Source organism: Oncorhynchus masou, chromosome 32, assembly GCF_036934945.1.
Source record: "Oncorhynchus masou masou isolate Uvic2021 chromosome 32, UVic_Omas_1.1, whole genome shotgun sequence".
NCBI lineage: Eukaryota > Metazoa > Chordata > Actinopteri > Salmoniformes > Salmonidae > Oncorhynchus > Oncorhynchus masou.
In genome coordinates, this window is record NC_088243.1 from 49,794,709 (window position 1) to 49,938,887 (window position 144,179).

Here is a 144,179-nt window from a genome sequence, read left to right on the forward strand (position 1 = left end):
GCCAAAAGAGGACCCTCATAGCCTGGTTCCTCTCGAGGTTTCTTTCTGGGTTTTGGCCTTTCTTCTACACCTGCATTGGCTTGCTGTTTGGGGTTTTAGGCTGGGTTTATGTATAGCACTTTGATATATCAGCTGATGTAAGAACAGCTATATAAATAATTTGGATTTGATTTGTATGCTCTCCTTTCATTCGGTAGACATTTTGGCAAACTGCCCTCTGCCACTTCTGACCTACATCTGCAGTCTCACCATGTTTGACTTCGGTATTTACTAGTTCCTGTAAAACTTAAGGCTACATATGTTTCACCATGTTTCACCACTCTGTGTTACAGAGTTTTAGCAGACAATGCACATTACTTTAGACCTTGGCATAATTAAAAATACAGTATGGATATGGTACAATTGGATATATTGATAACCAGTTAACTTACCTCACTCACAATGATGTGACATAAATTGGTTGCTTGCAAAATTTCTTAACAGAATATATACTGAACTTCTGGAACTTAATCAACAGAATCTCACAAACAGAGTTATAGAGCAGGCGAGTGGGAGTGGGAGGGGAATGGCGGCAGCAGAAGGAGCTGTGGAGGTGAAACATGAGCATGTGGAGCAATTACAGCAGCAGGCTGTAGCTCTTAGCTTGAATGTGGGTTAGAAGGGCTGCCGGCCCAGGCTGCCTCCCCTTCCCTATCCCTTTGCCAAGCCACTTCCCCAACCACTCTGCTTTCCTAAGAAACCAAGAGGTCCTTCACAGGCAGCCGTGGTCCCTGCTCCAGCTCCTTGCACACTGTAGAGTAGACCCTTGTATAAAAAACGAACACCCCGTTTCTAACTATGATCTATTAACTCACACCCTGGGAGGAGGGCGGAAGGGAGAGCTAATATGGAGCATGCTGCATGCATCAGTGGTGCTGGGAGGGGTCAGGGCGGGGGTTGTTTATATTGTTTGACTGAGGGAACCTCTGGAAGGCATAAATAGCTGAGGGAAGCATTCAGGTCTCGCAGTCCCTTCTCACGACAGCCCAGGCACAGGTGGTGTCCTCCACTCCTCTGCAGCTCTCATCTCCTCTACACTTCACTCCTCAACTTCAAAGGGAAACTCTTCTGTGTCTGCAAACTCAGTAAGTACTCCTCTCTCTCTCTTCTCAATCACTGCCTTACTGAATGTGAAATTGATGTTTGTGTAGTGAGGATCTGAGAAGCATGCATCTACAGTTGAAGTCGGAAGTTTACATACACTTAGGTTGGAGTCATTAAAACTTGTTTTTCAACCACTCCACAAAATGTATTGTTAGAAAACTATAGTTTTGGCAAGACATCTACTTTTCTACTTTTTTACCAACAATTGTTTACAGACAGATTATTTCACTTATAATTCACTTTATCACAATTCCAGTGGGTCAGAAGTTTACATACACTAAGATGACTGTGCCATTAAACAGCTTGGAAAATTCCTGAAAATTATGTCATGGCTTTAGAAGCTTCTGATAGGCTAATTGACAGCATTTGAGTCAATTGGAGGTGTACCTGTGGATGTATTTCAAGGCCTACCTTCAAATTCAGTGCCTCTTTGCTTGACATGGGAAAATCAAAAGAAGTCAGACAAGACCTCAGAATTTTTTTTGCAGACCTCCACAAGTCTGGTTCATCCTTGGGAGCAATTTCCAAATGCCTGAAGGTACCACGTTCATCTGTACAAACAATAGTACGCAAGTATAAACACCATGGGACCACGCATCTGTCATACCGCTCAGGAAGGAGGTGCGTTCTGTCTCCTAGAGATGAACGTACTTTGGTGCGAAAAGTGCAAATCAATCCCAGAACAACAGCAAAGGACCTTGTGAAGATGCTGGAGGAAATGGGTACAAAAGTATCTATATCCACAGTAAAAAGGAGTCCTATATCAAGGAAGAAGCCACTGCTCCAAAACCGCCATAAAAAAGACAGACTACGGTTTGCAACTGCACATGGGGACAAATATTGTACTTTTTGGAGAAATGTCCTCTGGTCTGATGAAACAAAAAAATAACTGTTCGGCCATAATGACCATCGTTATGTTTGGAGGAAAAAGGTTTGCAAACCGAAGAACACCATCCCAACCGCGAAGCACGGGGGTGGCAGCATCATGTTGTGTGGGTGCTTTGCTTCAGGAGGGACTGGTGCACTTCACAAAATAGATGGCATCATGAGGAAGTAAAATTCTATGGATATATTAAAGCAACATCTCAAGACATCAGTCAGGATGTTAAAAGCTTGGTCGCAAATGGGTCTACCAAATGGCTAATGACCCCAAGCATACTTCCAAACTTGTGGCAAAATGGCTTAGGGACAACAAAGTCAAGGTATTGGAATGGGCATGACCTCAATGCTATAGCAATTTGTGGGCAGAACTGAAAAAGCATGTGCGAGCAAGGAGGCCTACAAACCTGACTCAGTTACACCAGCTCTGTCAGGAGGAATGGGCCAAAATTCACCCAACGTATTGTGGGAAGCTTGTGGAAGGCTACCCAAAACATTTGACCCAAGTTAAACAATTTAAAGGCAATGCTACCAAATACTAATTGAGTGTATGTGAACTTCTGACCCACTGGGAATGTGATGAATTAAATAAAAGCTGAAATACATCATTCTCTTTACTATTATTCTGACATTTCACATTCTTAAAATAAAGTGGTGATCCTAACTGACCTAAGTCAGGGAATTTCTAATAGGATTAAATGTCAGGAATTGTGAAAAACTGAGTTTAAATGTATTTGGCTAAGGTGTATGTAAACTTCTGACTTCAAATTTATATAATATACCTTTCTCAATGTCTATCTTAATGCAGTGAAGTGTTCTATGATCTTCCTCATCGCATTAGCTTATTTATATTAATGAATGCAAAAACATGTGAATTGTCAGAGACTTGATAATGCCGACTGTATATATTACTAGACTTTGATTGATACACTACATGATCAAAAGTATGCTGGTCCAACATCTCATTCCAAAATCATGGGCATTAATATGGAGTTGGTCCTCCCTTTGGTGCTATAACAGCCTCCACTCTTCTGGGAAGGCTTTCTACTCGACAATTTCAAGTACAATAATAATGAATGAAGACAAATGATCGTAAAAAGAATGCAGATCATAGATCGACTGCAAACACCTTAGGATTCTCTCAGTGCCGTTATTAATATAGACATCTAAATTGATTTCAAGTCTGAATCGGACTTACTTCCCATTTAACTCTGTCTGTCATTGTTGCATGAGAGTTTCAGTCTGGTGCTGTGGAAAAGTTTAGGCAAAAATTATTTCCTGCTTAATCATATGGCCCACTTACTTTAAACCAACACAGAGAGAGTGTGGTTGGATGCCCATTCAAGTGGTGCAGATCAGAACCTGAAATTCCCCCTCTCTTTTCCAGCCTCAGTAACAAGCATGGAAAGAGTGAAGAATATGTGCAGCACTAGCAGTGTTGTATTGTACACTGGTTAGCCAGCCTGACCCTGACCTTGACCCTGGTAGGGAGTGTCCACCCCATGCCTGTGACCATAGATCCGGTGTGCACGGCGGGCGCCACTGCCAAGTACAGCCAGACATTTTCAGAAAAGTGGAGCCAGAATGCCTTCCCCAAGCCGTACCCCATCTATCGCCCCCCTGCCCAGTGGTCCCCACTCATTGGTAAGTCGAGTATTATTAGAATCTGAGCTGCCAATTAAGAGCTAGACAAACATGAGGAAAGAATGTAATTTATTGCAATGTGTGATTCCTCCATTCCAGGGGTGACCCACAGTTCAGACTATCATATCTGGCAGCGAAATGAGTTTGCCAGCAACGGGGTAAGGGAGTTCTCTGAGAAGGGCGAGGCCTGGACTCTGATGAAGGAGGTGGGGGCGGCTGGGGAAAACATCCAGGGTGTCTACGGGCTGTTCCCCACTCCAGCCGTGGTCAGGGGAACGGGCCAGATGACCTCAGAGTTCGATGTCTTCGCAAGGCACTCTTTCGTAAGTTGCTCAACCTTCACACAGCTTTCAATATCTACAGTTAGGTCCATAGATATTTGGACATTGACCAAGTTATTATTATTTTATCTGTCTACCACAGCATATTGGAGTTGAAATTAAATAACGAATGTGAGCTGAAAGTGCAGACTTTCAGCTTTAATTTCAGGGTATTTACATCCAAGTAAGATTTAACGGTGTTGGAATTACATCACTTTTTATGTGTGGTCCCCACCATTTTTAAGGGACCAAAAGTAAATGGACAATTGGCTGCTCAGCTGTTCCATGGCCAGGTGTGTGTTATTCCCTCATTAGTTAATTTACAAGTAAGCAGATAAAAGGTCTCGAGTTGATTTCAAGTGTGGCATTTTCAATCTGTTGCTGTTAACCCTCAATATGAAATCCATCATTAGGCCGAAAAATCAAAACAAACCCATCAGAGAGAGCGTAAAAACATTAGGTGTGGCCAAATCAAGTATTTGATACATTCTTAAAAAGAAAAAACACACTGGTGAGCTCAGGAACATCAAAAGGCCAGAAAGACCACTGAAAACAATTATTTCCCTGGTAAAGAAAAACCCCTTCACAACAGTTGGCCAGATCAAGAATACACTCCAAGAGGTAGGCATATCTGTGTCAAAGTCAATAGTCAAGAGAATAATTCACCAGAGTAAATACAGAGGGTTTACCACAAGATGTAAACCATTGGTAAGCCTAAAAAACAGGAAGACCAGATTAGAGTTTGTCAAAAAACATCTAAAAAAGCCTGTACAGTTCTGGAACAACATCCTATGGACAGATGAGACAAATATCAACTTGTACCAGAATGATGGGAAGAGAAGAGTATGGAGAAGGGAAGGAACTGCTCATGATCTGAAGCATACCACCTCATCTGTGAAGCATGGTGGAGGTAGTGTTATGATGTGGGCATGTATGGCTGTCAATGGAACTGGTTCCCTTTTATTTATTGATGATGTGACTGCTGACAAAAGTAGCAGGATTAATTCTGAAATGTTTAGGGATATATTATCTGCTCAGATTCAACCAAATGCTTCAAAACTCATTGGATGGCGCTTCACAATGCAGATGGACAATGACCCAAGGCATACTGCGAAACTAACCCAATACTTTTTCAAGACAAAGCAGTGGAATGAATGTTCTGCATTGGCCAAAGTCAATCACCTGACTTGAATCCAATTGAGCATGCATTTCACTTGCTGAAGGCAAAACGTCCCAAGAACAAGCAGGAACTGAAGACTGCTCTCAATTTAATTTATGATTATGTTAATTTGTTGAATTACTTTTGAGCCCCGAAAATTGGGGGATAATGTATACAAATGGTTGTAATTCCTACACGGTTCATACAAATCATTTTCACAAAACCCTTAAATTAAAGATGACAGTCTACATTTAAAGCACTTCTTGACTGTTTCCTTTCAAATCCAATGTGGTGGAGTACAGAGCCAACATGATGCAAATTGTGTCGCTGTCCAAATAATTATGGACCTGACTGTATCTAAAATACATCTTATAATATTTATCTATCTAATATAATGTCTCAATGTGCACCTGTTTACTTGGAAGAACCTTTCTCAAGGTTAGTCTTTTCTAGATTATGCCAGAAATGAAGTTGACTGTCAGAGAGATTACTCTTACATCTCTTATATAGAGAGATGTTAAGCCTACACAAAATATTCTAAATGTTGTGCAAACTTTTAATTTAAAAGGTTTTTAAGAGTGTCCAAGTAGTTATAATACCTAAGATTCATGTTTGCTGTTTATTTTCAATATGTCCCAAAGCTAAAAACCATAAAAAACAGCATTCAGAGTCTTCATTTGGGACCAGTTAGTTTCTTATTATTGCCCTCCAGGTATCCTATAAAAGATGCATTACTATGTCAGCAAAGAACTCTTACTGTTGGAACCCTCTGTTAGAACTTTAGTTGAGGAAAGCTCTGGAAAGACATGAGAGCAAGGATTAATGCAGTGCAGATCAAGATTGCTGATCCTTCAACTTTCTCACCAAATTTGAGTTTACTGTTAGGTGGACTACAAGAAACGTCCACATAACCCACATTACTCCTTTCTCTCTCCCCAGCTGTCCTTCGTAGTGCGGATAGTTCCTAGCACAGACTGGTTCCTGGGAGTAGACGGCTTTAACCTTCGTGAAGGAGAGCATTACACTGGAGCTGTACCCCCTACGATGCAGGCACTCACAGCGGCTTCACCTTTTCCTCTCCTAACTTTGAGACCATTCCTCAGGACAAAGTCACACAGGTAAATCTATAACAGCCCATGGTTCATCATCATGTTGGTACTGTATGATAGTATCACTATCATCTTTGGTAATCAATACCAGTACAACTTGATTTTGTCCTTTCCAGATAATGTCATCTTCTCCAAACCATCCTGCCAACTCCTGCTATTACCCCCATCTGAAGAATCTGACCCCCATGGGCAAGGTCACCCTTACAAAGATCAACAGCAACCAGATCTTCAGCAACCAGATCTTCAGGAGCCCACCCAGTTCACCAGACTGGCAATGAGATTGAGCACTCGTTCATAAGTAATCAAGACACATGTAAGAAACAAATACAGTGAAAATGCGTAACTAATATCTATTGGATATCTTCCAATACCCCTCTGATCGAAAAAACCCCCATAAACATTATGATCCAAATTTCTCAAATTTAGCACTGTTAAAATGAAAAGAGAGAGCAAAGAATTGGTGCTGGCCATCTGGCAAAACGTTAAGAAATCTGTAGTAAATCGGATCCATTGTGCAACAGCATTGAGATGGAGTCAGCAAGTGCTGGTCCTCTGAACCCATGGCAACCAGGCAACAAACAGGAGAAAGGAGGCCAAAGGCATTGGAAGTTTCCTGCCACTCAGCACGTTCGGAGTGTTTGTAATGGAACCAAAATAAGATGTCAACTCGAGCCTTGCTTTTATTTCCATGTTCCATCCTTCTGCTTTTCTAAATATCAACATTTTACAAAGTCATAACTTTGTAGGTGGGGGCTTGGCAAATCACATGATTTAAAAAACAAAGTAAAGTTATTCTAATTGAATTATTCAATAAAAGTCCATCCAGACTTAAACTGCAGTATAGCCACATTAGCCAGGAATGTACAGCCACATAAGAGCTTTCGATACACAAAAGCATACACTGAGTATACCAAACAGGAGTTCCTAATGTATACCAAACATGTCATGTTTTAGCCTGTATTACAGCTATATTTTACATAGCACTTGGAAATATGATGTAAATATTTGATCTGTTTTTCAGAAAATTTACTTAAAGTTTAGTACCAGCCAATAAATCAAGTCTTCCCCTTTTATATGAAATGGTGTTGGGTGGCTTAGCTGAACCAGTCCTTTTAACCTATGCCTGAGGGCATATCCGTGTGTGGCATGCTATAACTCTAACAGACCCACACACACACACACACACAGAGGGGCCCTAGAGCTTGGCTGGAAGAAGGTGCACTGAATTCATATCACCCCTTACTGCTTGCTGCATGCTCAAGTGTTCCAGGTCTCTTGTATCTGGGCTCTTGCAATTCAAGTGTTTGCTAAAATAATGTCTTCATGGATAGTGCTAACAGAGTCTCTGGTGTCCTTCCCACTAGATTCCACTCCTCTGGACTGCGAGGTGTCTGTATGGTCACCATGGTGCCAGTGAAAAGGCAAATGTGGAGACTCAAGTGTGCGCAACAGAACACGCTACATCCACCTACAACCAGCTAACAATTGGGTAGTCTGCCCCCCACTGGAAGAGGAGATGAAATACATCTCTAACAACTGCTTATGTCTGGCCGGCAGGAGTCAGAAACAGAAAAGAAGAGGCCATAGACGACGAAGGCAAGACGACAAAGACGACGAAAGATACGTCCGTCATCTCCACTGGAGAAGCCCAAGCTGTAAAGATAGACCCTTTTCTTTCTGGGCCGCCTAGTGTATTCGCTGGGAACAGCGGAGGGTGGTGAAGGGAGGAATGCTCATAGTAATGGCTGAAATGGAATAAATGGAATGGTATCAAGCACTTGGACACCATGTTTTTGATGCTGTTCCATTAACTCCATTCCAGGCATTACTATGAGCATGTCCTTCAATTTCAAGTGGCACCAGCCACTTTAAATTGGGAAGGATGGGAAAGCCACTGGGAAAGATTTATAAATGGGTCACAGACAGGCAATTATTGGGAAGCCAGAGAAATTAAGAGGTTGTCTTGAAACTTTCCCCATAGGGCCTAGTTTCTCCTTGTGATTGATGTTCCCCTACGTCATTGTCCTAATAGCTGCCAAAACCTCAGAGAACAGGGAAATCATGGTGCTTCAATGGATCCAGTACTTGCAATAGACCAGATTGGAGTTCAGAATTGCATTGTACGATGCAGTTAAATTACAACTACTGTCTTAAACATTGTGCAGTGAAGTGTTTACAAATAAAGCATTTGTTTTCCATGATGATCTCTACTACAAAGAGTATATTTATTTACAGAATTTTGACCTGTACAGTATCAAGCAGTAGAAATAACATACTCGATTGTGCCATTGAGGTAATCGGAGAGAAATTGCTAAATTAATTTGTGTCTAAGTCCAAAAAAAACTGTAAATACATGTAAGCCGATTGTAATTTTATTTTTGATTGATGTAAAGCTTAAATATAACATACAATTAACAAACTACATCATACACCACAGCATAAAATAGGGCTATGAAACACACCGATCTCAAAGGTGTGTCCCTTTCATCAAAAGCTTTGTTACTCATTGACGTAATTTGCTATATATGCCAAAGCTTTCATAAGTCATACCTGACATACTGTGTGTCAAGACATGTCCCATGATAAGATAATGACAAAGTGTCAATCACAATGTAGCACAAATGAGCTATTTCCTAGAAAACCCCAAAGCTACAGAAAACCAGAGAAATAAACTGACTCCAGAAATTCTAAGCAATAGCAATCATAACTGGGAAATACTGGGAAAAGTAACAAGAAAAAGAGAAAGACAGGTTCTTGGCTTTTGATGAATGACAGTCTTTGCGAGTAGGTTTCACGATGGTACAGGGAACATGAGTTAATAAGTGAACTATTTCATGTTTCTTTATCAATACATGTAGGCTTCTACTACTGGCCAGGCCTATCAGTTTCTCTGTTGTCCTTGGGTACACCCTCAAACTCACAGTTTGGGTGGTCAGTCGCAGCAACAGCAGGTGAAAGTTTTCACACCAGAGTCACCTGCACACGAGCAAACATAAGGCTCATTATATTAATTTTAAGTTAGTCACATCTTGTAAGTCCAAATGAATGTGAGGGGCATTGGGCTGTGGATGCTGTGTTACCTAGTGCTGACGGCTGCTATGTACTTTGATCTGGGTGAGCAGGAGGAGAAATGCCTCATCGAGGAGATTCCAGGCGACATGCTGGTCACAGGTGAGTTCTGTGGGCAGTTGGAAAAGAGGACACTGTTCTGCATGGTTGAATTTCACTGTGCTGTATCTCAGGTGCCTATCAGAAGAAATACAATTTAAATGGATTAGCAGAGATCATGATGACGAGTTCCAGGAGGCATATGAATTTTGATATTCTAATAGTATTTACATCTGGAGAGGGACAGGCTTAATTTGCAAAATCCTCTACTGTTTATGTAATAATGGTTCAACCCCAAGCAATCTAACTGAGTTGTAATAAAACACTTAGAATATTGCCTCATACTGTCTGTGTTGTGTTTTTCGCAGGTTATTTTCTTTTGGAGAATTGGGATGCAAAAAATAACCTTAACTCCCCTCATCTTGGCCTCACTATCACTGTGCGAGATCCAAACCATGACGTACGTAGGTTTACAGAGCAGTTTACGACCCAGCCCACTCCCTAAACAAAAACATATGTTTGCTTGTCCTGATTACATAACACCATTCCTTAAACAAAGAGATCATACTCGTCATCTTTTTCTCCTCTTTGGTTCCAGATACTGATGAAAAAAAGATATGGCAGATTTGGAAAATTCACATTCACATCCCACGCTTCTGGCCCACATTGGTTGTGCATGCAGTCCAACTCAACAAGGTTTTCAGTTTTTGCCGGTGAAAGGCTGGTGAGTTCATCTACACTTATACTTTGAATGCACTGAGTCTGCTGGACTGTGTTTGTATTTATTATGGAATCCATTAACTGCTGCCAAGGCCGAATTAAGGCAGCTCCTACCATTTTAAAATCATTACAATACATTCACAGATTTTAGAACACACAGTGTGCTTTCAAGCCCATACTCCACCACATACCACATACAGTTCTAAATCCGTGTGTGTGTGTATAGTGCGTATGTTATCGTGTGTGTGTGTTTGCATGTGTCTGTGCCTATACATTTTTTTGCTTCACAGTCCCAGCTGTTCCATAAGGTGGTTTTTATCTGTTTTTTAAATCAAATTTTACTGCTTGCATCAGTTACTTGATGTGGAATAGAGTTCCATGTAGTCATAGCTCTATGTAGTACAGTGTGCCTCCCATAGTCTGTTATGGACTTGGGGACTGTGAAGAGACCTCTTGTGGCATGTCTTGTAGGGTATGCATGGGTGTCCGAGCTGTGTGCCAGTAGTTCAAAAAGACAGCTCGGTGCATTCAACATGTCAATACCTCTCATAAATACAAGTAGTGATAAAGTCAATCTCTCCTCCACTTTGAGCCAGGAGAGATTGATATGCATATTATTAATAAGCTCCCTGTGTACATCCAAGGGCCAGCCGTGCTGCCCTGTTCTGAGCCAATTGCAATTTTCCTAAGTCATTTTTGTGGCACCTGACCACATGACTGAACAGTAGTCAAGGTGCGACAAAACTAGGGCCTATAGGACCTGCCATGTTGATCGTGTTGTTAAGAAGGCAGAGCAGCACTTTATTATGGACAGACTTTTCACCATCTTAGCTATTGTTATATCAATATGCTTTGACCATGACAGTCACAATCCAGGGTTACTCCAAGCAGTGTTGTCATCTCAACTTGCTCAATATACACTCTGGTTTTACACAAAGTCAGTGGCATATCGTTAGTAAAGATTGAAAAAAACAAGGGGCCTATACAGCTACCCTGGGGAATTCCTGATTCTACCTGGATTATGTTTGAGAGGCTTCCATTAAAGAACACCCTCTGTGTTCTGTTAGACAAGTAACTCTTTATCCACATTATAGCAGGGGGTGTAAAGCCATAACATACGTTTTTCCAGCAGCAGACTATGATAGATAATGTCAAAAGCTGCACTGAAGTCTAACAAGACTTAATTTTATCATCAATTTCTCTCAGCCAACCATTACTGAACAATTTTCTGATATCTCCATTGCAGAGGATTCATTTTGATGTTCAGATGGGAGAGCACTCCATTGACCCCAGTGTTGAGAGACACAAAGACACAGTCCAGACCATGGAGTACAGCCTGGAGCACCTGAGGGACCAGATCCTATACATCACCAGGCAGCAAGACTTCCAGAGGGTAAACCCTACAGACTTGTCAAGAATGCAAAGTATCACACACATAGGAAATAATCACAAACAAACACTTTATGAAAGAGTCATTTTCAAAGATTCTGAACAAAGCAGACTAGTATTTTGATCAGAACTACAGATGCATTGTTATGTGAAAGCAACACATATTGCATTGAGCTAATATGCCTGCCCTATTCAACTAAGAACGGTCCAAAATGAACTATGCACCACTACTTTTTTAATTCACAGGAAAGAGAAGAAACTTTCCGTCAGATCAGTGAAGAAACCAATGGGAAAGTTTTGTGGTGGGCTGTTGTGCAGACTTCCGTTCTACTATCAGTTGGATTTTGGCAAATCAAAAGACTGAAAGACTTCTTGATTGCAAAGAAGTTGGTTTGATATGCTTGGGTTTAAGGCTGGATTTATATCTTGCAGTACAATGCTAAGTGGCTACTAGAGTCAACGGCTATTCCAAAACTAGACTTACATCAGTGCTGATGCATCTATGTCACTGTACATTCTTCTTGACAATGTATGGATTAATAAAAATGTGCTTTGTTTAATCTTACACACCTATTACTTGACTTGTAATTTCTATGAATTATAACACACATTATATTTTATGGATGTAAATTTCTATCAACATTTTGTGAATATATAAGTTGTGAGTCACAAACAGAAGAGATGTGCAAATACAGAATTAAACTTTCAAATACAAATCAGTCTGTAATTACGCCCATATAATTTCACAAACTTACACTACCATTCAAAAGTTTGCAGTCATTTAGAAATGTCCTTCTTTTAAAAACATGTTTAAAAAAATTGTCCATTAAAATATCAAATTGATCAGAAATACAGTGTAGACATTGTTAATGTTGTAAATGACTATTGTAGCTGTTTTTTTAATGGAATATCTACATAGGCGTACAGAGGCCCATTATCCTCAACCATCACTCCTGTGTTCCAATGGCATGTTGTGTTAGCTAATCCAAGTTTATAATTTTAAAAGTCTAATTAATCATTAGAAAACCTGTGCAAACAGTCTCCACGACAACAGGGAAGAGGCGACTCTTGGGATGCTGGCCTTCTAGGCAATGTTCCTCTGTCCAGTGTCTGTGCTATTTTGCCCATCTTAATCTTTTATTTTTATTGGCCAGTCTGAGAAATGGAATTTTGTTTGCAACTCTGCCTAGAAGGCCAGCATCCCGGAGTCACCTCTTCACTGTTGACGTTGAGACTGATATTTTGCAGGTACTATTTAATGAAGCTGCCAGTTGAGGACTTGTGAGGCATCTGTTTCTCAAACTAGACATTAAACTAGACACAAACTAGACACTAAAGTACTTGTCCTCTTGCTCAGTTGTGTACCGGGGCCTCCCACTCCTCTTTCTATTTTGGTTAGAGCCAGTTTGCGCTGTTCTGAGAAGGGAGTAGTACACAGCATTGTACGAGATCTTCAGTTTCTTGGCAATTTCTCGCATGGAATAGCCTTCATTTCTCAGAACAAGAATAGACTGATGACTTTCAGAAGAAAGTTCTTTGTTTCGAGCCATTTTGAGCCTGTAATTGAACCCACAAATGCTGATGCTCCAGATACTCAACTAGTCTAAAGAAGGCCAGTTTTATTGCATCTTTAATCAGAAAAACAGTTTCCAGCTGTGGTAACATAATTGCAAAAGGCTTTTCTAATGATCAATTAGCCTTTTAAAATAATAAACTGGCTTAGCAAACACAATGTGCCATTGGAACACAGGCGTGATGGTTGCTGATAATGGGCCTCTGTACGCCTACATAGATTTTCCATTGAAAATCAGCTATTTCCAGCTGCATTAGTCATTCACAACATGAACAATGTCTACACTGTTTTTGTGATCAATTTGATGTGATTTTAATGGACCAAAAAATGGCTTTTCTTTCAAAAGCAAGGACATTTCTAAGTGGCCCCAAACTTTTGAACGGTAGTGTATGTAATGATCCAAAAGCAAATGAGTCATCATTAACAAAAACAAATTATGATTAGCAAGTAAATGCAAATACATTTTTTTCTGGTTAACACAACATAATTTAGAAACATATTTCTTAATTTGCAAACACAACAGGGGTCAAAAATATGTGTGACTCCACAGATTTAATTTGTGACCCGCATCTTACTTATTTGTAACTTACTTGCATTACATTTGTGAGTTGTGAGAAAGCAAAGGAGGAAAGGAAAGGGAACTAGGAAATGAGGAGAATATGCCAGGGAAGGAAAGAGAGCAAGGAAAGGAGGAGAGAAATGGAAGTTAGGGAAGGAAAGGGAGAAAGAAATGGAGGAAAGGAAGCTAAGGTCAGAGGAAAGGAAAAAGTTAGAAAGGATAGGAGGAAATAAAGCTAGGAAAGCAAAGGACTGGAGGAATGGAAGGAAAAGGATCAAGGTAAGCAAGCTAGGAAAGGAGGAAATTAATATAGGAAAGGAGGAAAGGGTAATTGTGATATATACATTTTTATTAGAACTGAGGATGTCCTACTCTGGATTCCGTATCTTTATCTGCATAAACTGGTCTGTAAAATTTCACAAATATGTGAAGCAACTCACAAATGGGAGTCAACTCACAAATATAATGCAAGTCACAAATATGTAAAATGTAGGTCACAAATGTTATCTGTGGAGTCACAAATCTTGTCATATTCACAAAAACATATTTGACCACTGTTGTGTTGAATTTGTTTTTGTTAATGATGCCTAATTTACTTTTTGATATTGACATATGTTTGTTTAACTATATGGCATATTTACTGACTGCATTTTATTTAAAAGTTGCATTCTATATTTGCACAACATTTTTTGTTTGTGACTCACTACTTATATATTTTAAACATTTTGATAGAAATCTATTTCCATATTTTTATCCAAAACGTCATTGATGACGTAGACAGCCAATCAGAAAGCGATCCAAAATCAAAACAAACCGAAAATCTGAAGCTAGTTAATAAGCTAGCTAAAGCCAGTAAAACGACACGGAAAGTATTTTGAATGCTTGCTAATTCAACAGAGAAACAAAGAAACCGTTATGTAAGTCAGATGTTGATCCGTCTTCTATAAAATATCCGTTACTTTGAAAATTTTGCTAATATCTTAGCTAGCTGTAGAAAATGCCTTACTGGATCTGCTGTAACTCCTGCTTCAACCTCCCTGGTCCTGAATGCCAACTAGCTGTTGCCAGCTGTGGTCATGTCATCTGCAACGTGTGTTTTCAGAAAGGTAGCAAGTTCAGTCTCTATTTGATTGTGCTAATGCACCCTGTTATGTCTCTTGTGAAATTAAGTTCAACATATCATTGCCTAACTACTGATGATAGAGGCCTAACGTCATATGAACGAAAAATATATTACTTTCTCAGTTTGCTCCAGTTCTGTCTTTTTCAAAACAGTTACAGGCTAAACTTGAAAACACTGTCCTCTGCTGGTCTTTGTCTGATGTTACAGAAACAGTTTGGCTAAAAGAAAAAATGCTCCATGCAGTTTGAGGACCTCCTAGTAGTGTAATACTATTCTATTGTATATGGTATTGTTCCAATAAACACATTTTCATTTTTCTTTCAGGCAAACAAGGTGAATGCATGATATGTAAAGCAAAATGTCAAGTTACTCCTCTCTCAGACAAAGTAAGCAGTGATATCTTATATATCTGTCTATTTTTATTTAACCTTTTTTTAACTGGCAAGGCTCATAAACAAATCAATTTGATGGCATACATAAGTCTATTTGATGGTAGCCATAACTTTACAATCTTGACTTTCACAGAGTAGTGCAGAAGTGAAGGCCCTCTTCTCTGACGTCAATTCTGTTGCAACCAAACACTTCACAGAGATAAGCAAGGTATTGCTCTTGATGCTCATAGGCAAATAAATAATTATTGATAGCAATCATTTTCAAACACAGAAAGGCTGTACTGCATGTTTAAAAACAACATATATATCTACCCTATTACTGTAGGTGTTACTATTCCAGGCAAGGCACCAAAAGAGGCTGTTGGTGCATTACCAGAAGAGGGTAAGAGGAACATTTAGTCGTACCTCTTATTATTATTATTATTAAACCAATAATAGTTTAATGGTAGCCTATATCTTGTGGTGTTACAATCTCAAACATCTGTGCAAATTTTTTCACAACCCATTTAGAATGAAAAGTTAGAAGAAGTTTTACTCAAGATGAAGCAAGAAATTCAGCAAATGTCCAAGTAAGAATGCAAATCATTAGCATTATTCAGTACCACATACAGTGCCTTTCCCCCCACATTTTGTTGTGTTACAGCCTGAATTTAAAATGTATTCAATTGAGCTTTTTTTGTAGTGATGCACTGATACTACATTTTTGGCCGATATCGATATCCAATATTTTCTTTGACATAAAAAAAACGATACCGATAACCAATGTTTATAATTTTAGAGGCCTTTTAAGCATTCTAGTATAGTTAAATAGTTAACACACACACATGGACACAGCGGTCTAAGGCACTGCATCTCAGTGCAAGAGGCGTCACTACAGTACCTGGTTTGAATCCAGGCTGTATCACATCCATTTGTAATTGGAAGTGTCATAGGGCAGCACACAATTGGCCCAGCGTAGTCCAGGTTTGGCTGGGGTAGGCCGTCATTGTAAATAAGAATTTGTTCTTAACTGACTTGCCTAGTTAAATAAAGGTTACACACACACACACATTTTGTTGCCATTTAAGTATGTCCCCATTACCAGTAAAACATTTCTTTCACTTACTTGCTGTGCTGTTTCGTTGTTCATTTGTTCAGTCTTTTCATTCTCAACCAGGATTGCATCATACATGTCAAGAAGTGAAGTTTCAGCTCTGTCTGTCTGTGGCTTCTTCCTCGGTGCGCACTGTCACCACACCGTTTCCATCTTGTCCAGCTGTGTATGTAACATTTCACGTAAACCCTGTTTCTTTTCTGCATCAAAGTAACGGTCCTTGTACATAGCATTGAGCATGGTGGCGACACAGTAAATAGAGAATGTCACCAAATCGCTTGTTCACAGCCTGTGTGGGCAGTTTTGTTGTCAAGGGCAACTGTTTCATTTGCCAATGTGGGCCAGTAAAAACATCCATCTCGTCGGGAAAAGGGGCCGTCTTCACTCCATAGAAACTAGTCAGCACTTAACATCGCACACTAGCTGCTAGCTAACTGGTTAGCTTAGCATTGACAAAGTCAGAATGGGCATGTTCACTCCACTTTTATGTGACAGAATCGGTGGCGTTAGAATTAGGAATTAGAATACGAATACTACACTGAACAATAATAGAAAGGCAACATGTAAAGTGTTTGTCCCATGTTTCAAGAGCTGAAAAAAAAGTTCCCCAAAACTTTCCATCCGCACATAAAGCATATCTCAAATTTTGTGCACATTTGTTTACATCCCTGCCAGTTTTGTTGAGCAGGCGTTTCAATGCCAATGACAGAGGGTATCACGTCTGATGCAGGCGCAGTTGATGAGCTTATTTCTCGAGTCAGTTGTTCGAATGGAGCTAGCTAGTGTGTTCATGTTTACAAGTTTCAAACATGTTCTCAAATGCCATTGAAATGGCAGCAGTGGTATGACAACCAGCATATTCATGAGCATGCAATGCGACTTTCCTCAGTACAAAATCCTCGACGACCCACTGTGTGCTGTCAGACTCAACATGCTCATGGAGCTGATATCACTGGTCCAAATGTCAGTTGTGAAGCTAAAAGCAGTGACGTTAATTGCTGTGTATCTCAGGTAGGGCAGCATCTTAAAAACAGTACAACAAAAAATATTTGTACCAGTGCTCGACCAGTCGGCGAAAGCCAACATCACCCACGACAGAGAACGGTTGATTGTCAAGTGCAATGAATTCCATTATCTTGGTGTTAATGTATTTCGCCTTTGAGTTGTCTCACTTAAATGTCCTTACTCTTTCAAATGACTACTCAACTTGTTGACTGATCGATCCACACAGCAGACATTGTTGGCTAGATTAAGAATGCTGTGTTGCACGTGTAGCGCAAAATTTTACGTGGCGTCATTACATCATTAACCTACGTTATATACAAACAAGTTCTCATCTATCTCTGTTATATCGGTTTTGCACATCGGCGTTAAACTAGACATTGGGCCGATACCGATGTTGGCATTTTCAGCTAATGTCGTCCGATTCCGATATGTTCACCAATATATCATGCATCCCTAATTTTTTGTCAATAGCATACACACAATACCCCATAATGTCAAAGTGGAATTATGTTTTTCGAAATGTTAAAACATTTATTAAAGCTGAAATATCTTTAGTCAATAAGTCCCATAATAAGTTGCATGGACTCACTCTGTGTGCAATAATAGTGTTTAACATTATTTATGAATGACTACCTCATCTCTTTACCCCACACATTCCTTAATCAAGCAGTGCAGTTAAAACATAGATTCAACCACAAAGCAGACATTGAGCATGGTGATGTTATTAATTACATTATGGATGGTGCATCTATACGCCCAGTTACTACAAAGATACAGGTGTCCTTCCTAACTCAGTTGCTGGAGAGGAAGGAAACCACTCAGGGATTTCACCATGGGCAACAGTTAGAGTTTAATGGCTGTGACAGGAGAATTATAAGGATGGATCAACAACATTGTAGTTACGACAATACTAACCTAATTGACAGAGTGAAATTAAGGAAACCTGTACAGAATAAAAATATTCCAAAACATGCATCCTGTTTCCAACAGGCTAACTAATACTGCAAAAAAATGTGTCAAAGCAATTCACTTTTATTCCTGAATACAAAGTGATATGTTTGGGTCAATTCAAATACAACACATTACTGAGAATCAGTCTCTATTTTTTCAAGCATAGTGGTGGCTGCATCATGTTATGGGTATGCTTGTAATCGTTAAGGACTGGGGAGTTTCAGGAATACAAAGAAACGGAATGGAGCTAAGCACAGGCACGATCCTAGAAGAAAACCTGGTTCAGTCTGCTTTACACCAGACACTGGGAGATAAATTCACCTTTCAGAAGGATAATAACCTAAAACACAAAGCCAAATCTACACGAGTTTCCCAAAAAGACAGTGAATGTTCGTGGGTGGCCGGAAATCTATGGCAAGACCTGACAACGGTTGCCCAGCAATGATGAACAACCAATTTTACAGAGCTTGAATAATTTTTTTAAAAGAATAATGTGCAGATGTTCCACAATCCACATGTGGAAAGATCTTAGAGACTTACCCAGAAAGACTCACAGCTGTAATCGCTGCCAAATGTGCTTCTACAAAGTATTAACTCAGGGGTGTGAATACTGAAGTAAATTTGATATTTCATTTGCAATAAATTTACAAACACATTGTCACTTTGTCATTATGGGGTATTGCGTGTATGCTATTGAAAGGATGGGTAAAAGGATGAGAAAAAAAATGAATTTAATACATTTTGAATTCAGGCTGTAACACAACAAAATGTGGAATATGTTGAGGGGCATTAATACTTTCTGAAACTGTACTGTTATAAACGACTGCTTAGTACAATTTAAAAACTTATATTTTCCAGAACAATTACAGCGCAGAATGCATATATTGCCAAGCTGGAGAGCACTCTTCAGCATCAAAGGTATTTATCTTTATAGGTGTTACCGCTTTCTACTCACAAGGTGTCACTATTGTCAGCTTTGTTTCTCAAACATGAGACCATGGAGGGGACTAATTTGTTATCAACATATTGTTTATTCAGATTAACCCGTTAGTATTAATGGCACCTTGTGACTCTCTGCTGCTCTCTCCCTCCCTCCGCTGACACTAATGTCGTGTTCAAAACAACTGGGAACTCGGAAACCTCTGACTTCCGACCTCGGTGCGTTCAAGACAACTGGGAAATTAGAAAAAAACGAGATCCGACTGGGAAAAATAATTTTGAACTGTCACCCAATTCGGAATTCCAAGTTGGAAAATCTGTCATCTTTCTAGAGCTCCGACTTAACGACCAGAAGATCACTGACGTCATGATTTGGCCTTGTTTATTCCCCCAGTTGTCTTGACAGCACAATGACCATCAGATGCAGGTACCATCAATTCAGTAAATAAATAAAGCAAATTATTCAAATTTATGCTCAGCTGTGCCTCGCAAGTGCTACACCAATTAATTTATTTTGTTATCAAAGCTGGAGTTTTATAATTATAATATAATAAACAATATTGGCAGGCCAGGAATAAAACCAATATGCTGTGATACTGTATTAGGCCTACTGCACAAACCTAATTTCTATTAGGTTAATGCACATTTTTAAACACACCTTAAAACATGTATCTCGAAAAGTTTGGTGACCACTGGCCTAGCTCATATTAGCTTTAGCTGCTGTTTGGTTTTGCCCTGCAGTAGCACACCCGTCTCACCTGAATAAGCAGGGGAGGCTTATGAACATTATGTCTGAGTGAGCATTTCCATAATCTTTCTTCCTGGGTTCTATGAGAATTAAATGTGACATGCCATGTTATGTGATTTCCCCTCAGGGCAGAAAACATTGAAGTGGATGGCAGGGGTCTGTTTAGGAAAGTATGTGATCCTTTTCAATTCAAATATGGTTCATTTTGACATTGAATTATTGCACTACAAATGCTTACTTTGTTTAATATTAAATTAGATGTTTACCCTGAATCCAAATCGTTATTTGATGTTTGTGCCAGTGATGAAGGCCACAGCATACTGAAACGGTCATAGGTTTTAATGATAGAAACGTATGTTTGTACAAACTGAAGTCTTCCTCTCCATTGAACAGCCGGAGATCTCTGGAAGTGTCCAAAGGCTGTCCATCAGTCCTCCACAGGATGGCTGTGTAATAAACATGAAGGGAGACAGAGAGTTGGTTTCAAGCACAGGGCGCAGCAGGTGTTTATTGCAAAGGACTACAGGAGGAGGCAGGTAGCTGGGTCCAGGGGCAGACAGGTGGTCATACACAGGGGGTCCAAAATGGCAACAGTACAGGCAGAGAAAAGGCTAGTAACATAGTCAACCAGATCAGGCACTAGGTAGATAACAGGAAATCCGATAAGCTAAAGTAAAGGCAGGGAATAGGCAAAAGGCGTTGTTAGTGAGGCAGGCAAAAACTATCATACACAGGATGTGTAAATCACAGGAAACCCAGTGCTCTGAAAGATGTGTGTCACAAAATAAACAATATCTCACAGTGATGGGGTGCAAAGAACTGAACTAAATGGTGTGTGGTCATTACATACAGGTGTGTGAACTGAGGTTTGAAGCTGTTCGGTGTGTTTGTACTGTTGCGTGTACATTGTCATTTTAATGGCTACATACAGTATTATTTAATTGGTTCAATGAAGTTTGTCACAATAACAAATACCGTAATTGCTGGACTATTAAGCGCACCTGAATATAAACCGCACCCACTGAATTATTAAAAAATATGTATTTTGTACATAAATAAGCCGCACATGTTTATAAGCTGCAGGTGCCTACCGGTGAACTTGGCCACTATCTTCCTCCTCCTGTGCACTGAAACCACTGAAGTCATCTCCTTCGGTGTCGGAGTTGAATAGCCTCAGAATTGCTTAATCCAATGTTGGATCGTTTTCATTGTCGCTCTAGTCACTTTCATCCGGAGGCAAATACCCCGCTGAGCTCATGCTGCCCCTTCAACACGCAGCAGTCCAGCCTTTCGAGATCCGTTGATGATAGTGGATTTTTCGACAATGCTCCACGCTGTCAGGACCCACTGGCAGACTTGACCATAAGTTGCTCTTTGCATGCGGCCCGTTTTAGTGAAGGATTTCTCCCCACTTGTCATCCAAGCCTCCCACTGAACAAGGAGCGCCACCTTAAATGCACGATTTACACTGATGTCGAGTGGCTACAAATACTTTGGGCCATCTGCTTTTCTTCCCTCTGAAAGCTTTTGTTGTCTTTTTGCACTGAGTCAGTTCCTCACGCTGCTGTTTCCAACATCTTATCATCGACTCATTAAGGCCAAGCTCCCATGCAGCAGCTCTATTTCCTTTTCCAACAGCCAGATCGATCGCCTTCAACTTGAAAGCTGCATCATATGCATTTCTCCGTGTCTTTGCCATGATGAGGGTGACAAAATTACTACCGTAATCAGAATGATGGGAAATTTGAGCGCGCTCGATTTACGTCACATTATGTGACAGTGCTCAGTTTTTTGGCGGCATGAATCTTGTGAAAGCGGGAAAAATCCATAAATTAGCCGCGTCATTGTATAAACCGCGAGGTTCAAAGCGTGGAAATAAAGTAGCGGCTTACAGTCCGGAAATTACGGCACTTTTTTTAAAACAAAACAATCAAATGGATATCTCAATAATGAATTGGCCAGTAAGACACTGAAATCACAACATCTGTACTGTAACTACTGTACCCCTGAGTCATCAATCATTAACAAACTACTCATCTGATTGGCATGTTTAGAGGTGATTTGCAGTATAATTGGCTGACAAAAAGTTATGCTCCCTATACTTTCAATGCATTTGTCCACAAAAGGTAGGTACACTGGCAGGCAAAAAAAACATGGGGTAAAATGTGTTTACCCTACACTACTGTTCAGGCTCAGTTGCCTTACTGACACCAGCTACCTGTGATGTGAACCAGTGGCCAGTGGGTGACACTATAATCCACTATGCTACCATGGAATCAGCCTCTGATTTCAACACTTTTCTTTAGGGGAGAATTTGAATACAACTTTTGGGGATAAGGATCTACATTGTGGATTTGTTGTATTTGGAAGAATATATATTGCCTCTAGGGTGGTCTATGAGTAAAAAGAGGAGCAGGTAAAGGGTGGGGTGGTTGTGGCGGGCCCACTCATGTTCTGTTAGTCACACACTCACACAGATGTCCCGCATGTGAAGGGCCTTTGAAGGCCCTGACTCCATCCCATGCTTGAGTGATGTCAGCGGGGCTGTGGAAAGATTCCTTTCCTGTCAGACAGCTTGGCAGGATGTGTTAAGAAAGGCCGAAAGACAACACCGAGATTAGGCCGCTTTTGTCACGGCTCCGTGGCAGACTTTAAAGGCCTTGGCTACTTTCCCATCACACAGATTTCTTTTCTCACTCTGCATCCCTCTCTTTTCACCAGCAAGGTAAACATTTGGGTAAACCACGACCTCTTTAGCTTTTTTGTGTGTTTTTTATTTTCCCGGTTTTAAATGATAGCTTTGTTGATGTGTAGGCCATTCTGAATGTCATTGTGAAAAGAGGGAGGTATGCAAACAGAGGGGTTTATTCTCTGCCAGGTATTCACAGGTGTGTCCTTCATGGACGCCGACTTCATTCACCTGGTGCTTCCTTTCAGTGAGGACCAGTAAAGACCTCTGGACACTTTTTCATCATCACAATACAATTGGTATTTGCACAAGTGCACAGGAATCTGGTACATGGGTTCACACGCTTTCTTCAGCACATTTGATTGTTAAACATTTGAATCAAAGCATGTCCACCATCAGTATCAAAATATATTAGTGATTTGGTTTTAAAGCGACATAATGTCACTGATTCCAGAATGAGACAATTCTCATTGATGCCTCCTCTTAACTCTGTCGTCCTCATTGACCAGCTGTGAACTCAACAGCAATGTCTTTCAACAGCACAGGTCTGCCTGAATCATCCTGCTGAGAGCTTCTCAAATCTGAGTCCACACGCAAGACTTGTTCATCTATCATCTAGAGCAAAAATACTGACAGACAGCTACATTACCTGTTGCTCTGACTACCCCATCTTTTAACAGCAAAAATGCATTTTAAATAGTACAAGTTTTCAATGATCTCTGTTTCCATGTTTAAATTTTGACTAGAAAATTTAGAAAATACTTATTTATTTTCAGAAGTTTGAAGTAACGAATTAGAACTGCTCTCGTTCCTGTAATTGAGTGGCTTTTCAGAGTATTTTTCAAAGTCAGTAATTGTACTTCTACTTGAGGAATAATTATTTAAAATGACAGTATTTTAAGGTCCCCCAAGAGGAAGTTGCCGCCACTATTACAACGTAATTTCATGTACTAGAGAGGAAATACACGTTTAGGTTCCACCTCCGAAGAGTGACGAAGGCTACTTATACATATTCACAAATTGGGTGTGGGGATTTCCGCATGGAGTTGATAAACATAAACAAATAGGGCACTGACAGCTGCCAGTATAGCGAGCATAACCTTATCTAGCTAGCTAGCTTTCTTGCTAACCTTATCTAGTTAGCTAATGTTATGTTGTTGCTGCTTTTTTTTCTTATTCAAAAGATTAGCCAGCTCGCTCTATGGCTGTTTCTGAAGCTGCTTCAAGGCAAAGGGTGGCTACTTTGAAGAATCTCAAATATAAAATATATTTAGATTTTTTTGAACACTTTTTTTGGTTACTACATGTGTGTGTTATTTCATAGTTTTGATGTCTACACTATTATTCTACAATGTTGAAAATAGTAAAAATAAAGAAAAACCATGGAATGAGTAGGTGTGTCCAAATTTTTGACTGGTATTGTAAATACACTACCATTCAAAAGTTTGGGGTCACTTAGAAATGTCCTTGTTTTTGTAAGAAAAACAAAAATACTGTCCATTAAAATAACATCAAATTGATCAGAAATACAGTGTAGACATTGCTAATGTCGTAAATGACTATTGTTACTATTGTATTTTATGGAATACCTACATAGGCGTACAGAGGCCCATTATCAGCAACCCTCACTCCTATGTTGCAATGTCAAGTTGTGTTAGCTAATCCAAGTTCATAATTTTAAAAGGCTAATTGATCATTAGAAAAGCCTTTTGCAATTATATTAGCACAGCTGAAAACTGTTGTCCTGATTAAAGAAGCAATAAAACTGGCCTTTAGACTAGTTGAGTATCTGGAGCATCAGCATTTGTGGGTTCAATTACAGGCTCAAAATGGACAGAAACAAAGCACTTTCTTCTGAAAGTCGTCAGTCTTTTCTTGTTCTGAAAAATGAAGGCTTTTGAATGTGAGAAATTGCCAAGAAACTGAAGATCTCGTACAACACTGTGTACTACTCCCTTCACAGAACAGCGCAAACTGTCTCTATCCAGAATAGAAAGAGGAGTGGGAGGTCCCTGAGCACAACTGAGCAAGAGTACAAGTACATTAGTGTCTAGTTTGAGAAGCAGACGCCTCACAAGTCCTCAACTGGCAGCTTCATTAAATAGTACCCGCAAAACACCAGTCTCAATGTCAACAGTGAAGAGGCAACTCCAGGATGGTGGCCTTCTAGGCAAATTTCCTCTGTCTGTTCTTTTGCCTATCTTAATCTTTTCTTTTTATTGGCCAGTCTGGGATATGGCTTTTTCTTTGCACCTCTGCTTAGAAGGCCAGCATCCCGGAGTCGCCTCTTCACTGTCGACGTTGAGACAGGTGTTTTGCGGGTCCTTTTAATGAAGCAACATCATAAGCTTTGGCCATCGTCTTTCAGCTTGAAAAAAGTGGATTTCTACTAGTGTGGGCGTACTTGAGTAGTACTCAGTAATCTTTTCACCCCTGATTTTAATTGCTTTGAATGTTTAATTTATTTTCAAATGTTAATAGTACATTTTTATATATATCCTTAATGTTTTCTACATACAGATTTGCCTTGTTGCAACTCATAAAATAAATGAACTTAGTTCCTACTGTACATTCATTTCCTCTCTTCCTTTTTCGATGTAATGCATGGAGAAGATCATGTCTAACAACGTAAGTAACCTTAGCGAAATTAGCTAATTATCAAGGTCAATGTTTTTATTTTAAAAGAAAATCAATTACTTTTACCCAAAGTACTTTTTAAATTATCTATCGTTTTTTTTACAACAGTTATTTTACTTCTGCTTGAGTGAAATGTAATTGAAGTAACAGTCCTTCTACTTTAGTAGGATATGTCAGAACTCTTTCCACCGGTTTGTTTCTAATCTCTTAATGTGTTTTGTCCCCTCATTTCCATGGCTAAGTGGGGGCTCATCCGGGATATTTGTCTTTACTGACACACATGCCGCTCATGCAGATTGTTTTAGTGGTATAGTTCAGTGTTGAACGTTATAGCTGAGGTAGCATTAGTGTTTGCTATTTTCGTTGGCTCTTGTGAAGTAGTTTAAGATGGCTACTTTTGAGTTGAAGTCCTTTTTGGATAACCCTTCGTGGGAGGTTTTTGATAAATGTCGTAGAGTTGATTTAATGACCTTGGCTGACCATTATTCAATATCGATTCCGCAGAGTTTAGTTAAGGCGGAGGTAAAACAGCTAGTGTTAAATGTATTGTTGGCAGAGCAGGTGCTTGTGTTACTGCTGCCTGAGCCTACTACCCCTGTAGGGGATGTTGCAGCTCCTGTAAGCCCATTGGTGTCTGATAATGAGGGCGAGGCTAAAACACCAGCCACATTGTCCCGTTTTGATCCACTCTCCCCACTGTCAAATGGTGATGCCAGGAGGGATGTCCGTTTAGCACAGTTCCAACTGGAGGCGGAAGACAGAGCCCAAATTAGGCGAGAGACTCTCCAGTTGGAGATGTGTAAAATTGAGGCAGAAAAAGAACGAGAACAGCGGCAGTTAGATTTGGAGATGTGTAAAATTGAGGCAGATAAAGAACAGCGGCAGATGACGTTTAAAATGCGCCAGATGGAACTGGAGGCAGAGACAGCAAGGCTAGCCTTCGTTCCTACTGTCCCTGTTTGTGAGCCATCCTCTTCAGCTGTGTCCTCAAACACGTTTGACATTAGTAGGCAGATTGCCTTAGTACCTTTGTTCAGAGAGTCGGAGGTTGACTCCTATTTTTGTGTATTTGAGCGTATAGCCGAAGCATTGAAATGGCCTGAAGACATATGGTGCCTATTGCTTCAGTGTAAATGAATTGGTAAAGCCCAAGAGGTTTTGTCAGCGCTACCTCTGGAAGACAGTTTGAATTATGAAGTGGTTAAAGCTACTGTTCTTCGTGCCTATGAGCTTGTGCCTGAGGCATACCGACAGAGATTTAGGTCTCATAGAAAGTCTTCTAGTAAGACTTATGTGGAATTTGCTAGAGACAAGGGAAATCTGTTTGATAAATGCCATGCTGCTAGTAAGGTAACTGATTTCAACTCTCTCCGGGAGTTAATCTTGTTGGAAGAGTTGCTTACCCGAACGCATTGTAGTTTACCTAAACGAACAGAAAGTATCCTCCCTGGCAGAAGCGTCTGTGTTGGCAGACGAGTTTGTGTTGACGCAAGAGTGTATTTTCGGCTCATACTGAGATTAGAGCCACAGAGTTGCCTACTTTTAGCCAATAGTATATCAAGCACGCCAGAAGAATGAGCGTCCCTGTTTCTATTGTCATAAAGTGGGACATATGATTAATGATTGCTTCCTGCTTAAACGCAAACAAGGGATGCCTCTTCGTGCCAAGCCGCCAACAGGTGTTGGTCTAATTTGTACGGTTGTGAGGTCTGCAACAAAACAGGTGCCTCAGGGTAACTGTAGTTTGAAAGTCTCAGTCCCCGACCGCAATTATGAACCATTCATTTTCGAGGGGTTTGTGTCCCTAACGAATGACGACGCGTCTCAGCGTCCGTTTAAAATCCTTAGAGATACTGGTGCGGCGCAGTCGTTTATATTGTCTGATGTGTTGCTCTTATCTGACGATACATACTGTGGTTCCAGCGTGTTAGTGCAGGGTATCGAAATGGGTTTTGTCCCAGTGCCATTGCACTTTGTGAAAGTACACTGAGTTAATCAGTGGAATATTCAGAGTGGGGGTACGTCCTATGTTGCCAGTGAACGGTGTGACCTTTATAATGGGTAACGATATTGCCGGAGGAAAGGTAGTACCCGTATTGGAAGTATTGGATAAAAGTGACCACTCTCTCTCGAATGAGCTGGCACAGAGTTATCCACATGTGTTCCCCGCTTGTGCTGTCACTCGTGCTTAGGCACGACAAGAGGGTGACGTGATAGATTTGTCTAACACTGTTCTGTTCAAAGAGGTTGATCAAGAGGATGGATTGTGTGATACCTCTGAGAAGTTGATCACCTCTGACAAACAGCCCAGGAAAGAATCAAAGAACGTTGAACTTATTGCTGATGCAATACAGTTACCAGTCACTAGTGAGCAGCTGATTGCTCACCTAAAGGTTGACAACAAGCTTGCTAAATGTTTTTCTAGTGTTGTCTCATTGGAAGATGTAAAGAAGAAGAACGTGGCTTACTTCATTGATGGTAATCTCCACATGCGTAAATGGAAATCCCATGTTGAAGCGGGTGGAGATTGGAATGCTGTTTACCAAATAGTGATTCCTACAGCCTTTCGACAAAATGTGTTATCCCTTGCTCATGATCACCAGTGGTCTAGTCATTTAGGAATCACAAAGACTTATGATCGGATCCTTTGACATTTCTTTTGGCCAGGTTTAAAACAAGATGTGGCTCAGTCCTGTCGGACATGCCACACATGTCAGATAACAGGAAAACCAAATCAGGTTATTCCTCCCGCTCCTCTTTGTCCCATACCTGTCATAGGTGAACCATTCGAGCATGTGGTGGTTGATTGTGTCGGACTGTTACCGAAGACAAAATCGGGTAACCAGTTTTTGTTAACGATTATGTGTATGGCTACAAGATACCCCGAGGCCATTCCTCTGCGAAGGATTACAGCCCCGGTAGTGAGTAAAGCCTTAATAAAATTCTTCACGACATTCGGGTTACCTAAGGTGGTACAAAGCGATCAAGGTACCAGTTTCCTATCCAAGCTCTTCAAGCAGGTGTTAAAATCCTTGTCAATTACGCACCGTGTGTCAAGCGCCTATCACCCAGAGTCTCAGGGTGCGCTTGAAAGATGGCATCAGACACTGAAGTCTATGCTACGTAAATATTGTTTGGAATCTGAGAAAGATTGGGATGAGGGAGTTCCTCTAGTTTTGTTTGCTGCTCGTGAAACTGTGCAGGAGTCCCTAGGTTTCAGCCCGGCTGAACTAGTGTTTGGTCATACAGTGAGAGGACCAATGAAAGTCCTTAAAGAAAAGTTTTTGTCCCAAGAGTTGTGTACAGGAGATGAGAATGTGTTGGACTACGTTAGTCGCTTTTGTGAGCGCCTACACCAAGCTTGTGCTCTCGCAAAGGCAGCTCTGTCTTCCTCACAGAGGAGCATGAAAAGACACTATGATAAAGAGGCTGTTTCTCGTCCACTACAGCCAGGTGACCAAGTACTGGTGTTATTACCTGTTCCAGGATCTTCACTGTCAGCTCGTTTCTCTGGTCCTTATTTAATTGAAAAGAAAATAAGTGAAACTGACTATGTGCTAAAACTCCTGATAGACATCGCCAATCTTGTGTGTGTCACATTAACATGTTGAAAGCTTACCACACCCGACCCATCACACAGTTAGAGAGTTCAAAAACAGAGGAAGGTACTGCTGTCTCCTCTGCTACTACTGCTATGATAGTGGACTGTCATATTGATGATGTTGATGGCTTGGAGTTGCACAATACTCAGCAGCAGTGTGTTAGATTGCCAACTCAGAAATGCTGCTGTCTATCCAATCAGGTCTGGATCATTTAACGGATGAACAGGCCAATGATATTGTGAGGCTACTACACAGTTTTCCATGTCTCTTTAATGACGTTCCTACTCGCACAAACGTGTTGGAACATGACATTATTGTTGGAAATGCTACACCTATCAAGCAACACCCATATCGTATCAACGCTTCCAAGAGGAAGATAATGAGGGATGAGATGAAATATTTGTTGGAGAATGACCTGGCTACGCCAAGTTTCAGCCCTTAGAGTTCTCCTTGCATTCTGGTTCCTAAACCTGATGGTACGTCCAGGTTATGTACGGATTATCGAAAGGTAAATTCTGTCACAATGCCCGATTCGTTCCGGTTACCCAGACTGGATGACTGTATCGACACTATTGGTGCTGCTAAGTATGTAACTAAGTTGGACCTCTTAAATGGTTACTGGAAGGTTCCGTTAACTTCACGTGCTTCTGAGATTTCTGCCTTTGTGGCTTTTGGGATGCAAAATGCACCAGCCACTTTCCAACGATTGGTTAACTCCGTATTAGCTGGCGTTCCTAATTGTAGTGCATACCTTGATGACCTAGTGATTTATTCGTCTGAGTAGTCAGATCATGTTGACTCTCTAAGGGTAGTATGTGAACGGTTGGCAGCTGCTTCTCTAACCCTGAACTTGGCAAAGTGCGAGTTTGGGAAGGCTACTGTTACCTATCTCGGTAAAGATGTTGGCCATGGACAGGTGCGCCCTGTTGATTCCAAGGTCTTGGCTATAACAGCATTCCCTGCACCTACCACCAGACGAGAGCTACGCCGCTTTTTAGGGATGGTTTGCTACTACCGTAGCTTCTGTAAAAGTTTCTCTGCGGTAGTTGCTCCATTGACCGATTTCCTCAGTCCGGCTAGATCATTTGTGTGGTCCCCTGATTGTAAGAGAGCTTTTGAATCTGCGAAAGCCCTCTTATGTAGTACCCCTGTACTTGCTGCTCCGGATTTTGAACAACCGTTCAAGCTTGAGGTAGATGCTAGTGCCAGAGGGGCTGGTGCTGTTCTTCTGCAGCAGGACAAGAATGGAGTGGATCATCCTGTTTGTTATTTTTCCCGTAAATTTAATAAATGTCAAACAAACTATGCAACAATAGAACAAGAAGCTCTTGCTTTGTTGTTGGCTCTGCAGTACTTTGAAGTATATATTGGTTCCAGTGCCTTACCAGTGATTGTATATACTGACCATAACCCCTTAGTTTTTCTCTACCGGATGTACAACCAGAACCAGCGCCTTATGCGTTGGGCGCTGATTGTACAAAATTATAATTTGGAGATCCGCCACAAAAAGGGTTCTGATAATGTATTGGCAGATGCTTTGTCTCGTGTGTAAAAATTATTTTTGTATGTTTTGTGAGGTTGACTTTGTTGTTGATCTTGTGGGTTATTCATTGAAATACTGTAGACGCAATCCCCCCCTAGGGTTGCTCTTTTAAGGGTGGGAGTGTTACGGATACAAGTATCCTGTGTGTGTATCCTGTGTGTATCCTGTGTTCTTTTCTCTCCTTCTCCCCTCACATGTGAAAATCATCACTCCCCAATCAGTCACCAATCCAATCATCAATCAGAAGACACAGCTCCTGTTTCCTACCCTATCACAGTTCCTTACACTTGGTTTAAAAACCCTGTCAGTTGTTTGCTCTAAAGCTCAATCTCTCTGTAAATGCCATGTCTGTAGGTCTCTGTGTTTCACTCTCTCTTTGTGTATTAACCTCTCTTTTGTTTGAGCACCGCCATAGCACTTTGTCCTCACCTGTGAGTATTGCTTTTGGTTATGGTGTTTGTTTGCTGGTGGGAAAAGGGGAAACTAAGACAAGTCGCCCATGGGCATACACTACCCGTAGGTAGACTTTTGTTAAATACACTAGTTAGAACTGGGCGGACCACCCACTGTATTTTTGGTTAGTAAGTTAGCTGTTGTTAAAGTAGGCTAGTCTAGCTTAGGGGTGTTTCTCTTCCTTTCTCAGTCTGCTGTCCCCACCTGCTTCAAGATGACCACCATTGTTCCTGTAGCCAAGAAGGTAAAGGTAACTGAACTTAATGACTATAACCCCGTAGCAATCACTTCTGTCATCAGGACGTGCTTTGAGAGACTAGATCCACAGACAATGCAATCGCCATCGCACTGCACACTGCCCTATCCCATCTGGACAAGAGGAATATCTATTTAAGAATGCTGTTTATTGACTATAGCTCAGCATTAAACACCATACTATCCTCCAAGCTCATCATTAAGCTCGAGGCCCTGGGTCTGAACCCCGCCCTGAGCAACTGGGTCCTAGACTTCCTGACGGGCCGCCCCCAGGTGGTGAAGGTAGGAAACATCACCTCCACTCCACTGATCCTCAACACTAGGGCCCCACAAGGGTGCGTGCTCAGCCCCCTTCTGTTCTCCCTGTTCACCCATGACTGCGTGGCCAAGCACACCTCCAACTCAATCATCAAGTTTGCACACGACACAACAGTACAACACAACAGCTTGATTACCAACGATGACGAGACAGCCTACAGGCTGGTGAGGGCTCTGGGAGTGTGGTGCCTGGATAACAACCTCTCACTCAATGTCAACAAAACAAAGGAGATGATTGTGGACTTCAGGAAACAGCAGAGGGTGCACACCCCTATCTACATCGACGGGGCCGCAGTGGAGAAGGTGGAAAGTTTCAAGTTCCTTGGCGTACACATCACTGACAAACTGAAATGGACCACCCACACAGACAGTGTGGTGAAGAAGGCTCAACAGAGCCTCTTCAACCTCAGGAGGCTAAATAAATTAGGCTTGTCACCTAAAACCTTCACAAACCTTTACAGATGCACAATTGAAAGCATCCTGTCAGACTGTATAACCACCTGGTACGGCAACTGCACCGCTCACAACCGCAAAGGCTCTCCAGAGGGTGGTGCGGTCTGCCCAACTGGGGGCAAACTACCCACCCTCCAGGACACCTACAGCACTGGACGTCACAGGAAGGCCAAAGGATCATCAAGGACAACAACCACCTGAGCCACTGCCTGTTCACCCCACTATCATCCAGAAGGTGAGGTCAGTAAAGGTGCATCAAAACTGGGCCCAAGAGACGGAAAAACAGCTTCTATCTCAAGGCCATCAGACTGTTAAACAGCGATCACTAGCATATTAGAGGCTGCTGCCTATAGGCATAGACTAGAAATCACTGGCCACTTTAAGGAATGGAACACTAGTCACTTTAATAATGTTTACATATCTGGCATTACTCATCTCATATGTATATACAGTTTTCTATACTATTCTACGGTATCTCATTCACTTAATGTTTACATGTCTTGCATTACTCATCTCATATGTATATATTGTTTTCTATACTATTCTACTGTATCTTTGTCCGTTCCGTTCTGACATCGCTCGTCCATATGTATATAGTCTTAATTCATCCCTACTTAGATTTGTGTGTATTGGGTATATGTTGTGTAATTTGTTAGATATTACTTGTTAGATATTACTGCACTGACAGAGCTAGAAGCACAAGCATTTCACTACACCCGCACTAACATCTGCTTATCACATGTATAGTGGGGAGAACAAGTATTTGATACACTGCTGATTTTGCAGGTTTTCCTACTTACAAAGCATGTAGAGGTCTGTATTTTTTTTTAATCATAGGTACACTTCAACTGTGAGAGACAGAATCTATAACAACAATCCAGAAAATCACATTGTATGAGTTTAAGTTATTCATTAGCATTTTATTGGATTTTATAACAAAATAAATAAACAAACTAAGCCGTTGACCAAAAGGTTGTGGCCAAAAAGGGAGAGCAAAACAACAAACGCCTACTCCTGTCTTAGACTATCGTCTACACATAACTGTTACAGGAGGAACGCTTCTCTCTACCTAAAGCCTGCCTAGGTTAACAGAGACAAGGTGCCCAGTCACAGAAGCTTTATCTGAGGTAGGAAAAACCAACGTCCTCACAGGTCCCCATCTCTACTCCCAAACCTCCCCCAGCTCCTCTCCTGGCACACCTACAGTGGCAGAAAAAGTATGTGAACCCTTTGGAAATACCTGAATTTCTGCATAAATTGGTCATAACATTTCATCTGATCTTCATCTAGGTCACAACAATAGACAAACAGTCTGCTTAAACGAATATAACACACAAACAATTATACGGTTTCATGTCTTTATTGAACACACCGTGTAAACATTCACAGTGCAGGGTGGGAAAAGTATGTGAACCCTTGGATTTAATGACTGGTTGACCCTGCTTTGGCAGCAATAACCTCAACCAAACGTTTTCTGAAGGTGCAGATCAGACCTGCACAACGGTCAGGAGGAATGGTGGACCATTCCTCTTTACAAAACTGTTTCAGTTCAGCAATATTCTTGGGATTTCTGGTGTGAACTGCTCCCTTGAGGTCATGACACAGCATCTCAATCGGGTTGAGGTCTGGACTCTGACTGGCCCCTCCAGAAGGCGTATTTTCTTCTGTTGAAGCCATTCTGTTGTTGATGAACTTATGTGTTTTGGGTCATTGTCCTTTCGCATCACCCAACCTCTGAGCTTCAATTGGTGGACAGATAGCCTAACATTTTCCCGTAAAATGTCTTGATAAACTTGGGAATTCATTTTCCCGTCAATGATAGCAAGCGGTCCAGGCCCTGAGATAGCAAAGCAGCCCCAAACCATGATGCTCCTTTCACCATACTTCACAGTTGAGATGAGATTTTGATGTTGGTGTGCTGTATCTTTTTTCTATATAGACAAGAAAAATACAATAATTTGTGTGTTATTAGTTTAAAACCTGTTAGGGATCTTGAGTCCCATTTGGGAACTTTCCCTCCCACGTTCAGCTGGAATGTGGCGCATGGAACGCAAAAAATATTCTTAAAAATATTTAACCTCCACACATTAACAAGTTCAACAGCTCAAATGAAAGATAAACACCTTGTTTATCTACCCAGCAAGTCAGATTTCTAAAATGTTTTACGGCGAAAACATAGCACATATTTATGTCAAACCACCACCGAAGACACAGCTAATTTGCATAGCCAAGTTGAACAAAATATGCAATCAACAAACGCAGGATTAAAAGAAAAATAATTCACTAACCTTTTGAAATCTTCATCAGATGACAGTAATATAACATGTTACACAGTACATTTATGTTTTTTTTCAATAATATGCTATATATATCCATAAATCTCTGTTTACAATGACGCATTGTTCAAAAAATGCTACTCAAATGTCCTGAGAAATGACGATAGCTCCGGCAGATAACAAGCAATACACATCATAAACTTTAACTAAATATGCATGTTCTGCATATATATAGAAAGATACACTTCTTCTAAATGCAATCGCTGTGTTACATTTATTTTTAACGTTACAGAATTCGTTCACTAGGCTGTAATATGAGTCGGCGCTCAGAAATTAGCATTATGGCTCCTCTATCTTGGAGTCCACAGAAACCCAAATTTAACACATAAATATTCCCTTACCTTTGCTGTTCTTCCATCAGAAGACCTGGAAGGAATTATACTTACCAAAAACAGCGTTTAGTTGTGAAGTCTGTGTCTGTCGGTTATCAAACACGACATATTTCGGTTGAAATGCAGCCAAAAGTCAAGTGGATGCGCACCAAAACGTCGAAATTACATATCATATGTCGACTAAACTTGTCAAACTACGTTCATAACCAAGCTTTAGCATGTTATAAAGGTGCACAACAATCCTGAGGACGAACAGAAACACAAGCATCGTTTAATCAATCTTGGAAGAGAGAGATCACCGGAGGAGAGCGCGCATGAATGTGACCTTTTTTTTTTGCGTGACCGAAAGGTTTTGGGCCGCCAAAACTCTCGTGAGCGAGCGATTCTCACAATGAGAAGCCCCATTGAAAGCAGACATCGCGCTGAAGACATAGAAACTGTTCCCAGGTCTGTAGGTGCTTGGGAAGGGTGGGGGCGATGACGTCAAAGTTGGGCCAACTTTTATGATGACAAGAGAGAGTTTGGGAGAATGACTGCCCTGAGAGTTCTGCTTTACATACAGACATAATTTAAACGGTTTTAGAAACTTCAGAGTGTTTTCTATTCAATAATATTTTTTACATGCATATATTTGCAATTTATGACAGATTTTGTTTCTGTTTAATATGGGCATGCAATTACTCCAAAGGGGGCAGCAGACAGCCCTATCTTTATTAAGCACACTATGTTTGTCTATTGTTTTGACTATTGTTTTGAAGTTCATATCAAATTTGATGAATTTATGCAGAAATCCAGGTATCCAGGTAATTCCAAAGGGTTCACATACTTTTTCTTGCCATAGAGGAAGACATAAAGCAATTAATGGGCCCAGCTGTGTACTAATTGGCTTTACACTGAGTATCTATCCCCTAAGGAGGATGCTGTCGTGTCGTCTTCCTCCAGACGAGACTTCTGGGTCTCGATGGGATAGCGCATCTGCATTGCTGTGGGCTCTCCCCGATTGGTGAACCACCTGGAAATTAAAGGGTTGAAGCGACAGGAACCATCTTGTTATTCGGCTGTTCGTGTCTTGCTTGACCGCCATCCACTGGAGGGGCGCATGATCCGTGACCAGCATGAATCGCCTCCCCAGGAGATAGTACCTCAGGTATTCCAGTGCCCACTTAATTGCCAGTGCCTCCCTCTCTATGGTCGCATACTTCCGCTCCCTGTCGGGACAGCTTGCGGCTTATGTATAGGACGGGATGTTCCTCCACCCGTCCCCTTGGGGCAGAACAGCCCCCAAGCTGGTGCTGGGGCATCGGTGTGGACAGTGAAGGGCTGCTGGAAATCTGTGGCTCTCATCACCAGCTCCGAGCACAGCATGTCTTTGAGGTGGAGGAACGCCCCCTCAGCTTCTGATGTCCTACCACCCTCACCGGGTTCCTCTGCTTAGTCATGTTGGTCAGTGTGGTGGCGATGGTGGCATAACTTGGGATGAACCGCCTGTAGTAACCTGTTGCACTGAGATTTGATCAGACCGCTTCCGATGGTGTAGCCAAGGTATTTAGCCTCGTTCAGTCCCATAGTGAGGGCCTGGTGAGGACGGAACCGCGTGTCCATAAGCCTCTGGAAGGTGGCAGTCGCTCTGTGCAAGCCGAAGGGGAGGCAAACGTACTGAAATAGTCCATCCAGGCTGGCAAAGGCAGTTTTGTGGCGGTCTTCGGGGCCCAGAGGCACCTGCTAGTACCCCTTTGTGAGGTCGATGGTCGACATACAGCTGGCTTCCCAAGCCGCTCAATCAGCTCATTGACCTTCAGGATGGGGTAGGTCGTCGAACCTGGAGATGGTGTTGAGGGCTCTGAAATCATTGCAGAAGCGAATAGACCCATCGGTTTTGGCACCAGCTCGATATGGCTGGACCATTTGCTGGTGGACGGCTCGATGACACTCATCTTCAACATCTCCCTCCTCTCTTTCCGTACCATCTCCCGGCATGCTTCTGGTACCCTGTAGGGTTGGAGATGGACCTTCCTTGGCTCAGTGACTATGCGATGGCAGAGCAATTTGGTTAACCAAGACCCTTTGGTTATGGTGGACAACCTTTTCAAGATCTCGCATCTGCTGAGCCGTAAGAGTGGTGCCAAAGGTAAACTTTTCTGGAGAACGTTCTTCTCCGTTTGACTTAAGTCCCATAAGCACTTTGCCTCTCATCCACGTAGGCTTTCAAAAGGTTGATGTGGTATATCTGCGCCATTGTCCGGGCTGACTCACCCTGTAGTTGACCGAGGACACTTGCTCTGTCACCACATATGAGCCCTGCCACTGAGCCAGGAGCCTGTGTTCCGGCGTGGGGATGAGGAGGAGTTTCTTATTTCCTGGGCAGAACTGTCGTGGCTGGGCTATTCTATTGTACGCCGGGGCTTGAGTTTCCTCTGCTTTGGTCATGTGTTCCCTCACCACCAACAATTTCGCTGCCATTCGGTCCTTCACGAAGGTGACGTGTTCGATGAGGAAATGGTACAGGCAGGGTTGATTCTCCCAGGCCTGCTTGGATTAGTCAAGGATGCCGCGACAGGGCCGCCCATAGAGCAGCTTGAAAAGCGAGAAGCCTGTGGAAGCCTGGGGAACTCCTGGAGCGTGAAAATGAGGTGGGGCAACAACATATCCCAATTCTTCCTGTCCCTCAGGGCCGCCCAAAGAGCAGCTCAAAAGGCGAGAGGCCCGTGGATGCCTGGGAGACCACTGGGAGCGCAAACATGAGGTGGGGCAACAACATATCCCATGTCTTCCTGTCCATGTTCACCACCCGGCATAGCACACTTGTTATGGTTTTATTCAGCCGTTCACAAAGCCTGTCCTTCTCAGGGTGGTACACACCGGTCCTTATTTGTTTGACCCAGATCCTTCATCAGTCTGGATATGAATGGCGTTCCCTGATTGGTCAGAATGGTGGTCGGGAGGCTCGCTCGGGAGAACATTAGATACAGTTTCTTTGCTATGGCTTTCGTTGCCATCAACCTCAGGGGAATAGCTTCTGGGAACTTCGTTGCATAGTCCACCACCACCAAGATATACTCATGTCTGCAAGCAGAATGCGGAAGGGGTCGCCCCAGGTTTATGGCTATGTGCTCAAACGGGGTCTTCATAATTGGGAGAGGGATAAGAGGGTTACGGTATGTTCGCTTCGCAGCAGTGCGTTGGCAAGTGTCACAAGGTTTGCAATACGTAGCGACATCTTAGATAATCCTTGGCCAATAGAAACACCCCAGCCCCGCCTTCCTCCACAGAAGCTTGAAAAGGGGGCAGTCCCTCCCCAGTAGCACCAGTACCGTCATACGATCAGGGTAGTCTTCCCGGCAGGGGTAGTGGAAGCTGACTAGGACTGTGGGGTAGCATTTGGTGTCCCCGTGGATGCAGGCAATGGCAGTTTCCGCCTCGAGACGGGGCGTGTTGGCCAGGACCTCCCGTACCAGAGACACCATGCTTCCCGAATCCAGGAAGGCCTCCCAGTCCTCCCTCTTACGCACACTGGCACACACCGAGCCGGGGCCAGCTCCACATGCCAACATACCTGTGGTGCGGGACATTCCACCTGGTCATGGGGGGTGGCTGATGATTCAGTGGGCATAGGGATGTCTACACTGGGGCAGTGTCTAGCCATATGACCATATGTGGTGCACTTGAAACACTGTATAGGGCCCTGAGGCATGACCTTACCAAAAGTCTTGACTATGGGGCTCGGTGCTGGCCTGGCCTTGTCGACTATCCTGCTAACCTCTGGGCCCGGTCTCTGGGGTTCAGCTGATAGCGGGACTGAATCTCCGCCTTCTGACATGAATAATCCACGGCAGCCCCTTCCTCACAATGTCATAGTACGCCTGGGGCGTTGCCTGTGAGCAGGGGAGCCAGGCGGCCCGCCCATTCGTCCTGAGGCCATCTCTATCTCTGCGCCATTTGTTCGAAAGCCAGAAGGTAGGCCTCCACATCGTCGTCCTCCGTCAGACATGGAATCAGCACATTGACATTGGGCATCCTACAGTCCCTGGGAGATGGGCGGTCTACTATTTCGGCCTGGAGAAGGTCTAGGGTCTCCTGTTGGGCGAAAGTGCAGGCCGTTAGCTGATGCAGCAATTCTTCGCTCATGCCTATCAGCAGGTGTAGTGGGCTTCCGATAATAAATAGAAAAATTATAAACCACAGCCACGGGAAAGGGGAAAGGTTGTGGTATTGCCTCAAAGTATCTGCATTCTCCACCAGTTGTGAATGGCTCAGCTTGTCCAAAGCACCCTAACACAGGCGGGAGGCATGAAATGAACAGACCAGAGGCAGTGGTTGTGACTCCTTTTCTTTTGTAATGTTTACTAAACGGGTCTTTTTTTTCCGGCCAAAATAACTCAGGGAACGTCCAACACTGAAACACCAGAGTAACAAAACAAATAAACATAAACTAAGCCGTTGACCAAAAGGCTGTGGCCAAAAAGGGAAAGCAAAACAACAAACAGCTACTCCTGTCTTAGACTATCGTCTACACATAACAGGAGGCATGCTTCTCTCTACCTAAAGCCTGCCTAGGTTAACAGAGAGACAAGGTGCCCAGTCACAGAAGCTTTCTCTGAGGTAGGAAAAACCAACGTCCTCACAGGTTCCCGTCTCCCAATCCTCCCCCAGCTCCTCTCCTGGCACACCTATTTAGAGGAAGACACAAAGCAATTAGTGGGCCCAGCTGTGTACTAATTGGCTTTACACTGATTACCAATCCTTTGAGGAGGGTGCTGTTGTGTCGTCTTCCTCCGGCTGGTCACTGAACTCTCACAATACATTGTGCACAGCACTATTTACTGAACAACTTAATATCAAACACAAATTGTGAAGATTTACTATCATTTTAATGGTGATAATAAAATGATTAAAATGTTTCCATGTGACAAAAATCTTTTTTAACCTAAAAGACAATAGACTGAACAAGATTGTCAATACAAAGATTACCATATATCTGAACGGCACATATAAATATTTTTTACACTTACGTATTTGCTATATAGCTTACACTGTAACTATAAGACAAAATGTAATCCACTGACGAGTTGGTCTTTTTTTGGGATACAAAAATGACATAATGCTCAATTGTAGGAGAAAAAAATATCTTGCTTATGAAAATAAATTAAATACACTGTCTTAGTCTAGACAATTACTTAGGATTTACATGTTTAAGTCAATTCGACATGGGATATTCCATGGTCCTCGATTCCTCAAAAGAAAGCTGAGGGCAATAGTTTAACTTTAACACTATCAACATACTTGGAATAAGTGCATGGATTAATAATCTGGCAGTCCATTAGCTTTGACACATAAACACTGGGATAAAACAAATGAACAATTCGGGTGAGGACACTTTTCACAGACAATGCAGCAATCTTGACATACTGTTATTTGGTTTTTGGCAAGCTTTCCGTCTCCCTTCCCAAAACTTAAAAAGGGTGCCATTACATGAGCAGTCAAAGACATATTACACACTTTCATATAGTGGTCAGAGTTATGCACACATTATACACACACATCCAAAGGACAAGAGACAAAAAGAGAGATTGTCACCTGAGAATTAAAAAGGGTTTGTTACCACAGCCACAAAGTCAACCTTGTCTATAGTAAAAATTCATTTAAACCAACATTTGCTTTTGGCCTTAATTTAAGGTTAGGCATAAGGTTAACAGTGTGTTTATGGTTAAATTTAGGATTAGGTTTAATATCACATTTTAATTTGAGAAATTGTAAGAATGGGTGGCCTGTACGACTTTGTGGCTGTGGTAAGTAGGGATGGGCATTCAATAATTGAATGACTCTTTTGTGATTGGGTGCCCAGGAGGTCCAGGTCAGACCAATTTAATTCACTCTCCATAATCCCATAGTGCCAGTGCTAGCCCATAGCCAAATGTTTAGCTAGCCAGCTAAAGTCAGCATATTCGCAAACTAGCACAACATAGTGCAGTGTCCTTAGCTAGCTAACTTGACAGCTAACACAGGCAGCTGTTTCATGTAAATGAATCCATTGTGATTTAATTATAATGTCAATACTCGCTACAGTGGTTAGTAAATTGGAAGAAGTATTCAGTGTGCAATGCGTCTGTGCTAGAGGTCTCCAAGGATCCACCTGTACCTGAATACCCAAGACCCGAGCGGGTCCGGATCCAGAATTCTAAATAATGTCACGGGTCTGGGTCGGATCTGATATGATTGTCAAAGGCCGCCGGTATGTGTAATTTTAACTGACTTGTCCCGGAAGAGCCTGTACATATCCGAATGCGACTCTGTAGACAGAGAGAGAAAATGTTGATAATTTATGCTGTTTTTCACGAGAGTGGAGCGTGGCGCATGTAGCTTGTTGTTGTTGGCCAATCATAAGTCAACAAAGCGGCAATAGGCTATTCAGTCCGAGAACCAAAAGTGTGTGGCACATTTAGGAGATATCTAATGGAAGATGGAATAAAAATGCCGGAATTAAACGTTAAAGAAGAAGGATAGGCTACAACAACCAAGAGCCAACGGGAAGGCTGCTACTTAATATTCTGAATGGAGTTGTTGTTATTTGTAACTGTAGGATGAGAAAGCACATGCCCGCAGCCTCAATTAGCCTAGCTAGGTAAAGTTAGCTAGCTTTTCCCTGCTTGATGCAGTCAAGACAAGTATCATATTTGATGATAAATAATCTAGATAGGGAAGCAATTAGTCTACTATCTCGTGAGTTAGCTTGGTTGGTTGCCGTCTCTCCCTCCATGCTCCACCACCTGCTAGAGCGGCACCTCTCTCTCCCCTCACGCTTGATTAGCCCCGGTTAATAAAGTAGTTTAAAAAATGACTTTTCTGCTGCTTCCCTTACTCGGATCTAACCAGGTTTGGCTCCGACCAGGTCTGTTCGGAACGGTTCTCGATCTCGTCGCGTCGCGTCTGTTCGGGTCTCTAAATAAAAATGTATTTATATCGGGTCAGGGTGCGAAAGCCCTAGGTCCATTTCAGAACATTTTGGACCCGTGAAGACCTCTAGTCTGTGCACTTAGGCTATGGACTGGTAGCTAGCTATGTTGCATATGAAGTGTGACTGGCTTATGACCGTGGATGTACAGAGAAATTGCCCTCTTTTTTCCCTTATGTTGTCACTCGTTGGGTTCCCCACGTGGGGGTTCATGCTCTCTGATTGGCTCAAAGTCAAGTCGTTGGCCACTGAACAGTATTGCAATTCTACAAGTAGAAACAACGCTACCGGGTCGGCACGAAACATGTACCTATCGGCAGTCTATTGGTAGTAAGATTCTCTGTGTGTTTCACGCTTTAGGGACCTTTACCTCCAGTAAAGAAACCTTCTTTTAAAGGATTTCATACCATTTCCTACTACAGATAAATAATTTTCCATTCACGTACACATACAATAGACAAATATATATTGTAATGCCTTGCAGGTCCTTTTCCTTGACGATAACCATTTTGAGAAACAGAATACATTCGACCTTTGTTTACTCAATCACGCTTTGTCTCTGCTGGTTGACCTGCTTCTGAGGTACAGGATGGCACAGGAGGATTCTGATTCAACCCATCACCAAACCATAAAATCTGCAAACACTTTACATCGCACCTTACTCCTTTGTACATGATCCTCTTAGCCCCTTCCAAAGTCACTGCACATGAAAGCAGGCCGGAGAGGAGATGGGGTGTTGCAGGAAATGCTGCCATTTTCATACAGAGTAAAGACTCTCAAATGAGACATAGCTAAATGTATACATTCACTCATTTCAGCCACTGTGAGTTTGCTCATATTGTTCTAGACTAGAGAAACAAATGTTTCTATTTCTCTGCAGAGTGGAGTTTAATGTGAAATGTCTGTATGAAATGTTACTCCATTTGGACTCACATTATTACATGTGGGATTCCTGAACGGCATTGCCATGTCCCTTGTTCTGAACCTCATGGAGGGTTCTATCCTGACTGGATCCATGTTCCCCTAGGCTTTGTTCAGTACAGAACAGTATGTAGCAGTCAGGGGGTTTGTGTGAAGCACCCGGGCTCAGACTGTTTGTCTGGGTCTGTAGGATCAAGGCAGGACTGGGCACGTGGAGGAGGTTAAGGTGTAGGGAGCCGACCCAACACTGCATTAATTAGTGCTTTTGTACTTATGAGCATCCCTGTCGAGACAGTGGCAACTAACACTGGTAGTGAATGTGCTGGTGTTGGTGCACTTTGCCATCCACGTGTGAGTGGGTGTGTGTGTGAATGTCTGTGTAGATCTTTGGGTAGACTTTGGGGACCTCCAGGCCGTTGCCTCCCTGGGCCAGAAGGAGCTGCTGCTGCTGGGTAATGTACTCCTCGTAGGTGAGAGAGCCCAGGCAGTCTTTGTCCCCGCTAGATGGTGGGCAGGCTGACACCCGGGGAGGCGGGCGCTGTGAGGCGTGGGTGGCAACTACCCTTCCAGAGGAGCAATGGTGTTTGGACTGGCAGAACCACAGCAGAACAGTACCCAGGATGAACACCACGCCGGCTGGGATGCCAATGATCACAGGCCAGGGCAGGCTAGGAGAGATGGCTGTGGGGACAGGGATGTGGTGAGGCTTTGGATCTGGAGGGGAGAGAAGATGAGATTTGAGTAGTTATGAGAAGCTTGGTCAAATGTCACTATTAAAACTTGATGGAGAATACATACAGTAGAAAATAAAACCATTACAACAAACAAACACTTCAGTTATGCATGAGGCCATGTTTTGTTTGGTTGTGGATGTAACAGGATATGACATGGTTTTAACAGAGTAATAATCTAACAGGGTAATGGTGTAGCAGGGTCTTATGGTTAAACTGGGTGTACCCAGAGTAATAACGTAACAGGGTAAGAGTGTAGCTATGGTAAAACAGGGTGTAACAGTGTAAGAATGTAACAGGGTAAGTGTGTAGCAGGGTGTTATGGTTAAACAGGATGTAACAGAGTAAGGGTGTAGTAGGGTGCTATATGGTTGTAACAGAGTGTTATGATTAAACAGGGTGTAACAAGGTAAGGGTGTAGCAGGGTGTTCCACTCACCTGGCAGCACAGTGAGGAAGGCACTGCGGAAGCTGTAGCCCATGGTGTTGGCGCCCAGGCAGATGTACATGCCAGCATCCTCATCCTTGGCGCGGGTGATGAGCAGCTTGTTGAGGTAGGAGCCATCTGGCCTGGACCATACATCTCCCGTGGGCAGCACCACAAAGCGATGGTCGCCCACCTCGATGGTGGAGTTGTACTTGTTCTCGTTCCCCGGCTCCACCCGCTTCAGCCACTGAATCACCGGCTTGACGTCACTGCGCACCTTGCACTGGAACGAGGTTGTGCCACCATAGTCTACTGTGGTGTTCACCGGATGAGTGCCGGTCAGGATGGGCTTGGAGTTTGTCCGCTCTATGATGGAAAGACAGCAAAGTTATTGCCATGTTCAGCACTTTCCTTTCCTCTCTTTCTCCGTGCTGCAGCTAGAATAGGATGAGGTTGATGGAGAAAATTCCACATTTGACACAAGAAAGCACAAGCTGCATTCACTTCATCCTCACCGCTTCTGTGTTTGGTAGAAACATGTGTTTTTGAAGTCAGCACACAGCTGGGATACAATGAGGAGCAGATGTCGTTAGAGAGAGGGAGCCTGAGACTCGCCACGCCAAGCCAGCCCAGCTCTAACCCAACCTCACAGCTCAACACTCAAATCAACCACTACCAACCTAAACCCAAACCCCATCCTCAATACTCAACTATAAACCAATTTGGCCAGTGAACATTAGTTCATGCCCAACCTCCAAACTCAACTGCATCAATACTCTACTTCAACCCTAGCTCAATGCTAATCCAACCTTACCATTCAACATTGACCCAAGCATATGAATCAACCAACAACGAATAAATCTATACTGAAAGTAAGTGACCAAACTTACGGATGACTTCCACTTTGTATGTGGCGTTGATCTCTCCAGCCCGGTTGGAAACGTGGCAGGTATACTTCCCACTGTTCTCAGGGGTCAGGTTCTTCAGACTCAGAGTCCACTTCTTCTTACGGCCCTCACCCACCTCCCCAGGGGTCAGCGGCTTGCTGTCCTTCACCCACACGATATCTGGACGAGGGTTCCCGCTAGCCATGCACTTCAGCCGTACTGAGCTGCCCACTGGCCTGGCTATCACGCGCTTCCTCATCTTGGCTGGCTGTGTGAAGCGTGGTCGGACTGCGATCAAAGAAAGGGTTGTTTGCAATAAAGTGCGTTTACAATCAAAGAAATGGTGTTGTTGGGGAGAACATCACAGGAATGTTTTTACAAGTTTTATAATGGTATGCACATCAGACAGCTATTAAATACTGTAATGAATCACGCTGCATGACTTAGAAAATAATTAAGGTCTGTTTATTTGACAACTTTTCTAACACCCAACAGTATTTCTGGTGTGGTAGCACTACTCAGCATAATTTAACCTGCCAAGGGGCACCTTCACAAAATAATTTTCACTCAGCAGCTCAACGCTTGTTGTATATAAACTGTGCTGAGATTGAGTCAATAGGAGAAAATATATACAGTAGTGGACTCCAGTTTGATAAGACTGGTCTGGCCTTCTAGAGAGCTGAGAGCAGAGAGTGCCACAGCTCAGTGGGAGCACTTCACCACCACACTTCACAGTGCAAAAATACTCATGGCAGCCCAGGGTAGCATATGGCTACATTCTGCAGCCACTGAGTCCAAGCGGCAGCCAACGGAGAGAGAGAGGGGGGGGGAGATGGAATGTTTCCCCAATCACACTTCACTTAAATAGCCTGCTCTCTGGCCTGTCAGAGGCAATTACCAAAGCAAACAGTACCCTGCTGTTGAGGTGAGTGGGGGGTTATTTGTGTGTGTGTGTCAGAGAAGCACACACAGGGTAGAGTGGGTCCAGGTGTCTCCAGATGCAGAACTAGACCTACACCCCCTAACTAGAGTACGGGCCACTACATACCCAGCAGTAAGAGAATGCCCTGTTTCTAAATTAACTAGGGTCAGATGAAACAAGAGATAAAGGTCAGAGAGAGAGTGCTCAGTGTCTTACCAAATTTCCCTGACTGGTCAGTGCTGTATTCTGCGTCTCCCGCTGTTCCAGCTCCATCCCTCCCAGTGCTGGCGTCATCTACAGACAGAGAGAGAGACAAGACAGACAAAGGTAGCAGGGCATTACGGTCAGTGGGAGAAAAAAACCCTCAGTTTTATAACTCACTGTAACCTCCTTTACAGCTCTAGCTGTGACCCAATACGCTCTAATGGCTGTAGGAGTGGGATTAGGACAGAACCAGAATCCAGTGTCCAGTAACATGGGACACGATGCTGAAGACCCCAGATCATATCTCCTATCTCATCTCTGTGACTCGTCCTGCTCAAAGTTTTGTCCTGCCACCCCCAGTATCTCACTCCAGGAGATGGATTAACAATGATGAGTCAATGCCAAACAGATCTGCCATACTTCACGCCACAAAACCACTTCAAGATGTGGCCATACTCTCACAGAGCAGTTCGTCAGAGAAGCAAGAATCAGACGTTACAACAGGTGGGACTGGGTAAACCAGTGGAAACTTGTTTAAACAGATACATTACTTATCTATTGTCAGTGGCCATCTGTGCTAATATTGGACTGGCTGGCCTGCGCTGAAGATCTCAATCAAAAACCGATGCTTGTGAAAAGAGCGAGCCGAGAACTGTCTTGGACCACCTGCGAGCTCCACGTGCATTGATTTGAAGACAATGTCTTTGGATTCAGCTATTTGGACTGAGAATATATTTGAAATGCCAATAGAAAAAAAAGAATAAAATATTTTTATAGTGCTGGATGGTAATATCTGACTAAGTGGTAAAATGAGTTGCTGTATGGTACTCTGGTTACACCACCCTCTCCCCAGCTCCTCCCTCCACCACATGACCGGCATGTTCAGAAGACAGGAGAGCACCACTGATGATAGGGCATCTGACAGCTTCATTATCACTCAGTAATGCTCCTTACAGTGGACCCCTACACTCCCTCCTTCCACAGTACCCTTTCTTCAAGTCTGTCTAATGCACATTCAAACACTAAAGGCACTATGAGAGGTTATTTTGATTACACTGTGCACTTAAATCTGAGCACACACACAGAGAACATGTTGAAAATCATTCATTCAAGTTCAGCTGTACTCAATAACAATACGCACCCTCGTTTGATCAGATCCCTACCCTTTAATCAAAAGCCAAATGTCTTGCCTAGAAAAACATACAGTAATATAACCTCCACGAAATAGCAATAGATTTCTTGATATACATCCAAACACCACTCCATGCCTGCAGAAAATCAACCCCCCCTCACCCGCGGCAGCCCGCCCATCAAAAACTCTCCCTGATTTATGGAAAGTCAAACAAAGACATGCAGTATGAGGGATGTCAGGTTTCTCAATAAAACAAACTAATTTTCCCCTTTCTTCAGGCACAACAGTGTGCAGCATTTCACACATTTACTGTTTGGGTGCCCTGTGACAGGACTGTTTGTGTAACCCCACAGTTTATTTGCTTTCATGTCTGCCAAGTAACGAGGCTGGTAGCTCGAGAGGGCCAGGTGTTTGGTCAACAGAAATTTAAATCCCTGAGTCCGGTGTTGGTGTAGGGCTCTGTTTTCCAACAGGGTCATGTCCTTCTAGGATTTTAATTTAGAGACACTGGTTCTCAGTATGGACAGTCTAGTCTAGTAGCAAGAGGGTGGGTGGGTTAGTGTCTACTCCCCACATTTATTCACTGGGAGGCAGGTGATACCAGGCCAAGCCAACTCTTCACAGTTCAATTGTGGCTTAAGTGGTGAAGGGTTAAAAACTCTCAGAACCAGAGCGTTACCACAACATGTTTTAGATTGATGTACCCAATATCAGATAATAACCCATAGATGCAAAGATGGTCGGACAAGAGCATTACACCCAACTAAACACAGACATTTAACCAAACTATCAAAATAACACCTAGTCCCCACAGGGCCAAGGTTACCCCCCCAGCTTCAAACTAATTAAGATTTATCTCAAAGCCACACTAATTACTGCAATCTTTTCTGCGTATTGAGCAGAAACTAGAGAGTGAAATCCGAGAGGGACTGTTATTCCAACTCAACACATTCAAAGCTCCTGAGGATTGACAGTGTGCAGCACTAGCTACAGTCTTCACCCCCAGCACTCTGATTTATACAACTCCAGAGCCTAGCTTATGGAAAAAATTACAGTTCGGTGCTGTTACACAGGTCTGTATTAACGGCTGGCTCTTAACGGAGGGGGAAATTTACGAGCCTTGGTCACAGCACAGACCTTACTGCATTACCCACTACACGCATACAAAAGAATGAACAACACAGAAAGACTGACAGATTAACAACCTGTTGAGGATAAAAACAGTCAAAATCGCACCAGATGCATCTTTGAAGTGTTAACATTTTTAAAGTTCATTAAACATGACTGATTCAGCGCTATTAAATGTTGACATTTCACAACATTTCCTAGGTGTGTGAGTTTTAATCGCTTTTAATGGCCAAACTATGTATGCTTGGCTTGCATTGAAAGACTCAATTCGCAGAGGCCCTCCACAACAGTGGAGGCTGCTGAGGGGAGGACGGCTCATAATAATGGCTGGAATGGAGTCAATGGAATGGTATCAAACACGTTCCTTTTCACTAAGCTGTCCAACTGATACTTGCTTCTTTTAAAGCTATTTTAGACTGAGCCAAGGCAACAAAATTTAGGACTAATACTATTTACTAAATGTGATTACGCATTGCAATTTCTGAGTTCCATCTCGGTCCGAAATATGAACGTTTAAACATTCTGTGAACTGTTTCCAGTATTCAGCTTATTTCATAAGGTAATCCATGTGCATTACCCAGGTTGCCTTTCTCTCTGACATGGGTCCATGGGAAGGAAGCGCAAGTCAGATTTAGGGATGCCTTATTCTGTCGAGTGGAGGATTGACCCGGCATTAAGCATTTCCTCTACTCTTTAGTGATTACTGGCACAGAGGGGGGAACGACTTGGACCACGCAACATCCTACCTCAGGGCAGGGTTCTCAGGGACCTCAGCACCAGGAGAGACAGAGGACCAAAACTGGGCTGACTCTTGGCCCCTGGGCTATCTTTTCTGTGCCCTGTACCACTGCCCTATATGAGCCTGGACCCAGCTGCTCTGAAGCTCCCCTGTAGCAGCTAGGAAGGGCAAACTAACAAATGAACAGCTAAAGTACCTTTTCAGCTCACATTTGCTAACATTCTTTGGCAAATGACAGGAGTGGAATGTTAGCTAAACAGACTGGTATCCAGACTACAACTAAAGCACTAGTAAGAAATAGTGTAACATTGTGATGATCATAAGTGCATTGTCCCCATCTGTTGAACAGATAGGGGATGGGTTCCATTTAATCAAAACAGCATGATACCAATGTATCTACATCTGTATTTGGAGCTGACATCCTGAGAGCCAGCCTAGTGCAACATGGCAGTGGCTCAGTCAGGGATGGTAACTTAAGCTATAGCTACAACTTTTCCTTACTCAGACTGGGGACCCCACGATAAACACCTGCTATTTTAACAACTCAGTCGGACCCCTTACAAATGCCAACTGTATAAGTACCTTCTAAATCCAGAAGCAAACAGAGAGCAATCCAGGAGCCCATTCAAGGACTGAGAGGTTCAGCTCTCTATGTTTAAAGTCAACACAAACAGACTAGTATTTCACGTCCCAGGTGGGTGTGCTGAACCCGGAGACCATTCACGTTTGGGGTTGCTTCTCAGCCAAGGTAGTGGGCTCACTCACAATTTTGCCTAAGAATCGAGAGCAACTTCTCCCAACCATCCAGGAACAGTTTGGTGATGAACAATGCCTTTTCCAGCATGATGGAACACCTTGCCGTAAGGCCAAAGTGATAACTAAGTGTCTCGGGGAACAAAACATCGATATTTTGGGTCCATGGCCAGGAAACTCCCCAGACCTTAATCCCATTGAGAACTTGTGGTCAATCCTCAAGAGGTGGGTTGACAAACAAAAAGCCACAAATTCTGACAAACTCCAAGCATTGATTATGCAAGAATGGGCTGCCATCAGTGGATGTGGCCCAGAGGTTAACTGACAGCATGCCAGGGCAGATTGCAGAGGTCTTGAAAAAGAAGGGTCAACACTGCAAATACTTCATGTAATTGTCAATAAAAGCCTTTGACACTTATGAAACGCTTGTAATTATACTTCAGTATTCCATAGTAACATCTGACAAAAATATCTAAAGACAATGAAGCAGCAAACTTTGTGAAAATTAATATTTGTGTCATTCTCAAAACCTTTGGCCATGACTGTACAACGCTGTAAACCTGAAAGAAAACCTACATCCAGAGGCTGCTGTTCTGCTTGCCAGAAATTCTGGGTCACTAAAACACATGATGACCAACTTCCATCAACACGTCTCCAATGCTACTAGGGACAATATAGTTGTAGACCACTGTTATTCTACCCACAAGCAAGTATACAGGGCTCTCCCTCGTCCGTCATTCTGCAAATCAGATCATCACTCCATACTCCTGCTTCCTGTTTACAAGCAGAAATTCAAACAGGAATTACCCATGACTTGCTCTGTTTGAGAAATGGTCACCAGAATCAGAGATTATACTACAGGACTGCTTTGCTAGCGCTGATTGGAATATGTTTTGAGACTCCGCCGATAACACAGACGAGCTAACCACCTCCATCACCGGCTTCATTAGAAAATTTGAGGGTAGACAACATCACCTCCACCACTCTGACCCTCAACACAGGGGCCCCACAGGGATGTGTGCTTAGTCCCCTCCTATACTCCCTGTTCACCCATGACTGCGTGGCCACACACAACTCCAACACCATCATCAAGTTTGCTGATGACACGACGACCGGTGATGATGAGTCAGCCTACAGGGAGGTCGTCAGTGACCTGGCGGTGTGGTGCCAGAACATCAGTAAGACCAAGGAGCTGATAATTCACTACAAGTAATGGGGGAGCGAGCACGAATCAATCCACATCGACGGCGCCACAGTGGAGCAGGTCGAGAGCTTCTGATGTCCAAGTTCCTTGGTGTCCAAATCACTTAAGAATTACCGTAAAATGGTCCAAACACATGCGACAGCGCCTCTTCCCCCTCAGGAGGTTGAAAAGGTTTGGCATGTGCCCTCAAATCCTCAAAGAAGTTCTACAGCTGTAGCATTGAGAGCATTTTGACTGGCTGCATCACTGCCTGGTATGGCAATAGCACCGCCCTCGATCACATGGCACTACAGAGGGTGGTGCGGACCGCCCAGTACATCACTGGGGCCGAGCTCCCTGCCATACAGGACAGCTATAAAATTGTTAAAGATTCCAACCACCCAAGCCATAGATTATTCAATTTTTTCCCCCATGGCAAGCAGTACCGGTGCCTCAAGTCAAACTACTCTACTACTCTCATCCAGAGGATGGATACATTACGGGCACATTGTTGTTCAGCTGTTCATATGGGAAGTACATATTCGTTGCATGAGAAATATGTGACTCGTTTCAGGAAACTAGGGATATGTCGCACATCACTACTTCACAGGACAGCCATTTCAACGTAAACTTTTTTTGTTTATCAAAATGCATTTTTTTGTCTTAAATACCTTCTGGAACATGTGAACTTCATATGCCTTAAACTTGTATGTTATGTCCTCCTAAACTTGTATGTTATGTCCTCCGCTCTCTCCACTGGCTTCCAGTTGAAGCTCGCATCCGCTACAAGACCATGGTGCTTGCCTACGGAGCTGTGAGGGGAACGGCACCGCAGGCTCTGATCAGGCCCTACACCCAAGCAAGGGCACTGCGTTCATCCACCTCTGGCCTGCTCGCCTCCCTACCATTGAGGAAGTACAGTTCCCGCTCAGCCCAGTCAAAACTGTTCGCTGCTCTGGCCCCCCAATGGTGGAACAAACTCCCTCACGACGCCAGGACAGCGGAGTCAATCACCACCTTCCGGAGACACCTGAAACCCCACCTCTTCAAGGAATACCTAGGATAGGATAAGTAATCCTTCTCACCACCCCCCTTAATGATTTAGATGCACTATTGTAAAGTGGCTGTTCCACTGGATGTCAGAAGGTGAATTCACCAATTTGTAAGTTGCTCTGGATAAGAGCGTCTGCTAAATGACTTAAATGTAATGTAAATGTATATGTAAATATGCATACAATTGTTAAATTACGTTCCTAGTTGGTTTAGTCACAGTAAAAGACAGCAACATTCCCGCTAGCCATGATTGGCTGACATAATGAGTGGGCTGGACATGCCGAGAGATGAGCTCAGACTGGTCTGCTGTGTAGCACGCTTCTGTCTATTTGAGCTGGTCAGCATGTGTAGGTAATCCTGTCTAATGTTTCTTTAAAAAATATATATCCCGTAGTAGAACTGCATAAGATGTGCTCTCCACTTTCTGGAGGACCGAGTTTTGAAATCAGTGGAATTGAAGTATGATAGCTAAGGAGATGGCGAAAACAACTGTCTCCGGATTACATCTTCAAACTAAGTTAGGGCAACGATGGCATCCGTAAAAGGCAGAAGCATCCATTCCAGGTAAGATAATCTAGCTAGCAAAATTAGATATTACACGTTTGAAATTGTATTTTTAAATTATTTTTGAGATATATTTTTTTACCCCTTTTTCTCCCCAATTGGTAGTTACAGTCTTGTCTCATCGCTGCAACTCCCGTACGGACTAGGGAGCGGCGAAGGTCGAGAGTCATGCGTCCCCCGAAACATAACTCAACCAAGCCGCACTGCTTCTTGACACAATTCCCACTTTTTTTAATTTCACCTTTATTTAACCAGGTAGGCTAGTTGAGAACAAGTACTCATTTGCAACTGCGACCTGGCCAAGATAAAGCAAAGCAGTGTGACACAGACAACACCACACATGGAGTAACCCGGGAGTCAGCTGCACCAATGTGTTGGAAGAAACACCGTACACCTGGCAACCGTGTTAGTGTGCACTGCACACGGCCAACCGCAGGAGTCGCTAGTGCACGATGGAACAAGGACATCTCTGCCGGTCAAACCCTCCCCTAACCCGGGCGATGCTGGACCAATTGTGTGCCGCCCCATGGTCGCGGCCGGCTACGACAGAGCCTCGACTCAAACCCAGAATCTCTAGTGGCACAGCTAGCACTGCGATGCAGTGCCTTAGAACACTGCGCCACTCGGAAGACGTTTCTAATTTTGTCAGAAAGTCGTTTTCATTTCAAGTTAAAGTGTACTCTTAGCTAGCTAGCTAACGTTAGCTGGCTGGCTCACTAGCTAACATCACGTGTATGATCTGTGTAGTAATATTATTTGTATCTCAGAGCCATTTGCTTTGCTAGTTATAGCCTAATGTTAGCTAGCTAACATTGAACCTGCAGATTCATGCAGTAAAGTAATGTCATGAGTAGGGATTATGGTTCAGTGTTTAGCTAGCTGGCTACAGGTCTTAACAAAAGACTCCACTATGCAAGTAACCATTTCAATAGAATGTCACTGCGACAACTGTTGATAGACGGAGCTGGTAAATTCGTTCTGGCTATCAACTCAGATTTCAGAGCACCAGTGTCAGTAAACATTGGCAAAAAAGTGTAAATTGTTGCCAGCAGCACAGTTGCAGTCACCAATGCTCTGGATGACATAAATACAGCCAATCATCTCTGCTAGGGTGGGTAAAATGGTCAGTGAGCTGCTCTCTCATTTGTGTCTGAAAGTAGCTAGCAAGCTAGCCAACATTAGCCAGTTAGCTTGGGTGCTTGACTGCTGTTGTTTTAGGACAAAACGCTTGGATCAACTCTTAAACAGATGGGTGGGGCTAAAACCGAAGAGGGTGTGAACGATGTAACAAAACATTCAAAGGCCATTTTCTCAAAAGTGAGGTTCCACACCTGTAGTGTATGATATACCATTTTCTAGCTCTGAGTGTCTACTTTTATCCAATGTAAAAAAATACTATTTCAAATTTTGCTACATAAAACCAATTCGAGCCGGTCAGTCACATGTAAGGAAAGCTATTACTGCCACATTGTGAAAAACACAACGCTCGTAATAAATTAATTGAGTGGTATCCGTGGGCGGTTTTTGATGTGAGAGTGATGTCCCATTCCCTAGTCCTAAATTAGCTCTCTCTACCACTTGCTGCTACATTTTCAAGTGCCACTCCACCACGGAGGGACACTGGAAAACGAGGGGGGTGTTGGGATTAAAGCCAAAAGCCTGTTTTAGTTCACTGTTCAAACCTTGGTTTCTGTTCAAGCCTGGTTTCTGCCTCACTTGGAAAGCACATTTTCCTCATGCCTGCGTGCAGGGGCTGCTTCATATCACACTCACACTTCTTTTACTCAGGGTCACGTATGAAAGCCAAAGATTTGCCTAAAATGGGTATATGGATGGGCTGGAGAAGATACAGTGGATCCCTGAGCCCTCTGACCCTCTACCATATTAGGATGATGGACTGATACAACCCCCACACAAGGTTGATAGACTCAACCACCCAGGTCCCACATGGATTCACGACTGAATACCTCCTTACAGGCCTCTGTTTGTCTCACGGAAGCCTCTCAAGGCGTCGGCATGCTTCCCATCTGAAACAGTTTGGAGCAGTTTATGCATACAGTACCAGTCAAAGTTTGGACACACCTACTCATTCAAGGGTTTTTCTTTATTTTTACTATTTTCTACATTGTAGAATAATAGTGAAGACATCAAAACTATTAAATAACACATGGAATCATGTAGTTACCAAAAAAGTGTTAAACAAAACAAAATATATTTTATATTTGAGATTCTTCAAAGTAGCCATGGCTGCCTTGATGACAGCTTTGCACACTTTTGGCATTCTCTCAACCAGCTTCACTTTGGAATGCTTTTCCAACAGTCTTGAAGGACTTCCCACATATGTGACCCAATTCAGGAAACTAGGCGTATGTCGCAAGAGAGCCTTCACAGGAGAGCCTTTAGAATGTAAAAATATGTTTTTAAACAACATGCATTGTTTGACAGAAATGAACTTTCATGTGCCTTAATATCAAACTTGTATGTCAACTGTAAATATGAATACATTGATACATTACGAGCTTAGTTCGTTTAGCCACAGAGAAAGTGAGTAACCTTCCCGCTAGCCATGATTAGCTGAGATAATGAGTGGGCTGGACATGCCGAGAGATGAGTTTGGATTGGTCTGCGGTGTTGCATCTTGTGTCTATAAAATGAGCTGCTCGTAATGCGTAGATAATCCTTTATACTGCATTGTTTTCCGAAAGATATAACGTTAGCCATGGAGAACAAATAAAATTTCTGCCCTGAATTTATCAAGCGCTATCACCTAAGGTCTGTGGGAAAAAGTTGTGATGGACTACTTTCTGAACAACAATCGTGCCATGCAATGCTGACTCTCTCACTGAAAATAACTCGGTTTGAAATCAGTGGAACACAATAGGCCAAACAAGCTGTGCAAACTAAACAGAAACAAAGGATGTCTTGCAAAATGGGTTGCAGTCTGCCGTGAAGCTTTCATCAACGTATAACGTAAACTCACCCCATTCCGTACAAATGTGCGCAACCACAACATTCAAACGAGGCTACAAAGAAAACGAATGGGACTGTAGCGACTGTGTTGACGTCAAAATCGGGGGTGTGAACTACGTTTCTATTCAAGCGTTGATTGACATGGTAATTGCTCTATAGTATTGGAGAAAAGTTTAAAAAGTGGATGCTCTGTTACATCTTGACGTGTCATGTCGTAACGTACAGCACGCATAAAGCAACTATTTCTGTCTTACAATCTCTCTCCACCAGATGTAGCACTTCTATAATCCTATAATCCTTTAAAAACAAGAAATGGACAGTGATGAGGGTAAGGGGGGATACCTAGTCATTTTTTCGTCATAATTGCATGTGATCATCATTCTCAAAGCCGCTGTTTACTTCTAAGATCACTTTAGCACCGCCCTAAAAACCAGATTCAAATTCGACACAAACCTTCAAATAGGTATTTAATGACACATTATATAAACTCTTTATAGTGTTTTATTTACATTTTAGAGGCGATAAGGTGAAAAGTTGGACAGATCGAGTGAAAAAAAGCAATTTTCCAACACAACATCTCTCCTTCTCACTATCACGCATTAGTTTCAATTAGCGCAATTGTACAGACCAAGGCGATGTACGACTTTACGTGAGTTTATGCTACAGGTAAGACTCTAGCGACAGACTCAGAAATTATACATTTCTAATTTTGACAGAAAGCTGTTTTCATTGCAAGCTAAAGCTTGCTGTTAGCTAGCCAGCTGGAGTTCGATGGCTGGCTGGCTAACTAACAATGAAGCTAACGTTATTTGGTTAACTTTAGCTTCCTATGACAATCGGTTTGTATTGCTAGTAACATTACTCTATGGATTGGGATTATATTTCAGTTTAGCTAGCTAACTAAAGTTAACGTGACGTGTCTAAACAAAAGACCCCAAGATAAAGCTCGTTGTTAGCTAGCTAACATCAGCTAAAGTTAGGTGGTTGGCTTGCTAGCTAACATTAACTTGTGTATGAAGTGTGTGTAACATTAGTGCAGTTTTCTCAGAATGCAATTTCGCATGGCTAGTTATATCCTAATGTTAGCTAGCTAACTAGCAAACATTGAACCTATTGGTTAACTTTAGCTAGCTATGAAAATCAGTTTGTATCGATAGTTAAAGCTTGCTGTTAGCTAGCCAGCTGACGTTAGATGGCTGGCTAGATATAGTAGCTAACATTACCTGTATCAACTGTGTGTAGTGATGTTATCTCAGAATGCCATTTCACATCTATTGTATTATAATGCTAAAATATTTGTATCTGGAATTTGTCTATCAGCATCAATCAGTAGAACATGCCTGACTCTAATCCACCAGTCATACAGTCGTCAAAAAGAGAGCTGGACCAAGCAAGCAAAGGCAGCAGCGCAGTCATCAACAACATGCAACATTTCTTCACCAACTACAGAGTGGACCTGAATTGTGATAACTGCAGTGGCCAAAACAAGAACAAGTTTGTGTTCTGGTATTGTGCCTGGTGGGCCATGCACAAGCTCCACCAGAATCTGGACCTTCACTTCCTGATCATAGGCCACACCACGTTTGCCCCTGACTGGTGCTTTAACCTCATCAAGCAACGCTTCAGAAAGACCAGAGTGAACACTTTGTCTGAGATTGCTGCTGTTGTGAAGGACAGCACTGTGACAGGGGTCAACATCCCACAACTGGTTGGACTGGAGGATGGTACGGTGCTGGTTTGGAAAGAAATGGCTGGCAACAACACCTGACACTATCTGCAGTGCCTCTATTTACATGACTCTCTCCTAACACACACCATACGTTGCTGCTACTATTTTTTTTCCTGCTGCTCAGCCACTTTAACCCTGATTGTATGCATACAACTACCTCGTCTATCACTATCGTTATTGATATTGTTATTGTACATACTGTATATTTTATTTACATTAACACCATCTATTTCTGATATTGCTACTATGCAAGTAACCATTTGGCTTTATCGTTTACACCTTCTGTAGAGACCATCCACTTCGTTATAATATTGATATATAATAAATATTGATATGTGTGGTCGTAATATGATTTTGTGACATACCACAACAATATCATGTGACCATATCAAGTGTCCACCACATAAATATATGGCGCATGCATCTGTTTATGTACTGTACATGTGCACCTCACTCAGGTTTAACCTGTTGATGCTCTGGGGGCGCTATTTCATTTTTGGATGAAAAACGTTCCCGTTTTAAACAAGATATTTTGTCACAAAAAGATGCTCGACTATGCATATAATTGATAGCTTTCGAATGAAAACACTCTGACGTGTCCAGAACTACCAAGATATTTTCTGTGCGTGCCCTAGAATGTGAGCTTCAGGCAAAACCAAGATGAGACGGCATCCAGGAAATGAGCAGGATTTTTGAGGCTCTGTTTTCCATTGTCTCCTTATATGGCTGTGAATGCGAGAGGAATGAGCCTGCCCTTTCTGTCGTTTCCCCAAGGTGTCTGCAGCATTGTGACGTATTTGTAGGCAGATCATTGGAAGATTGACCATAAGAGACCACATTTACCAGGTGTCCGCCCGGTGTCCTGCGCCGAAATTGGTGCGCAAAAGACAGCTGCCAGTATTTTTCCATGGGATACAGAGAGGAAAGCAAGCTTCCACGAACTGCATATCAATGAAGAGATATGTGAAAAAACACCTTGAGGATTGATTCCAAACAACGTTTGCCATGTTTCGCCGTCGATATTATGTAGTTAATCCGGAAAAAGTTTTACGTTGTAGGTGACTGAATTTTTGGTTCGTTTCGGTAGCCAGACGCAATGTAGAAAACGGAACGATTTCTCCTACACACAGACGCTTTCAGGAAAAACTGCGCATTTGGTATGTAACTGAGAGTCTCCTCATTGAAAACATCAGAAGCTCTTCAAAGGTAAATAATTTTATTTATTTGGTTATCTGGTTTTTGTGAAAATGTTGCGTGCTAAATGCTACTCAAAATGCTATGCTAGCTTTGCATACTCTTACACAAATTAGTCAATTTCTATGGTTCAAAAGCATATTTTGAAAATCTGAGATGACAGTGTTGTTAAGAAAAGGCTAAGCTTGAGAGCAGATGCATTATTTTCATTTTATTTGCGATTTTCAGAAATCGTTAACGTTGCGTTATGCTAATGAGCCTGAGGCTTTAGTCACGATCCCGGATCCGGGATGGGGAGTTCCAAGAGGTTTTAAGCCTTAACTTATGTATGAAATACTATGTGATAAGTACATGTGTAACAGTGTATATATAGTATGCTAATATACTGGTGTGAAGGCATTCGGGCAGTGGTGTAAAGTACTTCAGTAAAAATACTTTAAAGTACTACTTAAGTCATTTTTTGTGGTATCTGTACATTATTTTACTACTTCTATTTTTGTCAACTTTTACTTCACTACATTCGTATAGAAAATAATGTACTTTTTACGCAATACATTTTCCTTGACACTCAAAAGTACTCAAAAGTTACATTTTGACAGGAAAATTGTCCAATTCACACACTTAGAAAAAACATCCCTGTTCATCACTCTGATGTGGCAGACTCACAAAACACAAATGTTTTGTTTTGTAACGGCATTCAGAGGTGGAAGAAGGATTGGACCAAAACGCAGCGTGGTAAGTGTTCATGATGATTTATTCAAAACGAACTGAACACTGAAATACAAAACAATAAACGATGTGAACAAAACGAAAACCGAAACAGTACCATGTGGCCCAAACACTCACACGGAAACAAACACCACAAACTAAAAGTGAAACCCAGGCTACCTCAGTATGATTCTCAATCAGAGACAACTAACGACACCTGCCTCTGATTGAGAACCATACTAGGCCGAACACAAAAACCAACATAGACTGCCCACCCTAACTCACGCCCTGACCATACTAAAACAAAGAATAAAATAACAGAACTATATGGTCAGAACGTGACACGTTTGTAAATTATGTCTGAGTGTTGGAGTGTGCCCCTGGCTATCGTCAATAAAATATATATATATTAAAAATTGTGCCGTCTGGATTAATATAAGACATTTCAAATGCTTTATACTTTTACTCAAGTATGACAATTTAGTACTTTTACCACCACTGGATGTGGCATTTCACATTACCCATCAATTTAGACAAGCGTGTCTGCGTAAGTGTCATCTAATATTTATTTAAAAATATGTATCTGGACACAATGTTTACCTGGAATTGTTCCTTATTTTAGGCTACTACTACTTTTAGTCTTAATCTTTACTATACTATTCACTGTTTAGCACGACCTCACATGTGAATCCTTAAAGAGATGGTTGGGGCTGGCTTAAGATGGTGTGAACAATGCTAAATAGGTGTCGACAAAGGAGAGCACTCCAGTAAATACCAAAACTTTCAAAGGCCCTTTTCTCAATAGTGAGTTTACAAGTTGATCAACTTTCAAAGCAGAATTACTTTGCCATTGTTCCTCAAATGCAGTGTATGATATACAATTTTGTAGTTCTGAGTCTCTACTCTACTCTCTACTTATCGGCGTTACTCTGGACCCTGATCTCTCTTTTGAAGAACATATCAAGACCATTTCAAGGACAGCTTTTTTCCATCTACGTAACATTGCAAAAATCAGAAACTTTCTGTCTAAAAATGATGCAGAAAAATTAATCCATGCTTTTGTCACTTCTAGGTTAGACTACTGCAATGCTCTACTTTCTGGCTACCCGGATAAAGCACTAAATAAATTTCAGTTCGTGCTAAATACGGCTGCTAGAATCCTGACTAGAACCAAATCATTTGATCATATTACTCCAGTGCTAGCCTCCCTACACTGGCTTCCTGTCAAGGCAAGGGCTGATTTCAATGTTTTACTGCTAACCTACAAAGCATTACATGGGCTTGCTCCTACCTATCTCTCTGATTTGGTCCTGCCGTACATACCTACACGTACTCTACGGTCACAAGACGCAGGCCTCCTAATTGTCCCTAGAATTTCTAAGCAAACAGCTGGAGGCAGGGCTTTCTACTACAGAGCTCCATTTTTATGGAATGGTCTGCCTTCCCATGTAAGAGACGCAAACTCGGGTCTCAACCTTTAAGTCTTTACTGAAGATTCATCTCTTCAGTGGGTCATATGATTGAGTGCAGTCTGGCCCAGGAGTGGGAAGGTGAACGGAAAGGCTCTGGAGCAACGAACCGCCCTTGTTGTCTCTGCCTGGCCGGTTCCCCTCTTTCCACTGGGATTCTCTCCCTCTAACCCTATTACAGGGGCTGAGTCACTGGCTTACTGGGGCTCTTTCATACCGTCCCTGTGAGGGGTGCGTCACTTGAGTGGGTTGAGTCACTGATGTGATCTTCCTGTCTGGGTTGGCGCCCCCCCCTTGGGTTGTGCCGTGGCGGAGATCTTTGTGGGCTATACTCGGCCTTGTCTCAGGATGGTAAGTTGGTGGTTGAAGATATCCCTCTAGTGGTGTGGGGGCTGTGCTTTGGCACAGTGGGTGGGGTTATATCCTTCCTGTTTGGCCCTGTCCGTGGGTGTCCTCGGATGGGGCCACAGTGTCTCCTGACACCTCCTGTCTCAGCCTCCAGTATTTATGCTGCAGTAGTTTATGTGTCGGGGGGCTAGGGTCAGTTTGTTATATCTGGAGTACTTCTCCTGTCCTATTCGGTGTCCTGTGTGAAGTTAAGTGTGCTCTCTCTAATTCTCTCTTTCTCTCTCTCGGAGGACCTGAGCCCTAGGACCATGCCTCAGGACTACCTGACATGATGACTCCCTGCTGTCCCCAGTCCACCTGGCCGTGCTGCTGCTCCAGTTTCAACTGTTCTTCCTTATTATTATTGGACCATGCTGGTCATTTATGAACATTTGAACATCTTGGCCATGTTCTGTTATAATCTCCACCTGGCACAGCCAGAAGAGGACTGGTCACCCCACATAACCTGGTTCCTCTCTAGGTTTCTTCCTAGGTTTTGGCCTTTCTAGGGAGTTTTTCCTAGCCACCGTGCTTCTACACCTGCATTGCTTGCTGTTTCGGGTTTTAGGCTGGGTTTCTGTACAGTACTTTGAGATATCAGCTGATGTACGAAGGGCTATATAAAAAAAAACGATTTGATTTATATCCAATTTCAAATTTTGCCACATAAGACCAATTTTAGCTGGTGACTCACATACGCTGAGCACTTGTTGCATGCTTTTCCTTCACTCTGTGGTCCAAACCATCTCAATTGGGTTTGAGGTTGAGTGAATGTGGGGGCCAGGTCATCTGATGCAGCACATCATCACTCTCTTTCTTGGTCAAATAGCCATAAACCTGGAGGAGTGTTTTGGGTCATTGTCCTGTTGAAAAATGATAGTGCAGAATGCTGTGTGGCCACACTGGTTAAGTGTGCCTTGAATTCTAAATCAATCACAGACTGTCACGAGCAAAACACCCCCTCACCATTACACCTCCTCCATGCTTCACAGTGGGAACCACACATGCGGAGATCATCCGTTCACCTACTCTGCATCTCACAAAGACACGTCGGTTGGAACCAAAAATAGACCATCATTGAAAATAAGAATTTGTTCTTAACTGACTTTGATGGACTGTTGTTTCTCTTTGCTTATTTGAGCTGTTCTTGCCATAATATGGACTTGGTATTTTACCAAGTAGGGCTATCTTCTGTATATCCCCCTTATACAACTGATTGGCTCAAACGCATCAAGGAAAGAAATTCCACATATTAACTTTTAACAAGGTATACCTGTTAATTGAAATGCATTCCTACCTCATTAAGCTGGTTGAGAGAATGTCAAGAGTGTGCAAAGCTGTCATCAGTGCAAAGGGTGGCTATTTAAAAAAATCTCAAATATAAAATATATTTTTACTTGTTTAACTTTTTCGGTTACTACATGATTCCATATGTGTTATTTCACTATTATTCTATAATGTAGAAAATAGTAAAAAAAAAGAAAAACCCTGGAATGAGTAGGTGTGTCCAAATTTTTGACTGGTACTGTATATTATGACAACATTTTGTGATGTTTTTGTTTGTTTTGGTCTTCGGCAATGTTTTTTTTGGCTGTTCGTGCACACAACATTTTTCTCGAGGTAAGCAGAAGTCGATAGCCGAAGGCTCTATCCCTTCGTCGGTGATTGGTCAACAGTAGGGATTCTTCAATTAAGTGTTTGTTGTCATTCAAAGAGAGACTAATCGTTTTCATGCAAATTTGTTCACTAGAGAAACACTGCACCAGACATCTTAATTAGATGTAAAATTGCACAACTAAGGTTTCTCAGCAAAAACGTCAAAGTTAATGACAGATTTCTTGACTTATCGGAGTTTGGTTAGACGGCAGCTGAACCGAAGCATGCTGATGCTTTAAGACATATCTGTGGGGTAGTGACATGAGGAAATTCCCAGTTGTCTTCGGTGGTCGCTGCCTGCGACGTGTGTCCCTGTCTCTTCTCTTTGACACTCCCGCTCATCATTCCAGCTGCTTCAGTGTAATTGTAGCAAACATCAAGGTTAGGACGGGACTTAACATAACACCATAACACTTAACACCAAATTAACATATCTCACATATCGATCGCCCCACACCTACTTTGAAACCGACATTCAGCCCCTGCACTTTAAACTCCCTCTCCAGTTCCATCCAAATAATTTGAACATATTAAGGCTCCATAAAACGAACAGGGTTCAAGGATTGGGGTTCCTGTTACTGCGAAATGAAAGACAATTCAGAGAAGCAGGGTACATATTGACATCCCTTCTAAATCTAACATAAAGTTAAGAAAATGGGTAATATGCAGGACATGGATATTATTACAAATCATATTGATACAAACTGATAGATGCAGACTGCCAAACAACAAACAAAAGTTGAACACACTGACAAACACATATTTTATATGAACATATATTGTTAACACGTACTTTAGGTGCATGGACAAGAGATAGATAAACAGTCTGTACTACACTGTACTATAAAATCAGTTCTGGAATGTGAGACTGGCTTATGCAACCCACACTTCAAAGTCAACAGGCAGCCAAAGAATAAAGCCCTCGGTTAAAAGATCTGGCATCCTTCACTGTGTCGAGGTTACTGTCCCTTTGATGAATGTGATTACAGCAAAACACTAAATCAGAATGTGTACTATTCTACATCGTTAAACTATTCTATGCATTATTACTTGAGTGCTAGACACTAGTAGGAGGAGATGAGGGCTGAATGAACTCCACTTTGTGGCTTGTACTTGACTTGGTACAACACGTTTATTAAGCCTTGCTCTTTCACTTTCCACCATATGACAGCTTTCCTCCTTCTGCCAGACGTGTACAGTACATACTCAAGGAGTCACACTTAATTAGATCTAACAAATCAGAAAGTGGAAGCTACCAACCACATCGAAGCAGAGCGCTCACTCAAGTAGAATGTTTTTGCCACGCAGGCTGACATACCTTCATAAACTATTTTAAATCTCAGAATAATGCAAACATTTGCAGTTGAAATGAATTAAGAACGATTACAGTGAATTGTACGTGGGTATACTGAATGAGCAGAACGTTTTGAAATGCGCTTAGGATAGAATGTGAAAAACAAGCCTTCATTCCCGTTGACTCCAGCTATTACTTACAACACAATGTCCTGCTGATAAAACTGACGTCCGATAGCAGAGGCACCGGGGATTGATTTCTATGTTTGTGTAACAAACTAATTAAAGGAGTAATTGCATAGCTATACTCACACCCAGATATGGAATGGTAAATTTAAAAAGGAGACCTTTACATCAACATCGGAAAGAAAAAGCAGTTTGTGCTGTGTGTTTGGACTTCTAATGGAATGTTAAAGTTGCTTTACGTCTACCTTTCCTCATAAAGGAAACATAATGAAAAGATTTGTTGAGCCCAGATAATCTGCACATGAACAAAAGAAGACTAAAGGAAAGTCAGACAAGTAACTGCTAGTTCTTGGGCATTGAGGGACAAACATGTCAGGTACATAGAAGTACCAAAAAGGAACATTATGCAGAATTGCTGTGCTTTGATGGAAGAATGGAGGGTGCAGGACAAAAGTTTTTGAAACTTCAAAAGAAACCTTTTGTGTGCAACGTGCTCGCTCTTCAAACATGTCTTTACTAATTGCTATGCCTATTCCCCCCATCCACACTCCGCTTGTTTCTTTTCTATTCAGGTTGGACCACTGCAGAATTTGGGCTGATATTCACCCTGCAGAATCACAAAGGACAACAAGCAGGACACACACACAAAACACCAAAAAAATTGAATGAGAAAAGATTCCTCCACCATACAACCTTGCCGCCATAGACAACCTATTATGGCCCGTTTCAAAAGGGGGAAACTCAGGGTAGGTGTATGGCTGCTCGCTCAAAGGAGGACAAGTCCCTCCCTCTGTGGGCCAAGCCCCTGGTACCTCCCCAGGGAACAATAGAGGACAATCTTAATCCTCAGCACCACACAATGAGCTAAGTTTTCCTTTCAGCACATAAATGTCTCCGTGCTTAGTGTTCTAATCACAGACAAACGCCCCTGTCCCATTCACAGGCCTGAAAACCTGCACCTCTCCGCTAACCCTGGTCCCTCGCTCTGTTTTTTAAGTGTTTTGGGGAGTTGATGAAGTTTGAGTGCTGGACGACCTGTTAGAATGGATGGATGGAATTTAATTCATTTTATAGGAAGTATGCTTTGGATTGAGAAGCTTTCTATCTTTTGATGGGTCGGCATTTGCTTGGATGATGACGGGCTTTTGTTGATGTGAGATTTTCCCAGTGCATCACATTGGCGAGGAAGGCCCATATTCGCGATGGTTCGAGGGAGATGAGCTACAGATGGACAAATGTACACTCTCACTCCATCCAGCAAGCCCCTATCTAAAACTAAACTACCCTTCTTCAACATTTGGTCAGAATTACTGAGAACAAAAAAAAGACATATCATGCTAACTGTATGACAAATGTTGATGCTGTAATTTCAGTCAAAACTGTGGATAGGCTACTTAAGTTTCATTAGGGAGCATTTGTATGAGCTTGACTTACCCTGGCCCCCATTGTAATACATACAACACAGCCCCTAGACTCAAACAGAGCAGATACAAACAGAAGAAAACAAAAGATCCGAAACCAATTCAACTCCTGAGAGAAAGGAGCCTTCCAACTGCAGCTGAAGGATGTAGCGCTCTGCCAGGGAGGAATTCTTCCCTTTGAGCGGCGGGTCTGCGAGGGAGAGGGCTGGATGAGGAATCCATTAAAGCAGAATGACAGCAAATAGGCTTAGGGAGAGCTGTTCTGTGGCTGGCCCAAATGAAAGGTTTGGGCTCCAAGACTACATGTTCTATTTAAGCTCTCAATGGGGCTGTAGGAGCCCCCGAGAGGCAGACAAACGACCTGCCTCTTCAGGAATGATGGGACAATTAAGCATTACAAATTAATAAGCCCATTAACCACCAGGGAAGGCCCACTGCCTGGCTGGGACAACTAGTACAGATCAGCTTTGAAGATGCATCAACTCTCTTTATTCTAATGAACATTGATGTAAACAAATTCAGTAAGCATTTCAAAGGCCCGGGCTTTCTCGCACCTGGACTACTGTTCAGTCGTGTGGTCAAGTGCCACAAAGAGGGACTTGGGAAAATGGCAGTTGACTCAGAACAGGGCAGCACGACTGGCGCTTAAAAGTACATGGAGAGCTAACACTAATGGCATGTATGTCAATCTCTCATGGCTCAAAGTGGAAGAGAGTGACTTCCTCATTACTTGTTTTTGTAAGAGATGTTGACAAGCTGAAGGTACCAAGCTGTCTGTTAAAAATACTAGCACACTGCTCGGACACCCATAGTGTGTTCTGAATTCTATAATGAATGTATTGTAATGTTTTTAAAATTGTATAACGACCTTAATTTTGCTGGACCCCAGGAAGCAGTTAATGGGGATCCATAATAAATAAAAATCATTCAGTGAACAGCATTGGCTTTGCTCTGAAGAGGTTGAGCTCGTATCTCCAGATTTCCAGAGCTGATGTCTGCCTGCATTGCAGCTCTAACAAACAAAAAGGAATGTGACGCTTTCTACTTTCCTCCATTTATCTAGCTTGTTTCCGTCTTTCTATGGTCAGTGAAATGATGCAGAACCGCGATGTGGGGCGCGTTGACCCATGACAGTGCAGCTCCCTCTCCGGGCCACAGGAACAGGCAGGCGTGAAATGGAAGTCAGGGCCCCCGTGCTGGGGTGCGGAGGGGCTCTGTCCCTGCCTCACTGGTCTGTTGCCGTTTTCTCTTCCGGCTTTTTGAGTAACTGCTTGCAAATACCTTTGAAACCTGAAGCCCAACTTCCACCTTTGGCATGGCAACCCCTCCGGACTGCCAAGTTGACGTTTGAGTTGTTTTCAAATGCCATCTTCATTTCCTCTGTGCTGTTTCCACAGGAGTCTGATCTAGGGCTGTGACAGTCATGAAATTTTGTTTGCCCGTTGTCATAAAAAAAACTGCCGCTCTCACAGTAATTGACTGTTGATGAACATAAACACGTATAGCATCTCTAGACCTACACGCATACAAGCAACCGATGTGTGCCTGTGGAACATCTACATTAAAAAAACTCTAATAAATCAATTGAATATACTCCACCATAATAAATACATTATTTATTTTCGGCAGGTCTAAAGAAACATTTTGATATTAAGAAAAGATATTTCAGAAGAATAGAATATAAGTTGGCCTTCTGTATGTTATATCACTATTTACCATATACATGTAACCTTTATTTAACTAGGCAAGTCAGTTAAGAACAAATTCTTATTTACAATGACGGCTTACACCGGCCAAACCTGGGCCAATTGTGCGCCGCCCAATCACGGGCGGTTCTGGTACAGCCTGGATTCGAACCAGAATGTCTGTAGTGACGCCTCGAGCACTGAGATGCAGTGCTTTAGACCACTGCTCCACTCGGGAGCCTGGGATCTGGCAAAATTAAGGCAGTTATACAATTTTAAAAACATTACAATACATTCATTACAGAATTCACAACACACTAAGTGTGTGCCCTCAGACTCATACTCCACTACCACATATCTACAATGAAAAGTCCATGTGTGTATAGTGTGTATGTTATCATGTTGTATGCAGGTGTCTATGCCTATGTTTGTGTTACTTCACAGCCATGCCATAGGCTGTAGGCTTGTTAATTTAGCAGACAAGTCCCATGCCATTATTTTATATTATATGATTTTATAGCAAGAAGATTATAATTGAGCTTAGCTTAATAAAATATAAATTATATTTTTTACATTCTGGAGCTAAAGTGACCATTGAGCATACAAGTGATCCTTTGAAAATGGAGGCTACTTTCCCGCTGGTTCATTCCATGTTGGGTAGGATACTCCGGTTATTTCACTGTGTAACAGGAACGCCATTCCCTTTATAGTGCACTACTTTTGACCAGTGCTCATAGGGCTCTGGTTAAAAGTAGTGGACTATATAGGGAATTAGGTGCCATTTGGGATGCATACTCTGTAACCCTGTTCACCTTCTTGATCCCTCCCTACTACAGGCTGTCAGTCAACCCCTGGTTGCTGACCACCCCTTTGCTCCAACCACCCCTCCAACATGGCAGGTAGGCATGTGGAGTGTGGACACATGGCCAGTGTAGATCAGTGGAGCATAAGTGAAGCCTTCATTTCTCTGAACAAGAATATACAGACGAGTTACAAAAGAAAGTTATTGGTTTCTGACCATTTTGAGCCTGTAATCGAACCCACAAATGCTAATGCTCCAGATACTCAACTAGTCTAAAGGCCAGTTGTATTGCTTCAATAGTTTTCAGCTGTGCTAACATAATTGCCAAAGGGTTTTCTAATGATCAATTAGCCTTTTTGAAATGATAAACTTGGATTAGCTAACACAACGTGCCATTGGAACACAGGAGTGATGGTTGCTAATAAATGGGCCTCTGTACACTTATGTAGATATTCCATTAAAAAAATCTGCCGTTTCCAGCTACAATAGTAATTCTCAACATTAATGTCTACACCGCATTTCTGATCAATTTTATGCTATTTTAATGGACAAAAATTTTGCTTTTCTTTCAAAAACAAGGACACTTCTAAGTGACCCCAAACTTTGGAACGGTAGCATGTATATATATATACACACACACACACAGTATAATTCTATGTATTTTTTACTGCCTCTGGGCTTCAGATCCGGTCATCCCCTGCATTATCCAGCCTGCCAACACTTTGGGCTCTTTCATCTCTCTGTCAAAGAGACACCAGATTTCTCAATTAAACTAAGAAACCTGAGTCGTTGCCTCAGAGCTCTTTTCAATTTATTCAACATCTAATGGAATATCGTGGAGAGCACACATGAAGGTTGTGATATTGGTCGTAATATGATCTCTTTTCTTAGGTTCTGCACCGAGACAGCTGTGGAATTTGATACTTGTGTCATGGTGCGGAGAGAGAGCGTGATTAAGGAGAACAGGCAGGCCCAGAGAGTTTGCTTCCAGTTGATTTACCTTCCTGTTCAAACTAAAATGTATTGCTCTGTGTTTTTTCAGTACAGACTCAAGGTCTGTGTGCCATGGAACATGGATACAGAGCGCCTGCCTGTGCTGAGAAGAACATTCTGAGAATTACAATGGCGTGACAGGACACCCTTGTGATCATACACTAAATGTTTCAGAAAGTTGTCTACCATATGCAGTAATTGTTACAACTTAACATATGTAAAACATATCACCAATAGTGTGTGCATATCCTGTATTTAAGATGAGTGGCTCTAGTACCACAAATTCCAGTACCTTTAGCAATACTCTTACTAACAATGAATAACAGACCGTTCCAGAGTCTATCACAGTTGTATAGGATGGACATATAGAAGGCAGAGAGAGTGACATTGACTCCTCACTCTGACAATCACCAGTGTAAACAACCATTTCGCCAGGCAGTCAGGCACTCTGACCAGCAGCAGTCACATTCTGGTCAGATTAACCTGTCCTCATGAAAAAAAATGTTTATTTTATCTGAAAAATATCAGTCAGGCACATCCCTGTTTGGACACAAAATGTGACCTTAAGAATATGACATTTGGAGAATTCAGAGGGTCTTATCTTGTTCAACTCCTGAAAAGTCTCCCGACCCCTCCTGTCTCAGCCTCCAGTATTTATGCTGCAGTAGTTTATGTGTCGGGGGGATAGGGTCGGTCTGTTATATTGGAGTATTTCTCCTGTCTTATCCGGTTCTCTCTCTCTCTCTTATTCTCTCTCTCTCTAACTGTTCTGCCTGCGGCTTTTGCTCTACCTGTGGCTTTTTCAGTGTGATTACTATTGTTTGACCATGCTCGTCATTTATGGCCATGTTCTGTTATAATCTCCACCCCTCACAGCCTGGTTCCTCTCTAGGTTTCTTCCTAGGTTTTGGCCTTCCAGGGAGTTTTTCCTAGCCACCGTGTTTCTACACCTGCATTGCTTGCTGTTTGGGGTTTTAGGCTGGGTTTCTGTAAAGCACTTTGTGACATCAGCTGATGTAAGAAGGGCTTTATAAATACATTGATTTGAAAAGGAAAACAAATATTGCTGCTGGTAACGGTTATCACTTTCATCGTAGTCATATGTCTACACTCCATCACACTAGCGGCATGTGCAAAAAACAACCTGTATTATGGGATCAACAGAGCGCCGTAATCATAAATAGTCAAGTTTGGTTACTGAACCATACCATAGACAGGCTAAGAGAACCAGGTATAGGCTTCTAGCGCCAGAGCAAGCTGCAAAAATCACCATAAATCACAATGTCACTTCCAACCAGCTCCCTTACACACGTGTCTATCCAACACTCAGTTCTAGTCACGCTTGTATTGTTATCACATCACACCAATAAATCCAATAGTGCCATTCACGATGGTGCAGTACACAACTTCATAAATGTGAGAAGTAGCATTGAGTACAGTACAAGTTGTGGGTCCCATCATTAAGCCATTCTCCATCTCTCTTTGACACTGTAGATTAGAGGAACAAGTTTGTTCTTTAACCAGGCCTGTTTGATGGTAGAACTCCAAATGCCCATGTCCTCCTTTTATGTAAGCCTCATCCTCCAACTGAACAATCCCCAGTCAAAACAAATGGATGCCAAAGGAAGGCATTAGTAAAGTGATGGATCAGAATTGACAGAATGGGTACCTGGAGGAAAATGGGGAAGGGTCATGCTTTTTTAATTTCAGTCAAGGGGAGGGTTTAGTATATATTTGTTTATCTAGTCCATGGGAGGGTCATGTAATTTATAATGTATGACATTTTAATGTGTCTTATTGTTTTAGAATGTTTCTATATGGTCTATATATCGATGTGTGCACAATGCCGCCCCTCACACTGATATCAAGTGTGCCTATAGGCTATTCACTATTGTCTCAATCAAAGGATCCATAGCTATAGGCTACGAAGTGCATGCTCGGATAAGCACAGAACAAAGTTAAGAAAAGAAAATGTACTTTCTTCCTGACTATTTTGCACTGCTGGGGTGGTGCAAATACATTTTTTAGCAATTTGGCAATTTGTATTTATTATGCGTCCCCAAAAGCCAAGGCAGCAGCTACTCTTCCTGGGGTCAGCAATGGATAATCCAACCCTGAGCCCCAGCCTGCTCTTGCTGCCTAACCAATGATGTGCTGTGTAGGCCTACAGTGGCAGTTCAGGAGGATTGTGAAGAACCGAGCAGCGTTGCAGTTCTTGACACACTCAAACCGGTGCTCGTGGCACCTGATACCATACCCCGTTCAAAAGAGCTTAAATATGTTGTCTTGCCCATTTACCCTCTGAATGGCACACATACACAATCCATGTCTCATTTGTCTCGAGGCTTAAAAATCTTTCATAAACCTGTCTCCTACCCTTTAACTACACTGAATGAAGTGAAACATTAAGGGGTGACATCAGTAAGGGATCATAGCTTTCACCTGGTCAGTCTGTCATAGAAAGAGCAGATGTTACTAATGTTTTGTTTGCCATGTGTTATGTATTCTCAATGTTTTCTCGTGCTATTTTGAATGCAATGTTTGATTATGTAAATTCTGCATTTCTTCAGTTTGTGTAAACTGCGAGTAACAATAAATAAAGCCAAAGTCGCTCATTGCCTTGTTCACTATATAAAATACACTACAAGACCAAAAGTATGTGGACAACTGCTGATCAAACATCTCATTCCAAAATCATGGACATTATTATAGAGTTGCCCCCCCCCCCCATTTGCTGCTATAACAGCCTTCACTCTTCTGGGAAGGATTTCCATTAGATGTTGGAACATGCTGTGGGGACTTGCTTTCATTCAGCCACAAGAGCATTAGTGATGTCGGGCTCGAAGTCTGCATTCCAATTCATCCCAAAGGTGTTCGATGGGGTTGAGGTCAGGGCTATGTGCAGGCCAGTCACGTTCTTCCACACCGATCTCGACGAACGATTTCTGTATGGACCTCGCTTTGTGCACGAGGGCATTATCATGCTGAAACAGGAAAGGACCTTCCCCAAACTGTTGCCACAAAGCTGGATGCACAGAATTGTCCGGAATGTCATTTTATGCTGTAGCTGGAACTACACTGGAACTAAGGGGTCTAGCCTGAACCATGAAAAACAGCCCCAGACCATTATTCCTCCTCCACCAAACTTTACAGTTGCCACTATGCATTGGGGCAGGTAGCATTCTCCTGGCATTCGCCAAACCCAGATTGCATTTCCACTGCTCCGGAGTCGAGCTTTACACCACTCCAGCCTAATAATCACTTGGTGCATGGTGATCTTAGGCTTGTGTGCATGGTGATCTTAGGCTTGTGTGCGGCTGTTCAGCCATGGAAGCCCATTTCATGAAGCTCCCGACGAACAGCTCTTGTGCTGACGTTGTTTCCAGAGGCAGTTTAGAACTCGGTAGTGAGTGTTGCAACCGAGGACAGACACTTTATACGAGCTACGTGCTTCAGCACTCGGCGGTCTCGTTCTGTGAGATTGTTTGCTCTTTCCACTTCACCATAACAGCACTTAGAGTTGACTGGAGCAGCTCTAGCAGGGCAGAAGTTTGACAAACTGACTTTTTGGAAAGGTGGCATCCTATAACAGTGCCACGTTGAAAGTCAATGAGCTCTTCAGTAAGGCCATTCTACTGCCAATGTTTGACTATGGAGATTGCATGGCCAATTTTATACACCAGTCACTGGTGTGGCTGAAATAGCCAAAGCCACTAATTTGAAGGGATGTCCACATACTTTTGTATATATAGTGTATCAATGTGACCTAGAAATAGGATGACGGTCATTTTTGTAATTTCTCAATAAATCATTGTAGCCTAATGGCAGGCAGGAATTGAGCTTCAAGTAGGCCTACAGATATTCTACAATTAAACAGAATAGTTAATATTAAGTAGCAAGTTAAGCGACGTTGCCATAGACCTTTATGTTGACCTTTAGATTATTGGTTAGATACTGTGAAATGTGTGAGCTTTTAGATAATAGTAGCCTATAAGGCCTAATAGCTCAGATGTAGCCTAATGGCTTAATACTAGGTAGGTCTATCGACTGCACATACCTGAAAGTGATGTCAATATTTATCCTAATAATCTAGCTATTATATAATTTTGTCATCTCGGTTTTCAGATTTTATATTTTATTTATCCTTGCTTCGCTTGTTTATAACATTGCAAACTTTTCAGGCATATTCAACTATGAAGTATTCGGAGGTCACAATGAGACAGATAAACATCTTCATTCTATGTTTAGCTGAGATTTTCTGTGCGTTAAGTGAGGCAGGAGGGCAAACAACACTTAGCTGTTCTAAAAGTGGTCTGAGACAGGCATTAGATTACGAGCGACTTCAAGGGCAACACTAAAAAAGACGGTTCTGGGAAACGGCTCGGAAATGTAAAGGTGCTCTTACGAAGTTTCTAACGATGAACTTAGCCTTAAGATGCTTTTGGAAAACCAGGCCCTGGACTCGAATTGATGAGGTTTGAGAGGGTATGCCATAGGCCTACCTTTTATTCAAGAAAATGGCAAAAATCACCTGCCTATCCATTGTTATAAACAACAGATCCGTTGCATTTTGGTCTGCGATGCTAAATGCTAGAAACAAGCTGTAAAATACCCGGGAAAAACGTGACTCCGACAATTATGGGGATATCATTGTTTAGTTTCTTTGACATTCAGAGGCTGAGCTACAACCTTCTACAGCCAAGGATACATTTTTTTTGTTTTGCTTTGGAAGTAATCTAATTAATTCACTTTCAACTGATTTAGATATTCACTTTCTGTATAATAGAAGCTGATTAAACCCAGACAGCGTTTAGGGAAACAAGAGTAGCAAGCAGTTAAAGCTTACATTTTTATGTGTCGGTAGGCCTACTCTGTCTGGGATGGAAAGGTAGCCCTACTCTGTCTGGGGTGGAAAGGTAGCCCTACTCTGTCTGGGATGGAAAGGTAGCCCTACTCTGTCTGGGATGGAAAGGTAGCCCTACTCTGTCTGGGATGGAAAGGCAGGCCTACTCCGTCTGGGATGGAAAGGTAGCCCTACTCTGTCTGGGGTGGAAAGGCAGGCCTACTCTGTCTGGGGTGGAAAGGTAGGCCTACTCTGTCTGGCATGGAAAGGTAGCCCTACTCTGTCTGGGGTGGAAAAGTAGGCCTACTCTGTCTGGGGTGGAAAGGTAGCCCTACTCTGTCTGGGGTGAAAAGGTAGGCCTACTCTGTCTGGGGTGGAAAGATAGGCCTAACTTTTGCTCAGATTCCTAATGACGACTCTGATTTTTTATTATTTGCAAACGGGGACAGTTTGCAAACAATACACACTGATTTGGCATTGGAGAATTATGATAAGATGAACATAGGCCTCTCTCTCTCTCCATTCTTAGCGTGCAATTTCTGTGATGTTAAAAAATTAATCTGCAAACATGTAAAAGAACCTAGAATTGCATGAAATGTTCATAAAAAGGCAATTTTCTCAGAGACCTGCACATATGATAGATTCAATGCTTTTACTATAAAGTAGATATTTCCACCCCCTACTGTTGTCCACTGTGGTCCGTGAACCCACAACCTTCCGGCCCGCAGCCCTATGCACTATCAAAATTCCTGCGTTGCCATGTAATGCTTACAGCACAAAGATGATCGTTGTTGGAAGGATTGGACCAAGGTGCAGTGTGGAAGGCATTCATCATATTTATTCATGTGAACCAGCAACAAAACAATAAAGAGTAACTAAACGAACGTGCAGCTTTGTAGTGCAAAAGGCTACAATACAAAAACTGCCTGTTCAGGGGTGGCAGGGTAGCCTAGTGGTTAGACCGTTGGACTAGTAACCAGAAGGTTGCGAGTTCAAACCCCCGAGCTGACAAGGTACAAATCTGTCGTTCTGCCCCTGAACAGGCAGTTAACCCACTGTTCCCAGGCCGTCATTGAAAATAAGAATGTGTTCTTAACTGACTTGCCTGGTTAAATAAAGGTTAAAAAAAAGATCCCACAAACAACAGGTGGAAAAAAGGCTGCCTAAATATGATCCCCAATCAGAGACAACAATAGACAGCTGCCTCTGATTGGGAACCATACCAGGCCGACATAGAAAAGAAAAAACAAGACTACCCACCCTAGTCACACCCTGACCTAAACAAAATAGAGAAATAAAAGGTTCTCTAAGGTCAGGGTGTGACAAAAGAACAGTTTCTATAAAGGCAAGTATAAGGCTCTGGTCTATCTAAGAAGCGAGGGTAAATGGTAGGCATGTTCTCTCCACAATTTATTTATTATTCATTTGGGTATAGGGGTCACCGGCTTATTATTTTTTCAAGTGGCCAGGGAGGGTTTAGGTCAAATATATTTTGCTTAAGGGAGGGCCACCCATTTTCATTTCAAAGAGGTCTGAATTTCTCCATGCAACTGTTATTGTAAATAACATTCACTCCCTAAACAAACCGGGATACTCAGGTGGCAAGAGGAAAAATAAATCTGTTATCATGGCAGCCTGCAGAGTGTAGTAGTAGGACATTCATTCACACACATACTGTTGAAGGGGATGGAGTGGGAGGGAGGGAAGAGAAATACTAGCGAGTGACCCAACAATGGAGGGGAAGGGGAGGGAGGCCAGGGAAGGGCCTGCCACTGACGGATGGACAGAGATGCCTTTACCAGCTGGATGGAGGAAGGGCAGGGCTCCAACAGACTCCTCTCATCAACCAGTCAGTCTTCAACATAACATTGAAATAATGCTGCTGGGGTGACTCACTCTATAGAGGCAGACATATGTACAACCTCCCACTCATTTGGTTGAAAGACTGGGCCAAATGAAATGGTCAGAAATCAAACTTATTAAAGACAGGGTTTGAGAAATACACGTGTCTCTGGCGCCAGTGCGTAGTGGGGTGACCATGCAAAATGTATTTGTAATACCCGCTATCTCCTCAATCGCCTGGCTCATACACCCCCTGTAACTATTCCCCAGGTCGTTGCTGTAAATGAGAATGTGTTCTCAGTCAACTTACCTGGTAAAATAAGGGTTAGAGCTGTGCCTGCTCCTGTGGTCCATCAACCAGCTCACTGTCTATAATAAATCCATACATGCACAATACTCACTGTACTTACTAAATGGTCTTGTTACTGGGTTATTACACTTCTTATAAACGCCTTATGATAATTTTTGAATATACATGTAAATTAAAGCTGGGCCATAATAGGGAGCAAACGTTACTTGAACCCTATAGTCATAACAGACTATCATCAGCCTTGCTGGTCCCGTGGCTGATGCCTGCATATAATCAGAGAGGCTTTGACTCCCCGTGGTCCCATTTGCCAGCACGCTGATATCCTGCACTCAGTAAAAACAGATATGCAAGGAGAAAGAAATTATGAACAAGGGTTGTCACATAACTCTCCCAACTGGCTTCTGTAACCGGGTCGAACAGTAGATGATTTGTGTGATAAAATACAAAAAAAGTAGAAAAGGAGAACTGTGAAAATACTTATACAATTAAATGTGGTCCTTGAAGCAGGAGTTGGAAGGGCAGCCAGAGACTTGAGCCATAATGGGAAAAAGGTGGGGGGAAAACTGCAGAGGCTCAACCAGGCTCTTTTAGTCCAGGTTTGGGTTAGACTTTGCCTTTCCAACAACCAAACATGCACGATCATTATTGGGAGTACCCAAGAGAAGCATAGATTCATCTATATTCTCATGTTTGATTCAGAGTTCACCAAGCAGATTGGTTGGGCTAATGAAAATACACTTGTCTATTTCCATACTAAGTGGACCTCTGTAGGGATCTTAGTTAACGTGTACGTTCTTTGACTGCAATATACTGTATATGGACCTCAAACTGAACACCTCTCATTCCTGCCACATGAACAACATGCTGGGCTTGTGTTACATGAGAGGAAGCGAGCCAACAATGAGATTAGAAAACAAGGAGTTCAAGAGGCCTGACTAAACGACATCTCCAGGCCCGTGTCGGCACTTCAAAGGTGGGCTGGCACCCAGAGCACCCAGGCTCAGGCAGGGGGAGGGGGCGGGGACAAGGCAGGAGGAGCAGCTGCTGATGAGGTCATCTGGGCAGCTGCCTCTCTCCACACCTCACAGGCCCAGGGAGCCATCACTGGGGCCCGGCCTCCCAGCATCACAGAACTACTGCAGGCCTCCATTCAGACTCTCTCTCTAGCTCTCCCTTTTTCTCTCCTACTCAGCCATTCACAGCCCTCTTTTCACTTTGCTTAACTTCCCCAAACATTTCCCGCTCATCCTTAAACCTTAGTTTTCTTCCTTTCTCTCTCTTGCATTTCCTTACCATGATTCATGCCAACATTTTACGAGTACAATACCCATTTTGCTGATTAAATATAACATTTATTGGACATGTTCTTCATTCAGGCACCATAATAGGCATGTGCATCCACACACTGCGGCCAATGCCAGATGACCACAGCACAGGCCCAACACAAACAGCCCATTCATAGCCTTTGGAAGCGCTCGCCCCTCACTTCTGCTCCTTTCGTCTAGAATTACAGCTAGTGGATTAGGGCAACAAATAAAAGGCCAATCAATCTAGCCACGCTAATCTGGGCCTGGCAGTGAACAGGGCCAATGTCTGTGTCCCGAATGGCACCCTTTTCTCTATGGGCCCTGGTGAAAAGTAGTGCACTATGCACTGTACAAAACATTAGGAACACCTGCTCTTTCCACGACATAGATTGACCAGGTGAATCCAAGTGAAAGCTATGATCCGTACTGATAACACTTGTTAAATCCATTTCAATCAGTGTAGATGAAGGGGTTAAATAACTATTTTTAAGCCTTGAGACAATTGAGACATTGATTGTGTGTATGCCATTCAGAGGTTGAATGGGAAAGAAAGGATTTATGTGCCTTTGAACTGGGTATGGTAGTAGGTGCTAGGCGCACCGGTTTGAGTGTGTCAAGAACTGCAAAGCTGCTGGATTTTTCATGCTCAACAGTTTCCCGTGTGTATCAAGAATGGTCCACCACCCAAAGGACATGCAACCAACTTGACACAACTGTGGCAAGCATTTGAGTCAACATGGGCCAGCATCCCTGTGGAACGCTTTTGACACCTTGTAGAGTCCATGCCCTGACAAATTGAGGCTGTTATAAGGGCAAAAGGGGGTGCAACTCAACATTAGAAAGGTATGCCATTTGGGACGTGGCCAATGTGGGTGGGTCAGTGGATTACCCTACTTCCTTTGTCACAGTGGCAGCCATTCTGGCCCAGCAGCCGGGGCTATGTATGCTAAAGCCCAGTTCCTGATGTTGTAACATCAGTACTGTTTAGACTAATCGAGGACTTGTGTTTTCAAACACAGCAATAATTATTACCAGTTTGGCTTTTTATGATATTAGTTATTTGTCTACAGAGATCTGTCAGAGCATGTTCATTACAACATTTCCCTGAGTTGTTAGGACACTAGTCAAACTAGTGAATGAGGACTGGCTAAAGTAAACAACCCTGTAAGATCAAACCCTAACAGTAGGAATGAGTACGCTCCATACTGGCCTCGAACACACACAGTTAAATAAAATCACACTCACTCATATGCAAGCACACACATTGAACCAATGCGTCCCCCGAAATAGGAAAAGATCTCGCTCTCACAAACACACATGTTTTGTTAACATATAGGCCTATGGGCTAGGCTATGTTTTGATAAGCCTAAATGCATACATAAGCAGCGCGTGAGTTTCAAGTTTGGGGAAGATCAGTTTCACCAAAAAACACACCTTTATAATAAAAGCATTACATGCATAATTGCATTTGCGGTCACTTTTGATAAATGGTGTTTTCCAGCAAATGGAACATTCGCGCAAATAGCCTACTGCTGTGTGCACATTGCTGCTCTTATAATGTAAAGAAAAAACCCAATAGCTTTCTCAACATTTTAAGCTAAACATTCTGATCTGTTGCGTCAGCCACATTGCATAAAAAAAGTTTTTTTTGTTGCTAGTGGTTGTATTAATTTGGGATCTATCGCATGACTTGCCTAGTTAAATAAAGGTTAAAAAAAATAATTCCCAGACTATTTTTGGAATATTGATTTCTTGCACAGAATTGTTCAACTTTTGTATTATGGGGGATAGTACAGTTGTGGCCAAAATATTGAGAATTACACAAATCTTAATTTCCACGAAGTTTGCTGCTTCAGCGTCTTTAGATATTTTTGTCAGATGTTACTATGAAATACTGAAGTATAATTACAAGCATTTCATAAGTGTAAGATGCTTTTATTGACAATTAAATGACATTTGATGCAAAGAGTCAATATTTGCAGTGTTGACACTTCTTTTTCAAGACCTCCGCAATCCGCACTGGCATGCTGTCAATTAACTTCTGGGCACATCCTGACTGATGGCAGCCCTTTCCTGCATAATCAATGCTTGGAGTTTGTCAGAATTTGTGGCTTTCCTCTTGAGGATTGACCACAAATTCTCAATGGGATTAAGGTCTGGGGAGTTTCCTGGCCATGGACCCAAAATATTGATGTTTTGTTTCCCGAGCCACTTAGTTATTGCTTTTGCTTTATGGCAAGGTGCTCCATCATGCTGGAAAAGGCATTGTTCGTCACCAAACTGTTCCTGGATGGTTGGGAGAACTTACTCTCGGAGGATGTGTTGGTACCATTATTTATTCATGGCTGTGTTCTTAGGCAAAGTTGTGAGTGAGCCCACTCCCTTGGCTGAGAAGCAACCCCACACATGAATGTTCTCAGTATGCTTTACTGTTGGCATGACACAGGACTGATGGTAGCACTCACCTTGTCTTCTCCGGACAAGCTTTTTTCCGTATGCCCCAAACAATCACACAGGGGATTCATCAAAGAAAATGACTTTACCCCAGTCCTCAGCAGTCCAATCCCAGTACCTTTTGCAGAATATCAGTCTGGCCCTGATGTTTTTCCTGGAGAAAAGTGGCTTCTTTGCTGCCCTTCTTGACACCAGACCATCCTCCAAAAGTCTTCGCCTCACTGTGCATGCAGATGCACTCACACATGCCTGCTGCCATTCCTCAGCAAGCTCTGTACTGGTGGTGCCTCAATCCCGCAGCTGAATCAACTATAGGAGACGGTCCTGGTGCTTGCTGGACATTCTTGGGCGCCCTGAAGCCTTCTTCACAACAATTGAACCGCTCTCCTTGAAGTTCTTGATGATCCGATAAATGGTTGATTTAGGTGCAATCTTACTGGCAGCAATATCCTTGCATGTGAAGCCCTTTTTGTGCAAAGCGATGATGACAGCACGTGCTTCCTTGCAGGTAACCATGGTCGACAGAGGAAGAACAATGATTCCAAGCGCCACCCTCCTTTTGAAGCATCCAGTCTGTTATCTGAACTCAATCAGCATTACAGAGTGATCTCCAGCCTTGTCCAACACATAATCACTGACATGATGTCAGCGGGTCCTTTTGTGGCAGGGCTGAAATGCAGTGGAAATGTTTTTTGGGGGATTCAGTTCATTTGCATGGCAAAGAGGGACTTTGCAATTAATTGCAATTCATCTGATCACTCTTTATAACATTCTGGAGTATATGCAAATTGCCATCATACAAACTGAGGCAGCAGACTTTGTGAAAATTTATATTTGTGTCATTCTCAAAACTTTTGGCCACAACTGTTGATTGACATAGGTTAGTGCTTTTGCTGTTCATTAGGCATACTGATCTTGTTGGCTGACGAAAAGTAAATGTGGACAGTTTTTCCAATATCTTCAATATGTACCTTGGAATTAGATAAGGACACACACAGTTGCTTCCCTGATGTGTCTGTCTTCACTTGTAGCCTGTGAGAAAGATCCGTGTGAGAGCCATGTGAGTGAGGTGCTTCGGAGCATGCAGCACTCAGGGAGAAGGGCACAACGCATCACTCCAGGCCAGGGGCACATAGGCCACTGGCCGCATAAGGCATGTATTTCTTTTAGGGTGGATTACGGCCACACAAAGGGGATGCCGCTGGGAAATTCGAGGCATGAGCAAGTGCTTGTCAAATTGTGAATGAGAGACTGATGGAAGAGTGTACAGCCTGCACAAAAACAAAGCAGAGCTCATACCTTTCAATAAAAAAATTAAAATAATCATAATCAGTCGCCTCATTTGAAAGTTTGGGCATGACTCACATCAACACCATTATCCCAGAAACCCTAGACCCACACCAATTTGCATACCACCCCAACAGAAGTACTGATGATGCAATTTCAGGAGGCTTTGGGCTTGCACCAGCTGAGTTAGCACAAGTTGATATCAATGATTGAAACCCCGGACTCATTGCTTTCGCTCTCTTTTTTGTTCATTAACACAGGCGGTCCAAGGTGCCGCCACGCCGGACACAGAGTGACCTACCCGTTACCTTTTAATTGCATTTCTCCCCTCCCTATTCCCCCCAACCTTTATTAAAGAGCAACTCTGATTTGAGCACCGCAAAAAGGTCTCCCGCTGTCTTATTTTATTGTGAATTTCACCTCCGATTCCCCTGGGCTGCCACAGTTGGTGGAGAATGTGGGCACAACCCTTCCATGCTCTGAACTCCCAATAAAATAAGAAGCAGATGGTCATCATGGAAGATGCTGTAACTCAGCTGGTGCAAGCCCAAATGTAGCAAGCCCTTCAGGAGGCAGTTACACAGCTTAGCCAAGGCGTGGTACAGCCGGACCAAATGATGGAACCAGGCAATATCCTCACCAAGCTAATTGCTGAAGATGCCATTGGTATTTGAGTGCAATGCAGAGCGAGAGCGATGGCTCAAGGAGGACTGGGCTGGCAAAGTGGTCCCTTTCTGACTGGAGAAGCCCAGAGGGCCTGGAGGGACTTGGCACTGGCGGACATCAACAACTACGCTGCTCTAAAAACTGCCCTCTTGGCCCATTATGGGCACAACCTACCAACCTGGGCCCATCGCTTCTACTCCTGGGCCTATGATGTCCACGCCCCGGTAAGACCTTAAATAACCGAGCTGGTTAGACTAACTAAAAGTTGGCTTCCCACAGGGGATGGGCCATCAGCAATAGATCGACTGGTAATGGACCAACGTATCTGGGGCCTCCCCACTGACGCAAAGCGCCATGCTGCCCAAAGCAACCCCCCGTCAGTTGACGTCCTGGTCGCTTTATTCGAAAATCACCAAGTTACTTTAGAGATGTTGCGAAGCAGTAGGCCTGAAGTCAAGGCTGAACCAACTAGGGAGACGCCTATTTGAACCCCACTTCAAGACTGACTCCTATTACTGAACGCAGACCACCCCGAGGCAGCGACCGCTAGTTAGCGTGGACCAGAAAAGGTGTCACACCTGTGGCCAGGAGGGACACCTGGCCTGGAGCTGCCCGGTAAACGATGAGTCCCTGCCATGGCCAGTCCCGTAGAGAAGACCACCAGAAGGTGTGACTACCGCACAATCTACTGGGCCCACAAAGCCACTGCAGCCCCCCAGATCCCTGTCAAAATAGGCATTCAGGATAAGGCCACCTTGTTGGACACAGGGAGTATGGTCACTCTCATCAAGCCTCAATTTGCTGCTGACCCCTTAGGTCTGCCCATAACAGTGGCTTGTATGCATGGAAAAGTATGAAAAGTTAACCCACCTGCCACGAGGAAGGTGCAAACCCCTCAAGGTAGCTTTGTGATTGTAGCTGGGGTAGTAAAGAAAATCCAAGTAGATGTCCTACTGGGCTAGGCCCAATTTTCCAGAGATTCTGAAGCAGAGGGGTTACAGCCCCTAGGAGAACAGCTTGGGGAAAAGGAGAATGGTTCCCCGATGTAGAAGCGTCATACCAGCCTGTGCTGCTGCTTCCCCACCCATCTCCTCAGACTCTGTGAAGGCCCCAGCCAATCCCCCCTCGGCTCTCCCCAGCACCGACCGAGATAAAGAGAAACCCGGGGAGGAGAACTACCCTGGCGAAATGTTTTCAGAGTTTCCCTTTGCGGAGGAGGGAAAGGGAACCTCCCCGGGACAGTTTGGCACTACCCAACTCACCAATCCCAACCTGGAGCAGGCGAGGATGAGAGCTGTCGGTGGAAAACCAGTAGATGGGGTGAGTGAATGTGCCTTTCCAAATTTTGCAGTCAAAAATAATTTATTTGATCAGGTTGTGAAAGTGGGAGACGAAATGGTAGTGCCCAAATTTTACATCTCCAAAGTCCTATACCTAGCACACTCACATTTGCTTGGAGCACACCTAGGAGTGGAGAAAACCTATGATCGGTTCCTGGCTTGGTTCTACTTGCTCGGAGTGAAGAGGGCTGTCCAGGATTACTGCCGACAGTGTGCCGAATGCCAGAAAACAGCCCCAAAAGGTAACCTATCAAAATCACTTTACCAATGATCGAGATCCCTTTTCAGAGGATAGCCATGGACATAGTGGGACCTCTGCCCAAGTCCAATCGAGGACATAGGTACATCTTGGTGATCATGTACTACGCCACCCGCCGTCCTGAGGCCATCCCACTACGTGCCACCAACGCCCGTGGCGTGGCACGGGAACTGTTCCTTCTCTTCAGTCGGGTGGGGATTGCAGAAAAGTCCTGACCGAAAAAGGGTTGTGCTTCATGAAATGCATAGGATGTTAATGGTGAGCCAAATCCGTACGTCTGCGGAACATCCCCAAACCGATGGGCTTGTGTTAAGGAAAGCCATTGACACAGAAGGAAAAAATTGGGACCAGCTAATACTCTTTGTTCTGTTTTCCATCAGAGAGGTCCCACAGGCATCCATAGGATTCTCATCCTCCTGTACGGCAGACGGGCCCGGGCATGCTGGACCTGGCAAAAGAGGCCTGGGAGCAACAACTTTGCCCTCACCAGTCAGTTACTGAATAAGCAGAGGAGATGCGCCACTACATGGCGAGAGTCTAGCCTCTGATGCGGGAACACATGCTCCAGGCTCAGCAGGCCCAAGCCCGGGTCTACAACAGGGGGGCCCGTCTCCGCAAATTCACTCCAGGAGAACTGGTCTTAGTACTCATCCCCAAGGTGAAGGCTCTTTCAACCTGGCCTTAGCCCACCACAAAGAAGCAGGTAAAAACCTTTCTTGTGTTGGTGGGGTATTATCAACGGTTTATTCTCCAGTTTGCCACGATTGCTGCCCCTCCCTGCAACTTTGGTTTAAGCACCGCAAAGCGGTCTCTGCATGCCTTATTTTATTGTGAATTTCACCTCTGACTCCCCTAGGCTGCCACAGTATGCTATTCTCTTTTAAAATAGACTACATTTTCTTCCTATCATGTTTCTTTAGACCTGTCTGTTTATAGAGAACAATTTAGGAGGAGAGATGTAGGGGTATTTCTGTGTCTTATTGTTCAAGTCGAGTCCACTCGTTTCTTGGCCTGGTGTCACGGTGGTGGTGGTGATTCTCCAACAGCATGAATGTGGAAGAGGAACCATTCCACTGATGAGCACGATGACTATAACCACTAACCAATGGCAGAGCAGACATGTGTAATCATACACATATTAGAGCCACTTTGCTCCCATCCAGGGAGAGGAGGAGATACTGGACTGTGTGGTAGTGGATGGAAGCCTGGTCTTAGATCTGTTCACTCTGTCTTGCCAACTCCTATGGTCATTGTCACACCCCAAGACAGCAGATCTGAGATCAGTCTAGGTGGATGGGGAGGGGACTCACCGATGACGATGAGGGTGTAGTTGATGTTGACGCTGCCGAAGCCATTGGTGGCCTTGCAGATGAAGGTGCCTGAGTCCTCGGCCTCCACATCTTTTATGCGCAGTGCCTGCTGCAGCACCCGGAAGCGCATCCAGCCACTGTGGATGTTGCGGCCGTCCTTGGTCCACATGATGAGGGGTGGCGGGTCGCCCTCCACTGGGCACTGCAGCTTCATGGTGCGCCCGATCCGCACCGTCTGCCGGTGGGCGATCTTCTCTGCCACGCGGGGAGGCCCTGGGACAGGAGAGGGAGACATAAGAGTGTTACAATGGGACATACAGTATTTTACAGAAAACTGAATCAATCAGTAATATGTAGCTACAGTGTCATACTTCAGGCAGAGATTGGCTGCCATGCAGAACATAACAAAGCAGAGCCTGGTAACGACTATAATCTGAACTGAGATCAAGTTCCAGCCATGAAAAAATCTACCTTAAACAGAAGCTGGTGTGTCCTGATTTGAGGATTAGAAAAACAGTGTGTCTGTGAGGAGATGTTAAGATTAAATGAAAGGTGGAGCGGAGAGGGGGAATTTGAGGGGGTGATTTAAAAAGGGAGAGTATGCATAGGAGAGTGGGAGAAAGGCAGACAGACAGAAAAGACACAAGGGATTCGTCTTCTTTCATCTCCATTCTCTCCTCTTAAATAAATGTGATACTGGTTATGGATCCCAGCAGTCTAAAACAGATCCATGTGAGCAGCATGTCTGAATCCTGGCTCATCTTTCTGCATAAATCACATCATGCTCATACACAGTAACATTTACACAGAGTTCAGTCCCTGGGCACCAGAGGTTAACAAGCCTTTACTGCCTCGTAACTCACACATCTTGAGCCCTCGTACCATCCAAAGTCAACCTTTTTAATAGCCAAATTGAAATAAATCTAAGAAAAATGCTAACACTAAGTATTTGACTACAGGACAACTCGTGTTTAATGTGGTTAGTGTTAGCCGTCCATAGAGCTAGCTGTGCCGATGTGTGGAGAGAGGCTTTAGTGATGGCTTCTCCAGTCTAAACACTGCATGGCTCACCCGTCGGAGTCTGGAGGCAGGAAATTGATATAGTCACTGTTTATGTCTGTGGGGAAATGGTAACCACCGTACCTTATCAGCTGCCCACTTCGCCCTCCTCACCTACCGTGCTGTGTCTGGGTGGATCTCATTGGGTTGTTTGTGTGCTGGTCTCACTACTCTGTTTGTGTTTGTGTGTGTGTGTGTGCGCGTGTGCCAGTATCACTACAATGTGCTCCGTGATTTGATTCTTCCTGGGTTAACCCCCCAGAGTAACACGTGCCAGAGCTCCCTCTCTCTACCATACTGTGAGTCATGCTAATGCCCATTAGCGTAAAGCTAATTCCAGATTTGATTCATATGACTGGCATGAAATGCAGTCCAATGAGGCCTTTGATGAGAAACATATGCGGAAAAAAAATATCAAGCAATACAATGTTTGTTCAGCTTTGACTGTCACCTTCCTATCATGTCCATTCATCCTCAAATCTGTTTCAGACAATCCTGTCACAGAAATGGGTATCATGCGTAAATAATCCTAGAGAGAATTCTGGAAAATGTTTAGAGGGGGCACTACCAGTCTTGCCAAGATGATAGCGCTCCACTGTTTTCACAGGAGAGCACGAGAACCGCCATTTTGACGCATGGAGTTTGAAAGTGTGAAAATAAATTAGTCACAGTCAGGAATTCATTGCAGCCATTGAGTTGCTCATACTGAGAGGCTCTGGGGCCCAACAAAACCATACCACATCACCACACGTCCCAGAGATCACAGAAGCACAACCCTGCTTTTCACTCCTCTTTTGCCAAGAGTGATGAATTGAACATACATTAGACACATTTTTGAGAAGCTTTCCTTTACGTTGGAGGGACTGGCTCTAGAATATTTTTGATAATTATTTTTTTCATTTACATTTTTTTTTTAACTTTTAACCCTTTTTCGTGATATTCAAATTAGTAGTTACAGTCTTGTCCCATCACTGCAACTCCCCTACAGACTCAGGAGAGAAGAAGTTTGAGAGCCATGTGTCCGCCGAAACACGACCCTGCCAAGCAGCACTGCTTCTTGACACACTGCTCGCTTAACACGGAAGCCAGATGCACGAATGTGTCAGAGGAAACACCGTCGGGCTGGCGAACGAAGGTCAGCTTGCAGACGCCTGGCCCACCACAAGGAGTCGCTAGAGCAGAATGGGACAAGGAAATCCAGGGCCTCCCCTAACCGCTGGGTAAATTGTGCGCCGCCTCATGGGTCTCCCGGTCACGGCCGGCTGTGACACAGCCTGGGATCGAACCCGAGGCTGTAGTGAAGCCTCAATCACTGCGATGCAGTGCCTTAGACTGCTGGGCCACTCGGGAGGCCCTGGAATAAAAAAATGTTACCTCTGTTGGAATGACACAAACTATCAAAAAAACCAATTCAATGAGATTGTCTGTGAGTTTAGGATCTGCGTGGATGTGTTTATGTAAATGTGAGTGTGAGTGTGAGTGTGAGTGTGAGTGTGAGTGTGAGTGTGAGTGTGAGAGAGAGAGAGAGAGAGAGAGAGAGAGAGAGAGAGAGAGAGAGAGAGAGAGAGAGAGAGAGAGAGAGAGAGAGAGAGAGATAGATAGATAGATAGATAGATAGATAGATAGATAGATAGATAGATAGATAGATAGATAGATAGATAGTGAGTGAGTGAGTGAGTGAGTGAGTGAGTGAGTGAGTGAGTGAGTGAGTGAGTGAGTGAGTGAGTGAGTGAAAGTTGTAAGAGGGGGAGCAGAGGGAATTGTGCGGAGAGGAAATTGCAGGCTGGACCTTTTAAAACACAGTCTGTTTTGTCCATTTCAACCTAAATGCATTACCCTATGCTGCTGCTGCTGGCTCCACTTGGGGATCTAAAGTACCTTAAAGAGGCAGCAGCCTCCTGTTTTCCTCTGTCTCTCAATAGATCTCTCTTTAAGCTGCATACTACCATTTCTCTTTATTCCCTTTCATGGCATACTGGCTTAAGGTATGCAGGGAGGGGGCACGCATGTCTGGAATGTCTACTAATGTCAGGAAAGACAACAAAAAGTATAATTCCTTGCGGCTATGTCCGCTGACCAACGTCAACATTGTCAATGAGGTCTGACTGTCCTTGTATCCTTGTGAGTCTGAGCTCTGACCATAGTCTGGAAGAGGAAGAAGAATTACCCAGCAGATACACTGTCTATTGGCCAGTGAGTCAAAAAGGGACCTTTGGTCTGAGTCCAATGCACAATATTGTTGCTGGCATGCGTCAGGGCTTGGAGAAGGGGAGTTGGGATCTGTGGAATGCTTTTGATTATTAAGCAGGACTTAGAGCTAATGTGTTCTCTGAGCCAGAGTCTTCACTTTGAGGAGGTCAGGGTGAGCCTGGTGATAACCGATAGGCCTACCACACCATCCTAGACCATAGATTAACCCTACCACGTCACGCTAGACTGTAGGTTCAACCCTACTACATCATCCTAGACCAGGGGTTACCAACGAGGGGTTCTAGGAACCCTGGGGGTACTTGACCTATCCATGGGAGTACTTGAGAAGACTCATGAGTCCATAGCGTTACTGGTAAGACGCACACACAGAGGTACTCTGGGTAAAGCAAAATTCAGTTGGTGGTACAGTAACCGAAAAAGTTTGGGAACCACTGTCCTAGACCATAGGTTATCCCTACCACACCTTCCTACACCATAGTTACCCCTACCATAGGTTACAATATGTTATCACTAATAAGAACACAACACTGGAATGAATTGCATGATTGAAATATAATGTTGAAAACAGCAATACATTTATGAGATTAACACACTTTTCAAATTACAATAGCCAATTTGACAACCTGGATTTTGTTGGGTGACTATAGACATGGGATTCAAAATAGCACTGGTTCCCTAGGCAATGACACTGCGCTCCCTCTCAAGCAGGGTTCCCCAACGGGCGGTCCACTGGGCCAAATTTGCCCCCTGGTGATTTTATTTGGCCCCCAAAGTGTTCAGAGCAAAAAACAATGTTTCAATATTGGACATTAAACATTGCAAAAACACCAGCAAATCACCTCCAAGTAATATTTATTTTGGAAATCTGTTCCAAAGTATATAAGCAGTGTAAAAAACATTACGAACACTTGCTCTTTCCATGACATAGACTGACCAGGTGAATCTACAGTTGAAGTCGGAAGTTTACATACACCTTAGCCAAATACATTTAAACTCAGTTTTGAACAATTCCTGACATTTAATCCTAGAAAAAATTCCCTGTCCAAGGTCAGTTAGGATTACCACTTTATTTTAAGAATGTGAAATGTCAGAATAATAGTAAAGAGAATGATGTATTTCAGCTTTTATGTCTATCATCACATTCCCAGTAGGTCAGAAGTTTACATACACTCAAGTAGTATTTGGTAGCATTGCCTTTAAATTGTTTAACTTGGGCCAAATGTTTCGGGTTGCCTTCCACAAGCGTCCTACAATGAGTTGGGTGAATTTTGGCCCATTCCTCCTGACAGAGCTGGTATAACTGAGTCAGGTTTGGAGGCCTCCTTGCTCGCACATGCTTTTTCAGTTCTGCCCACACATTTTCTATAGGGTTGAGGTCAGGGCTTTGTGATGGCCACTCCAATACCTTGACTTTGTTGTCCTTAAGCCATTTTGCCACAACTTCGGAAGTATGCTTGGGGTCATTGTCCATTTGGAAGACCCATTTGCAACCAAGCTTTTAACTTCCTGACTGATGCCTTGAGATGTTGCTTAAAAAAATCCACATAATTTTCCTCCCTCATGATGCCACCTATTTAGTGAAGTGCACCAGTCCCTCCTGCAGCAAAGCACCCCCACAACATGATGCTGCCACCCCCATGCTTCACGGTTGGGATTGTGTTCATCAGTTTGCAAGCTTCCCCCTTTTTCCTCCAAACATAACGATGGTCATTATGGCCAAACAGTTCTATTTTTGTTTCATCAGACCAGAGGACATTTCTCCAAAAAGTACGATCTTTGTCCCCATGTGCAGTTGCAAACCGTAGTCCGACTTTTTTATGGCGGTTTTGGAGCAGTGGCTTCTTCCTTGCTGAGCCGCCTTTTAGGTTATGTCGATATCGTTTTACTGTGGATACAGACACTTTTGTACCTGTTTCCTCCAGCATCTTCTTAAGGTCCTTTGCTGTTGTTCTGGGATTGATTTGCACTTTTCACACCAAAGTACGTTCATCTCTTGGAGACAGAACGCGTCTCCTTCCTGAGCGGTATGATGGCTGCGTGGTCCCATGGCATTTACCAGTTTGAGTGTGCCAAGAACTAAAACGCTGCTGGGGTTTTCACGCTCAACAGTTTCCTGTGTGTATAACGAATTATCCACCACCCAAAGGACATCCAGCCAACTTGACAACTGTGGCAAGCATTCGAGTCAACATGGGCCATCATCCACGTGGAACGCTTTCTACACCTTGTAGTCCATGCCCCGATGAATCAAGGCTGTTCTGAGGGCAAAAGGAGGTGCAACTCAATGATAATGTTTTAGTCAAATGGTATCTCTGTTTGGGCTTCTTGCAGTCACCTTGCAGTCTACAATTATTTGTAATTATGTTTTGTAATTACTCCTTAGCCCTTAAGGCCCAGTCCTTGATCTACAAAAGCTAAAGAACATATACATATCCAGGTACTTTTTGCAGGTTTATAGGTGAACTCATGAAATATACAAAATACAATTCTGCACACTGCTGTTCATGATCCCAGGTGATTGTATTGATACAACATTTCAACCCTTAGGTATTAATAAGGCATCAATATCCCAGGTGGGTGTAAAGGCCCTATATAGGGGAAGTGCTCACTGACATCACTTCCTTGAGCTCCAAGATCATTGTGAATGTCTGCTGAAGTGGTCCAAGTGAGCAGAGAAAAGATGACAGAGGGGCGAAAGGAAAAGATGATGATTGGGTCTCTAACCTTTACCTTCCCCTCAGGAGGGGAGGAATGAGGGACTGGTGGGATTTCTCATGTTGCCCCCATGGGCTTTGCAGAGCCAACAGCAACATACTGTATCTCAGACAGACCAGAACATCGCGCTCAGCCAGCAAGCACTCTTTTTTAGTCTCGCTCTCCCTCCCATCAGAGCAGGCTCCATCCCAAATAGCACCTTATTTAGTGTACTACTTTTGGCCAGGGCCCATGGCTCTGGTCAAATGCAAAGATAAAAGCTTGGGAACGATGGTGGGACAATACATTTCAGCACATTTAGTTTCCCAACAGAAAGGCCTATCACAATCGTCACCTGGTTGGAAAACCAAGACACACATTCTCTCTTTTTCTACCCATAGCTTTCAAAACACCCCTGAGAGCCTCATTCTCTCGCTCTTCTTACTCCTTCCTTCCCCATAGCCCAGGGTGACCCAGCAGAGTGATGACTACACATTTAGAGAGACCGCACTGCCTCTCCTTTAGACAGGTAATTTCAACCGCTGTCAATAGGTCAATTGCTCCCAATTGGTAAAGCATAACAGTTAACACTAGCCCGGGGCTGGGAGGTGGATACGTTTACACTAAGCACTGGGAACTTAAATCACAGCCACACTTTCCTCATAATATCACCATTCACACCTTTACTGAAGTGACTTATCTGAAAATAATTTTTCAGAGGTCCTCCTGAATTAAAGATTAATAATAATCAGTTGCAATCAACCCACATGGTGTAGTTACTACAGTGCCTCTCTGAGCTCTTGACATTTGTTACATGGCAGAAATAAGAGAGAAAGGAGAGGAAGAGAGGGTGGGTGAGAGAGAGGGAGAGAGAGGAATAGAGGGAGAGGGAGAGAAAAGACATATGAATCCAGCCTGCATCTCCTTCCCCCTTTAGCAGCCCTGCAGCTCTAGGCTGGTGGAGGGACTCCGTGTTAGCACAGGGTTCTGGGAAAGCCGAGTGGTGTTGGGCACTGAGCGGATCATGTTGCCACACTGACCAGTCAGCAAATTCCATCCTTAAAGTTCCACTCGCTGTTTTGAGAAAAGGGGCGAGGTCTGAGGTCCATGTTTCAGGCAGGCAAAATTAAACATCAGTGCTCCTGTGAAGCTCCACTCCACCATTTTCTTTTGATTTGTCTGAGTAAGAATGTTCCGACTGCCTGGTTGTGAAAACAAGATGCCATGTGTCCATGGGATTCATTGGACAAAAAGCCTGGCCATGTCAAAAGAACCACAAGGAGGTCTTTCTCAAAACCACCTCCATTGTCTTAGCTCTGAGTAATGGCATTGAGTTAACGGAGAACTGGAAGTAATCCAGCCCCCACAATTACCACTTGTTTTGTCCAAAATCTATTCATCTTCAAACACACCTGTCTTTTTTAGGGTTAACAAAACAGATTGCAAAATAAAGAAATGTTGCAATCAGACCTGGAACATGCACTGAAAAATCAGTGAAAAAAAGATTAACAGTTTCAGAAGCATTTTAAAAGAGCAACCAAAAATCCAATATCCTGAGGTAGAGTTTAATGGATAGCATTCTTCCAAAAGGTTATTAAGTATTTTACTGGAACCCAGTTGAAGAAAACTTGGGCCTGAATGACAATTATCCAAGACGTTTTCGAAGGGAAAGGAGTGATTAAAAAACTACGTAAAATGTGCAGATAATTCCCAGGCCTGTGACCTGGGTATAGGCGGGAGAGGAGCTGGAAAGCTGTGTCAGGAAGAGTGTGTTAAAGGCCACAACTACGATTACACTGCCACTATAGGGGCTTTATACAGTATTTCACAGGGGGGAGCTAAAAATTACCCTCCATGAGTATCGGCCCATCCCCCTCTCAATTTTACTGAGCTGGGAAGCAACTGAACAAACTAATTCCACCCCAACCAACCTTGACCATCGGACTCTACCTATTAATTAATAGGGCAACAGGACTTCACAGGACCAGGGCCACAAAGAGTAACTGTGCTGTGAGTAGGCTACAAATAACCCAAGTATTCTGTCTCCTTAGCCTAGGCCTAGCATGCAAAAGCATATGGAATGTAGAGCAGTAGTAGTGTGCCTATATTCTGAGCAGAGCTCCCCACACACCAACACGGCCCCCCCTCCCCCCATATGATGAAGGATGTAAAACAGGAAGCTATAAATGATCAGTGGCTGTACTTCTTTCAACACAATGACATGGCTCCACACATATAGTATTATTTCTGGTATTTCAGGTGTTTGTGCAGAATAAGTTTACATACAGTGTATTCGGAAAGAATACAACTATTCAGACCCCTTGACTTTTTTCACATTTTGTTATGTCACAGCCTTTTTCTAAAATGTATTAAATAGTTTTTTTCCTCATCAATCTACACACAATACCCCATAAAGACCAAAAAAACTGGTTCAGAAATTTTAGCAAATGTATAAAAAAATTAAATAATGAAATATCACATTTACAAGTATTCAGATCCTTTACTCAGTACTTATTAGAAGCACCTTTGGCAGCGATTACAGCCTCGAGTCTAATTCGGTAGGACGCTACAAACTTGGCACACCTTTATTTGTGGAGTTTCTCCTATTCTTCTCTGCAGATCCTCTCAAGCACTGTCAGGTTGGAGGGGAGCATCGTTGCACAGCTATTTTCAAGTCTCTCCAGAGATGTTCGATCGGGTTCCAGTCCGGACTCTGGCTGGGCCACTCAAGGACATTCAGAGACAAGTCCTGAAGCCATTCCTGTGTTGTCTTGGCTGTGTGCTTAGGGTTGTTGAACCTTCGACCCAGTCTGAGGTCCTGAGCGTTCTAGAGCAAGTTTTCAAGATTCTCTGTACTTTGCTGCGTTCATTTTCCCTCAATCCTGACTAGTCTCCCAGTCCCTGCCGCTGAAAACCATCCCAACGGCATGACTCTGCCAGTACCATGCTTCATAGTAGTGATGGTGCCAGCATTCCTCCATTCCACCAAGAGTTCAATCTTGGTTTCATCAGACCAGAGAATCTTGTTTCTCATGTTCTGAGTTCTTAACCAAAAGGTTGCTGGATCGAATCCCCGAGCTGACAAGGTAAAGATCTGTAGTTCTGCATTTGGACAAGGCAGTTAACCCACTGCTCCCCGGTAGGCTGTCATTGTAATTAAGAATTTGTTCTTAACTGACTAAGATACTAACAGCTTACAGACGGTAGGCAATTAAGATCACAGTTATGACAACTTAGGACACTAAAGAGGCCTTTCTACTGACTCTGAAAAACACCAAAAGAAAGATGCCCAGGGTCCCTGCTCATCTGCATGAACGTGCCTTGGGCATGCTGCAAGGAGGCATGAGGACTGCCAATGTGGCAAGGGCAATAAATTGCGATGTCCGTACTGTGAGACGCCCAAGACAGCGCTACAGGGAGACAGGAAAGACAGCTGATCTTCCTCACAGTGGCAGACCACGTGTAACAACACCTGCCCAGGATTGGTATATTCCAACACCACATCTGCGGGACAGGTACAGGATGGCAGCAACAACTACCCGAGTTTCACCAGGAACGCACATTCCTCCATCAGTGCTCAAACTGTCCGCAATAGGCTGGACAGAGGGCTTGTAGGCCTGTTGTAAGGAAGGTCCTCACCAGACATCACTGGCAACAACATCGCCTATGGTCACAAACCCACCGTCGCTGGACTAGACAGGAACCGGCAAAAAGTGCTCTTCACTGACGAGTCGCGGTTTTGTCTCACCAGGGATGATGGTAGGATTCATGTTTATCGTCGAAGGAATGAGCGTTACACCGAGGCCTGTACTCTGGAGCTGGATCGATTTGGAGATGGAGGGTCCATCATGGTCTGGGGAGGTGTGTCACAGCATCATTGGACTGAGCTTGTTGTCATTGCATGCAGTCTCAACGCTGTACGTTACAGGGAAGACATCCTCCTCCCTCATGTGGTACCCTTCCTGCAGGCTCATCCTGACATGACCCTCTAGCATGACAATGCCACCAGCCATACTGCTCGTTCTGTGCGTGATTTCCTGCAAGACAGGAATGTCAGTGTTCTGCCATGGCCAGCGAAGAGCCCGGATCTCAATCCCATTGATTACATCTGGGACCTGTTGGATCGGAGGGTGAGGGCTAGGGCGATTCCCCCAAGAAATGTCGGGGAACTTGCAGGTGCCTTGGTCGAAGAGTGGGGTAACATCTCACAGCAAGAACTGGCAAATCTGGTGCAGTCCATGAGGAGGAGATGCACTGCAGCATTTAATGCAGCTGGTGGCCACACCAGATACTGACAGTTACTTTTGATTTTGAACCCACCTTTGTTCAGGGACACATTATTCCATTTCTGTTAGTCATGTCTGTGGAACTTGTTCAGTTTATGTCTCAGTTGTTTAAACTTATTATGGTCATACAAATATTTACTCACTCCAAGTGGGATGTCATGTGTCTTTTACTGAGGAGTGGCTTCCGTCTGGCCACTACCATAAAGGCCTGATTGGTGGAGTGTTGCAGAGATAGTTGTCGTTCTGGAAGGTTCTCCGATCTCCACAGAGGAACTCTAGAGATCTGTCATATTGATCATCGGGTTCTTGGTCACCTCCCTGACCAAAGCCCTTCTCCCCCGATTGCTCAGTTTGGCTGTGCTGCCAGCTTTAGGAAGAGTCTTAGTGGTTCCGAACTTCTTCCATTTAAGAATGATGGAGGCCACTGTGTTCTTGGGGACCTTCAATGCTGCAGAAATGTTTTGGTACCCTTCCCCAGATCTGTGCCTCGACACAATCCTGTCTCGGAGCTCTATAGACAATTTGTTCGACCTCATGTCTTGGTTTTTGCTCGGACATACACTGTCAAACTGTGGGACCTTACATAGACAGATGTGCACCTTTCCAAATCCTGTCCAATCAATTGAATTTACCACAGGTGGACTCCAATCAAATTGTAGAAACATCTCAAGGATGATCAATGGAAACAGGATGCACCTGAGCTCAATTTCTAGTCTCATAGCAAAGGCTCTGAATACTTATGTAAATAAGGTATCTGTTTTTGCAAAAATGACTAAAACCCTGTTTTCACTTTGTTTTTATGATATATTTTGTGTAGACTGATGAGGAACAAATATAATTTAATCCATTTTAGAATAAGGCAGAAACGTAACAAAATGTGGAAAAAGGGAACAGGTTGTAAATACTTTCCGAATGCACTGTACATGCTACTGAATCACTGCAACAGTGAAAAAAAACAAAGATACCTGCCATAATGAAAGTGTTATTGAGTGTCTGAAAGTGGGTGGTGGGGGGTGGGGGGTGTCCTTCTCTAAAGACAGAGGCTTGATATCAGGGATGTTAACGTATAACAGCAGCTGCCTCCAGAGGCCTGATAGCGGCTTGGGTTGAGAGCCCGCTGGATCCCACTTCCCCTGGGGCTTATCTGAGAGGCACATGGTTCTCCCGGCTCTGCCCCCACTCCTGACAGGCCAGTAGACTACACCAGCACCTGCCATGGACCTGTCCAGCAATCAAAGGTCAATATTGATTTAGGCATTGACTGTTAGAATAGAGCAGCCATACATTTCCCACCATAAAAACAGAGCAAACAACAGAGTTATTAATAAATTCATAAATCTTACCAGGTATCTTCATCCAAATAGATTTGAGCGATATGGATTTTACATTAGAGGTAGAATATTGCAAATGGTTGTGTTTTCATATGTATGCCATTAATGTTTGTTGAAATGTATGTTTGTAAATGTTAAGTTGTCTATTGTTTTTATTGATGAATGTTTTTGTATTGTCAAAAAAGTAAATTAAATATTTTTTAAAAAGCAAAACACACACCAAAAATTACTTCAATTAAAATGCACAGGTCGTAATTGGTACAATGGAGATGTGCTTCCTCTTCTCTCCCTCCCACGTGTCCTCCTCCTCCACTGGTTGGAGGAGTCAAGCATTCCTTCCCCCTGCAACTCCACCCTCTGATCTCCCCACCTCACACCCATATGTACCCCTGCCTCCCTCCCACATTCCACACCGAGTCTCAGCCATGACTAACTTAATTTGTTCTGCGCAGGTCTCTGTTCGAAAAGGTATCATCCAAAACCACAGTCAATTGAGTGCAGGGTCAACCTGGCCCTGACACACGAGGCTAACTGTTCCTCAGGGAAACACAAAAATGATGTGTGTCTACAGACGGAGACAAGCACTGAGGCACATCTCCCTTTCTCATATCGCGCTCACTGACATCTTAATGAGGTGTACATACAAACGATGAAGTGCAGCAGTCAGCTCAAATCTACATAGAAAGCATTGACAACATGTCATTTAAAAGAAAATGGGTTAAGACAGAGAAGTGATGTACACAATATAATCTCATTAACATTTTGAATGGTCAAGCTCCAGATATAAGATGACGGCAGTACTTGGCGCACACTGCACCAACGATGCTGTCCTTGGAGTGTAACTGTGTGTTGCGGGCCAGTGTGGATTGGCACCGCTATACATGAATGCTGGGGCCCACAAGGTGTCAATTAGCAGCCCCAGACACTCACAGTGCAGATGGCAAAATATGAGGATTTTATTTTGTTGATAGAGGACTTCCACTGAATACAATGCTGAAAAGAGAGAAAATTAGAGAAAGGAAGATGGAGGAAATGGGGAGGACATCAAATGTGCAGAGTTTGAATACCCTGTGGAGGATTGGCTTACGTCTTTCATTTCATGCTCAAGAGAAACTCACGTTGCTCAGGCCCATTCAAATCCTATTGAGGAAGACTGGGGGAGGCAATAGATTGCGCTGTTCTAAACTTAAAGACAAACCAACTGTGAGAACAACACTGCGAGACGGGGACACCTCCAGTAGACAAAGGATTCCAAAACTGGGGGGGAAAAAGACAGCCACACCTTTTCATAGTGAGCCATGGTCATATCAGATGGTCATTTAATCAGGCCTGATCCACCATGGGGCTGGGGGTGAGATTTAAGAGGCAGCAACAGATGAAGAATCCCACAGGTGTAGGCCTAGACACTCCAGGCAGACACCCTAACGCCGTAAAGTTCCTCCACTAAATGCTGTGCCTGGACCAGTCAGGTGGTTCCGAATTCCTGTCTGGAGCCAATGGGTTTGGCTGGGTCTGTGTCCCAACTACCTGATTGAAAAGGCCACAACACTGCAGCTAGTAGCAAAAGTTCCTCGGTTGCTAAAGCCTTCAAATTCCCAACTTTTAAACCACCCCCACAACTCTCACAATCCTTACACATTCCGACTGCAGTGTGGATTCCACCCCAACAGCTGGCGTAATGAACAAGCCGTGTGTGTGTGTGCTATGCCTCCATTTCTCTGCCTGAGGGCAACTGCAATCCATGTGGCTACAGGCAATAACACCGCAGAACTATTGTCAGTCCACTCTTCTAGCGCTGCCCAACAGCTTTCCATCACAAAGCCAAACAGAACTCCACAAAATAATAATGAAAGAATCTCTGACGAGAGTGACATCCTGATTTAAGGACTTCACCGGAGAAAACAACCTGGGCTTATGGGGGGGCTCTGGAAGTCATTCAGACATACATCAGACATGGCCTCAGTCATTTAGTGTCTTTATCACCTCTGTTATGTTTTTCTTTTTTAGAATACACAGCTAACCTTTCACCTCAGCACCAAAATAAATGCCTGTGAAGGCTGATGGTTCAGGATGTTCAGGAAGAGAGCACAGGGGGCACTGGGTCGGTCCCACACTTCAAACAAACCAGTGGCAAGCAGCGAAGAGTGAGAGCAACTGACTCAATCTATGGGTGTGTCACAAGTAGAACCCTATTCTAGGGAATGGACACCTTTTAAAATCTCTCATCAGGGAACGCCAGCCGTTCCATGTAAATTAACTATTCCAGAGCAAGCACACCTGATTCAAATAATTATCAAGCCCTTGATAAAGTGAATTAGGTTAGCTCGTTTAGGGCTACAACAAAATTGTGAAACATCTGGGGGTCCAAGAGGAGAAGTTTGAAAACCACTGGTGTAGAGGACACACAATATGTCTGCCATCCATCAATCACATTAATGCTCTGTTTGTTTAGGTCCCAGAATGGCATCTCTCTCTCTCTCCTCTCAGCTGGGGGAGCCCTCTCCTCTCCTCTCTGTCTCTCTGACATGGGACACACACACACAGCTGCTCAGGGGCACAGGCCCCAACACAAACTGACACGCAAAATACAAAAGAAAACAAGGAGAGCTGTCTCCAGTCCAGGGACTGCTTTTCAACATCTCATTTGTAATGTGACCAGGAGAACAGCTGGGAAGGAAGGAAGTACATGCTTACATCTATACATACATATTGAAAAATAGGGGGATGAATGAACGCAGAGAGAAAAAAAGCAGAACCTGCAGTACTGATGTGTTATTGTAAGCCACTCTGGTAAGAGGTCAGGTATGCACACTCCCTGATCCAATCTGGGGCCTTTCCCTGGTCCTCTCCGTTGCCCTCTGACCCCTCCAGCACTAACCAAACAAAGGCTCCAGGCCTCCAAACAATAAGCCATTATGTCACCAGCACAACACAATGCAATTTTCGGTCCGTGAAAGTATGTGTGTCTGTCTATGCTGTGGCTATTTCAGGCTGGAAAGACACACAGTCAGTCAGTCAGTGAATCAGTCAGTGAATCAGTCAGTGAATCAGTCAGTGAATCAGTCAGTGAATCAGTGAGTGAGTGAGTGAGTGAGTGAGTGAGTGAGTGAGTGAGTGAGTGAGTGAGTGAGTGAGTGAGTGAGTGAGTGAATGAATGAGTGGCACAATTCCAATATATTCACAAATTAACAGCCACAATAAAAATGTAGATGACACCTCACGGGGTAGGTTGATGGGATAGGTGTTGTGTGTGTGAGTATGCAGAGGCGCATGGAATGTGGAGTAGTGTGCCTATATTCTGAGGAGAGCTCCCAACACACAAGCACAGAGCAAGAGAAATAAGAGGCATTTTAATGAGCAGGACAGCAGAGAGGGGAGGCATTTTACTGAGCCTGAAAGCAACTGAACAAAGTCTGAAGTAAATGATCTCACCATTTCACCCCATCCAACCTTTACCATCAGCCTCCATCTGGTAATTACTAAGGCAACATGACTTCACAGGACTGAAGCCACAAATATTAACTGTGCCGAGAGTACGATAAAAATAAGAGCGAGATGGACAAAAATTCATATTACAATTATATTACATATTACATATAATTCATATTACAATTTATCACGATAATGCTAAATTAAACGATAAGTTTATAACAATGTGTATCACGTTTTAAAATTTTATAAAATGTCAATTTTTAAAATTTTATATATGTCAATAATTTTCGATGTATCATCCCAGCTTTAGTGTACACACACATAGCCTTTGCAGTACAGTTGAATAGAAGAAAAGAGGGAGAGTTCATTACTAAGGAATATGATTAGTTCTCCAGCCAACAAGTCCAACTGGCCTACTATTTTCCTAAGTCCATGTAATCCTCCAGTCTTGTCTGACATGACTTCCACTTGGCTAGCCAACCTCTGTGCCAATCAATGTTGCAAAAACATCAACCACTGAAACTAATGCAGTGTTACATCTACATTTTTATTGTGGCTGTTAATTTGTGAATATATTGGAATATATTGATTAGCAGCCCAATGCTAATGAGAAGGGGTGAGAGAAAGATGGTGGCTGTGTAAACACCATTTGGCAATCTAATAACCACTTGATGGCCTGTGGTCTGACAGCAGCCTTTCTCTATGGATCCATCCTCCTCATTGAGATGAATTTGGAGCCGATCTCTCATTCCTTACTCACACTCAGCTATGTTTGTCACGTCTGGAAAACGGTTTATGTGTGAGATTTGCCTGATGGCTCTGTGTCTTACATTTTGTTTGCACCATTACATGTAAATTACTATAGGAATTTATTATAACATTGCAATATTTACATTTTATGACATGTCTCAATATACACACTTTATGATCATTGTTAATAGCATTGCCTTATACCTAGACATATGCATTGATCCCTATTCAAACTTTAACTACTGTTTGTTTAAACCCACACCCCAGGCTCTATCGATATTCTCTAGTTTACTACAGAGCTATGAAGGGTTGTGAAGTGATAAAAGGCTACCCAATGGTTCAGCTATGTTTCTCCAACACACTAAATTAACTTCACACATTTCCTCTGGCTTAGACCTAGCCATAAACTGCTGCAGTGTGAGGAGGAGAGGGAGAGATATTCTGTGTATTTTTTTACCTTTAACTAGGCAAGTTAGTTAAAGAACAAATTCCTATTTACAATGACGGCCTACCCCGGCCAAACCTAGAAGATGCTGGGCCAATTTTGCGCCGCTCTATGGGACTCCCAATCACAGCCGGATGTGACACAGCATGGAATCGAACCAGGGACTGTAGTGACGCCTCTTGCACTGAGATGCAGTGCCTTAGACTGCTGTGCCACTCGGTAGCCCAAGGATGGAAGGAGGGAGAGATTGAGGGAGAGAAAGAGCAGATTCTAAAAATGTGCTGCTTACTCCTCATCTCAGTTTCTATTGACTTTTAAAAGGCTCAGACGAATACAAGAAAGTTAGACAAGCAGACAGTACTTCTTCTCAGTGTATGTGTTTTGTGCATCAGCCCATTTTGTTGTCTGCTCTTGAAGACGTGTCCAGATGCTCAATCATGAATCCTGGAAGGCTGCCTCTCACTGACACACCAGCATGTAGCTGCAGGGTGGTCCTAGTTTGTACAGTGCACAGCAGGCCCCTACAAACCCACCAGTTCCACCTCCAATAGCCCCCACACGTCCACACGGCTGCCTGTCGCCTTTGTTTAAATGCAATGCTGTAGTATTTAGTCTACCATTGCTGCACCAAGATCCTGTGCTTATAGCTGGGTCCCACCACATCTTGCCTCCAGTGTGGATGGAGTTTTAAATGTACTTAGTTTAATCATGTGCGTCATAAGGAGTCAAACGAGTGATACCTAAATGAATGCAGTTGTCTTTCATTTGTGATCATAATTTTAAAAAATTGCGTTTTGGCAACCATCCCATGACTTTGTTGTTTTCCCCATTTAGTCGGGCTCCCGAGAGGAACAGCGGTCTAAGGCACTGCGTGTCAGTGCTAGAGGCAACCACTACAGACCCTGGTTCGATTAATGGCTGTATCACAACCGGCCGTGATTGGGAGTAGCATAAGGCAGTGCACAATTGGCCCAGTGTCGTCCGGGTTAGGGTTTGGCCGGGGTTGGCCGTCATTGTAAATAAGAATTTGTTCTTAACTGACTTGCCTAGTTAAATATAAAGTTTAAATAAAAAATAAATAAATAAAAGGTAGCACAGACATTAATGCCCACATTTATGCATTTACTCTCTCTCAGGCATGCACCAAACAGAGTAAAATCCTCACCTTTCAGCTGCTCAGACTCAGACCCAGAATCATTGCATAATCGTATACGGTTCACATGTCTCTCTGGCAGCCAGGCCCAAACTGTGCTTCCGCTTGCAGCGGAAAATATTTGTCATCTGACGTGATGTTCTGCATTCCCCGTGCAACAAGGACACACCAGGAACAGCAAACTTGGTCAGGAGGGGAGCGCTCAAATGGGGTTGGGGGATCATTTTTTTGCCACGTTCCATATCATAGCAAATCAACCTGGACTTAAATCCTTTAAAAAAGTCTTAATTGTCCTGTAGTGTTGAATGTCCATTCCTTTTCTTCTCCTAAAGTTCACATATGAAGGTGTTAAACTCAGGTCACAAAATATTGATTTTATGTCAGGAAATGTTTTCCATGAGGAGAAGTGTGTTAATGTGGACTCAACCTTTTCTGCTGTATGTTGAGTAACCGTTGTTGACCCACCACAGTTTGTCAAAATCACAGTGTTTGGAAAAATAGAGCGCAAAGAATCTGACATTCAATTGGAAAATAATCTCTGATTCTGTCTCAGTACCTCTGAGGTATTTTGTTTTCAACACAACCCTTCAACACAAGTCTTATCAAACATGTCATATCAGACTTTATAAAAAAGGTAAAAAGTTCCTTGCCATCATGATAGAGAAACGTTTAGTCTCTCTCCCCCTCTGTGTACACAATAAGGCGCTAGCTAGGCTAAACTAGTGAGTAAAACCCCTCTGATACCATCACCAGGAAGACAAGTTGTCTCTTCTACTTTTTAAGCCCACAGGACTCCTTGCCGTGTTGCTCCGGTCATGGTCGGAAACGCGGTGGCATTGCACAGCAAACAAACATAATTGCCTAATCTAATCACATTGCTCTCTATGGGTCTCTGTTTACTTTTGCCTAAGCGTCTCCATGACGGCTCGACTGTGTGATTGTGAATGCTGCATTGTTCAGGCTAGGGCTCTCATCGATCCAATCTGCCTGGGCGCCGTGTGTTTGGGTCCCCCCCATGCCCCTTTGCTTTCCCCAGACAGGCAAGCCAGAGCAGACGAGTTGAGTCTAGGTTTGACAGCTCAGATTGTGCAGCAGGAGGGTCAGGACTACACTCTATCAGCATGCCTCACTTGACACTTGCACACCAGGTATCCCAAAGGTTACTGTCCAAAAGTCTGTGTGATCTAGGCAAGGTACGTTAGAAAACGGAAGATAGGCCCTTGGCCTGAATGGACAATACCACCAACTTGGAGTTACACAACCACAATTGTGTACAGCTTGTAGTAGATATCATTCATTGCGGTGAGGCACTTTTTGAAGATGGTTGCCTACAGATCCACTAAAACACTCAGTTATTATTGTTCATTACTACTACGTTACTACTCACCCCGTGCACAGTCCGACAACAGGATTATCTCACAAATGAGCAGGCAAATGCATAAAAGTCCCATTCTTTCAGGATGGAAGGCTTCAACACTTGAAATCTTAGAAAAAGAAAAAAAGTAAATTCACAGTGAGGAGAGGTGCAAGAACACATTGTTAGTATCCATATCACATCTTAAGCTACTGTATATTATGCTTTACAACCAAATGATATTTCTCACATAAGTTTCTTTTGGAAGTGGCATTGTCAAGGCATTGAGGAAATATAACAGAAGTACAGTCGAAACTAATAACAATAAAATAAGTTGTTAATTATTTAACAGACTGAAAAACACAAGACGTCTGTCCCCAGCACTATAAAATGTGTTTCCGGAAAAGCAACATAGGCTTTTTATTCATGAACTTCAATCAACTGAGGAGCTCTTATTTTGTCCATATGTCCCTATGTTTCTGGTTAGAGGAGTTGTTCTTTCTGCCAGTTTGCACAACAAACAAGTAAATTGAAATTGAAAATCCTTTAGAGTTTTCCATTTAATCTTTGATCAAATACATCTACATAACAAGCGTTTAATTGACTGTTAAATCATCAGCTATTGGGGAACCACACATATCCTCCTCTCATTGTCTTAGAATGGATTACATACTACATTATCAAAAGTATGTGGAGATCTTCTCGTCGAGCATCTCATTCCAAAATCATGATCCCCCCTTTGCTGCTATAACAGCATCCACTCTTCTGGGGAGGCTTTCCACTCGATGTTGGAATGTTGCTGAGGGGACTTGCTTCCATTCAGCCACATGAGCATTAGTGAGGTCAGGCACTGATGTTGGGCGATGATGTTGGGTGATTAGGCCTGCCTTTCAGTCGGTGTTCCAATTCATCCCAAAGGTTTTCAATGGGGTTGAGGTCAGGGCTCTGTGCAGGCCAGTCAAGTTCTTCCACACCGATCTCAACAAACGATTTCTGTATGGACCTCGCTCTGTGCACGGAGGCATGGTCATGCAGAAAAAGGAAAGGGCCTTCCCCAAACTGTTGGAAGCACAAAATCGTCTAAAATGTCATTGTGTGCTGAAGCGTTAATATTTCCCTTCACTGCAACTAAGGAGCCTGAATCAGGAAAAACAGCCCAAAAACATTATTTATTCCCCACCAAATTTTACAGTTGGCACTATGCATTTGGGCAAGTAGCATTCTCCAAACCCAGATTTGTCCGTCGAACTGCCAGATGGTAAAGCGTGATTCATCACTCCAGAGAACGTGTTTCCACTGTAGGCGAGCTTTACGCCACTCCAGCCGACACATGGCATTGCGCATGGTGATCTTAGGCTTGTGTGCGGCTGCTTGGCCATGGAAACTCATTTCATGAAGCTCCCAACGAACAGTTCCTGTGCTGACTTTGCTTCCAGAAGCATTTTGGAACTCGGTAGTGAGTGTACGTGTAACGCACTTCTGCCCTCAGAGGTTCCATTTTGTTGACTTGTGTGGCCTACCACTTCACGGCTGAGCTGTTGCTGCCCCTAGACGTTTCCACTTCACAATAACAGCACAACACAGTTGACCGGGGCAGCTCTAGCAGGGCCGAAATTTGACTTGTTGGAAAGTGGCATCCTATGACAGTGCCACGTTGAAAGTCAATCAGCTCTTCAGTAAGGTCATTCTACTGCCAATGTTTGTCTATGGAGATTGCATGGATGTGTGCTCGTGTTTCATACACGTGTCAGCAACACGTGTGGCTGAAATAGCCAAATCCACTAATTTGACAGGATGTCCACGTACTTTTGTATATATAGTGTAGATGCTGTTGTATAGGCTACAGCTAATCTAACTGCGTATTAAACATGTTAGAAAGCAAAGACCTAAGTCCCATCCACTCTCATACACACATAGATCCATGAATGGTGAATCAGTGGAATTAAAACATTCTACACTCAAGATGTGGACTACAAATAATAGTTTTGTAAGGTAATATAGCAGAACTATAATTATGATTAACACAATATTGATTTATGCAATACAGTTGTGTATTATTCTATTAGTAATACATAAATAATAATCTGTAGTATAAATTGAAAGTTAAAAAGTATTCCAATTGGCTACGTACGCATTTTTTATTACAGGTCTACAACAAACCTGCATCCTTCTAAAATCAGCGGCTTATAAATAATCACACTGTGATCAGGGCCAACTTTCATATTAATACAAGTTATGGACTTACCTGAAACGTCCAGCAGCAGTGATTTGTCTTGAATCGGTTTCCCACTAATGACAAGTTTATCATGATTACATTGTCTTTACAATAAAGGTGATTTAATCCAAATAATTAACATATCAATGTCCACTAAAAGTTTAACACTAAAAGTTGAACTGCACGCACTCTTCGCTCAAAGTATCCGTGGCTCAGTTACTGGATATATTGTTACCCTCTATGAAAAATAACACTAGAAAACGTGAATGTCAAACATGCAGCTAAAATATGGCTAGTTTTATTTAAATTGCCGGTCATCACATCACGCTCGTGCGAGACCCAACACACCGGACCCGAGCGTGCGTCAAAACTAAATAAAAGCCCTGTGCTCGTGTTGCCCTGTGCTCCTACCATTATCCATTTTGGAAGAGAAGCAGTTGTCTCGTTTTTAATCCCAAATACCATTTACATCTAATGAATTTACTGCAATAATTGATCTAACATACCTTGCCATCAAGGAATCGACCGCATTAGTGGGAACTGCGGTCCGTCCGACCTCGGATTTTTTGCCCAATCACAGAGTAGCCCAAGGAGCTACTCAACACATTTCAAGAATTTAACTCTTTCGCTTAGGGCAGTTCTGCTATTAACATCATGGACTACGTCATACTAATTAAACCAACATATAATATTCATATGAATAAAACACTAATTAAATGTACTGAATGCATTATGTAATTCCAAAGTAATAACACTGAATTGGTAAATTGAACTTCTATTTTCGTTATGTAATATGACACTGATCATTTATTAAAATGGTATGGTTTGGGTGTTATAAATACACACTGCGCCAACATTAGAAAATAAGGTCAACAACATAAGAGAAAATTATCATTTGAAGAAAATTAGATGTATGAGAAAGGGACAGTTGTTCAAACTCAGATTAAAGCCAAATCCTGGACTAAAACACACTCCATGTAAAATCTCCATAGATAATTTAGTCCTGGACTAGGTTTATTCTGGGTCCAATAAATAAACTCTGTGTTTGGTAATATGTTAATCAAGTAACACACCCCTTGCACTGAGAATGGAGAGGGAACTGCATTATCATTGATCATTATTATTATTGGACAACAGACCATGCATGCTCAAGAAGATATTGCCCCTTAGTGGACATTTGAGGGGATGCGTGTCACAACTGAGTCAGCCAAGTTACATGTAGTACAGAATAAAAAAATAATTAAAAGTTTACAAATTCAATGTAAAAGTCAGTGAAAACATGTAATTTAAAAAAAAGAAGCTTTTTAGCAAGTCAGCATGAGGGCTCAACAATGCAATGTCCTACGTCTCTTCTCACAGTCTCAGTCACAGACACGCTGGCTGTGAGAATAAACTATCTGGGTCAGGTGAGCAAAACATGTAACAAACCTTTACAGTCATAAATTTGTTTTATTGAACCTTACAGATTAGGCGCACCTTAACTTGTCATTCAACCATATATACAAAACATACAACAATATTTACAATGGTGATGACCAGATTCAAGCAACACCCACTGTTCAGACATCCACCTACTCAGCAGCAATAAAAATCGACAGACATTTCTACTATCGAGTTGAGTTCTCATTGCACTTGAGTGCCAGTCACGTGTGATTGCTACCAATACAACATCACACGTGGCTTCTTAATAAGAGCTAAAAACCTTTTTTTTAGCTTAATCAGTGGAAGAAAATTACAAAAATCTAAGTGAATGTGTGCTGGCATAAGAGTGCGTCCCTATGCTCCTGCTTCTTTCATTGCAGAAGACAGACAAAATCAGTCCGATGTGTATGTAAATGTGTAAATTATTCTTAAATCCAGTAGGGGGCAGTGATATGAGAAGGTATAATAAAAGGTTTTGCAGTGACTGCAAGGGTGAGGGTGAAACCAATGGGTGAGTCTTATGGGTGCTTGATGTCAGATATATATGGGGTGGCATTGCTTGTGGGTCAGTTTCTTTCTACAGGTTGGGCAAGTGTGGGATCTCAACAGTGAGTCGCGGAGGCAGTGACTGCAGAACAGGTGACCACATTTTGTGGAGACTACTAGCCTCCCACTTTCAATGATCTAGAGGAAGAAGAGAAAGAGCTCCATCTTAGTTGAAAGGACAACTTCACATTCTTGGTAGCTACACAGCAATTACAGCTTGACATTGTCACCTTCACACACATGTTGAATTATGCTTGCTTACCTCAGCATAGGCGTCCATACACACTGGGCAGCTGACTGTCCCTGGAGTAGACCTATGGAGGACAAGAGACCATCAGGGTGTACCCTCACTCAAGGTCTTGATTTCAGTGGTCACGTGGCCAATATTATGAGTGGATAAATGGATGGATGAGGATGACATTGCATTTGTGTGCTTCAATTTTCAAATAAAATTGATTTAAAAAAAAGTTTGATATGCCATCTGAAGAGATCATCATAATCAGAGGGGTTGTGGGGCTTAGTACCTGGCTCTACTGCTGGCCTGTAGAGAGGACAGGTCGTCGGCACTGAGGCCTCCATTAGTATCCTCCTCCTCATCACTGCTCAGTACATAACTCTCACTGTCAGCTTCACGTCTGCCATGAGGCCCTGAGATAGACACAAGCAGATAGACAAACTCACAGAAAAACACATGCTTGACATAGTAATAAATGCTTGCTTTATTAGAGGACCAAAACATATTTGAATCTAAATATAATTGTTGCGATTGAGGAAAAGCAATGAATTACCTTCATCGACAACCTGGTTTCCCAATTTGCAATCACGCAGTGGTGGAAAAGAAACAAATATGTCAACATTTCAGTCTTTACAACAGTGATAAAAGCATAATCTTATGAATACATTAAAAACAGTTATTTGTATACATCATTATTTGCATAAAGAAAGCTCACAAACTCACCACCACAGAATCATTGTTGGTCAAGTCAACCACAGTCAACTCAGAACCTTCACATGTCAAGTCCACCACCTCCTCACCTGCACAGCCAATAGACGGGTTAGAATTTCCATAATCAACCAAAATGACAGAGAAAAGCATAAAGCCATTGCTACCCACTCTCAGTCCTGCTGCTTTCCAGCACATCAATGGTCTCTGGGACTGCTGCTGATGCTGCAGCACGAGGTCGCACACTGGTTGTGGTGACTCTGCTACTCTTGGCCGTGCGTCTGGAACTTGAAGGGACTCCAGTCCTTCTTTTCCGCTGTGTCTGTGACAACAAAGCACTGCTTCTTAGAAACCAGACACCTTTGCTAAATGTCTGTGAAAATTAAACTGAAGGTGTTGGAGGGTTATCACATGGCCCTGGGTGCAACATGTGAGGACTTACTGTACTGCTCATGTTGCGATAGGGAAGGTGTGAGTGAAATCAAAAATGGTCAAATGTTACGGTAGTAGTAGTAGTACACACTGAAAAATCTACATCCGTTCCAACTCTGATTGCGAAGTTCTTGGACCAATTTAACAATAATCTGGTGAGAGAAAAATAAACCAATTCAGTTACATAAAAAGCCTTCACACATCTGATAAGCAACAAACCATTGGCCATTACTAACCTTTATGAACATAACACAGCAGCTGAAGAACACAAACCATAGTCTATCGTTAACAGTATTCTGAGATCCACTCCCTAACCACAAAGTCAAAGCATAATGTTGTTGACAACTTGTAACATATTAGCTTGTAAAATTGATCAAATCTGCAACCCCTCTCTTTCTGTGTTCATCTGCTTAACATAACGGGGATAATGTATTTAGCTAACGTTTAGCTGCTGACGTTAAGCTGCTGTAATCACAAAACTGCTTGTCAGCTACAATATCGTAAGTTAGCTAACATTAGCTGGGTCTGAGCTGGGAAACTCATCAGGCGTTGGTTTATCACGACAAAATGGAAATTAACACGGTGTATTAAGCATGACATGTACCTAACCAAGTAGCTAATGTATCTGGCAATACAATTAATAAACGCAATGGCGAATCAAAACATGAGCTAGCTAGAATTAGCATTTGAGCTAGTTAGCTAACAAAGCAAAGACAACTAGCTAGCTAGCAACCAACAAAGGTAGCTAATTTAGCTAGCAATGCTAACACGCTCGACGCAAGCTCTAGCTCCTGGTTTACAAACGGGATCAGCTTTACTTTTACATAACATCAACACCACAATTCAACATTTGTATAAGGGACTGGTGATAGATGTAAACTGATAAATAATCTAGTTTTAAAACTAAGGGTGGTTAACAGCAGCCTACCTCCTCAATCACTTCTTCTATGGTCCTTCTTGATGAGATTTAAAGGCCGTTGGCATCCAATAAATGTTGCATTACTGCCACCTACTAGACTGGAGTATAACTCCCTTATACTTTGCTTCGTTTTTTTTTCTACAAAAAAAAGAAAATACAACAAAAACCCTACCATCTAACATTACATTCACAAAAAAATGAATACAATACTCCACTATTAAAATGTATTTAGTCCTACTTCAGGCCAACAGCCTGGAAGGATGGGACACCACCACATTAACTCTTCTGATTTCAAGTCTAGCACACCCAAATACCTCTCTACAGCTGCCACCACAACCTCTACTTTCTGCAACTTCCATTCCATCCCTGCTGTACAGTTGATAACCATTAATATAAATGCCAAAAATGAAATCTTACTGAAACAATATATACCTTGTTGGTGGATTCCTATGTACTGTTACAGATCGACTACTCTCACCACTCCTCTCAGGATCCCTCCCCCTTGGCCCATCTTCCTCTACTTTCTTCACTGCCTCAGCATATGACAACTTCTGCACTACTCTAACCCTGGAAACCTCAATCGGCCTCTCATACAGGACATTTCTGATCCCCAGCCCCCTACAATTAACACAAACCACTACTTTCCCCAATGCTACACATTCCTTTGTCTCTTGCTCTTCTGCACACCTAGGAGGCTCCCTCCTACACACTGCTGCCACATGCCCATAAGCTTGACACCTGTAACAACGTAATGTAGTTGGCATTAAAGCTTGTACAGGATAACTTACATATCCTAACTTCACTTTGTCAGGCAAAGACTACATCAAAACTTTAAAAAAACAGACAACAACCATGTTTCTCCACTCACGCCACCCTATTTGCGTCACACAAAACGACGAGCATCACAAACACCGGGAATCTTTCCCTTCAGTTGGTCAGCTTTCACATTTACCGTTACCCCAGTATTCACTCCTTTCAATTGCACCCTTTTCTTGAGAGCAAAACAATCCACATCTCTTGCCCCCATTCATTTAACATGGAGTGCTTGCTCCCTCTGACCAGCAGAAACATAGAATTATCACAATACCACATCTGGATACCCTCACTGATTCAACAGCACCCAACTCTGTTTTCACCCAGCCTGAAACCTCAAATGGTTCAGCAAAAAGGCAAGGGTCCACTTTTTCCATAAACTTCACTCCTCACCTTTATCCTGACCCTTGGTGCAAGCCTCGGGCTCTGAGAACTTCAACACGCCTATCACATCCAAAACTTCGCCCTCATTCACTCCCATTTCTCCTTCAACACTTTCTGATTACACTTTCTACCATTCTTCTTTAACAAACCATCTCCCTTTTCCATCATTTATAACTGACTCAAGCTCACCCTCTCCCTACCCCTCTCTCAGACCTCCTCTGCCTCTCTTTTTCCCTCCAATCTTCCTCTGTATAACTCTCCTTATGATAATACTGCACTTCCCCTGACATACATCTTGTTCTTGCCTTCTCAAGGCCATTTAACCAGCTGTCACAATCTCCGTACAATCAGCACGAACCCCTCGGGATGGAGCACTCAACAGTGCATCCCACTTGTATAGCACCTGTTTTGTCTTGATGTTCTTCTTTATCTGACCTCTTCGATGGAACATTGGAGATTGCACAATTTAATTCATGTGCATCTCGTCACCTACTGTGCGGGAATGGAAACAGGATTCCCAAAAATGGAACAAAATAGATGAATAAAACTAAATCAAACAACTTTCTGTTAAAACAGATCTGATCCCTACATAGGCTCAAGGGGAACCTGGGAGGGAGGGCCTTCCGGCGCTTGTACAACTTTGCAAGTCTTCAGATGTAAAATCCTGTATGTAAAAGTCCCAAAAACGTTTCTGCCACAGCCACAAACATGTCCAGTTTCTTAGACTTCGAGACTTGTGCCGTACAGTTTATAATGGTGGCAATCCACCTTTTTAACACACAGGGTGTCTTTTGACTGGCAGCAAACATTTACTACAGGCTGTGGTATGTCTACTACTGTAACGCTCAATGAGTGAGTGTGTGTGGAGTCAGGCGCAGAGAGCAAAGGACACAGGAAAAAACACGCTTTAATGTCCAAAATCAAAAGATCAAAATAGTATTTACCCAACACAGGCAAAACTATAAAACAAATAGTACCCTTTTGGTAAAATACTAGGACAGCGTAAAAACCCAACACAAATACTAACACCTCTCACAATTACAATAGAACAAGCCCACACAAACAGAAGTGGGCTAAACAAACTTAAATAACCCCACCCTAACAACCAAACAAGGAACAGGTGAAACCAATTGGACAAAAACAAACAAACACAGAACAAAGGATCGGTGGCAGCTAGTAGACCGGCGACGACGACCGCCGAGCGCCACCTGAACCAGAAGGGGAGCCAACATCGGTAATATTCGTGGCAGTACCCCCCCCCCTGACGCGCAGCTCCCGCAGCGCGCCGACGCCGGCCTCGGGGACGACCCGGGGGCCGAGGCGCAGGGCGATCCGGATGGAGGCGATGGAACTCTCTCAACAAGGATGGATCCAGAATATCCCCCACCGGGACCCAGCACCTCTCCTCCGGACCGTATCCCTCCCAGTCAACGAGGTACTGCAGGCCCCTCACCCGGCGTCTTGGGTCCAGAATAGCTCATATCGTGTACGCCGGGGACCCCTCGATGTCCAGAGGGGGCGGAGGGACCTCCAGAACCTCACCTTCCTGCATGGGACCAGCTTCCACCGGCCTGAAGAGAGACACATGAAACGAGGGGTTAATGCGATAATACGAAGGAAGTAATAATCGATAACAAACCTCGTTTATTCTCCTCAGGACTTTAAATGGCCCTACACACTGCGGACCCAGCTTCCGGCAGGGCAAGCGGAGGGGCAGGTTTCGGGTCGAGAGCCAGACCCTGTCCCCCGGTGCAAACACGGGGGCCTCACTGCGGTGACGGTCAGCGCTCTTCTTCTGCCGTCCACTCGCCTGGCGTAATGACTCCTGGACAGCCCTCCAGGTCTCCTTAGAGCGCTGCACCCACTCCTCCACCGCAGGAGCCTCAGTCTGGCTCTGATGCCATGGTGCCAGGACCGGCTGGTACCCTAACACACACTCAAATGGTGACATGTTAGTAGAGGAGTGGCTTAGTGAGTTCTGGGCCATTTCTGCCCAGGGGATGTATCTCGCCCACTCCCCTGGCCGGTCCCAGCAATACGACCGCAGAAACCTACCCACCTCCTGGTTAACTCTCTCCACTTGCCCATTACTCTCCGGGTGATACCCTGAGGTCTGGCTGACTGAGACCCCAGACGTTCCATAAATGCCTTCCACACACGGGAGGTAAACTGGGGACCCCGATCAGAAACAATATCCTCGGGCACCCCGTAGTGCCGGAAGACATGGGTGAAAAGAGCCTCCTCAGTCTGCAGGGCCGTAGGGAGACCGGGCAACGGGATAAGACGGCAGGACTTAGAAAACCGATCCACAATGACCAGGATCGTAGTGTTCCCCTGAGAGGAGGGGAAGATCGGTAAGAAAATCTACCGATAGATGGGTCCACGGCCGTTGTGGGGCTTCTCTCGTGGCAGGTGCCTAGGAGCCTTACTCTGGGCGCACACCAAACAGGAGGAGACATAGAATCGCACATCCCTCAACAAGGTGGGCCACCAGTACTTCCCCCTAAGACTTCGCACTGTCCTCGAAATACCCGGGTGACCCACCGAGGCTAGACTATGAGCCCATCGAATCAGTCGATCACGAACAGTGAGCGGCACGTACCTACGACCCTCCGGACACTGTGGAGGCGCAGGTTCCTCCCTTAGTGCCCGCTCGATGTCCGCGTCCACCTCCCATACTACTGGTGCTACCAGCTTAGCCGCCGGAAGGATGGGAGTAGGATCGATGGACCGGTCCTCAGTGTCATAGAGGCCCGACAGCGCGTCGGCCTTAGTGTTGAGGGAACCTGGTCGATACGAGATTGTAAAACGAAATCTGGTGAAATGCATGGCCCACCTTGCCTGACGAGGATTCAGTCTCCTAGCTGATCGGATGTACTCCAGGTTACGGTGGTCAGTCCAGATGAGGAAAGGGTGCTTTTCCCCCTCAAGGCAGTGTCTCCATACCTTCAGAGCCTTAACCATAGCCAAAAACTCCCTGTCCCCCACATCATAATTCCGCTCCGTTGGCCCGAGCTTCTTCGGAAAAAAAAGCACAGGGGCGGAGCTTCGGTGGCGTACCCGAGCGCTGTGAGAGCACTGCTCCAACCCCAGCCTCGGATGCATCCACCTCTACTATGAACGCCAAAGAAGGGTCCGGATGCGCCAACACCGGCGCCTCAGTGAACAGCGCCTTCAACCTACGGAAAGCTCCGTCCGCCTCTGCTGACCACTGCAGACGCACCGGCTCCCCCTTCAGCAGTGAGGTAATAGGAGCTGCTACCTGACCAAAACCCCGGATAAACCTCCGGTAGCAATTGGCAAATCCTAAGAACCGCTGCACCTCCTTTACCGTGGTCGGAGTCGGCCAATTACGCACGGCCTTGACGCGGTCACCCTCCATTACCACCCCCGAGCTGGAAATGCGATAACCCAGGAAGGAAACGGATCATTTGGAAAACTCACATTTCTCCGCCTTCACGTGCAGGTCATGCTCCAACAGTCGCCCAAGAACCTTGCGCACCAGAGATGCGGTGCGTATAGCGGAGAAGATCAAAATATCATCAATATACACCACCACACCCTGTCCGTGCAGGTCTCTGAGGAATCTCGTCAATGAAGGATTGAAAGATAGCTGGAGCATTCTTTAACCCGTACGGCATGACGAGGTACTCATAATGGCCAGATGTGGTACTAAACGCGGTTTTCCACTCATCTCCCTCCCGAATACGCACCAGATTATACGCACACCTGAGATCCAGTTTCGTGAAGAACTGCGCTCCGTGAAATGATTCCACTGCCGTAGCAATGAGAGGTAGTGGGTAACTAAAACCCACCGTGATGGAATTGAGACCTCGATAATCAATACACGGACGCAAACCACCATCCTTTTTCTTCACGAAAAAGAAACTCGAGGAGACGGGTGACATGGAGGGCCGAATGTATCCCTGTCCCAGAGCTTCTGTGACATATGTCTCCATAGCCAACGTCTCCTCCTGGGATAAAGGATACACATGACTCCTGAGGAGTGCAGCGTTTACCTGGAGGTTTATCACGCAATCCCCCTGTCAATGGGGTGGTAATTGGGTTGCTTTCTTTTTACTGAAAGCGATAGCCAAATCGGCATACTCAGCGGGAATGCGAACGGTGGAAACCTGGTCTGGACTCTCCACCGTTGTCGCACCAATGGAAACTCCTACACACCTGCCTGAACACTCATCAGACCACCCCTGGAGAGTTCCCTGTTTCCACGAAATTGTCAGATTGTGAATTGCCAGCCAGGGAATCCCCAGCACCACCGGAAACGCAGGTGAATTGATAAGGAATAGACTAATCCGCTCCTTATGATTCCCCTGCATAATCATCTCCAAAGGAATTGTGGCCTCCCACACCAGCCCTGACCCTACTGGTCAACTATCTAAAGAGTGCACGGGAAAAGGGGGGTCTACTTTTACTAACGGAATCCTCAACCTCTGAGCGAGTCCACGATCTATAAAGTTCCCAGCTGCGCCTGAATCGACTAGCGCCTTATGCTGGAGAGAGGGAAAAAATTTAAGGAAACAAATTAATAAAAACATGTGACCAACAGGAAACTCTGGGAGAGTGTGGTGCTGACTCACCTGGGTTAACCGAGGAGTGTTCTGCCTGCCCTCTCGACTCCCAGAGGAACTCCTTCAGCACCGACCTGAAGTGTGCCCTCTCCGGCCACAACTGGTACAAGAGGAGCGTCCTCCTTCGATCTCCCTCGATGCGGCCCCTCCTAGCTCCATCGGGATAGGAGCGGGAGGGTCAGGAGGTGGAACTAACAGGACCCTTTCAGAACGTCCGCGAGCAGCTAGAAGATGGTCTAACTGGATTGACAAGTCTATCAGTTCATCCAGGCTGAGCGTAGTGTCCCGACAAGCCAGCTCTCTGCGGACGTCCTCTCTCAGGCTACACCTGTAATGGTCTATCAGGGCCCTGTCGTTCCACCCTGCTCCAGCGGCCAAGGTCCGGAAATCCAGCGCGAAGTCCTGCGCGCTGCTCGTCCCCTGCCTGAGATGGAACAACCTCTCACCGTGCCGTGATCGAACACAGCACGGAAACGTCGGGTGAACTCCGGGTAGTTGCCCCTCGCTGAGTCGGGCCCGTTCCAGACAGCATTAGCCCACTCTAGGGCTCTACCCGTAAGGCAAGAGACGAGGACACTCACGCTCTCCTTGTCTGAGGGAGCTGGCCGAACAGTGGCCAGGTGGAGGTCTAGTTGGAGTAGGAATCCCTGGCACCCCGCCGCTGCTCCATCGTACTCCCTCGGAGGCGTAATGCGCAGAGCGCTGGAACCGGATTCCGCTGGGGGAGATGGTAGAGTTGCTGGTGGGAGGGTAGGTGGGGTAGTAGGGAGACCACTCCTCTCCCAACGATCCATCCTCTCCATCATTTGATCCATCGCTGATCCGATGCGATGGAGGATGGACGTGTGATGAAAGACTCTCCTCCATGGTGGGGAGAGGGGTGGTCGCTGCTCCTGCTGACTCCATCTCTGTTGGTGCGGGCTTCTGTGACGCTCAATGAGTGAGTGTGTGTGGAGTCAGGCAGAGAGAGCAAAGGATGCGGGAAAAAACACGCTTTAATGTCCAAAATCAAAAGATCAAAATAGTATTTACCCAACACAGGCAAAACTATAAAACAAATAGTACCCTTTTGGTAAAATACTAGGACAGCGTAAAAACCCAACACTAACACCTCTCACAATTACAGTAGAACAAGCCCACACAAACAGAAGCGGGCTAAACAAACTTAAATAACCCCACCCTAACAACCAAACAAGGAACAGGTGAAACCAATTAGACAAAAACAAACGAACACAGAACAAAGGATCGGTGGCAGCTAGTAGACCGGCGACGACGATCGCCGAGCGCCACCTGAACCAGAAGGGGAGCCAACATCGGTAATATTCGTGACAACTACAATCTCTTCACTAGAATCACTTGCTTTCTCAATCATTTTCATTTCCTCCACATAGGAGATTTGATTGACCAACAGACTTTCTTACCTTTCTCCATTCACCCAGTGGGTCAAATGCCAGGCACCAGCCACACCAGGAATTTTCACCAGGTATTCAACCTGAACATCCATTGTCACGCCCGAGATGACTCCTTTGACGGGTGCTCTACTACGAAGTCAAAACTCAAAACTTCTGTTGTCCGGATTCTTTTGAGGCTCACTGCAATCTTCCTCTGTTCTTCAGATGTACAATTAAATCAAAATAAGACCACTCCTGGTCCCTCTGACAGACTCTACATTTCCAAGCACATACTTCACCATTTTTGACACCTCAAACGGGTTTCCCACATATGCATCCTTACTCAACAAACACATCCCAACAAGAAGCGATTCATTATCATTCATACACATATCCTCCACTCCAATTTTAAACAATTTCCTTTTTTTTCCAGTTTTCGCTATTAATGTTGTCTATTCAGAACATTAGTCTTCACCAACTTTGCTTGATGCGCTGCTTGATTCAAACTCAGCATCCACTTCTGCCATCCATTCAACATTTTGTTTGAGGGACTGGTCATAGATGTATCAACTGATAAATAATATAGTTTTAAAACTAAGGGAAGTTAGCAGCATACCTTCTCAATCACTTGTTGAAGCACAGCTTCTTCTGTCCTTTGGGATTGGGTTGGCAGATCACAGCCAACTTTTAAGATGCGTACACCTCCACCTACTGTACTGGGGTGTGAGGCCAGTCACGGCCTACCTAAATTAAATTCTCTTCACTAGTCCTGCTCCTCCAAGAAAGTGAAATAGAGCCCTAGACACCACTTCCCACTACACCACCCAAACCCCAACCCCTACACACAATCTCTCCCTATCTACGTCATACAGTTCACAAAAACATGCTCCACCATTTTCCTCCACTAAACACTCATCACACAGACCTGTTTCATGTCTCCCTATCATCCACAATGTGGCATTCAAACCTGTGTGCCCAAAGCGTAGTCAACTCCACACAACTTCCTCTCTCCTACATCCCATACTCCCCACCTCTTCCTTTACTGACCAGTACATGTGAAAAAATTGTCTCCCCTTATTACTAGCATCCCATTTCATTTGCCAAAGACCAAGCCCTTTTGCCCGGATCAAGGACTTGACTTCCCTATGGCCCAGCGGGACCTCAGCAAAATAGCCCCTCTCTCCTCACAACACTCTTAGCCACCACATCGGCCTTCCCATTACCCACAACCCGATGGGAACACAGTAAAGGCTTACTACCACTCCCATCCTCTCCAATCCCATCATCTTCACAAACAAGTCTCCCTTATCTGACCTGCCCATCTTCACACTACCCAACATTGCAGGAAAATCAGAGCAGCTCACCACTCTGAGTGGTTTCACCTCCTTCACCCATCTTAAACCTATCATGGCCATCAACTCAGCCGCATAAACTGATACAGAATTAGATAACCGCTTACATATTCTAACATTGAAATATGGGATATGCACCCCTGGCCCCACCCTACTACTGACTGGGTCCTTTAAACCATCTGTATATATCCTTAAAAACAAATAAAACCAATTATCTATATATCTCTCCAAACACCATCTCACATCCTCACCCCATTCTCTCCTGCCCTCAATCATGTCCACATCTACAAAACAGCCACAGAGGAAAGTTCCCCAATGCAATTGCCGTCCCCATCTCTCTCTCCCCCAGTCCATATTCTACCACCTTCTGCCCAATTGTCCACCCATACGCCCTCTGCTTTCCCACTCCTCGCTCCCTGCATTTCCCAATTGCCGTGACCACAGGATGTCCTTCTGATCACCCTTTCAACCTCGCCCATTATGCTAATGCAGGTTTGTCCCACCTTATTCTCAGTGACAGTTTCCCACTATCCACCTGCAATACCTCGACAGGTGTCGTTCTGAACACAGGAGGTTGGTGGCACATGAACTGTGGAGGACTACACAAGAGCTGATTCAAATAACCAAATGTTGATAAGGATTTTATAAATTTAATCAGCTGTGTAGTGCTAGGGCAAAACCCAAAACGTGCACTCCTTGGGGTCCCTAGGACAGAGTTTGGGAAACGCTGGTCTAAGCACAACCTTTAACAACCAAAACCCCATTCCTCATCTCAAAGTAGTGTCTGTAAATCACCCCCAGCCCATTGACTTTGACAGATCATTCTTGTCAATAGCAGCCTTTTGCAGGGGCTTTTTGTACACGTGGATTTGTATTGTGTTTTGAGAATCTGCAGAGAAAATAACGAGGTGGTTGTGTCATTACTGTAGTCTTACTGTAGTCTTGATGTTGTAACTTTCAGCGTCCCTTGCTGGTTTCTGTCCCACAATTTTGGTGTGCTCCATAACCTCAAGGTGCGTCTGCTCCCTCATAGTTGTGTACCCAAAATGCTACCGCTTTGGGGTATTTTTCAGCAGTGCACTGTGAAATGACTCTAGATACGAGTTTTACTAAGATAATTAAGAGGGGTAGACTAAATTGATTACATAGTCTGGAAGAGACTCTGTGGTCCTCAGGCTACATGTAACCACCTGTAACGCCATAACACAAACACTACCCAATTCATGGTAATACCATGATTACTGTAAATTGAGCTATCTTAGCCGTCAGCTTGTAAATATTTTTGCCAACTAACCTTCAACTTGGAATCACACTCTGTACCACCTACAACAGAGTACAAAACAATTCACAATTTAACCACCTCACCCACTAATTGTATTGATCTATATTAGACTGGCTAGCTTACCATACCCAACATGGACATTTCAATATTGTCTGCTTGCTGTTAGCTAACTAGCGTCACTAAATTTGGCGTCATGATTGCTATTCAGCTGAGACTGGCTAAGAACCAACTAACCAACCATAGAAGATTTATACACATTCATCATTGCTAATGTTACCAACACACAAACAAATAGTGAATTAGCTATATCGCCAATTCTATAATAACAGTGTTTTCCAGACAAGGGTGGAATAGAAGGCTACCAGATTGAGCTACTCTTATTTTCTAACATTAGCTAGCTTACTTTAGCTAAAGTAAATCAAAGTGACAATGAACAAACAAACATGTTTGCTCTGCTATAAGTAGTTACCAGTCTAGCAGTGACTACCATGGCATAACCGAAATACAATTTAATTGACAGTGTATACAGTGCATTTAGAAAGTATTCAGACCCCTTGACTTTTTCCACATTTGTTACGTTACAGCCTTATTCTAAAATGGATGAAATAGTTCCCCCTACGCCAAATCTACACACAATACCCAATAATGACAAAGCAAAAACAGGTCTATAGAATTTTTTGAAAATGTATTAAAAATGTAAAAAAACATAAATATGACATTTGTTGAAGCACCTTTGGCAGCGATTACAGCCTCAAGTATTACTGAATGTGACATTACAAGCTTGGCACACCTGTATTTGTGGAGTTTCTCTCATTCTTCTCTGCAGATCCTCACAAGCTCTGTCAGGTTGGATGGGGAGCATCGCTGCACAGCTATTTTCAGGTCTCTCCAGAGATGCTCGATTGGGTTCAAGTCAGGGCTCTGCCTGGGCCACTCAAAGACATTCAGAGACTTGTCCCGAAGCCACTCCTGAGTTGTCTTGGCTGTGGGCTTAGGGTCGTTGTTCAGTTGGAAGGTGAACCTTCGCACCAGTCTAAGGTCCTGAGTGCTTGGGAGCAGGTTTTTATCAAGGATCTCTCTGTAATTTTCTCTGTTCATCTTTCCCTCAATCCTGACTAGTCTCCCAGTCCCTACCACTGAAAACATCCCCACAGCATGATGCTGCCACCACAATGCTTCACCGTAGCGATGGTGCCAGGATTCCCCCAGACGTGGCACTTGGCATTCAGTCCAAAGAGTTCCATCTTAAATTCATCAGACCAGAAATTCGTGTTTCTCATGGTCTGAGAGTCCTTTAGGTGGCTTTTGGCAAACTCCAAGCGGGCTGTCATGTGCCTTTAACTGAGGAGTGGCTTCCATCTGGCCACTCTACCATAAAGGCCTGATTGGTGGAATGCTGCAGAGATGGTTGTCCTTCTGGAAGTTTCTCCCATTCCACAGAGGAACTCTGTAGCTCTGTCAGAGTGACCATTGGTTTCTTGGTCACCTCCCTGACCAAGGCCATTCTCCCCCGATTGCTCAGTTTGGCCGGGAGGCAAGCTCTAGGAAGAGTCTTGGTGGTTCCAAACTTCTTCCATATAAGAATGATGGAGGATTCTGTGTTCTTGGGGACCTTCAATGCTGTAGACATTTTTTATTACCGTTCCCCAGATCTGTGCATCGACACAATTCTGTCTCGGAGCTCTACAGATAATTACTACAACCTCATGAATTGGTCTTTGCACTGACATGCACTGTGAAATCCTGACCAATCAATTGAATTTACCACAGGTGGACTCCAATGAATGACCCCACTCATACTTCCAAAGTTGTGGCAAAATGGCTTAAGGACAACAAAGTCAAGGTATTGGTGTGGCCATCACAAAGCCAGGACCTCAATTCTATAGAAATGTGTGGGCAGAACTGAAAAAGCATGTGCGAGGAAGCAGGCCTACAAACCTGACTCAGTTACACCAGCTCTGTCAGGAGGAATGGGCCAAAATTCACCCAACCTATTGTGGGAAGCATGTGGAAGGCATCCCGAAACGTTTGACCCAAGGTAAACAATTTAAAGGCAATGCTACCAAATACTAATTGAGTCTATGTAAACTTCTGATCCACATGGAATGTGTTGAAAGAAATTAAAGCTGAAATAAATGATTCTTTCGACTATCATTCTGATATTTCACATTCTTAAAATAAAGTGGTGTTCCTAACTGACCAAGACAGGGAATTTTTACTAGGATTAAATGTCAGGAATTGTGAGAAACTGAGGTTAAATGTATTTGACTAAGGTGTATGTAAACTTTCAACTTCAGCTGTATATTATCCCTTATTGACATCACTTGTTAAATCCACTTCAATCAGGAGACAGGTTAAATAAGGATTTTTAAGCCTCGGGACAATTGAGACGTTAATTGTGTATGTTTGCCATTCAGAGCGTGAATGGGCAAGACAAAAACTGTAAATGACTTTGAACGGGGTATGGTAGTAGGTGCCTGGCGGACCGATTTATGTCAAGATCTGCAACACTGATGGGATTTTCACGCTCAACAGTTTCCGGGTGTATCAAGAATTGTACAGCACCCAAAGGACATCCAGCCAACTTGACACAACTGTGGGAAGCATTGGAATCAAGCATCCCCCGTGGAACGCTTTCGACACCTTGTAGAGTCCATGCCCCGACGAATTGAGGCTGTTCTGAGGGGGTGGGGTGCGCAAATCAATATTAGGAAGGTGTTCCTAATGTATGTTTTACTCTGTGATTTTTTAAAATCTTATTTTGTATTTTTATTTAACCTTTATTTAACTAGGCAAGTCAGTTTTAAGAAAAATTCTTATTTACAATGACTGCCTACCCGGCCAAACCCGGACATCGCTGAGCCAATTGTGCTCCGTCCTATGGGACTCCGAATCTAGGCCCGAATGTGATACAGCCTGGATTCAAACCAGGTACTGTAGTGATGCCTCTTGCACTGAGATGCAGTGCCTTTGACTGCTGCGCCACTCGGGAATACCCCTTGATTATGGCATGTGCCTTAATTGTAGTAGCGTAACTGTTATGATATCATAAATAGAGCAATCAGAAACTATTACTGGATTTAGCCAACGGAATAGTTCTTGATGTCATGGGAGACTTATAACTGGCTGGCTACCCCTTTACAACTCGGAAGACATGGTTTTGCCGATATTAAAAGTGACCAAGACAGTTTCGGTAAGTGATTTCCCTTAAATCATTGAAGGAGAACTCAAAACTGAGGTTTTAGGTTACAACAGCTGACAATCTGCAGTGGATGTTGTTTATTTAAAGCAGAATGCACACATCAACTCAGTGGGGTTGGGGTTATTGTCGGCCCTGAGATTAGAAGGTTGGGTGCGATCCTCAGTTCAGTCATACAAAAGACTCTAAAAAGTGTGACCTGATGCTCTGCTTAGCACTCCGCATTAAGCAGATGGATTTGGGGTAAGGAATTGCGATAGACTAGCATCCTGTCCAAGGGGTAGTATACTTGTATATCAAGTTGCCTCACACCACTGAAACAGGAGATAGGCTTCTGCCCTAACGGCTGTCATGGCTGGGACAAGGCTAATTATTAAGCTCCCAGATGCAACGTTGCCCATACATTTTTCACCAAACCTTAACTTCTTGCTCTTGTTTGTTATGTTTACTATGTGTAATACAACGTTTTCTACGTTGTTGACCCTGAATGATGGTGAAACTGAATTCCCGACTGTGTATTGTGCATCACAGATATGTCAAAGAAAACAAGTTATATTTGCATAGCAAAAAAATATATATTTTTAATGGAACTTTTCATGACTAACTAGTTTTCTTCATTCAGGCCGCGTGCATGATGTGCGAGTAGAGCTCTGCCAGTGTGAGCCGGAAGCAGTGTCAGGTACATGCTCTGACCTTGCACAACCTGCCAGCCTCAGACCGCAGTGGTCTGCTCACTACTCAAGCGGATAACCAGCCTGCAGCTTGAGAGTGGTGTTTCACTGAGGGCCATATTCCTGTCATAACATTTTTCTCATAGGACAGTAAGTAATCACTTTTATAATTTGATTCTATACTATGTCTACTTTGTCTGCAAAAGTTCATAACCAAATTCCTGTTTTGATAAACAGATCTGTCACAGAAACCATGTGCTACTTGTATGTGAAGATGCATTTGCTGTATGTGTTGATGGCCTACTCTGATGGAACAGAAACCATGTGCTACTTGTATGTGAAGATGCATTTGCTGTATGTGTTGATGGCCTACTCTGATGGAATGCAGTAATGAATCAGAGGTCCTTGAAGTGACTCTGATCATTCATGTCAGGGAAGAGACTTGTATACTGCCCTGACAAATGAGGCCTATGAGGAGTTCCGACATGCTATGTCGAAACGATATGTTGCGCCGCCTGGCCCCAGAAACTGTATTTTTTGGCCTATTACATGTTTTATCACCCCCACAAAACACATCAAAGCATAAGATAGGATTTGTGATGTCTCCCTCTTTTATAAACACAAATGATCTGTTAGTAACATCTGTTCCATTTTTGTCAAACAATTGTGCAGACTAATAGACTTATAGTCTTTCATTTTATTTGTTTATTGGGATCCCCATGATCTGTTACAACTGAGCAGCTACTATTTCTGGGGTCCAAAAACTATAAAGTTGTATCCAATTATATTTGACATCTCTTTACAGGACAATGGAATAGTGGTGGTAGCAGCGCACAGGCTTTTTGGTTTGACTAGGAAAAAGTCATTTGGATCAAGTTATGAGCCACCAAAACATGGGGGAAAGTACTTTGCAAACCAAGCTGATGTGAATCGATTAGTTTGTTAGCCCATATCACCAATGTGGGTAATGCCTGAATGTAATATGCACTGCATTTTAAAACCTTTTGTGACTAGGGGGCAGTATTTTCATTTTTGGAAAAATAACGTTCCCGTAGTAAACGGGATATTTTGTCAGGACAAGATGCTAGAATATGCATATAAATGACAGCTTAGGATAGAAAACACTAAAGTTTCCAAAACTGTAAAAATATTGTCTGTGAGTATAACAGAACTGATATTGCAGGCGAAAGCCTGAGAAAAATCCAATCCAGAAGTGCCTCATGTTTTGAAAGCGCTGCGTTCCAATGCGTCCCTATTGAGCAGTGAATGGGCTATCAACCAGATTACTTTTTCTCCGTATTCCCCAACGTGTCTACAGCATTGTGACGTAGTTTTACGCATTTATGTTGAAGAATACCCGTAATACCCGCGGCTACATTGCACAACTGGTCACCTGATGGCTCCGAGAGAGATTCTTGCGTAAAATACAGAGGTAGCCATTATTCCAATCGGTCCTACTGAAAAACCAATTGTCCCGGTGGATATATTATCAAATAGATATTTGAAAAACACCTTGAGGATTGATTATAAACACCGTTTTCCATGTTTCTGTCGATAATATGGAGCTAATTTGGAATATTTTTGGGCGTTTTCGTGACTGCAATTTCCAGGCGATTTCTCAGCCAAACGTGAAGAACAAATGGAGCTATTTTGCCTACAAAAATAATATTTTTGGAAAAAAGGAACATTGGCTATCTAACTGGGAGTCTTGTGAGTGAAAACATCCGAAGCTCATCAAAGGTAAACAATTTAATTTGATTGCTTTTCTGATTTCCGTGACCAAGTTACCTGCTGCTAGCTGGACAAAATTCTATGCTCGTCCATGATAAACGTACACAAATGCTTGTCTAGCTTTGGCTGTAAAGCATATTTTGAAAATCTGAGATGACAGGATGATTAACAAAAGGCTAAGCTGTGTCTCAATATATTTCACTTGTGATTTTCATGAATAGGAATATTTTCTAGGAATATTTATGTCCTTTGCGTTATGCTAATTAGTGTCAGTCGATGATTACGCTCCCGCACGCGGGATGGGGAGTCACTAGAGGTTTAAGGATACCTTTCATTATTACCTTATGCACTACTGGAAGGGAATGTGAACAAGATCTTGAACTCATGACATCAAATTTTGCCACTAATTCATATTTAAATGATGCAGTTGTCCCTCCACTTCATCTGTTTGACTCAGTGGTCTTATGGTTGGTGACGGTATGTTGGTATTGTGTATGTTGAATGTAATATTACTGGTTGTCTCATGCAACATCCATCTAGGCACTGAACTTGCACCACTGTGTGTGATCTGCTTCAGGCAACAGCTCCGTACATTATACCTGTATTGTACTTGATATTCTTATTTTTTTTGGTTGCCATGGATTTGAAGCGGGCAACACCATCAGGTCCAAAGCCAAAACAACAAATTTGGATGAGACAGACGTGTTTTGGTTTCCTGCAAGCATGAGCACCCACTTCACTTCTTGAACATGAAAAAGGGTGAAAGGTGGGATGCAGTAATAATTTATTTTCTTTCATTTTCTTTTTCAGTGTTTGATTTACCTAGTTTGAAAATAATTATGCATGAGATGAAATAATTATGTATCTCTTCTGTAGTTTATCAAATGCAGTGTACCTGCTGTGAGAGATGAGGCAAGAACATAAATCTCATCTTCATGTATGACATTTGCATGCAAGATGCAGCCGCATGTGCAAGTAATTAACCTTTTTTAATTCAAGATCTTATTGACTTTAACATTTGAATAGCATTATTCTCCAAAAATTGTTTTAACAATAACATTTTGTCCATAACTTTTAAGAAAAACCTTCATGAACTGAAGCTGTGCCAGTTTTCCATGCTTATGGACATGACTTGCCATGTCAGGTACTTGAACATGATCATTAATATTGTCAGTAGGTAATTATTCATATTTTATAAGGTTTAACCAAATAACCTTTTTACCATGGTATGACATGATTTCATATTTCTAGATGAAATTCAACACCCGATATATCGAAAGTGCTGGACTGGCAGATGGGGAGCAGATGGAGAGCCCATGGTCGTATCGGAGGCACTTTGGGAAGGTCACCAAAAAAATTACGTCGTCCCATCGTATTGACATCCTGACTGATGCACTTCTCTACCATGGGAAAAAGATATGCCAGAGGCAATGTTAGTACACTTGGAATTTTTATTAATTTCCTTGTTGCTGGTTGACTTTAGTGATGTTCTTAACATTTCCTGTTTTTGTTTTGTTTTAGTGGATTCTCTGCCACAGAGGTTTTCCCGAGCAACAGAAGTTGCAACAGAGGCAGAAAGGGAAATGGCAGAAATTGCGGTCTCTTTCAGGTAAACCATTGTATCAATAATCTAAGCATAGCATTTCAGTATTGATTAGAAATGTTGTCACATCTGTCACTGTTGTTATGTTTTTGGAACAACACTGGACACCATTAGGGATTGGGGCAGGAATGTAGGTGTCACACTTGAGAGGCAAAAACCTGCTCTTTGCTGGGAGGAGCAATATGTTGCAATGCTGCAGCAACATACAATTGCAAATGTATGTAATTAATTTCAAATGACAAAACAAAGTTGTTACTTTTCGGCATGCATTATTGTTTTCAGGGCACAGCAGGAAAGTGGAGACGGAACAGCTGTTTTTCAGCTTGTGCAGATCGAGGGGTACTTCCTCAGTTTTTAACAGTGCAATTGTTAGACCCCCTAATTGTCAAACTAATATTAATGTGCAACAATATAGAAGATGACTAGAGGTTATGCAATATTGGTGTATATCCACTGCATGCTTCTTAGATGTGTAATTGACATGACCAAGGAGCTATTGCAAATTTGAAACAATGAAAAATGTACGTTACACCGTGTGATTTTACAGTACACAAACAAGAGTGTGCAATATAGAAGGGTAGTCAGCGGACATTCGGTCACATATGACCAAGGAGCTATTGAAATTTTACATTTAGAAAAATTCATGTAAAATCATGTGAGATGAAAATGGGCAAATTAAAGGGTGTGCAATGTGTAGGTCTACTGAGAGTACATTCTGAACCTTGTTTGAAGTTACCAGGTCACATGACCAAGGAGCCATTGAAATTCTAAATTTTGAAAAATGTATGTAAAACCATGTGAGATGAAAATGGACAAACTAAAGTGTGTGAAATATAGAAGGGTTGTCAGTGGACATTCTGAACCTTGTTTGAAGTCATTAGATCACATGACCAAGGAGCTATTGAAATTCTACATTTTGAAAAATTATTTTAAAATCTTGTGAGATGAAAACGGACAAACTAAAAGGTGTGCAATGTGTAGGCCCACTGAGTGGACATTCTGAAACTTGTTTGAAGTCCCCAGGTCACATGACCAAGGAGCTATTGAAATTCTACATTTGGAAAATTTCATGTAAAATCATGTGAGATGTAAATGGACAAACTAAAGAGTGTGCAATGTGTGTCTATGCCATCGGGTTAGCTGCAACCAGTTTTGAAAGTGTTTGGAGTAATGGTTAAAGAGCTATTGAAATTTGACAAATTTGATTTGTCACTATGTTGACAGTCCCTAACTGCTGTTGGTGGACGTAAGGATAACTACAGGCGAAATATCAATCCTGAAACTGTCTTTACCTCGGTTGTTCCCCGGTAGCCTATCATTGTAAATAAGAATTAGTTCGTAACTGACTTGCCTAGTTAAATATATATATATATAAAAAATGCTGCAGCGCCATATGATGGAAGCAGCCTAACACCATACATGTTAGAACATACATTTATTTGCATGGTTTTAATATAGGCAATGTTGACATATAGACTGTAGGTCAATGCCTATAGAGCCCAAGCAGATAGACGCACCTATCGCATCCTTGCGCCTGTAATAAACACCCACTATAAAGATGTGCTTATTATCGCAAAGGCGGGTAGGCTATTTAAAGGAAAGTCGACAATTTAAGACTGTTGTTCCCTGTTACGAATCGATTAAACAAATTGGCTTCTCCAGTAGGCTAATGCAATGGAAAGTGGACTACCAGTGGTTCATACTGTAGTGCAGCTGCATGTTTTGAATGATAGGCTGATAATTAGTCTTTATCGTCCTTTTTTGACGTTGCTTATGTAACAGTGTAATTAAATTCCTGCATGAAATGGATATTATCTCACCTCCTGGTGGATTAGTGTGTTTACATTGTCTAATACACACAGTGATAAAGGTATGGGATTCTGGGTAACCCACAGCAAATTTATGGAGAATTGCTGTTGGTGAGTTGAAAATTGTGGTCCCGGGATAGAATTGTATAAAGTTGACATTCCATCATAAAATCCAACTTTTACATTGTACATTAGCAATTTATGTTATTAATAACTACTGTTGTTGGTTTGGTGTCAAATAAGCCACTTTATATGTTATTTGCCGAATCTCAGTTTGCCATGTGGATTTTATGCTAGCTAAAATTCCCTCTTTGAAGTTGGGAGCTAACTCGAAAATGCATCTTCTTTAGGAGTGCTATTTACATCCCGTCGACTACTCATCATTCATCCATACGGTGTGTGTCCCACGATTACAGGTAATTTATGACAATTGTATAAAGTACAGTGCCTTGCGAAAGTATTCGGCCCCCTTGAACTTTGCTACCTTTTGCCACATTTCAGGCTTCAAACATAAAGGTATAAAACTGTATTTTTTTGTGAAGAATCAACAACAAGTGGGACACAATCATGAAGTGGAACAACATTTATTGGATATTTCAAACTTTTTTAACAAATCAAAAACTGAAAAATTGGGCGTGCAAAATGATTCAGCCCCTTAAGTTAATACTTTGTGGCTCCACCTTTTGCTGTGATTACAGCTGTAAGTCGCTTGGGGTATGTCTCTATCAGTTTTTGCACATCGAGAGACTGACATTTTTCCCATTCCTCCTTGCAAAACAGCTCGAGCTCAGTGAGGTTGGATGGAGAGCATTTGTGAACAGCAGTTTTCAGTTCTTTCCCAGATTCTCGATTGGATTCAGGTCTGGACTTTGACTTGGCCATTCTAACACCTGGATATGTTTAGTTTTTAACCATTCCATTGTAGATTTTGCTTTATGTTTTGGATCATTGTCTTGATGGAAGACAAATCTCCGTCCCAGTCTCAGGTCTTTTGCAGACTCCATCAGGTTTTCTTCCAGAATGGTCCTGTATTTGGCTCCATCTATCTTCCCATCAATTTTAACCACCTTCCCTCTCCCTGCTGAAGAAAAGCAGGCCCAAACCATAATGCTGCCACCACCATGTTTGACAGTGGGGATGGTGTGTTCAGGGTGATGAGCTGTGTTGCTTTTACGCAAAACATAACGTTTTGCATTGTTGCCAAAAATGTTGGTTCATCTGACCAGAGCACCTTCTTCCACATGTTTGGTGTGTCTCCCAGGTGGCTTGTGGCAAACTTTAAATGACACTTTTTATAGATATCTTTAAGAAATGGCTTTTGTGTCGTCTTTGGACCTGTTGGGGCAGTATGCAAACTGAAGTGGGTTTAGGGTGGCTGGTAAGGTGGAGGTGATATGATCCTTGACTAGTCTCTCAAAGCACTTCATGATGAAAGAAGTGAGTGCTACGGGGCGGTAGTCATTTAGTTCAGTTATCTTTGCCTTCTTGAGTACAGGAACAATGGTAGCCATCTTGAAGCATGTGGGGACAACAGACGGATAGGGAGTGATTGAATATGTCCGTAAACACACCAGCCAGCTGGTCTGTGCATGCTCTGAGGACGCGGCTAGGAAGCCGTCCGGGCCAGCAGCCTTGCAAGGGTTAACATGCTTAAATGTTGTCCTCAGGACCCAATGGTGGGCGCAGTCCTTGTTAGCGGGCCGCGAAGGTGGCACTTTATTATCTTCAAAGCCCTTTAAACGCTACAACAGGTTAAATATTTTGTTAGATTAGCTAGCTACTTGTCATTGGGCTTTTAAAGGGGAAATCAGCAGTTTCTAGATCCATCTTTGTTATTTTTAAATTACTGATATGTACCCATTGATTCTGGAAGATATAACTTATACATGCCTTATGAGCTTAGTTCAACTGTCATACCCCACCAGAACCCCAAATAAAAGTTTGTTTTACTCCAATGTTTGTAAACAAATTAAACTTAAACAAAACACTGTATAGCCTCAAGCTACAGCATGGATGGTCAGTCCTTGCATCCATAGCTCTGGCTATGAATTTGAGAGTGGTAACATTTCTCCAGCCCCGTCCCATAGCTTTTTACCCAACCAGGAACATGGAAGATGCTTTATTGTTTCGACTGCTGATTGCTGCTTTAAGTGCTTTTCATTTGCTTCATATTGTAACCTGCAGTAGGCTCTCTATGTGAGTGCAGTATAAGGAAAAGACTACCATGACCAAGGGCTTTGGGTCTCGCTGGCCTTTCAGTTAGACCAAAAGGCCCTTGTTCATAGACTAGGAAACACTTACCCATGTTACAATTTAATATTGTCCAACAAATCAAATTGTATTGATCAAATGCGCCAAATTTTTTACATTTTACCTTTATTTAACTAGGCAAGTCAGTTGCGAACAAATTCTTATTTCCAATGATGGCCTAGGAACAGTGGGTTAACTGCCTGTTCAGGGGCAGAACGACAGATTTGTACCTTGTCAGCTTGGTTTGAACTTGGAACCTTCTGGTTACTAGTCCACCGCTCTAAGCACTAGGCTACCCTGCCACCCCAGAATACAGGTGTATTCTTTACCACCTTGCAGTGAAATGCTTACTTTCAAGTCCGTTAATCAACAATGCAGTTTAAAATATACAAACAATACGAAATGAAAGGAACAAGTAATTATAGAGCAGCAGTAAAATAACAATAGCGAGACTATATACAGGGGGTACCGGTACAGAGTCAATATGTGGTTAGTCGAGGTAATTGAGGAAATAAGTACATGTAGGTAGAGTTATTAAAAGTGACTATGCATAGATAAGAGAGTGGCAGTGGCATAAAAGAGGGGGAGGGCAATGGAAATAGTCTGGGTAGCCATTTGATTAGATGATCATGAGTCTTATGGCTTGGGGGTAGAAGCTGTTTAGAAGCCTCTTGGACCTTGAGTTGGCGCTCTGGTACCGTGCAATAACAGTTTATGACTAGGGTGGCTGGAGTCGTTGACAATTTTAGGGCCTTCCTCTGACACCGCCTGGTACAGAGGTCCTAGATGGCAGGAAGCTTGGCCCCAGTGATGTACTGGGCCGTACGCACTACCATCTGTTGTGCCTTGCGGTCAGAGGCCGAGCAGTTGCCATACCAAGCATTGATGCAACCAGTGGTGCAGCTGTAGAACCTTTTGAGGATCTGAGCACCCATGCCAAATCTTTTCCGTCTCCTGAAGGGAAATAGGTTTTGTCATGCCCTCTTCACGACTGGCTTTGTGTCCTTGGACCCTGTTAGTTTGTTGGTGATGTGGACACCAAGGAACTTGAAGCTCTCAAGCTGCTCCACTACAGCCCAGTCGATGAGAATGGGGGCGTGCTCGGTCCTCCTTTTCCTGTAGTCCACAATCATCTCCTTTGTCTTGATCACATTGAGGGAGAGGTTGTTGTCCTTGCACCACACGGCCAGGTCACTGACCTCCTCCCAATAGGCTGTCTTGTCATTGTCAGTGATCAGGCCTACCACTATTGTGTAATCGGCAAACTTAATTATGGTGTTGGAGTCATGCCTGGCTGTGCAGTCATGAGTGAACAGGGAGTACAGGAGGGGACTGAGCACGCACTCCTGAGGGCACCCCTGTGTTGAGGATCAGCGTGGTGGATGTGTTGTTACCTACCCTTACCACCTGGGGGAGGCCCCTCAGGAAGTTCAGGATCCAGTTGCAGAGGGAGGTGTATAGTACAAGGGTCCTTAGCTTATTGATGAGCTTTGAGAGAACTATGGTGTTGAGCGCTGAGCTATAGTCAATGAATAGCATTCTCACATAGGTGTTCCTTTTGTCCAGGTGGGAAAGGGCAGTGTGGAGTACAATAGAGATTGCATCATCTGTGGATCTATTAGGGCAGTATGCAAATTGGAGTGAGTTTAGGGTTTCTGGGATAATGGTGTTGATGTGAGCCATGACCAGCCTTTCAAAGACCTTCATGGCTACAGACTTGAGTGCTACAGGTCAGTAGTAATTTAGGCAGGTTACCTTAGTGTTCTTGGGTACAGGGACTATAGTGGTCTGCTTAAAACATATTGGTATTAGAGACACGGACAGGAGGTTGAATATGTCAGTGAAGACACTTGTCAGTTGGTCAGCGCATGCTCGCAGGACATGTCCTGGTAATCCATCTGGCCCTGCGGCCTTGTGAATGTTGACCTGTTTAAAGGTCTTACTCACATCGGCTGCGGAGAGCGTGATCACACAGTCGTCTGGAACAGCTGGTGCTCTCATTCATGTTTCAGTGTTATTTGCCTCAAAGCGAGCATATAAATAGTTTAGCTTGTCTGGTAGGCTCATGTCACTGGGCAGCTCTCGGTTGTGATTCCCGTTGTAGTCTAATGGTTTCCAAGCCCTGCCACATCCGAGCTTCAAAGCTGGTGTAGTACGATTCGATCTTAGTCCTGTATTGACGCTTTGCCTGTTTGATGGTTCGTCAGAGGGCATAGTGGGATTTCTTATAAGCTTCCGGGTTAGAGTCCCTCTCCTTGAAAGTGGCAGCTCTAGCCTTTAGCTCAGTACGGATGTTGCCTGTAATCCATGGCTTCTGGTTGGGGTATGTACGTTTGGTCACTGTGGGGATGACGTCATTGATGCACTTATTGATGAAGCCAGTGACTGATGTGGTGTACTCCTCAATGCCATCGGAAGAATCTTGGAACATATTCCAGTCTGTGCTAGCAAAACAGTCCTGTAGCTTAGCATCTGCTTCATCTGAACACTTTTTTTATAGACTGAGTCACTGCTGCTTCCTGCTTTAATTTTTGCTTTTAAGCAGGAATCAGGAGGATAGCATTATGGTCATATTTACCAAATGGAGGGCAAGGGAGAGCTTTGTACGTGTCTCTGTGTGTGGAGTAAAGGTGGTCTAGAGTTTTTCCCCCTCTGATTGCACATTTAACCTGCTGATAGAAATTTGATAAAACAGATTTATGTTTCCCTGCATTAAAGTCCCCAGCCATTCAGAGCACCACCTCTGGATGAGCGTTTTCCTGTTTGCATATTGCAGAATACAGCTCATTGAGTGCGGTCTTAGTGCCAGCATCGGTCTGCGGCGGTATGTAGACAGCTACAAAAAATACAAATAAACTCTTTAGGTAGATAGTGTTGTCTACAGCTTATCATGTTGTCAGGACCCGGTTACGAACCTGGGTCTCCGGAGTGAGAAACAGTCACTTAACCAACTGAGCCACGAATAGTCAGCGGAACCCAGAAGATGAGGCAGACACAGCAGTACTTAAGACGGTGTATTTAATAAAGTAAAAAGTCCTTCTAATACAAAAATGGCAAATCCAAAAGGTGGAAGGTAAAGCACAAAAAAGCCCCAAGAGATACTCACAAAAAATGAACAAAAACAAAAAACAGAATTCCACAAGAGCGTCACCCGGAATCGACAAGAGCACACAGAATACTAGGGCTGGGTGCTAACATACAAACACAGAGCACAGAACTGAGGGAAACAAAGGGTTTAAATATAATCAGGGTAAAACGAGGCACAGGTGAAAATAATAATGGGGATCAAGGGAAAAAAACATAAGGTCAAAAAGCACAATGGGGGCATCTAGTGAAAAAACCCGGAACAACCCTGGCCAAATCCTGACAGAATCCCCCCCCTAGGAACGGCTCCTGACGTTCCTACCAGCTCTCTCGGGGTGGAGGGCCCTGAACTGACGAATGAGGTCAGGGTCCAGTATGTCTTTGGCAGGAACCCAGGAGCGCTCCTCAGGACCGTAGCCTTCCCAGTCCACCAGATACTGCCAGGACCGCTGCACCCGGCGGGAATCCAGTATCCGATGGACGGTATAAGCCGGCTGGCCTCCAATGACACGAGGCGGAAGGGGAGGTCTGTCTGCCGGGACAAGGGGAGAAAAAACAACAGGTTTTAACAAGGAAATGTGAAATGTGGGATTAATCTGAAACTCCCCATCCCGGATCCGGGATTGTGACTAAGCCTCAGGCTCATTAGCATAACGCAACGTTAACGATTTCTGAAAATCGCAAATAAAATTAAAATAATGCGTTTGCTCTCAAGCTTAGCCTTTTCTTAACAACATTGTCATCTCAGATTTTCAAAATATGCTTTTGAACCATAGAAATTGACTAATTTGTGTAAGAGTATGCAAAGCTAGCATAGCATTTTGTGTAGCATGTAGCATGCAACATTTTCACAAAAGCCAGATAACCAAATAAATAAAATCATTTACCTTTGAAGAGCTTCTGATGTTTTCAATGAGGAGACTCCCAGCCACATACCAAATGCGCAGTGTTTCCTGAAAGCGTCTGTGTGTAGGAGAAATCGTTCCGTTTTCTACATTGCGCCTGGCTACCGAAACGAACCGAAAATGCAGTCACCTACAACGTGAAACTTTTTCCGGATTAACTACATAATATCGACCGAAACATGGCAAACGTTGTTTGGAATCAATCCTCAATGTGTTTTTTCACATATCTCTTCATTGACATGCAGTTCGTGGAAGCTTGCTTCTCTCTCTGTGCCCCATGGAAAAATACTGGCAGGTGACTTTTGCGCACCAATTTCGGCGCAGGACACCGGGCGGACACGTGGTAAATGTGGTCTCTTATGGTCAATCTTCCAACGATCTGCCTACAAATACGTCACAATGCTGCAGACACCTTGGGGAAACGACAGAAAGGGCAGACTCATTCCTCTTGCGTTCACAGCCATATAAGGAGATCATGAAAGACAGAGCCTCAAAAATCCTTGTCATTTCCTGGATGCCAAGTCATCTTGGTTTTGCCTGAAGCTCACGTTAAAGGGCACGCACAGAGAAGATATTTGTATTTCTGGACACGTCAGAGTGTTTTCTTTCGAACAGTAGCAATTATATGCATAGTCGAGCATCTTTTTGTGACAAAATATCTTGTTTAAAACGGGAACGTTTTTCTTCCAAAAATGAAATAGCGCCACCATAAGTGTAAGAGGTTAAGGGATCTGGGTAAGTGTAGGCGATAAGAAACTGGGTTAACTCTCCTGGCAACCTTAAAGGGACCGATGTATTTTTGGGACAGCTTGCGAGACTCCACCCGTAGTGGTAAGTCTCTTGTGGAGAGCCAGACTCTCTGGCCGGGGCGCAGGGTAGGCCCGGGACGGCGACGTCTGTTGGCTTGTTGTTGGTACCTCTGTGAGGAACGCATAAGATTAAGACGGGTCTTCCTCCACATAAGCCGACAGCGTCTGACAAACTTCAAGGCTGAAGGCACTCTGACTTCTGCCTCCTGGTCCGGGAACAATGGAGGAGCATAGCCAAACTGACACTCGTGCGGGGACATACCAGTGGAGGAGGAGCGCAAGGTGTTGTGCGCGTATTCGGCCCAAACAATAAAGGATGACCATGTGGACGGGTTGTCACGAGTCATACATCGGAGGGTGGTTTCCAGCTCTTGATTCATCCTCTCTGTTTGGCCGTTGGACTCCGGATGGTACCCTGAAGATAGACTGGCAGAAGCCCCCATGAGTTGGCAGAAGGCCTTCCAAAACCTTGAGGCGAACTGGGGACCTCTGTCAGAAACCATATCTTGAGGAATGCCGAAGACTCGGAACACATGATTAATTACCAACTCAGCCCTTTCCTTGGCAGAAGGTAACTTAGTCAGAGGGACGAACCTGGCCGCCTTAGAAAACCTGTCGATTATGACTAGGATAGTAGTATTGCCATGGGATGGAGGAAGTCCAGTAATAAAGTCCAATGAGATATGGGACCAGGGTCTGTGGGGAACAGGTAAAGGGTGAAGGAGTCCTTGAGGGCGGAGGTGAGAAGATTTGCCCTGGCAGCACACGGGACAGGCATTGACGAAAGTGGCAACGTCTTCTCTTATGGTAGGCCACCAGAACTTACGCTGGATGAACTCCAAGGTGCGACCTACGCCCGGGTGACAGGTGAGGCGAGAGGAGTGCCCCCACAGAAGGACCTGAGTCCTCACTGCCTTGGGGACAAACAACCGATTGGCAGGACCTCCTTTCGGGTCCGGTTCGATAGCTTGAGCTCGTCTCACGGTATCCTCAACTTGCCACGAGATCGGAGCCACAATCTTAGCAGCAGGAAGGACAGGCATGTCCGTGTCATCTCGAATGGCAGGAGCGTAGACTCGGGACAGGGCATCCGGTTTGAGATTCTTCGACCCGGGCCGATAGGTGAGGATAAACTGGAATCGATTGAAGAAAAGAGACCATCTAGCTTGTCTAGAGTTCAACCGCTTCGCCTGCTGGATATACTCCAGATTTTTGTGGTCCGTAAGCACTTGAAACGGGTGAGAAGCCCCCTCGAGCCAGTGTCTCCATTCCTTCAATGCCATCTTAACCGCTAGGAGTTCACGATCCCCCACATCGTAGTTCCTCTCAGCCGGGGTAAGCCGGTGTGAGAAGAAAGCGCACGGATGAAGCTTCTTGTCTTCACCCCTCTGAGACAGGACAGCTCCAACACCAACCTCTGATGCGTCTACCTCCACCACAAATGGTTCATCCATAGTCGGTAGTATCAGGATGGGAGCAGAGAGGACGCGCTGCTTGAGTCCTTGGAAGGCCGTCTCAGCTTCTCTTCCCCACAAAAACCTTGCATTGCCACCCTTGGTTAAAGCTGAGAGAGGGGCTGCCACCAAACTGAAGTTCTTGATGAACTTGCGGTAAAAGTTTGTGAAGCCCAGGAAACGCTGAACTTCCTTAACGGATTTGGGGGTGGGCCAATCCGCTACCGCCCCTACCTTCCTGGGGTCCATTTGGACTCGACCGGGTTCCACTACAAATCCCAGGAATTGTACTCGGGATGAATGGAATTCACATTTTTCCGGCTTAACGTACAGATGGCTGTCCAGGAGGCGTTTGAGTACTTGTCTGACATGCTTAGTGTGTTCTTGAAAAGCTCGAAAAGATGAGGATGTCATCCAAGTAAACGAACACAAATATGTTAAGCATATCCCTAAGCACATCGTTTATGAGCGCTTGGAACACCGCTGGGGCGTTGGTCAGGCCGAAGGGCATCACCAAGTATTCATAGTGACCAGTAGGCGTGTTGAAAGCGGTCTTCCACTCGTCACCAGGTCTGATCCGCACAAGATGGTATGCGTTCCGCAGGTCAAGCTTAGTGAAAACAACTGCTTCCTGGAGCAGCTCGAAGGCTGTGGCCATAAGGGGTAGCGGGTAACGGTTACGGACGGTTATGGCATTGAGTCCCCGGTAGTCGATGCAAGGACGTAATCCACCGTCTTTCTTGGCCACAAAGAAAAACCCTGCTCCCGCCGGGGAGGTGGATGGACGCATGAGGCCTGCTTCCAGAGCGTCCTTGATGTAGGTATCCATAGCAGCTCGTTCGGGTGGAGATAGGGAAAAGATCCGACCCCTGGGGGGCAAGTGCCCGGAAACAGGTCGATGGGGCAATCGTAAGGTCTATGGGGTGGTAGCATGGTGGCCCTCTGTTTGCTAAACACCAGTTTGAGGTCATGGTAACACTCGGGAACTCGGGTCAGGTCGATGGATTCTAAAGACTCGGGAGTAGAACTCGGGGAATACTGGAAAATACAAGTAGCTTGGCACGTAGGACCCCACTGCTTGATAGTGCCCACAGACCAGTCGATGTGAGGGTTATGGCTGTGAAGCCAGGGGTATCCAAGGACGAGAGGGAACTCGGAACAGGAGATCAAATGAAAGTTCATCAATTCCTGGTGTTGTGAAACTGATAGTCGCAAGGAGGTAGTGACATGAGTGACAAGTCCAGATCCCAAAGGGCTTCCATCCAATGTAGTAACCCTCATGGGGTCACTTAGAGGTTCAGAGGGAACGCCATTCTCCTTCGCCCAGACACCATCCATGAAGTTACCTGCGGCTCCAGAGTCTACCAAGGCTTGAAGGTGAAGCTTGTGGTTGTCCCAGAAGAGGGTGACTGGAATGAGCAGACGGGAGTTGGACGGATGGGAGGAGGTTATGTTTCCCGTTACAGTTCCCCCCGGTCTGTACGGGACAGAGCGTTTCCCTGGAGCCCGGGACACGTGGAACGGAAATGGCCCGGGTTGCCGCAATATAGACAGCGTCGCTCCCTCATCCGACGGTCTCTCTCAGCCTGGGAGATGCGTCCAATCTGCATGGGTTCCGGTGGAGCCAGCGAGGATAAAGGTGGGGACTCGGAGCTGGGACTGATAGGGGCTAGAGGTCTACGGTTGAGTTCTCTCTCTCTCAGACGCTGGTCAATGCGTGAGGCCAACTTGATCAGGGACTAGAGATTGTCCGGTGGTTCCCGAGTGGCCAGTTCATCTTGGATAGTGTCGGAAAGTCCTTTCAGAAAGCACACCGTGAGCGCCTCGTTGTTCCAACCACTCGCTTCTGCCACCGTGCGGAACTGGATGGCATAGTCCGTCACGCTGCGCCAACCTTGGTGGAGAGTCAGGAGCTGTTTGGCTGAGTCAGAACCACTGCTTGGGCCTTGAAACACTCGTTTGAATTCCTCAGCAAAGGCAGAGTAGCTGGCACAGCAGGAACTATGGGCATCCCACACAGCAGTAGCCCAGGCCAGGGCTTTTTCCGACAGCAGGGTGATGATATATGCGATCTTAGACCGGTCGGTGGGAAACGACGAGGGTTGCAGCTCAAAGGAGAGAGAACATTGGGTGAGAAACCCTTTACAAGCACTTGGATCACCTGAGAACCGTTGGGGAGGTGGAAGACGAGGTTCAGCCAGGGGGTTAACTGCCATGGGTACGTGAATCTGAGGTACTGGGACGGGAACTGTTGCCGGGGTAAGTCGATCAGATATTTGCTTAATGGAAGTCAGCATCTCCGACAGAAGATGAGAATGTCTAGCCAATAAGGCCTCTTGCTGAACCAGGGCGGCTTCGTGGCGTTGGACAGTCTCCTGGTGGTGGGACAGCATGGCAAAAAGGTCCTGGGAACTGGCTGCCTCTGGGTTCATTATTGGCTCTGTGTTTCTGTCAGGACCCGGTTACGAACCTGGGTCTCCGGAGTGAGAAACAGTCACTTAACCAACTGAGCCACGAATAGTCAGCAGAACCCAGAAGATGAGGCAGACACAGCAGTACTTAAGACGGTGTATTTAATAAAGTAAAAAGTCCTTCTAATACAAAAATGGCAAATCCAAAAGGTGGAAGGTAAAGCACAAAAAAGCCCCAAGAGATACTCACAAAAAATGAACAAAAACAAAAAACAGAATTCCACAAGAGCGTCACCCGGAATCGACAAGAGCACACAGAATACTAGGGCTGGGTGCTAACATACAAACACAGAGCACAGAACTGAGGGAAACAAAGGGTTTAAATATAATCAGGGGAAACGAGGCACAGGTGCAAATAATAATGGGGATCAAGGGAAAAAAACATAAGGTCAAAAAGCACAATGGGGGCATCTAGTGAAAAAACCCGGAACAACCCTGGCCAAATCCTGACACATGTGAGATACTCTACCTTAGGCGAGCAAAACCTCAAGACTTCCTTAGATATCGTGCACCAGCGGTTGTTTACAAATATACATAGTCCGCCACCCCTTGTCTTAAAACGTGTTCACGCTACACGTTCCCCAAGGGCACCCCCTCCCCACCCCCTCAACTCAAAAAGTGGCGCACAGAATGCAAAAACATTCTTAGAAATATTTAACCTCCACACATTAACAAGTCCAATAGCTCAAATGAAAAATAAACACATTTTTCATCTACCCAGCGAGTCAGATTTCTAAAATGTTTTACGGCGAAAACATAGCACATATGTATGTCAAATCACTACAAAGACACAGACGATATGCAGCCATTTTGTCGAACAAAAGATGCAATCACAAACGCAGGATTAAAAGAAAAATAATTCACTAACCTTTTGAAAATCTTCATCAGATGACAGTAATAGGACATGTTACACAGCACATTTATGTTTTTTTCAATAATATGCCATTTATATCCATAAATCTCCGTTTACATTGACGCCATGTTCAGAAAATGCTAAAAAATGTCCGGAGAAATTATAGATAACTCCGCCAGATAACGCCAGATAACAGCAATACACATCATAAACTTTGACTAACTACACATGTTCTACACATAGTTAGAAAGATACACTGCTTCTTAATGCAATCGCTTTGTCACATTTCTTTTTATTAACGTTACAGAAATCGTTTACTATTCAATAATCTGAGACGGCGCTCAGACATAAGCAATATTTCTCCGCTATGTTGGAGTCAACAGAAACACAAAATTACAACATAAATATTCCCTTACCTTTGATGGTCTTCGATCAGAATGTAGTGGAAGGAGTCATACTTACCCAAAACATCGTTTGGTTTCAAGTCGTGTGTCTTTGTTTTAGTATATGCGACAAGTTCCAGCTGAAATGCATCCAAAATGACTTCTGGTCACGAACAGTTGCGCATCAAAACTTCAAAATTACATATTATATGTCGACTAAACTGGTCAAACTAGGTGCAGAATCAAGCTTTAGGATGTTATTAACATACAAAACAATTGGCGATTCAACCGGACAAAAGCCATTCCTCTCAGACAATCTGGATCGGAGGAATGACTGTGTACAATTCGCGCCAGTATTTTGCCTGCCAAAGGGTCAAAGCGGGATTTGCACGATTAAACACTCTACTGATAGAAGACATCTCGCGGAAGACATAGAAACTGTTCCCAGATCCATAGCTGGTTGGGAAGGGTGGGGGCGATGATGTCAAAGTTGGCCCAACTTTCTGAATGAGAAAACTAGTTTGGGAGATTGGCTGCCCTGTGAGTTCCGCTATACATACAGACATAATTCAAATGGTTTTAGAAGCTTTAGAGTGTTTTCTATTCAATAATAATTATTATATGCATATATTAGCATTTTTGGACAGATTTCTTTTCAGTTTACCATGGGCACGCAATTCATCCAAAGGGGGCAGTATTGTCCCGAGCCTTAACAGGATATTAAAGGAAATAAATATTTTGCCAGTTCGTGGTGAGTAATCGCTGTTCTGATGTCCAGAAGATATTTTCGGTCATAAGAGGAGGTGGCAGCAACATTATGTACAAAATAAGTAAAAACACAAGTTACAATAACGCAAATAAAACAAAACACATTTGGTTTGGAGCACGTAAAACGTTAGCTATCTTCTCTGGCACCATGATACACATAAGGGGTACCCTTGTATCTTATCATGAACGGGGTTTGAAAAAGAGGTCCTCAGCCCTGGTAACTGAGGCTGCTGCGACTACAGAACGAACTGTGTCTGTCGTTAAGGTATTAAATGGAGGAAAGGTGTGGTTGGGGGTGAGAGGGAGGTGGAATTAGGGACATGTGACCACAGGGTTGGTAGATTTTGAGGGGTTAGTGGAAAGAGGGATTGGGTGGACAAATTGATTTGATTTATTTCAGCTTTTATTTCTTTCATCACATTCCCAGTGGGTCAGAAGTTTACATACACTCAATTAGTATTTGGTAGCATTGCCTTTTAAATTGTTTATTGGGTCAAACGTTTTGGGTAGCCTTCCACAAGATGCCCACAATAAGTTGGGTGAATTCTGGCCCATTCCTCCTGACAGAGCTGGTGTAACTGAGTCAGGTTTGTAGGGCTCCTTGCTCTCACACTCTTTGTCAGTTCTGCCAACAAATGTTCTATAGGATTTAGGTCAGGGCTTTGTGATGGTCAATCCAATACCTTGACATTGTTGTCCTTAAGCCATTTTGCCACAACTTTGGAAGTATGCTTGGGGTCATTGTCCATTTGGAAGACCCATTTGCGACCAAGTTTTAACTTCCTGACTGATGTCTTGACATGTTGCTTCAATATATCCACATAATTTTCTTTCCTCATGATGCCATCTATTTAGTGAAGTGCACCAGTCCCTCCTGCAGCAAAGCACCCCCACAACATGATGCTGCCACCCCCATGCTTCATGGTTGGGATGGTGTTCTTTGGTGGGATGGTGTTCAAGCTTCCCTCTTTTTTTTCCAAATATAACGATGGCCATTATGGCCAAACAGTTATATTTTTGTTTCATCAGACCAGAGAACATTTCCACAAAAAGTATAATCTTTGTCCCCATGTGCAGTTGCAAACCGTAGTCTGACTTTTTAATGGCGGTTTTGCAGCAGTGGCTTCTTCCTTGCTGAGCCGCCTTTCAGGTTGTGTCAATATAGGACTCGTTTTACTGTGGATATAGATACTTTTGTACCTGTTTCCTCCAGCATCTTCACAAGGTCCATCAAAGTGAGTTCATCTCTAAGAGACAGAACGCGTCTCCATCTTGAGTGGTATGACGGCTGCGTGGTCCGAATGGTGTTTATACTCTCGTACTATTGTTTGTACAGATGAACGTGGCACCTTCAGGCGTTTGGAAATTGCTCCCAAGGATGAACCAGACTTGTGGAGGTCTACAATTATATTTCTGAGGTCTTGGCTGATTTCTTTTGATTTCCCCATGATGTCAAGCAAAGAGGCAATGAGTTTGAAGGTAGGCTTTGAAATACATCCACAGGTACACCGCCAAATGATGTCAATTAGCCTATCAGAAGCTTCTAAAGCCATGAAATCATTTTCTGGAATTTTCCAAGCTCTTTAAAGGCATAGTCAACTTAGTGAATGTAAACTTCTGACCCACTGGAATTGTGATACAGTGAAAAGTGAAATAATCTGTCTGTAAATAATTGTTGGAAAAATGACTAGTCATGCACTAAGTAGATATCCTAACCGACTTGCCAAAACTATAGTTTGTTAACAATTTGTGGAGTGGTTGAAAAACGAGTTTTAATGACTCCAACCTAAGTGTATGTAAACTTCCGACTTCAACTATATACTTTTTAGCTTCACTTTAAATTAGAAACAGCAAAATATACAACGGTTTAGGGAGTCGTACCCAGGGAGAAGGAGAGCTGATCCTGGCTGGAGGTAATACTTTTGCCATACTTACAATTCAACTGCCAGACTGCCATTACTGGAAGTTTGGTGTAAGTCACCTTCACTTCTCTAGTCCTCTCAAGGCAGGCCAACCTTTACAAATAATGGTAATCTTCTGGCCACTGGGAAACACTGGAAATGTATAGGGAAAACCCCACCCACCAATAACGAGATGCACTTTTTATATTGAAAAAAAATACTAATGGGTGGTGACCTAACATAATCGCTTGTGGTGCTTTCGCTGTAAAGCATTTTTTAAATCAGACACTGTGGCTGGATTAACAAGAATTTTATCTTTAAAATGTGGTGGAAGCTGTTGTCCTCAGCTTGAAGAAAAATGGAGAACAAAAGGAGGTGCAGCACCTGGCCACGTTCTAAAGACTGTTGGAATCTAGTGGAAGCCTTAGGAAGTGCAATATGACCCCATTTACACTGTATATTGGAATGGCAAAGAGTTGAAAAACTACAAACCTCAGATTTCCCACTTCCTGGTTGGATTTTTCTCAGGTTTTCACCTGCTATATGAGTTCTGTTATACTCACAGACACCATTCAAACAGTTTTAGAAACTTCAGAGTGTTTTCTATCCAATACTACTGATAATATGCATATATTAGCATCTGGGACAGAGTAGCAGGCTGTTTACTCTGGGCACCTTATTCATCCAAGCTACTCAATACTGCCCCCTGTCACAAAGAAGTTAATGTAGTATGTAAGATTCGATGTTTGATATATACAGTATGTATGTGTGTTATACATGCCAAGCTCTCTGTGTCTGCACTGTTAGATGAATGTGGTGGAAAAGGTTGGTTGCCCTACCTCTTTTTTGAGAAGGGGACCATCGTTATTAGATGTCTGGGGCATGAGTTTACCATCAAGCGACCATCTTCTTTTGGAAAGAAGCAGCTGGAAGACATACTAGCAAAGGCAGGGGACTTCAAATGTGAAATTAGTAGGGGTCTCATTCTATCTTATTGTTCAATTTTCTGATGAAATTATTACTTGATATATACACTACTGTTCAAAAGTTTGGTGTCAGTTGGAAATGTCCTTGTTTTTGAAAGAAAAGCACATTTGTTGTCTATTAAAAT

At 43.5% G+C, this 144,179-nt stretch overlaps 4 protein-coding genes, 1 long non-coding RNA gene and 1 pseudogene across 11 annotated transcripts; 3 read left to right on the top strand and 3 right to left on the bottom strand.

Moving 5' to 3' along the window:
* The first annotated feature begins 953 nt into the window (after positions 1–953).
* On the top strand, positions 954–8,415 carry LOC135527016 (spondin-2-like; annotated as a pseudogene).
* A 201-nt stretch (positions 8,416–8,616) lies between these two features.
* Positions 8,617–14,809, bottom strand: LOC135526161 (uncharacterized). 2 transcript variants are annotated; one of them, XR_010453255.1, is made up of 3 exons: positions 14,610–14,809; positions 9,335–9,432; positions 8,617–9,230 (listed from the first exon to the last, which is right to left on the bottom strand). It is a non-coding gene; the product is annotated as an uncharacterized LOC135526161 (long non-coding RNA). The 2 variants fall into 2 exon arrangements; XR_010453254.1 differs by having other exon boundaries at positions 9,335–9,500.
* Positions 9,237–12,015, top strand: LOC135526160 (transmembrane emp24 domain-containing protein 11-like). The gene is made up of 5 exons (XM_064954293.1): positions 9,237–9,425; positions 9,731–9,822; positions 9,961–10,086; positions 11,329–11,475; positions 11,718–12,015. The coding sequence occupies exons 1-5, from the start codon at positions 9,296–9,298 to the stop codon at positions 11,865–11,867; spliced, it is 645 nt and encodes a 214-aa protein (XP_064810365.1). The 5' UTR covers positions 9,237–9,295; the 3' UTR covers positions 11,868–12,015.
* Positions 14,407–20,668, top strand: LOC135526159 (probable E3 SUMO-protein ligase RNF212). 2 transcript variants are annotated; one of them, XM_064954291.1, is made up of 8 exons: positions 14,407–14,709; positions 15,051–15,112; positions 15,252–15,326; positions 15,444–15,500; positions 15,629–15,687; positions 19,026–19,085; positions 19,982–20,024; positions 20,248–20,668. In XM_064954291.1, exons 1-8 carry the CDS (start codon positions 14,601–14,603, stop codon positions 20,392–20,394), a joined length of 612 nt encoding a protein of 203 aa, XP_064810363.1. In that variant the 5' UTR covers positions 14,407–14,600; the 3' UTR covers positions 20,395–20,668. The 2 variants fall into 2 exon arrangements, with proteins under 2 accessions (XP_064810363.1, XP_064810364.1); XM_064954292.1 differs by having other exon boundaries at positions 14,407–14,520.
* Positions 20,669–39,318: 18,650 nt separating this feature from the next.
* On the bottom strand, positions 39,319–106,000 carry LOC135526162 (fibroblast growth factor receptor-like 1). Of its 4 annotated transcripts, none has more exons than XM_064954296.1 (8): positions 105,612–106,000; positions 105,136–105,179; positions 102,924–103,020; positions 84,176–84,448; positions 45,525–45,602; positions 44,390–44,674; positions 43,512–43,865; positions 39,319–43,056 (listed from the first exon to the last, which is right to left on the bottom strand). In XM_064954296.1, the coding sequence occupies exons 3-8, from the start codon at positions 102,985–102,987 to the stop codon at positions 42,644–42,646; spliced, it is 1,467 nt and encodes a 488-aa protein (XP_064810368.1). In that variant the 5' UTR covers positions 102,988–103,020; positions 105,136–105,179; positions 105,612–106,000; the 3' UTR covers positions 39,319–42,643. The 4 variants fall into 4 exon arrangements, with proteins under 4 accessions (XP_064810368.1, XP_064810367.1, XP_064810369.1 ...); XM_064954295.1 differs by lacking the exon at positions 105,612–106,000 and adding an exon at positions 105,517–105,570; XM_064954297.1 differs by lacking the exon at positions 105,136–105,179.
* A 534-nt stretch (positions 106,001–106,534) lies between these two features.
* Positions 106,535–109,453, bottom strand: LOC135526163 (E3 ubiquitin-protein ligase RNF4-like). 2 transcript variants are annotated; one of them, XM_064954298.1, is made up of 8 exons: positions 109,377–109,453; positions 108,459–108,600; positions 108,188–108,338; positions 108,032–108,108; positions 107,862–107,874; positions 107,598–107,721; positions 107,336–107,387; positions 106,535–107,211 (listed from the first exon to the last, which is right to left on the bottom strand). In XM_064954298.1, exons 2-8 carry the CDS (start codon positions 108,468–108,470, stop codon positions 107,062–107,064), a joined length of 579 nt encoding a protein of 192 aa, XP_064810370.1. In that variant the 5' UTR covers positions 108,471–108,600; positions 109,377–109,453; the 3' UTR covers positions 106,535–107,061. The 2 variants fall into 2 exon arrangements, with proteins under 2 accessions (XP_064810370.1, XP_064810371.1); XM_064954299.1 differs by lacking the exon at positions 109,377–109,453 and adding an exon at positions 108,685–109,359.
* Positions 109,454–144,179: the final 34,726 nt, after the last annotated feature.

What these genes read in the sequence shown, in the direction of transcription:
- LOC135526160 (XM_064954293.1), top strand. Translation starts at nt 9,296, where the DNA reads ATGAATGTGAGGGGCATTGGGCTGTGGATGCTGTGTTACCTAGTGCTG. An exon ending in AGGCGACATGCTGGTCACAG is followed by an intron (nt 9,426 to 9,730) that starts GTGAGTTCTGTG and finishes TGTTTTTCGCAG; the next exon opens with GTTATTTTCTTTTGGAGAAT. An exon ending in TTTTTGCCGGTGAAAGGCTG is followed by an intron (nt 10,087 to 11,328) that starts GTGAGTTCATCT and finishes TCTCCATTGCAG; the next exon opens with AGGATTCATTTTGATGTTCA.
- LOC135526159 (XM_064954291.1), top strand. Translation starts at nt 14,601, where the DNA reads ATGCCTTACTGGATCTGCTGTAACTCCTGCTTCAACCTCCCTGGTCCT. An exon ending in TTACTCCTCTCTCAGACAAA is followed by an intron (nt 15,113 to 15,251) that starts GTAAGCAGTGAT and finishes TGACTTTCACAG; the next exon opens with AGTAGTGCAGAAGTGAAGGC. An exon ending in GAAATTCAGCAAATGTCCAA is followed by an intron (nt 15,688 to 19,025) that starts GTAAGAATGCAA and finishes TATATTTTCCAG; the next exon opens with AACAATTACAGCGCAGAATG.
- LOC135526162 (XM_064954294.1), bottom strand. Translation starts at nt 105,198, where the DNA reads ATGATAAACTTGTCATTAGTGGGAAACCGATTCAAGACAAATCACTGC. An exon ending in GTTGTCGGACTGTGCACGGG is followed by an intron (nt 84,449 to 102,923) that starts GTGAGTAGTAAC and finishes CTCCTGTCCCAG; the next exon opens with GGCCTCCCCGCGTGGCAGAG. An exon ending in CTTCCTCACTGTGCTGCCAG is followed by an intron (nt 43,057 to 43,511) that starts GTGAGTGGAACA and finishes TCTCCCCTCCAG; the next exon opens with ATCCAAAGCCTCACCACATC.
- LOC135526163 (XM_064954298.1), bottom strand. An exon ending in GGAAAGCAGCAGGACTGAGA is followed by an intron (nt 108,109 to 108,187) that starts GTGGGTAGCAAT and finishes TTGGCTGTGCAG; the next exon opens with GTGAGGAGGTGGTGGACTTG. An exon ending in CAGGCCAGCAGTAGAGCCAG is followed by an intron (nt 107,388 to 107,597) that starts GTACTAAGCCCC and finishes TGTCCTCCATAG; the next exon opens with GTCTACTCCAGGGACAGTCA.